Genomic DNA, 136,756 nt, shown 5'->3' with positions numbered 1-136,756 from the left:
TGGTATGGGGCTGGGACCCCTTGCTCCTAAGATAGCCCTCCTGATTTTTATCTTCCTTACATCAGTGTGGGACCATCTCTGTCTCTGACTATCCAGTCAGTCTGGATGTGGTTTCTTCTTTAATTTCATATTTTTAGGACTTCCATTCAGCTCCATGTTTGATGGTTCTGAATGATGGTAGTTCTATAGCTAAGCTGTAATTTTGATGTGGTTTTGCAAGTAGGTTATCTATGCCTCCATCTTTTGATGCTTATCTTTCAGAGTTCATCACATTTATGTTTATATTCACATCATCTACAGGTATATATAGTACACAAAGTATGCCTATAGATGCATGTACAGGTGGAAATATAGTGTATTTGTTTGTTTTGCATGGATGTTATTATGCCACACATGTTCTGTGACTAATTTTTTCATGTAACTATGTTCTCAATGATTCTTCCATACCAGATATTGAAACATAACTCATTTTAAATTGCTTCATAATCATGGTAGATGAATATATTGAACTTTTTTCAACCTCTGTTGTTAGGCATTTAAGCTGCCTCTAGTTTTTCCTGTTTCATACAATGCTGCAATTGACAACCTTAAATATGCTTTCTTGTACACCTATTCAAGTGTTTCTCTAGAGTAAATGCCAAGGATTTAAATTTCTGGGCCATAAGCTATGAGAACTAAATTTTAAATCTGCAATGTATAATGTTATAGAATTTTTACTTTTACCAATAGTGTGTGAGAAAATCCCTTTACCATACACTTGCTAGTAATTATCAAATTTTAATATTTTTGCAATATGATGGGTAAGCAAAGGTACTGTATTTCATTGAAGTTTGTGTTTTGGCATTACCTTGATATGTGGTACAATTGAGCACCTTTCTATATGTTTACTGATGATTTGAGTTACTTATTCTGTGAATTACCTATTCTTATTGCTGCTTGTCTCTTACTTAAGGATTATGAGTTCTTTGTAAATTTTTGGTATTGAGCCAATGATTACTATATATGTTGCAAACATTTCTTCTCAGTTTACTGGTTATCTTTTAACTTTTTTTGCAATGATGTTTGTTATATAGAAGTTTAAATTTTTGATAGGGTTTAATGTATCATCATTTTTATTTATGGATTTTGCATCTTATATGATGTTGAAAAAGTTCTTTCCATGACTAAATTATATTCTGCTCTTTTTTCTTTTAATATTTTTATAGTTCTTTTAAGTTTTTTATTTATGTGAAAATTATTTTGTGAATGATGTGTAATAGAGATCTAACTTATTTTTTAAATAGATTGACAAATGTTAACTTTAAACCATTTATTTAATTTTATTTTGCTTCATATTCCTCAGGAGATGGAAGGGCTTTTGTCTCTCACTATGGGATCAGTAAATGCTAGGGAAGTGCCTGGCCTGGACTAGCTGGGACCTCATGCCAACCAGGGTGTCTGGAAGAGCAGAGTTCCATGACCACAGTGCCCCCGATCACATGGAATAGGGATTGGGGGAAAGTCTTCCAAAGAAGGGGTGATGTTGTCCCTGGAGTAGGAGAGGCAGAAAAGTCGGGCAGATGAAAACAACAGATGCCCACAACTATAAACAACCCTTTCTAACCTGTCAGTGCATTCTTTCTGACCTTGTGGTTTGCTTCTACACAGGAGATAACAGCACTTGTAATATTAGTACTTACGGAACACTTCTCTATGCAGGCTGTGTTAAGTGCTTCATAAGAGGTCTCTTTGATTGATGAAAACTTCTCCAAAGATTTTGAGTAGTTTGGAGATGAGAGAAAAGCTTGAGTCTTAAAGCTTAAAAGTTTAATCATTCTTTTTTCTAGTTAAAAAGAAATTTTAATCTAATAGGCATAGAAGATGCTTGCCAGAAAACTGGAAGGGCAGGAGCTCACTCGGCAGCAAAATGTATGTTCTTTGTGGTAAGTAAACATATTGGCCCTCAGGTTAAAAATTTAGTAAAATTATGTTTACAAAAAGACATAATGACATAGAGCAAAGCTTAGTGACATCAGGCTAAAATTGCCCGAATGCCTGCATTTGAATTCTCCTACTGTCACTTTGCAGCTGTGAGACATTTGACAAAGTTATTTAACCTCCCCCCATTTTTCTCATTATAACATGGAGGTAGCAGCAGTTCCTACATCATAGAAGTGTCATGAGTCTGAGCTGAAGTGATACAGGTGAAATGCTCAGCTCTGCACCTGGCACCTGGTAAGAACTCTGCAAATGTCAGCCATTGTTATTACTGTTATCATCATCTGTGGGTATGGCAAACAAAAAAAAACTACTCATGAAAAAAATAATAAAGCGCAGCACTTGGAACAAGCCAAAGAACTACTGAAAGCTCTGAAAAAGAAATTATCAAAACTCACAAGAATACAGGATAAACCTTTACAATTTTAGAATATAAGTATCAGTTTATAGTTAAGCTAAGCCTTAAACACCTTAAATTTAGAGGCATCTGTTGGAAGAAAGGTAAGTTCTTCAACTCATACACTAAACAACTATCAGTGCATTCGATTGAATAATTTATTGAGCACAAATTTGGTATCAAGTGCTTTACTAGATTCTGTGGACAAGGTGATAATCCCCATGCCTAATAAGGTCAGAGACTAGCAGTTCAGCGGTAAGCCACCTGTGCCCGAGACAGAAAAAATAATGGACATCATCACATGGACCTTTCAACTCTGTTCAGAAAATGTGATCTACCACCAAGAAAAACTTAAGTGGCAGTACAAAGTTGGTATATAAATCAAATACGAAAATGAAAACTATCAATAGTAGAGCCATACGAGTGTTGGGAAAGATGGGGTGAGACCAATTGACGGAGCACTTGGACAGTCATTCGAAGGAATGAGTAGAATTTCTTTCAGTGGCAAGGGATGGGGGAACTCTGGATGTTTTAGAGCAGAAGAGTGATCATAAAACCAGTATGCTTGGAAAGTTAACCTTCTGGTACTGTATAGGATGGATTGGTTTAAGGATAGACTGAAGAAGAAAGAATGATTAAGGTACTAGAATTAACAGCTGGGATGATAAGGATCTGGGCTGACTTGATTCCAAAGTAAGTGGAATCAACGGTCAATATGGCAAAAGTGATTCTATTAGACTTCAATTTTGTGAGACACACATGAAGAAAACATGTGTTTCTGTAAAGAGAGACAAAGGAATGTATGTGCTCATAACCAACATTTGCTCCTACTATCAGACAATGTGTCACTCCTTTATGTATAACAGGCTGCTATAAAATCACACTTTTAAGTGTTTTTGCCTTTACCTATTGCAAAATTGTTAAATAAATAAATACATACATATATATATACACATGTGGCATATATATGCTGCAAATGTACATAGAAAAATAACAGATTTTAATAGAAGATATTTAAAAATTATTCATTTTAGGCTACAATGAAATGATGGAATATATGTTAAAATGCTTTTAATAAATATATTTTTGAAAATTTTATGTAAAACACAAATGGAAAGTCAACACAAAAACTCAAATAGTAGCCATATGAAATAATTTTTTAGAAACTATTGATGCATTAATAGGTTTTAAAATATAAGCAAAAATATACTTTTAAAAATAATTGTTACTTAATTTATTTAATCTCTACTAATTTGACACAATATTTTAAGTTAATGTTATAAGCAAAAGAAAGTAGTAAACAAAATTCAATGTACATAAACCGATTGGAATCATCAAAAGTACTAAGACAGTTTTAAACAAAAAAAATTGTTTATGAGAAATATATAACAGAGTGATGTTAATGCCAACTTATCTACATTAAAAAAACCCTAGAAATATTAAGAAGATTTATCTTAACTATAAATCACACTCCGTTTCATCTGTGAGCCAAAATTAAATTTCAAAATCAATTCTTTTCCCATATAAGACATAATGGCACTATTTTTTAAATTTATTTTTTTTACTGTATTTTTCCCTTACATTTATCCTCTTTGTACCCTCTTGCACCTCCCTCCACCCCCTCCCCACCACAGTCACCACACTATTGTCTGTGGCCATGAGTCCTTTTACTCTTTTGCTCCAACTCTCCCCGCAACCCCTCCAGAGCTACCAGCCTGCTCTTTATCCATGAGTCTGTCTCTGTTTTGCTTGTTTCTGAGTAAATTCATATGGTATTTGTCTTTCTCTGACTGGCTTATTTCACTTAGCATAATGTTCTCCATCCATCCATACTGTTGCAAAGAGTAGTACTTTCTCTTTTTTATGGCCAAGTAGTGTTCCATTGTGTAAATGCCCCATAGTTGCCTTATCCACTCATCTGCTGATGGACACTTGGACTGCTTTCAAATCTGAGCAACTGTAAATAACACAGCACTATTTTAAAAAGGTCACTATATCAAAAGCACATTATGGTCTGTCTAATGCCAAGTGACCAAAGTAATTTGCAGAACTATTTTAACTATGAAACATTTCCAATTACAATGAAATGCTGACTGCAGTAGGAAATGTGACATTGATGAGCAGTAACATATAAGCTTTTTTCTTAAAATCTATTTTAAGTCCCATTGTAATACAGCAAATTTTCATGTTAATTTCCTGGGTACATTTCTGAAAACTTTTTTTTAATATTACAGAGTGTATGTGACTTTGCCAAAATTGGTCAGCAGTGGAGAATGTGGTCCTTCAAAATTAAAATTTATCAAAAATGACATAATGTCTACAATGCCACATGAGTGTCTAATCTAGTAACTATTTTTGTAGAAATAAAAGATATTAGAGCAAGCAAATGTTGAAACCATCAAAATGAATTTTTTTCTATGAAAGGAATATGTGTGATACATTTTCAACAAATTATTATTTTCTAGAGCCTGTGAGTCCCTCATTATTTCAAATAAAATTTAGATTTTATGTTAATTGACCTGATTTACATAAAACATACCAAATGACTTCATTTATTTTGCAATTATTATTGTCTTCTCTCCCACCTCCACCCCACGCCCGTACCCATGGCATCTCCAACTAGATTCTGCGATGTGTCTAATCATCCAAACAAACTGGGTAGGGTTTTCTTCAGCAAAACCCTAGAACCAAAAAAAAAAAAGCTCAAGAATAGCTCTGTGTTTGTTGAGAGTGAAGAAATACCCCCTGAAATCAGAGCTTTGAACTTTTTGCAAAAAGTAATTGGCATTAGGGATGGGAAAGTACTGTTTCTTCTTTCTATTCTGGTATAAAATGTACTACAGCTTAGCCTGCAACAAAAATATTTAGCTCCTCTCCCTACCAGAAGAATACCATCAAAATGGCAGAAAAGATACAAGAATATGATACATGAAGAAGGATTTGTCGTTTCAACTTTTGTCACCATAATCAATGGAACAGAAATTTCTAGGAATTCCTAAAAGACGGAAATTAAATGCACTTTTACTGGCAAAGCACTTAGTACAGAGAAGGCACACACCAAAATAGGTGTAGCTGTGAGAGAAGACATTTCCAGAGACTGGAGCTCTTTTTCCTCGTAGGGCCCTGAGCAAACCTGCAGATCCCAGCCTCTCTGGGCAGGATGAGGTGCAGCCACAAGGTCGTGAAAGAACCTGGCTCCGGGCAGTCACCTCGTCTCACTTGCCCACTACCCCAAGAGACTGAACATGCAATGGACAATGGCCCAACTATATTTTTAAAAAGAATTCTGACCCCAACCTGCAGCAACCTGCCCAAGATAGCAACCCCCTCACTGGCAGAAACTAGCCCAGGAAGCCAACCAGCTAGAAGTCAGAGGTGGAGGAGGTGTACTGCTCTCTAGAAATAGTCCAGGAAACTAAACAGTAAGTGCTGTAACAAGTTGGCCTCAAAGGTCAAGGGCTTAAATATAACTGCCAGCTTCCCTAGTTTTTGTCCCTACTTTTAACTTAGGACCAACCAGAGAAAATCAAATATGCACCCCCAACTAATCACATAAGACACCCCACTTGTAGTTAGCCCACCTACAGCACCTCCACTCCAACAGCCCCCAACCAGGGCACACATGAAGGCTTTTCTTTTTACCGTTATTAAGCTTTCCTCCTCCTCTCCCTGCCTGAAGTCCTGCCAAACCATGCGTGACAGCGCCTATCTTACAGCTCTGAATAAATAGCCTTTGCTTTTCTCATTGGGTTGGTCTTTGTTTATTTCCACAACCCAAAAATAGATCTCCAAGATAAGTGGGTGCTTGCTTCACAGAGCTCCCACCAGGGGGTTAAGAGTTGCAGATGGAAAGCAAGTTAACTTTCAACTCTACCACCCGCCCAGTAGGAATAAAAACATAGATTGCTTCATCCAGTCATGGATTGCAGAGAAGTCTTTCTTTGGCAACTGTGAGGGCTTCATCCCACCTACTTACTATTCACAAAAGAGTCATGAAGGTGCCTCTGGCTGTCTGCCCAGCCTGCCCATCACCCACACAGTCCCAGAATTGGCCTTCCCATTAAGACTGTTGCATGGTTTGTAGTTTCTCTTTAAATATACTTCAGCTTGGGCAGTGTGGTGTGTGTGTGAAGAATGAACACTTGAGGATAGCTCACTTGACATTTGAAGTGTATTTTATTTTCTCTAATCAAGACTACACACTCCTTAAGTAGTTAGCTCCCATTTGAAGCCCTTGAATCAGAAGACTTCATTCCAGATGCTACTCAAACAGGCTTCAACTATTTCCATCTACATTATAAGGATTGCTCGTCAGCATAAGAGCTGCTAGAATTAATTTTATATTGTTAAAATGAATAATCAAGCTGTGGGATTTGCTTAGAAATACTGTACAGAAACGCTTGCCCTTGTGTGGACTGGGATATGAGAATCTGAGGAGGACAGCTGCCTCTCCCCTTCACAACTCTGACCCCAGGGCTCCAGATGAGACCTGGTCACACCAGTTCACCAAAGTCACCTGCTCAGACTATATTAGCTGACTTCTACGGCCACGATGTGGTCACGGCTAGTGACCCTTTTGTGCTAGGTAGTCACTGAGCTTTTAAAAACAGAGTGCATGGCTGTACTGTGCTGGCTTTCTAAAAGCTGTCTGTGTGGCACAATTCAACCTAAGCCTTGCTTTCAAAGTAGTGTGTACTAATGGGGAGGTTGTGTGGTGGTCCTCTAACTCTTTCCTAGAGGGGTCTCCACTCCCTGGGGACCCTGGCATGTCCCCAAAAGACCTATCTCAATAGGGGCAGATTGGCTTAGGCCAGTTTAAATCAAGAGGAAAGGCTTATTTTGGAAACATATCTACAAAATGTCTGAGAAAATCTATGCCACTTATCAATATTAATCAACAACTTTCCAAATTTCTGAAAATTAATAGATAACCAAGGTCACTGGGCAGTTGAAGAAAACACACAGGATTCTTTTAGCATTTACTGTGAGTGAGCATTAAATCAGACAACATGGATGTAATGTTTAGTATCTGTCATTTGATGAGTTCTCTAAGTGGTATTTATTACTTTTAAAAAATTAGATGTAATGCCTATAAATAGTGAATAGAGACCTTGAATTTTTATTTACTCAATAATTCTCACATAAATGCAACAAATTTTTAAAAATTCCTCTTATGTGCTAGGCACTGGGCAGGGCACATATAGCAGTGAACAACAGCAAGACCCTGCCTTGCAGAAGTTTACGTCTTAGGGTGGAGCACACTACCAACAAACAGATACACCCTACTGCAAATTAGCATACAGCTGCCTCAGGGATGGAAGTAAAGGGACAAGGTAATCGGCATGTTCAGGAGGCCTTGCTGCACAGTGTGAAGGATGTGAGGGAGCACACCATTGCCCCACCTGGGGGAAGAGCACTTCAGGTGGATAAATCAGCAAGTGCAAAGGCTCTGAAGTGAGATAGACTCAGAATGTTCAGAAAGAGCTAGAAGGCCAGTGAGGCCCAGGCACAGTGTGGGACAAGGGGTTTGGAAGGAAATGAGTGAGGGCATCTGCTACCAGTTTCCACAGGGCCTGGAGGCCATGGCAAGGAGTTTGAATCATGGCCTAAATATGATGAGAGGACACTGAAGACTTAGAACAGAGAAAGGCCATGACTGGTTTATGTGTTTGAAGGATCCATTCAAAGGCATTTCAGAGGTCCATGGAGAGAAGACAGCAGTTTGACCTGGAGTCTTGGTCCTGGAGGAGGTTTGAAAAAGTCAGATTAGGGGTGTGTTTCGAAGGTAGAGCTGATGAGTTGTTTATGGACTGGATTTGAGATGCGAGACAAATAGAGAAATTAAAGACGTCTCTAAGACGTTGGACCTGAGCAACGGGATGAGAGATGGGTGTCATTTAGGAAGATGGGACAAGAACAAAGGAGAACTCGGGATAGGACAGGAGGCTGTATGGGAATCCCAACACCAGGCTTGGGTGTGTCTCAGGGTTCTCTGCAATTAGTATAAAAGCCTTGGCAAAAGAAAAGTGACCATTCAGATTTAACAAGAGTAGGATTCAGAAAAAAGAAATGATGAGGAAGTCAAATAACCCGACAACTGGACCCTCCGAGGCAGGGACCTAGGACTGAGACAGAACCCTCTGGTAGCAGCTCCACCATTATGTTTTTGATGAGGAGGAGCATGGGTTATTATTTAACTGCACCGTGTGTTAATTGTAACTTGTAAAGTATGTATCCGACTGGGTCACAGATACTATGATGGCAGCATCCCAGCCCTCCTCCCCTTGACCTTCTGAGGAGGCCCCTGAGGGCCTGCTGTACTCCTGAGCCTTTTTGATACTGATCAAGAAAATTGATGAAGGGAGGATTTGGCAGGAGCTGCGAAAAGAGAGGCAAACTGACACCTGCAAGGGCAGGAACCTGCAGAATGAATCTGAAAGTGAAGGAAGGAGACAAGACAGCTGACAGGAGGGAAGAAGCAGCGTGGGAACGTCGCGGGACCCTCCCTGAGTTTCCGACCTGAGCTGGCGCGGGGGGCCAAGCTGTCAGTCTTCCGAGTTCTAGGGGCTGTTCCCCGTGAGTCCCTGCTGCATTCCAAACGCAGTACTCAGTTTTTATTTGTTCATAGTCATCTTTTTCAACTTTTGTCCCCCATCATACATTGGGTTTATAGGAAAAATGTAAAAATTCAAAATAAAATTAGTGCTTATATAAAAGAGACAACCTGAAATGGCTCTCGATGGAATATATTTAAGACACTAATTAATTTCCAGTGATGAAAATAAAACTTCGGTAAACTTTTAGACTTTACAGTCTGTTCTGCTCTTACAGGGCTATTGGAACAAACACATGGGAAATATCTCAGTAATTAGAGATGTTCTTATAAAATAATCAAGAAGCTTCCTTCAGGTTTGCCTTACGAGGAAAGTAATAACACCTAATATTCACTGAGCACAGGTTATATGCGAAGACTCAGAAAGCTGTAAGCAACTTGCCAAGTCACCCAAGCAGGAAACAGCGCAGCGGGAAAGCCAGTGTTCTGAGTCAGTACCCCAAACTGTGGGATTGTTCCGGAAGTAGAAGAAACCCTCTCCTTCCATCCTTGCCAATTTGAATAAAATCTGTAAAACAGACCAATGCAAAAGGAAAAACAAATCCTTCACCATCATCTATCGACTCAAACTTCACTTGTGAGACACCGTAGCACCACGACCAGTAGAGGGCAATGTTGGCTCGGAGAAGCCTGACACGCTGCTCCCGACACACAAAGTTCTGTCCAAGGGCAGCTCTTCACAGCTTCTTCAGAGATGACTTTTGCTTTTGTCTACAACGTGACACTATTCCTTTGCTCTTTTATACTTTCTAACCTTTAAACAGCAAATTTAGATTTGGAACAAAGGAAATGATAGAAAACTTAAGGTTTCCCAAGATTTCTGAAGTAACAGTTTGGTTGGATACACTTGAGGACAGAAACAGCACATACATGAGAGGAGAAATTAAGTATGTTTATATGCCATTTCAAAAACTTTCAACATTCATTTGTATCTTCATTTACTTGAAAATAGAGGTAAAATACATTTTGCCCATTACCAAAGAACTGTCGAGTCATAGAATTTAAATACGAGAAGGTAATTAAAATTTAAATTCCTCATTATATTACAGACTCACTCAGGTGAAACACCGTGAAATAAAATAAATAAGATCATTTAATAGAAAATTCCTTAACTCATTTGTCTTATGTAATAGAAATGTTTTTGTAAATATTTACTTGCTTCATTTACATTTCAAGGTGCTTAACTGCATTATTGATTGCATTATTCAACCTGTGTTTTCCACTAACAGTAGCAAAAACCACTTCGTAATGAATTCCTGCCAACATTGCCGTAAATGCTGAGCATTCCAGGGGGCTGCTGGGCCAGAACTGAAGGAAACTTCTCTCAGCAGCGTTGTTTCAGGGCTCAAGTACTAACTTACATGGCATTACCTGCTGTTAGTGCATACCCTGATATTAATCATGAACAAGTTGACACAAGAAATATCTTATTTCACTTAGCACTGACTTCTTTTTAGTTGACTGTACCTACTTTGAGGTTAATCATTCTAGGGTTCTCATTACCTGTGTTGGTACCACCAAATGATAAACTTGTATAGCTGCTTGTCAGTTTCTAATATACATAATAATAACCAGGGATTCATCTTCTAAAGTAGATGGTAGAGAACTTAGGAGTGGGTGCGAACTTAATGTGTTCATTCACTACTTCATTCATTCAATAAATGTTTCCAGGCACCCGGATACCAAGTCTAGAAGGTTGAAAAAAAGCTATTATTAAATCCCTGCCATTGAAGGGCTTGCATTCTAAGTAGCTTATAATGAAAGATAATATTTAAATTAACTTTAAGACACACTTGTTGTTATAGTAACATTATAATGACTGCCTAAAGCAAACTCTTTAAATCTTCACAATAAACTTAAGAAGTTAGTACTTATTTACATTAAGTGAACAGTGAGTTGGCTTAGTATCTGGGCAGCAGGATTGTGACCTCAGAAATGAGTATAGCCCTGGCTGGTGTGGCTCAGTGGATTGAGTGTCAGCCTGCAAACCAAAGGGTCAGCAGTTTGATTCCCAGTCAGGACACATTCCTAGGTTGCAGGCCAGGTCCCCCGTAGAAGGCTCTCGAGTGGCAACCACACATTGATGTTTCTCTCCCTCTCTTTCTCCCTCCCTTCCCTTCTCTCTAAAAACAAATAATAAAATAAAACCTAAAAAATTGGAAAAAAAAAGAAATGAGTATAAAATTTCCTTTTCAGGTGTCAAGAAATACCAACTGGGTAATTAGGAATTATCTGTGGCTTAGCTCAAACTGATTTATACAACAAAGAAAATTTATTGAACGTCTAGCATGTCCAGATACTATGCTATAAATCAGTAAAGAAAGGTAAAATTAGTCCCAGCCCATAAGGAACATATACTCTGGTGGTACCATTGCATTTATTTTTATTCCCCAGTTTAATATCCCATCTACTGAGGAGACTCTGACACATCTTCTCTCGGCTTCTTATTAAAATTCTTAGAAAAAGATATACACACACACACACACACACACACACACAAGCACGCAACTCTCTTCTCCATATCCATTTTCCTTTTAGTAGCTTTTTTCTTACATCCATTTAGGGCCGGCAATTGGAGGGAGACAATTAGACAAGAAGGAGGGATGGCATTGAATCTGGGGATGTGGGATTTCCATCACTAAAGTGTTACAGACAGAGAGTGCCAGCTCTGGAGGGCGTCATTTTTCAGAATGAAACTGAAGTCATCGTTGGAAAAGGTGCAGCAGCCATGACTACCACCCAGGCAAGGGGGATGCTTGGTCATTGTTGTAATTTGGAGAATATGTATGTTTTCGTCTGTGCTCAAGCGTGAATGCAAAATAGATTTGTTTTCGTCCACTCTGTTACAGTTACCGTCACAGGTGGCCTTGCCTGGTAACAATGTCCCGTGAAACTAGTCTTATTCAACAGAAAAGGGCAAAACTTAGCTGTGATTGCCTGATTGCCAACCGTGAGTGCCAGCACACCCAAGACCTAAGTGATAGTGCCAGGCCAGCTCCCTGCCACCAGGGGGCTACTGTTCTCACCTTCGGCCTACCATTTTGATCAAAGGTGGATGAAATTAGGTCACTGGACATAATAAACATGTGATTTCCAGATCTTCTCCTTGGCCAAAATTCTGCTAATTAGGAGGTTTTGCAGGGGACACAGTCCTTATTTCTATATTTGGACTATTTTAAGTCTTCAAATTTAGTTCTTACATAACTCTCTTTCGAGCAGTGTGAAGTTCTTTTTCACTAAAAAAAAAAAAAGACTACTTTACCCTAGTTTAAGAATTGCCATTAGAAAGTCAAAGTAAAACGTGTACTTTCAAAAATCTATGAAGTAGTCAATTCTTGTTTTATGGAGAGAGAAAGGCTGATTCCCCTCCACAGAGAGGGAAGGGCAGAGGGTGGTGCTTATATGTCCCTTGGGTACATGGAGCTTCCCAAAGCTCCATTATTTTTGTCTTATTGACAAGTTCTGACTTACTGTGACAGTGAGAATTATTTCTCTTGAGTGTTCAGGAAGCATAAAGGAGTAGATGCTGGGTTTGGTCATTGCTGAGAAACTTAAATCAAAGCTGTGCAAAGATTTATCAGTAACCAAAGGATATATAAATCTATTTTAAATTGGGATGAGGGAAAGAGGGTTTTTTTTTACAAAGTTCTGAATATACTACTTCATCATGTTTCAACAATAAATTGGACAAAAATATCTGACAAAAATTCTTTGCATCGATCATGAGATATATCAACATCAAATAATGGCAAAGTTTAATGATTAAAGAATGTTCATAATCAAGATATTGTTTCTCAAATAAAGTTGTTGTTTTGTTGAATTGTACTTAGTATTCTCTTAAAATATGTTCAACCTCAGTCGAACTTTGTTAAACTCTAAACGTCACCTTTATTGTATTCCTTCCATACTACTGCTGATCAGAGCCTGAGTGCCACTCCAGTGAGACGCAGAAGGGTGGCTTGTCTGTTCGATCGGACCCCCCTCCTCCACCTCCTCTTCCCCACTCCTGTCAGGAAACTTTGTAAAAGAGTTTTGAGAAGTCAAGCTGATTTTTAGTCTTCAACTATGTGCTTCTGTGGCTAATAAATTTAAATTCAAAAGAACAAAGAAACAGTCTGTAAATCCTAACCTTAACTGCCCCCTTCCCTTCTGAGCAAATCTTAAATATTTTATTAGCATTTGGTATACGGTTCCATTATTAATAGAGTCATTTCACCATTTAGAGAAATAATACATAAATACAATAAATGCAGTAACCATACAATAGGTGGTTAATATTCTACAGGCAAAGTTTTAAAGTCATAATATAATCTAAAGCAATCTTGTGCTTTATGTTGTGGATATTGAGGGTAATGCTGAGTAGTATGATGTAGCTGAAAGAATAAACCCTTGGTTCAAATTAGGCTTTTATTCTTCACGGGCTCTATGGATTTAAAGAATTTTTCACATACCCAGGTTCCCCATCTATGGCATAAAAAGATAGTTTGTGAGAATCCAGTGAGAAAGTAGATGCCAGACATTAAATATTAAATATTATTTCAATTCTTTTCTTCTTAATTTACATAAGTGTGGATTAGGTATGCTAATCCTATAACAGAAAACATTTATACAGTACTCATTGCACTAGGCACTGGGAAACCTAAGATAGTTCATTAAAGTGGTCAAAGATTATATAAAGGAAGGGACTAGAAAGGCCCCTAATTCTCCTTTTCCGTCAGCCCCTTTCAGCTCTTCCATCTGCCTCACCATCTTTCTGCCTTAGCTTCCCTGGGTTCTCCTTCTCTGCCCGTTGGGACTGCGCTTCCCCGACACTGTCCCAGCGTGGGTCCTGTGGAGCTCATGCGCTCCTGACCTTCACCTCAGCCTCTGATGAAGTGGCTCTTAAATTTTGGACCAGTAAACTTTTTAAAAATTAGGTTGACTGTAATAAAGCTGCCCAGTTTTAGTTCAAATTGAAAAAATTTTTAAAGCTGCTACTATTATCACCACCATTCATGTTTTATGAAGGATATTTTAACACCAAAAAATAAGTGGAAGAACATATCAAAATAAAGAACAGTCCTTTAAAGTTAGTGACTTGACCTTCATGAAAAACTCTCTGGATGGTTTTTATTTTATTTTAGTCTGATTAAAAGTGGGGTCCAGAGGCTGGCTTTAAAAATAACTTTCTGCTTTTCTTTCTCTCCTTTTCTACCTCCTTGTTTTTTCTCCTCCCCTTATTCTTTTCCTTCACTGTTATCAAAACATAACCATCTTTTGTTATATTTCTTGAAAGATGACCTACTGACAGGAATTAATTTAAAAAGTCAAATTCATGGTGAAAAATAGCTGATGTTATGCCTTCTTTAAAAATGTTTCTGTCTATTTATTGACTTAAATAATAAAGATGTAGCATATGCTCCAGAAACTCAATTTCAGAGGTAGACTTACAAGTTCAACGATGTACTTAAGAACCCAGCATCTCTCCCCTTATTACCCCACCTGAGTACACCTGGCTCCCCTTCGCATTCACAACATGCGGCCCGCACTCCCTGCGTAACCTGTGTTTCCTCATCCATGTCCAGGAAGAAAGCCTGCCCTCCATTTATTTATAATTATATTTTGATTCTGGCTTTTTGATTCTTCCTTTCATAGCACACTGTTTTGAAAGTCATATGGAGTCAGACCTATCTTCCAGCAGGCAGCTTCCTGTACGAACAGAAGGTCCACTTAGAAGGGGACCATTAAGAATTGACTATTTTACAAATGGCCAGAGTTCTGTCTTTCCAGAAAAAACTTTTTTCTCTTAACATAAAATTACTGCAGCTCCTGAACTAAATCTTTAATGACTCATGAGCAGAAGAATTAGACTTCGTTATCTTTCATCTCCTTTATCAATGCTGAATTTTAAACCAACCCACTAAAAATGCCTGTTATTTAAATTGCAAATGCTATTTTAACAAGGTGAGCAGGATAATGTTGGGAATATTTATTTGCATTTTATTGCTTATTCTTTAGGAAACCTGATAAATGAGGGTTGTGTTCCCCACTTTCACACCCTAAGAAACTAGATTCTTCCTGTGTGCCCCATCGCTTCCCGGATCCTGCTGTTGCATAACAGAAAATGGAAAGCACTCAGAGTAAGTCCTCCCTAACCCAACTGATGTGACAACTTTGAACCTCAGCATCAGACCCAGTGGCTACCTCTTTAGGCTGCTCTCCTCTGTAGGGCTCCTTCCCGATCCATCATTTACAATCCTCACTGTGTACTTGGTCTGCGGTATGCTCAAGTATTCTGATGTATACCACCTGCCCCCATCACCGCCCCTTTCTCTTCCTGTGTTCACGTGTGGCTTCAGGTTAGCCTTTTAGCTTTGGCTTTCTAGGTATGGCTCACACACATCCCCAAACACTGGGAAACACTCATCAAGCTTTCCAAGGGTGTCTCGGAAGCCCTTCTCACTAGGCTTGAGTAAAGAGGAAGCAGCCCTCTCCTTGTCCCATTGAAAAGAGTCTCAGCTTGCCAGCATTTTTTCAAAGGAACTCCCTCTCAACCTCAACCTCTTCTGCCCTTTGGTGGATGTTAGGATAAGATGTTAGGATAGGTCAGGAAAACAGCTCCTTTGCAGCACCTCCCTTGGGGATGTGAGAACATTTCCACCTATTATTTTCTGAATTCTTTTTTAAAGATTTTATTTGTTTTTGTTTTTTTTAGAGAGAGGGGAAGGGAGGGAGAGAGGGAAAGAAACATCAATGTGCACGAGAAACATCAATTGGTTGCCTCTTGCACACCCCCAACTGGGGACCTGGCCAGCAACCAGGCATGTACCCTGACCTAGAATTGAACCGGTAACCTTTCGGTTTGCAGGTCAGCACTCAATCCACTGAAACACACCAGCCAGGGCTCCACCCAGTACTTTCAACTCAACCTTTTGAAGCTATCATCAAAATTGAGAGTAAAAGTGTTCCTTATTAGAAACACCTTATACAAACACAAAAAGTAAGGTTCATAGTACTCTATTATTTCAAATCCAGAGTCCTTTTAAAATAAAGGGGCTAGTTGTCTGGTTCTACATGTTGGACAAGCGTATGTATTACAAATAAAGAAATGCAGAGGGGATAGCGACCCCACCAGGCCATGAATAGATTAGAGATTTTGATTGGTATCTGAAATCCAGACAGAAGACTGGGGTGTACTGTACTGAATGACAAGGCGGGCCATCCAGCACCTTCAGGACAAGGCAGCTGTCCCCTTTGTAAGCTCCAGGGAGGCACTAAGCTTAGCATCGGCATATTCAGAGCAGAAGTGGGAGGCGGTATGTGTTTCTGCGGAACTGGTGCTGTGGCTGCTTTCCTGTCTATCTTCCTTCACCTCACACTTAATAAACAACCAGCTCCTATTGTCTTTAGTCCTAAGAAGAAAACACAGACATGTGGTCGCCAAAGAAAAAGAGTGACCTATTGCACTGTGGTCTGGGCTCCAAGCATGAACACTGTCACATCAGAGTAAAGCCTTAGGCTTTTTTGTCAGCAAAATTAGTGTATGTGTTCCCTGCAGGGCTTCCACCCAAAAGTAAACCCTGTCATTCACACACACATGCGCGCACACACACTTCTCCCCCAGACAGTACGCCAGTTTCAAGAAGACTCTCTTTGGAAGAAAAGCGCTATGCAGGGGCTTTGGAAGCCATGCCAGCCAGCCCCATCGATCATTCTAGCCTTTCATGTAGAAACAAGAAAGGACAACCAAGAACCACTAGACCATTGCTCAAGAGATGCAGCGCACACCAGAGGCTCCATGTGGTAGAGGTGGGGAGGACCCTGGCCTCTCACATCCTGTGGAGAGATATGCTTGATCTGGGAGCAGCTGAACACGTGCTGGGCTGGCCTGGGCTCCTACAGAGAGATCCTGATTTCTGTTGCTCTTTACCAAAGTGGGTATGACAGTGGTCTCAGATGAGAAAAATAAATGTTTGGCCCGGAGTACTCAGAAGTCTGAGCTTGGGTGCCAGTTATTAAGGAACCCTTTGGAAAATGCCAGCTGTCCACATCTGAAAAACTGGAGGGGTCCTGCTACCGTGAGAAGTTAAATCTGGGTACCAGCCTTCCCGGTGGAGGCAGGCGGAGCACTTGATTACACAGAAAATTTCAGGCTCTGCCGCTGAGAGGCGTGAACCATCAGTCTCAGCTAGCTTGTTGCCAGGTAACCAAGAGCAATTTTCCAAAAGTAATCTCCAAAGAGAAGGACCAAGAGGAATAAACAGAATGACTAATTATGGAGAAATCAAAGTTTGCCCAGGGAACCCAAGAGAATTAAAAAATAGAAGATATTGTGCCCACCACACTCCCACAATAACATCTGCCTACCTACCTGCCTTGAGTGTAGCAGAGTTGTCAAAGCAGACTCACTTAAATAATAGATCTCATCCAGCACCAAACTTTACTGACAAATCAAAGACTATCAGCCCTGGCTAGTGTGGCTCAGTGGCTTGAGCGCCAGCCTTTGAACTAAAGAGTCACTGGTTCAATTTCAGGCCAGGTCCCCAGTAGAGGGTGCGAGAGAGGCAACCACACATTAATGTTTCTCTCTCTCTTTCTCTCTCCCTTCCCCTCTTTCTAAAAATAAATAAACAAAATCTTAAGAAGGAAAAGACTACAGGAAGAACCAGGTGCAGATGTGGCATCTTTTTGGAAGTAGCCCAAGTCTGTCAAACTCAGCTTTTTAAAAATGTCTCTTTCACCTTCATTAGAGTGTGTTTTGTTCTGAGATTAACGATTGGTTTTTGAGCAATGTATATGTTCGTTCCCAGCCAGTCATGCTGTGTAACCCCACCAATCCCAGGCTTAGTTGCAACAAGCAATCTTGACCTGATCCTTTTTTTTTCCCTTGGGCTTAAGTTTTGCTGAAGTAGATCCTCAGTATTTTTCTTTCCAAAAGGGTAAATAGTAGAAAATATTCTGAGGTATGCATGTCTGAAAATGCTTTTATTTTGCTTTCAGGTTGGAGTACTGGTGTGGGTTGTTATGTAACTGTACGTTGTCTTCTCTGTCTCTCTCTCTCCTCAAGGTCACCTGTCCCCCTCTTGTGTCCCCTTCATGAGGCCATATTCCTGTTAGTAACCTTTTGCTTCCCAACTATCAACCTTCATCTTTTTATAAGCTGTTTATGCTCCTAGGGCCAACCTCTCTGCTGTGCATCAGATCCTTTTGTCCTGTAGCTATTAAATAGTTGTTCCAGCTTTGTCCATTTTCTCTCCTGAATCACTTCACCTTTTGACCTTCTTTTCTAGATCACTGCCACAGCACATAAACATGTGAAGGTGTTACAGAACCCCAGGCCCATGCAGTTCTGACACAGTTGTGAGTGGTCCAAATACCCACCACCAAGAAGCATGAATGCCAGTGCCAGCATTTAGTGAAAAGGAAAGGGATTGTTTACTTAAAAATTATGCATATTTAGAATGATGGCAGAATTCTGCCATTAAATCTCACTCCCTTTAAAACACCCACAAACACACAGTCCTGCCTCCTTTTGTCAAATCAGGCCAGCTTCAGAATGTGCCAGTCAGAGACACTGCCTTTTAGAAAAACAGAAGTCCATGGCTCAGCATTCCCAGTCACAGTTCAGCATTAAGGCATCCCTCATTAATCCGTGTTTGGCTGGATAGGTCCCAAGATTCTCAGCACCATCAGCCATATCCCAGTGTTCTCCAGCTCTTAATCCAAAACCACGTGGCACCTCCTTACACACCAGACCTCATGGCGGGCTGATGGGGCCCTTCTGCACCCTTTCAAACTGCATGGCAGAGAGAGAGAGCCTCATGGGCTGCTGTGCCTAATTTAAATCTTGGCCTGGAGCTCCTGGCGTGACCCCATTTCTGACTGCTCCCACTGTGGGTTACATCTGCGTGTTCTTTGTACAGCTCACATTCTTTCGTCTGCCTCGTTCAGTCCAAGCAGGCGTGGCCCGGTAACATGAACCGCCTTCCTGCCTCTCTGCAGGCACCACAAACCCTCCCCACACACCATGAGTCAAAGTCATGCCCAACTCCCTGGCCTGAGCGGCAGCACAGCTTCCTAACATACTAAGCCAGCCAAGTTGCCATAGATATGCAAAGCACCTCTCAATCATCATCCTGGCTTCCCTCATCCCCAAGCCAGGTTTGTGGGGAATATCCTCTGAGCTCCCAACCGGGTGATAAAGGGACCAAAATCCTGCCACCCTGAAGCTGGCCTTTTGGTATATTGATTTTAAGCTACTTATCAATAAATAAAAGACTCAAAAGGAAACTTTGAGCCTCCCCTCTCTCCTGCCCAAGAGGTTCAGACAGAGAAACCTGTTTCAGGAAGGAGAGGTTAAAATGTTGCTTCAGCCTAATTGAGTGAAATAGAGTAAATAAGGCAGCTTCAGGCAGGCCTCCCCCAGCTAGATACTCCCTGTGTCCCACTGCTTGTAACTTGCTTAGCAAGGATTTTCTCACCTTATGTGTCCTGCTAGGCCTCAACTATCTGTAAATCATCCATTCTCACTTCCGAAACCCAATACCCCATCCCCCTTTTCTTCCTTGCCCAAAATGTTGCCTCACTGTCTGGAATTTTTATGGAATTATCACTCCTATGTTTATTTCCCATATGCATGCATTAAACTTTTATTTTCTCCTGTTAATTTGGTTATTAGCCCAGCCAGAAAAACTTAGAAGGTGGGAGGAAAAGCATTAATATTTTTTTTAAGATTTTATTTATTTATTTTTAGAGAGGGAAGGGAGGGAGAGAGAGAGAGAGAGAGAGAGAGAGAGAGAGAGAGAGAGAGAGAGAGAGAGAGACATCAATGTGCGGTTGCTGGGGGTCATGGCCTGCAACCCAGGAATGTACCCTGGCTGGGAATCGAACCTGGGACACTTTAGTTCCCAGCCTGTGCTCAATCCACTGAGCTACGCCAGCCAGGGTTTGCATTAATATTTTTTAGCCCCCACACATGTAGTAACTTTCCACACGTTCGATAATCTCTCTCCTGACCCTGCATTCTTGCCCAAAGCCTATCCCATTCAGTGTTTCTCCTAATTTAAAAATTCCTACAGTATGTCAACTATTTTTCAATAAAACTGGACAAATTAATTAATTTAAAAAAAAACCCATGCCTCCAGAGCATTGTCTATAGTTTCTGACTCTGGTTTGTCTCTTCCCATTCTCTTTTCAGCCCGCTCCAAAAGCCTCCTACCCCCATCCTTCTGTTGTCCGTGGGAATCAGGCTCTTTCTGAGATCATGAGGAATGCATTTCAAGGACCCGTGCAAGGGGGACTGTGGTGTGGCGAGATGGTTTATTCTTGTGGAGGTGGCCTCGGGGTTTCCAGTGTCCCATCTCCCTCCTCCTGCTATGGAAAAAGTTCAATTGTGCCTTCAGCAAGACCAAAACAAGAGCCAGTGTACACAGTTTCTGCTTCATATTAAAGCTTAGTGCTTTTGGAGGCCCCAGGCCATCTGCTGCAGGCCCCAGTATCTGATAGACCCTCCTGGGTGAGAGGAAATGAATAAAAAATGGGGTAAGTAGGGGTCAGAAGAAAGAGAGAGGGAGAGAGAGAGAGAGAGAGAGAGAGCGCGCTTCTTTTTCCTCTGGGATTATATTATCTTGGGTTTGGGATGGACCAGGTGATTTTTCAAAATGATCAATTGACTTCCCAAGCTTTTGCGGATTATTGATGGGTCTATCCCCTAGTAAAACGGACAGGCCTCTATAGCCAAGCACTGCCCCCTGCATCCCCCCACAACACTCCAGTACTGGAGGGAGGAAAAGATAAGTGTTCACTCCCTTGGTGGAACAATGCTGTGATCCCCTGGATCCCCTGTGATACTCTGTAGCTTCCTGGTGAAGCAAACAGGCTTCTGCTCTCCAATTTATTGAATTCAATGTCTAATTTTTGCTCTCTTTATTAATAACTAGCTAACTACCTACAAAGACAATTCCACTGAAATTGTTCTTGCCGAGGTCACAACGTTCCCATGTTGTTAAATGCAAGGGGCAGGGGGGAAGACTATCAGTTCTCATCTTTCTTGACTCGTTAACAAATAAAATACAGTTTTAACATTGTTGACCATTCCCTCTTCCTTGAAACACATCCTTCATTAAACATTCAGGACATCACAATATTGTGATTTTGTTCCTCCTTCATTGGCCTCTTATTCTCAGGAAGAACAGGTAAATAAAGAAGAAGAAATCTATGCTTCCAGAGCATAGATTAAAGAAAAAATATTTTAAAATGAAAATGTGTATAAAGAGTGGGGGGTGCATTGGGGTGCAGCAGACAAGTGCTAGGGTGGCCCCTCCATGATCCTCACCTCCTGAGGGGGGGTTCCCCACCTCCTAAGGTTCATTCTCTGATATAACCTCCACCCCTTTAGGGTGGGCTGAACTTGGGATTCTTCTAGTGAACTGACAGTGGCAAAGGTGATAATACATCACTTTTGTGATTATGTTACATTACACAAAATCCTATCTTGCTCAAAGCAAGTGCTAGGGATTCCCTTTCCCCTAGCTGGTTTAGATAAAGAGAACAGCCGTGTTGGGAAGTCCATGTGGCAAGCAGCTGAGGGTGGCTTCTAGCCAACTACCAATAAACCAGGGGTTCTCAGTCCTCTAGTTGAAAGGAAACAAATTCTGCCCCAGAATTGAATATATTGAATATATTGAAAACATATTCTCGCCCAGGCAATCTCCAGATGAGAGCGCAGACCCACTGACACCTCAACTGTAACCTTTTGAGACCCTGAGCAGAAGGCTCAACGAAACTGTGCCCAGATGCACGGCCCACAGAAACCATAAGATAGTAAATGTGTTTCGGCTGTAAACTACTTTTTGTGATAATTTGTTATCAGCAATAGATAACTGATACGTGAAAGGTCGACCTCAAACCTGCTCAATGGGAGTTCCAGAAATAGAGACTAGAGAAAATAAAGAGGAGGAAATAATAAGTAAACTAATATCAGGATATCTCCAAAATATCGAGAAATTTAACAACTCAAACTGAAAACTGCTGAGAGTGATTAATAGATGGGGAGGAAAATATTCATACAAAGATAAAAATTTTAGAATATCAGATTTTGAGAGAGGGGAAAGAATACCACAATTTCTTTAAAAGGAATGAAAAGAATTGGTGGCCATCCTGTTGCTGGATGGCTTCAAAGTCCTAAGAAAAGGTTGTTTTAACCTAGAGTTATATACCAACCCACACCACTACTCCAACATGAAGGAAAAATAAAAGTGTTCTCAGATATGCATGACTCAGAAGGTTTTTTTACTATTTATACTTCTGGAAAAAATATTGAGAGTGCATTTTAGGAAAACTTAAAAATGAACTCAAGGAAGAAGAAAGTATGAGGTCAAGAGAGAGGAAACTAACCCATGGTCAAGATTATTCAGTGAACCTAGAAAGCAACTTGTTCAGATTAAAACAGGAAGTCAAAGAAAGTCAGTGGATTTGCCTTCACAAATATCATCAAGAAGCTAGATGACCTTAGTGAGAAGGTAAAGATAAACGCTTCTTTTATGAAAATATAAAGGCAATTAGAAACTAAAAGAAAAAACAGACATCTATGAGCAAGTCAAGTTTCAAGTGTGAAGCAATCTAAAATGTGGCATAACTTTGAGCAATTGATAGAGTATAAAACAATAAATTATTTGATTTTAACATTTGGACATGTTTTTTCTTCTAGTGTTACAGCTCTTAGAGACACATGAGTACATTTCTTTATGCATCTCATCACATTACTTCATTTAATTCTTTGGTGAACAATTATATTCATAATCATCTTATTGGAAATGAGGTATAGTAAGTACTGGTTGTTAAAAACAATCTATAGACAAAGAATGGATAAGTTAATAGAGATAGAGACACTAAAAACATAAATGCTATAAATATTGAGAATTAAAATTAAATTTAGTTTTAAAAGTTGGAAGGTGGTATAGTGAGAATTGGAGGCACGTGGAAAAATCCAATAGAAAACTTAGAAATAACTATAATGAATTGGGAAGAGAAAAGAGGACTGGCAGGCTTGTGTAAGTGAAGGAGCCAGTAGAAGTGAAATCCATCTGCTCTTTGCTCATTACCTCTTTGTGTGAGAGGGACAGCTTGGGGCATCTCTTTCTAATTTCCACAAGGACTGGGTCGGGGAGAGGAGTGGCCTCTCTGGGTTAACCTAGAATCAATCCGTTCCTCTGAGATTCTGCCAGCCTTGCACTGAAGTGTTCAGATAGTGTGAGTGTGTGTGAGTGTGTGTGTGAGTGTGTGTGTGTGTGTGTGTGTGTGTGTGTGTGTGTGTGTAGGGTGAGGAGCAGGTGTTGCTCCTCCAGATCTGGAAATCACAAAAGCCCCCATTCCCTTCCCAGTTCTGGAGGGGGGCCTCCGGAAAACCTTCCTCCTTTGCAGTTGCTGAGATTGTTTGAATTCACTCCACTTGTTCTTCCTCTCAGGCAGCTTAATTCCGCTCAATCAGCCCCAGCATAGGCAAGACAAAAGCCAGGAGGAGGGGTGTCTCTGGGTGCCTGGCAACCGCCCCTTCCTGCAGTGCCACACAAAAGCCCACCGGCTGCTGGAAACACAAAGGCTTGGCTCTGTGCTGGGATAGGGGAGGTAAACACACCCTAGCAGCAAGACTGAAACACAAACAGATATTTTCAAAGAATAATATTACATCATTCTACTCTCCCTCCTGTCACCCCAAATGATGTTGAAGTCTCTGAACACTATTTCCTACCCTGTGGCCGCTCCAAGAGAACCAGGTCTAAGCTTCCCAGGATGTCAATTCCCCCACCGAAGCAGCTTACCAGTTAGAGAAGGACCTTCCCCAGATGTTCCCAGTGGTACAGGCAGGGCAGCCTCCCCAACTCACGTGTATTCAGGCTTAGAATTTTCTTAGTCTGATGAAGCTTGGAATATTGCCCTCAAGTCTGGGGAATCAGTGTTTGGCTTAAAGGAGGCCAGGGAGGAAAAGAGTCAATTTTTGACAAAAAATAGATCTGATTTTGAGTTAGGGAATGGTGCCCTCACCTTCTTCACTATTCCCCAGTTTGTTGAGTTCAATGTCTAATTCCCTTTGCTCTCTTTCTTATTAATAACTAGTTAACTACCTGCAGTGACAATGTAGAGTAAAAGAGAAAACTAAAGGAGGACACTCAGCCTAATTTCTAATTGTTCGGAGTGTTTCCACTCCCTGAACCCTCCCCAGTTCTCCATGGTCACCTATCACTGTGACCAACATGAGTTTTCTCTGCACCATAAGGAAAGCAAATATAAGGCCCCTGGCTTCCCTAAAATCCTCAGTGACTTGTTCTGAATCTTCCCATCATGAGGTTAAGCAGGGCTCTCTGTCTTCACTGGAACCACTAAGAGCCTCCTCCACCTTGCAATAGCTTCACTTGTGTTCCAGGACACCCTTTCAAGGATCAATCAAGTAAGAACTATGTCTCTTTGATGGGGTACCAGACCAGAGGGTACTCTCTGTGCCTCAGTATCCAGCTCCCAGGAGGCCTGGGGAAGGGTGCTCACACCAAACTCCCCAAAGCCTGCAAGGGGTCATCAAGGCTTTTGGCTGTGGCAATAAATTCCCATTTATCACAGCAGGCTGGATATGGGCCACTGAAGTCAACCCACCCTTGCCTTGCTCCTATGCTCATTGAAGTAAGCAATAGCTCCCAGACCCCACCCCTCTCCATTTTCTTCATTTGCTTCAATGGATAAGAGAGCAATTGGGGTGGGGGAAAGGATACACAGAGTCCAGTGAAGGTGAGTATGCAGCAGGGTAAGGCACACACAGTTTTATATGTGCTCTCACCTGTTTTAAACGAGCAAGTTTTGTGCTACAAAAGTCTAAATCTCCAGGGCCAGCTCTTCTGTACCAAAGACCCTAATCTGAGTATAAATGCAGACCCAGCCTTTCTGACATCCTTCACGTGCATGTTCAGAGAATAGACAGGCCTACAGTGTCCTCTGGTTGTCAGTGGATACCAAATCCTCCTCTAAAGTTCTTAGACATTCTGCCTCAATGTCTGAAGATTCTGAGCAAAGTCCCTCTTGTGCCCCCTCTCCCAAATCAATATATTAAAGTCCCAACCCTAGGACCTAAGAATGTGACCTTATTGGAAATAGAATCTTCACAGGTGTAATTTGTTAAGAAGAGGTCATACTGCAGGAAGGTGGACCCCTAATACAATAAAACTGGTGTCTTTATAAAAAGAGGACATTTGGACACAGATCCACACCAGGAAAACATCACATGAAGATTGGAATTATGCTGTCACAGCCAAGGACAACGAGAAGCTGGGAGAGAGGCCCGAGCAAAGGAAGCAGGGTCATGTCGGACTTCCACCATCCAGAACTGACACAATAAATTGTGTTGTGTAAGCCACTCGGTTCTGGTACCTTGTTACAGCAGCCCTAAAAATTAATACACTTGGGATATGTCATCAGTTGAAATTATTCCTGGCCTTACTGTCAATGGTTCACATTATTTCTGACATTATTTCTGCTATCTGTGACTGGGGCACCATCTACTGCATATTCCCACTTTGCTCAGCCAATACCTACAGCCGCTTCTTCTCTGATTGATTTCTACCACAGGCTTCTTCCGCCACCACTTCCAACGGTGTAGCCTGAGGCTCAGGCAGCGTGGCAGGTTGGGGGACACTGGGGCTGCTCTTGTGTTCCTGGAAAAGACTAATTTTTAGAAGAAATCCAAAATCTGAGATACTGGCCTTAAAGAACTCCATCTGTGTCCTTCCTTTTCATAATGCTCTCCTGGAGTACGTGGCAAAATAAACCTCTTCAGTAAACTCAGACAAGGCTCTCTTTGTGTTCTCTTTGTGATATTTTTGTGGAACATCTAGCCTAGTGTCTGCTCAGAAGTTTTGAAGCATTTTATAGTTTGTGTTTTATTTTTTAACCAGATTATTTCAAAATTCACTGGTTTTCCCCAAATCAACAGTGACTTATGAAAGTCTTCATATAGTCCTGTTGATCAATTTTCCAAAAGGGTCAAAGCCTGGTCAAAAAAATCAATGGTGTCCAATTGTATAGGTTGTAATCAGCCACAGATTTTACAAGAATTCAAATAAATTCTGGAACTATTTCTCCCATGTAGTTGTTATGAATTTCATTCTATATCATGGTGTATAAGAAATTCACATTTCTTGAATTTCTATAAATCTACTATGTAAGCACCAGTTGGCAAAAAAGTTATTCTCTGCCATTTGGAGGCTCTTTCTTTCCCAGAGTGGGTAAATGGTGTGGAGATCACAATGTTGAAAAGGACCCCCGGTCCCTGTTCTACGATGGTTACTGTGAGGCCCTGCTTTACGATCCCCATGGCTCTTGATCGGGGTGATTTTGCTGCTTTGTGGTCACACTCGGACCCAGGGATCTTTGCTGAGATGGTAGGCACAGGGCTTTGTACCCAAGGCCCTGTAAGTGCACCATACAGCCATTGTGACCAAGGCCCTGGCACCTCTCTGGGGTCCTCTGGAGGGCATTTGGGATCCTCACCAATTGGGCATCACAAACCCTCTGCCTCCTCCCTGAGTTCTCAAAGCCCCACTAGGGGAGGGTTGCTTTTGACTCTTCAGCCCTGTACCGGATTGAATATTGTCCCATCCTCCTCAAAATGTATGCCTTTCCTCTATCCTCAGGATGTGATCTTACTTGGAAATAGGTTTTCTGCAGATGTAATTAGTAAAGACGACACCATATTGCAGCTGGGTGGGTCCTAATTCTATATTACTGGCATCCTTATGAGAAGAATGGAAAGGATACAGGCATAAAAGGAGAAACCAAGTGACAATGAAAGAAAAGGTCGATGTGATATGTGTACAAGTCGAGGATGCCAAGATTGGTCAGGAGCCACCAGACACTAGAAAAGGCAAGGAAGAGTTCTGCCCTGGAGTCTTTAGAGACGGCATGCCAACATAGTCTCAGATTTTTACCCTCCAGAACAATGAGAGAATAAATTTCTATAGTTTAAAGACACTGAGTTTGTGGTATTTTATTAGCAGCAGCTTTCAGAAACTAATGTAAGCCCTAAGCACTGTCCCAACTTCCTGCTGACTGTTGAATAATCCAGCACACCCCGCTCCATCAGCCTGGACTTTGGCAAAACCAAAGGCAGGAGGCAGTCCGTTTTCTCGGGGTCAGGTCACTGCTGCCTTCAGTCCATTACTCAGCAGACCTGAGGCAGGGCCACTGCAAGCCCCGCTTCCCCTAGCGAGGCCAGGTGCGGATGGGCCAGGGGTGAGGGACACACTCAATAGCTCCATGCATTCGCTATATAAAATTCATACAATATTTATAAAGCTGATGGGGGAAAATATTCTTGGGTGAGTCTTTAGATTTGAATTTTTCATCACCAGGTCTACTTGGACCCCACATATCTTGCCATCACACATCTTGCAATGAAGGACTTGGACTCAAAAATAAGCACAAAATATGACTTCAGCCACTCAAAAGAGCTGCCACAGGTCTGTGCGTGTTGTTCACAGGAGAAGGACAGAGTTGCTTCTTTCCTCAGGCTCAAGGCCTGTTTCGTTACAGATGCTTTTGTGAGGAGTCTGTTTTCCTTTAGTCTGAGCTTCCTTGTCAGGTTCCAGTCAGGAGTGGAGATGCAGAGGACGTGAGGTGCAGGAAAAGAGAGGGGTGCTGAGCTACAGCCTGTCAGTCTTCCCTGGCCCTCAGCGGGCTGCTCAGCCATCAGAGTTTATAGAGGAGAGAAAAGACGGCCTTGAGGCCCTCAGAGAGCTGCTGCTTCCCTCTTAGCCTCCATCCTGAACTACAGCACAGACCACTGCCTCAGGATGTAGCTGTGAGAAGCTGCAACCTTTTGCCTAATCTGTAGACAATGCAGATGACACTAATAACAGCCCAGACACAGGACTGGCCTTAGCTTCACTGCCATGCACCTGCCTGCCTCTGGGTCCGAAAGCCAACTCCTCTCCATCCCTGGGCCTCCAGCAGTAGTTCTCGGAGTGCTGCCTTGCCTCTGTAACCATACAGGAGTTTGTGTCTCTACTATGACTTTGTCGTGAATTAAAGCCAGCCTTGGCCAGTCTCGTAGTCCCCTGACCCACTTGGCTCCTTTCAGCTAGGCCCTTCTCCCTTTGCACACACTGTAGGCCCACTCCCTTCCTTGACCATTAGGCCCTCAGGACAGATTCTGGTCAGCACAAACAGTCTTAGGAACAAAGCCTACAGTCTGTTAAGGACAGAAATAGAATTTTGGTAAAACTAAAGATAACATCTTAACTTCAGTGGTGTTTTAGCCCTGGGCTCATGGAAGTGGAAAGACCCTACCCACGACAACCTCATGAAACCAGACAGAATGACACCATGGCTGATATCAGGACCTGATACCATGGTCAACTAAATACTTGCCACCCTGACCAAAACAAGTCAGTACAGTCTACCTACCAAGTCCCTCAGTTACCATGCGCCAGATTGTACTGCACCAGCTCACCTGTGTCTCTGGGCTTGGCACCATTTCCTTAAATAAACCTTTACTTGTTATGCTGCAAACTCCTTTCATGTTTTCTCAGGCTTTGATGCACATGGGCAGACGAACGCCCGTTAGTTTAGTAACACCTCTCTTCGCTGAACCTTTCTCCCCCAAAATCCAAGAGAAAGAGCATTCCTTTCTTTCCCTCCTCACCCAACCTCATCCCTGACCTCACAGTTTTTGGTTTTGGTTTCTAGTTCTGTTCTTTCTCAGGATGGTTGTGGTAATTTCCACTTGCTTCCTGGAGTTGTATCCCCATTTTAAAGGGGTTAACCTTCTTTTTTCGCCCCAGAAAGACAATGGCACCTACACAGCAGACAAGCATGGACCCCCAGGCCAGAAGGATTTAGTCTGGCACTATAGCACCCACAAGACATTCAGAGACCAGTTCAGACTGAACTTGGTCAACTGTAGTCCGGTTGCTTTTATTTTTTTAGACCCTTTTTTTAAATATTAAGTTTAGATTCACAGTGAAATTGAGCAGAAAATGCAGAGACTTTCTACATTCTCCCTGCCTTCACTGTCACATTCCCCACCAAAGCAGTACACTTATTACAATAGATGAAACCACACTGGCTCATCATAATCAGAGTTCATAGTTCACATTAAGGATCGCTCCTGGTGTCGTACATTCTGTAGTCTTTGATAACTGTCTAAAGACAGGGAGTCACCATTACAGTATCACACAGAGCAGTTTCACTGTCCTAAAATTCCTCTATGCTCTACACGTTCACTCCTCTCTTCCCTCAACCCTTGACAACAACTGATCTTTGTATTGTCTCCATGGTTTTGCCTTTTCCAAAATGCCATTAAAGTTGGAGTCATCCAGAACACAGACAGCCTTTTTATACTGGATTATTTCACTGAATATAGGCATTTAGGATTCCTCTGTCTTTTCGGGGCTTGATAGCTCCAGGTGCTTTTGTATCAGTTCTTCTGGTGTGAGACAGGTGTCGGGCCTGCCTGCTCCTTGTGCAAACTTCAAGTCTCAAGTTCCAGCTCACGCCAATCCCCATCCTTCTTTCTATCTACCAGCGATCTATTTTCAGCAATGAGAAGAATGTTGCAGGAGATGCACATTAATGAGCTTAAATATTTCCTGGTGGAATATGTTATTTAACTGTTTGGTGCAACACTGAAGCCTATCACGATATGTGACAGATATTACCCACAGGCTGAATCTATAGTTCCTTATTTTTAATGAATATATTTAAAGAATATAGACATTGTTGAGTACTCTGGAAAATACTGACTTTGTAATGATTGAAATTTATGGCAAAACATTTAGATGTCAGCTTTAAAATGTATGAAGAGGTACAGAAGTTTTCAAGAGTTTTTCAAAATTTTTGAGGGGTACTTGAGCAAAAATGTCTGAGGGCCACCAGCCAGAAGCAGCAGAATGAAGGACCAAAGTCAGTTTCATATTTCACACAACAGTTACCCTTCAGGACACCACTGTCCACAACTCAACACACTCATTCCCCACAGCAACACAGAAAGCATTTCATCTGTTCCTACCCTATGTTAGCGAAGGCCAGAAAGTGTGCAATACATATTAGAATAATTACTAAAAGAAAATTTCTTTTAGAATGTTCATCAAAAAATGTACTTATCATGCAATTTCTTGACCATAGCAAATTTGGCCATTCTACACATTTTTAATTGTTTGCTATAGTGTTTAAATATTTAAGTATGTAGAGGAGGAAAGAGAAAGTACCTGAAAAAATAAGGCAAAAGAAAATTATATTTACCAAGGCATGACATTGATCTTTGTCCTTTTCCTTACCTGCCCCTTGACCTTGGACTTGGCCTTCATCAGGGATGAGGCAGGGTGAAAGTCGCCTCAGCAGGGCCCAGAGCACAGCAGCCCCACATCAGACTCAGCAGCACAAGGAATTTGGAGTTAACAAATGTTTTTTAAAATAATTTTAATAATAAAAGATAATGTGAACTGAATAATTCCACTATGTAATAGTTAATGGTTTCCTATGTAGATCAGTTTTCTTACTTAATAATAATTATGCATCAGAAAAAACACTCCTTGTAGGCCTGAAACTAATATAAAATCATACTGAATCTCAACTGTAATTGAAAAATTCAATAAATAAATAAAATTATTTTTAGAAAAAGACCAAAAGAACCTATGCACCGCAATGTTCATAGCAGCACAATTTACAATAGCTAAGTGCTGGAAGCAACATAGATGCCCACCAGCAAATGAGTGTATCAAAAAATTATGATACATTTACACAATGGAATTCTACATGGTAGAGAGAAAGAAGGAGCTTCTACCCTTTGCAACAGCATGGATGGAACTGGAGAGTATTATACTGAGTGAAATAAGCTAGGCGGTGAGGGACAAATGCCATATGATCTCACCTTTAGCTGGAGCATAATCAACAAAAGAAAAAAGCAAACCAAATATAAGCAGAGACATTGAAATTAAGAGCAATCTTACAATAGCCAGAGGGGAGGGGGGAGGGGACAATGAGGAGAAGGGTTTGCAGGAACTACTATAAAGGACACATGGACAAAACCAAGGGGGGGCGGACAAGGGAGGTGGGTTTGGCTGGGCTTGGGGAGAGTGGTGAGGAGAAATGCAGACAACTATAATTGAATAACAATAAAGTAATTCATGAAAGAAAGAAAGAAAGAAAGAAAGAAAGAAAGAAAGAAAGAAAGAAAGAAAGAAGAAAGAAAGAAAATAAAGAAAGAAAACTTTCCTGAACCCCAGAAAGGTTCATGCTCAGGATGACAACACTTTCTCACCTGAAGAATTCCATTAAATTTTTTCCCAGAGCAAATACCCTTCCATGCCCAGACTAGCTTCAAGTGGCAAATTCTGCCTCAAATCACAGTCTAAGACAATGAAATAAGAATTTTGGAGACAGTGAAAATTATACTAACCGAAGAAGGGCATTTATGACTGAAAAGCAAATGTCCTCACTAAATAGCATTTGGGACCTGGAAAACTGTGAAAAGATGGTCATCGGATGCAATAGAAGAAAGAAGTTTCCACCAAAGGCTTCAGTCTTTGAGATCCGTGTTTAGAAAGGAAGGATATGAAAGTCAAAGGGAGGTCAGGCACAGGTGCAATGCATGTAGACAGTCTGGAAAGAGTCTCCGGTTCTTCCACGGGAGTGCCTCGTTCACTGTTCTATCCCTGTCACTTTGCACACAGTAAACATGCCACAAATGTTTGTTTGGATGGATGAATGAGTTTTTGAATCAACATCCATATTCCCTTTACTCCAAGGCCCAAGGATACCTGGTCAGGTATAGATGCAGCACAAACAAAAACTGAACAGAACAGTTGACTAAAGCAATGCCCAGGACTGGTGTGGCGCTTTGCTCTCTCTTTTCCCCGTAGACACTGGCAGCCGCCTAACTGCCCTCTCAGCCCCTTTCAGCTGGAAACTTGCTCTTCCTTCCTTCTATCAAAAGGGGGCAGCAGAGAAGAGCAAATTTAGGTTTGAGGCCCGCTATGAGCAAAGCCACCCCATTCCACCAATACTTTAATGCAGATTTTCTAAACTGTACCTCCCTAAAGTTGAATGAAAATAATTTTTGGTGGAGAAATTAAGGATCTAAAATTAATGCAGTTATAAGAAACCTACATTAAAGCTATTTAATGTCTATACTGAAAATTTTCTTAGAAACTAAAATGTTTTGGGTGACTCAAGAACAGCACACAATACGGAGAATATCTCAAACTTTTTAAATAACGAAGAAGCCCTCAAATGTTTTCATTTCTCAGAATACCTGCTAACATTTCAAGGGACATCAAAGTTCTGTAGAAGACAAAGTAAGAAGTACAGTTCTAGCAAATTCTTTCCCTTCTTAATACCTTAAGGTATCAGCTCTATTTGCCAATGAGAAGGAAAAGACTGCAACACTGACCCTTACCACTCCGTGAGTAATCTCTTGTGATGAGCAAGGGCAGAGAGAACTCTTTGGCCAACTCGAGGAGCCAATACGGAGTCATTGTTAGCCATGACAGTTATGTCAAATGCTACGTCAAGACTGAGGTAATGGGATACAGTGGGATTGCCTTTAGGAAGGGCCCAGGGAACAGCCAAATCCACAAGTCTGAACACTGGGACAAAGACTCAGTCTGTACACTAATGTGAGTGGGATGCCTTGGGGGCTCTAAGAACTTGGAGGTCTGCTCACCCAACCCTTGAGCTTGGCCGTACCATGGGTCACGCTTGGAGCCCTGCCAGATTGTCACTCCCACAGACACATGCCACCACGATAGACCCTTGGCTGGAGACCAAGGCCCACCTCTCTACCTGTGGATGCAGTCCATGACCAGGATTTTGTGCCCAACACTTACTAGGCTTGCTTCTATCAGGTAAGCTCCCCCTCTCTGTGTGTGACCTGTGTGGGACTTTATTGGCTTATTGGGGAGGTGTCCCCTAATGAACCTGGCATTGTGGAAAGACACAAATGTGTGTGAATGACCCCTTTCAGGGATGCTCCCTTGCTCACGACACTTCTCTAAAGATGGAGGCTGAAAAATAGAGATGTAATCCCCATCCTTTATATGTGGCACTTTCTTTTTTCACCTGCTCTCCTGGTAGGGAAGGCCAGCCTCCTGACATTTAAAGATCTGCCCAGAGGCCTCCAGTCCTGTACGCGGTCTGTGAAATGTTGAGTCAGGTCATGCTTTTGTGAAGGCTGCAGATTCATGGACCTTTCTGGTTTATCACCACTGTATCAGTTGCCAGTCTACCAGTATACACTGCTTCCATTCTCTTTTAGAAAGAGAAAGCGTGATTGACTAGATAAACAAATAGACTGATTGTTAACGTGATTCTCTTCTAGGGTTACTCTTGGTGTCCCATTGATAAATAAATTATATTTACACAGCACCTCAAAAATTTTTTAAGTGCTTTCAAATACTTTTCTGATTTTTTTCTTAACTAAAATCCTTTGAGAGAGTTTATGTTAGGGAATGTTTGGACTCTGGCCAACACTAGCCAAAAATGAACTTGTTGCATGCCTTTGAAGTGTTTTGCAGAACTGAAGGAAAAAATAAGAACAAAGTCTTGGGAAGAACCAGTGAAGTTCTGGAGAAATGAGTAATAGAAACTAGTGGGTGGTCTTCTCTGGTTTTGCCATGGGCAAGGACTGACTTTGCCGGCCAGGCTCAGCCTTCTGTCGCCCCTCAAGACTCACGTTCCAGAGACAGAGCATCTGCATGTCATGGCAGACAGTTACGAGCCCACCCCTTGGGTAAGGGATGGTCCACTGTAAAACACCATGTAATTTCCTGAAAGGAGATTATCAGAACATTGCCAAATGAAGGGAGCTTGGCTGCTTGGCAAAAAAAAAAAAATTAGTAGCTTTAGGCAAAACAAGTGTCTGTCTTCCTACCTTAGAGTTGAGGAAATGGAGGGATGATTTGAATTGTCCAAAGTCATGTGGACAATAAACAGGAAGTCCAATATTAGAATGTATATTGTCTTACTCTTGAACCAGTATTTTTTCTATTAGTACCTTATATTCTATAGAGTCCCTTGGGCACAGCAGCAACAAAAGCTATCATTTATTGAAGATCGCTGTGGTCAGATAATATTCTAAGTACTTACTATATTTATTCACTTACTCCTCATAAGAACCCTATGAAATAGGTGCAATTATGATCCCATTTTAGAAATGAGGAACAGGAGGCATAAAGAGTTTCTAGAGCTAGTAAGTGGTACACTCAGAATTAAAACCAAATCTAGTCCTAGAATCTGTTTTCAAAATCATGCTGTAAATGACACAAGTTCAAATTAAAAGTTTATTGTTTACACCCTCTTCTCTATGCTTTTCTCCACTTTTTATTTCAGCAAATATTTTGTGTGTACCTCAGGCTTTCAGACCCCATCCTAGACTCTAGAGGAGGTACAGTGAACACAAGGGTCACAATGCGCCCTCCCTGGCCTTACAGTGTCATGGGGAGAGCAGGTCAGTGAATCATTACAGTGCTCTGCGCTAACCCCATGTCAGTGCCACACTCTGGGCCATGGGCACTTGGCCCAAACTGGGGAAACAGAGGTCAGAGAAGCCTGAAGCACCAGGCAAAGGGGGATGGGTAGGGAGGGCAAAGGGATGGAAAAGATCCTACCACCCAGTCCCTCAGGGTAAGTGTAAAACACAGTCAGGCCTCATAAACAAACAAACAAACAAAGACCATTCTCGAGGGGACATAGAATTCCATCTCTCTGCCTCACTGTGATTTTCTATTCTCCTGCCCTCTTTACGCCCGGTTTTCTCTTATTTTGCACATCTCCTTTGCCCCTTCTACCGTAACTCCGGCCCTGACTGCAGGCCTCAGCCCATATGTTCTGTTGACCCAGCCATTCACCATTATGATGGATACAGAGGAGTGGCCCTCTCTACCTCCATTCCACCCTCCTTCTCATAAGGGAGATAAGAGAGCTACATTTCCCAGACTTCCTTGCAGTTGGGCGCTAAACCTCAGTTCGATGCATCTGCATGAAGGTACATGTGATGGAGAAGCTATTTCCCAGGCCTCTTTGGAGGGTTTCTGCTAGCCTATGAGGTCAGGCACTGAACTCTGAAAGAACCAGTCCGTAACTGAACTCGGAAAAAAGATCCAAAGGAGAGGATGCTAGCCTGTCCCAGTGGCTCCCTGACCGTGAGGGGTCTGGTGTAGTTGGTTAGTTATGCTGGGGGTGACATCGGGGTAACAGGCGATGGGGTTGTTCAAGCCAGGAAGCAGCAGGAGGTGGGTCTGGAAGAGGGCAGCTTGACCCAGATTGTGCAGGGAACCATAGGCCACATTAAGGAATTTAGACCAAGTTTAAGAATAATTAGAAGCCGGTGAAAGGTTTAAAACAGCTAGAAACCATTTAAAGGACTAGAGTTTTTAAAAAATCTTCTTGGCTGCAGTATGGAAAAGGGGCTTCAGGAAGCCAGAATGCAGGCAAGACCTGTCAGAGGCTTTCGTGTGTGTCCACATGGGAGAAGGGGCGTGGCCTGAAGTCAGCACGTGGCAGTGGGGATAGTAGAGCAGGGAGATTTTTAGCAGGCACAGCCATCTGGAAAGAACTTCATTTCCTTAACATATTCAGAGCCAGATCCAAGTTCTATAGGGCCTGAATTTATAGAAATTAGGGGGACTGTGTCCTATTTTAACAAAGAAGAACACAAAATTAAGAATGAAAGTATTTACTTAGATAAACCGCAAATGTTAAAAGCTGCCAAGTATTACTATAAACATCGCACAATCCAAGATGGCCTGATACATCTCTGTAGTATTTCCCCCCTCTTGTCTTCATACACAATGTTGTTTTCTGTGTGTGTGTGTGTGTGTGTGTGTGTGTGTGTGTGTGACATTATTTTCTATAGAGAGACTAGAAAGAACCCAGTCTGTCTTCTAGCATGGCCCACCTCCATGGCCCACATACTCTGGGCTCTGGCAGCCTTGGGAGAGATTCACATTGAGAGACAACCTCTAGACCTGTGCCTCTTTATCCTCATGAGTGATAATGTGGAATACGTGCATCACATTTTGGCACATGGATAGCAGGGAATTCCTTGAAGACTTTCCTTTACCAGGTGAATTAGCAACAGTTAATGACGCACTGAAGGCCCTATGAGCCATCTAAATGAAACCCAAACCAAATATTTTTCCAACTTAACTGCTGCTAAAGTGGATCCCAAATATTCCATGGCCACTCCCATGTCACCTGACGTAAGGAAAATGTGACAGCAAAGATGTCAGTGTCAGGATGCAAAGAGTTCGTCTTCTTAACTGAGTGCAAACTTAACTATTTACTTTTGCAAACTTTACCAAAGTGCATGACCATGTGACTGCATTGCCAGGCTCCTTCCAGGGCCTGGAAAGGGCCAGTGTGAGCATGGGGCCCTGGAGCTAAAACCTTGTTAGCTTTGTGATTCATCTGTCTCTGTGCACGTGAAACAGGACAGAGCTAGATACGTTCATAAGCCAGGTTCAACTTGGGAGACTTGACAGTCAAAAATAATATCCAAAGCCCTGCTCTGAGCTGGCCCAGCCACCACTAGGCACAACCTTGAACACTTGGGCATGACGGGACAGCCAGAACCACTGCCACCATCGTTGCTGGAATGAGTCTTGCCAGTCCTGTCAGTTTGTGCGGCCAGCTTCGGGTGCAAACTCCAGGGTGTGTGATCTGCTTGGCAGAGCTTGGTCCTATGTGTAAAGGAAGCCAAAAAAGAGACCTTTCCAGCTTCCGTGTGGAGACAGTCTCCTATGCAGTGCCTTCATCACTGATCAACAAATAAGGAGACATGTAATGAAGGTCAGCCAGAGCTCCCAAGCCAATAGAGGCTGCTGTGCTCACACAGCACTGAGCAACTTTTTTTGACATTGTGGTATAAAAGGAAAGATAGGCTTAGTCATTGAATAACTTTTTTTCTCTGATTGCCCCATTCAAAGAGCATGGTAATAGTACTAAAGATTTAAAAATTAGACATAATTCATTTGGAAAAAATAGCTGATCGAACAGGGAATGGTGCTCACTTGATGTGGCTAAGCAATGCAAAGGCAGGCTTAGACTAACCAATAGATCAGACAGCGCCGTTTAAGGGACGATTATAACGTGAACAGCCCTATGAGTTGATCAAATGTATCTCTGTGCAAATTAGAGAAACCTGCTCCTTCTTCATGATTCTTACCATTATTTCCTGGAAAATTTTTTTTATAAACAAACAAACTTCTGCTGTCTGTGAATTGGGAATGGCCCACCTATAGTTGTGCAGTGTATAACTAGACATATATGGCAGCCCTAAATTTGAAGAACTTTTTTCCCCAATTGTATTTAGATATACAATATTGCAACAACATTAAAAAACAGTTTTTTAGAAAATGCTTTTCACACATAATTAGGACTGGCCTAAATTCCTTAATGTAACCTAAGATTACTATTCTAACATATTAGCTATTTTCAGATTTTCCAGGTTCCCTTCTAAGTCTTACAAATCTGCACATAGAATTGTAAAAGATTTTATTTATTTACTTTTAGAGAGAGGAGAAGGGAAAGAGAAAGAGAGGGAAAGAAACATCAATGTATGAGAGATACATTGATCAGTTGCTTCTTGCAAGGCCCTGAATGGGGAGCTGGTCCACAACCCAGGTATGTGCCCTGGCTGGGAATTGAACTAGTGACCCCTCAGTTTGCAGGCCGTTGCCCAATCCACTGAGCCACACTAGCCAGGGCTGCACATAGATTTTAAAAACGTATTTTAATGGTAGTCAGCATGCAATTTTCCACTCTGATTTACCCATTTAAAATAATAGAAATGACATGTTTTTATATTGCTATCTTTTAATGATTTAGCATATAATTTTACATCAAGTGGTCATGTCAATGAATGTAAGAATACTTCTGCAATCTGAGGAGCTTTAATCAATGTTATGATTCATATTATTCTACACATGAGAAATAAAATTATTTTTAGAGAAAAAGAAAACTTTTAGAAAAAGGAGTAACTTGGATAGTATAAGCAGGTAAAATAATTCCAAAAATCATCAAATGATGAGTATTTTATTGGAATGTAGTCAATAAGTAGCTGAATTTATATCTGGGTATTTTTTGGACTGAAGATCATAGTTCCCCATTTGTGTTTACATTGTAATGAACCATTTTGGGAAAACGCTCCCGAGGTACATTTTATGTAACACCGTGCAATGGGATGCACTGCAGAGAAGCAACAGGGAGTGTTGGAAAACATGTGGATTTTGGAATCAAAGGGACTTACACCGCTGTGCTTTGAAATGTTGTGTTCTGCAAAAAGACTTGTACAAGAATGCTTATAACAGCTCTACTTATAATAGCCCAAACAAAACAGTCCAGGTGTCCATCAGTAGGAAAATGGATAAATAACTGTGGTATAGTCGCCCATGGAATACCATTTAGATATAAGCAGAATGAATTACTAATACAGACAAAACCATGGATGAGTAAAATTATGCTCAGAAGCCTTATACAAGAGTACAAGCTCTGATTCCCATACATGAAGAGCTAGAACAGGCAGAGGTGACCCATGTGGAAATACATCAGAACACCAGTGTTTCCAGAGGCTGAGGTGGAAATTTACTCAGAAGAGACATAAAGGAACTTTCTGAAATGATGGTTGTGTTCTGTAACTCAACAGGGACTTGGATTATACACGCGTATGCACTTTTCTGAACTCATATAATGGTACCCTTTGGATCTGCACACTTCATTGTATGGAACATTTCTCGAAAGATAAAAAAGAACCTAAACAGATATAGAGCCCCCATTGATGACACACATCCCAAAGCATTTCAGCTTACTTTGCCATGCGCGGACAGTATGACGGGTCAGTGAATGGCTAGTAGGGTTGGTACACAAAGAGCTGGGTAAAGAGCACACATAGTAAAATGCTGATTACAGAATTTAGGTGTTCTTTATGATTGAAATTTTCATGCTGAAGTATCAGAAAGAGGATTTTGATCTGAGAACCCTGCCATAAATGTCTACATCTCAGTTTCTACAAAAAATGGAGGTCATAGTGTTTACTTCCCAAGGTTGAAAACCTTGGAAAGAAAAAAATGCCACCAACATAGGCCTGGTATATAAATGTCCACATGCTGTGCACTGTTGCTTGCCTGCTCTTGCATGCCTTCTTACCTGTCTGGTCAATTTGTAAGTGCCAATATGTCATTTTTTACTTTAAAACAGAAGTTTACTATGTTTCTGATCCCGTGGGATGGTTGGGTGGTCCCTCCACTCTGTGGTGGTGACTGCTGGGATATCATGCTGCTTCATTCAGGGGGGGAGCTCACCTGGGACTGCAGTTTCCAAGACAGCTTCCCCCGTGTGTCAAGGGCCTCAGCTGGGTTCTGGAGACTAGAAGTCCAAGATCAGGGTCTCAGGGCAGTTAGGTCCTGGCAAGACCTTTCTTTTTGGCTTACAGATGGTCACTTGCTTGTTCTGTCCTTGCGTGGCCCTTCCTCGGTATGTGTACACAGGGTCAAAGAGATTGCTCTCACTCTCTTCTCATAAAGCCATCACATCCCTGCACATCAGTGTTTGTTGAATGCATAAGAAAACAATGGTTGTGCCTTCTGTGGTACAAGTCATGTTGCCAGGCAAAATCTTCTCAGAGCAAATGCTAGTTATGCCATCCACTTACTGATGTGCATGCTTCTATTGCCACCAAGAAGGAAAGTCACCACCAGGATTCACCATCAGGAATGGAAAGCTCAAAGACTAACTTGGTAAGGTTTGGCCTCAATCCTAAGAAGGCCTCCCCATAGGCACTCAGGGAGGCTTGTTCCTTCCTATGATATGTATTTTTGGATTGGATAGCATTGCCTATGAACAAGTGGTCTAAAATGGTATGTAGCAAAATTAGGGGAGCTACATGGGGTGCACTGCCTGTCTGCTGATTATACATTGCTTGGATGGAACAATAGTTTTTAATAATGGTAGTGACTCAAACTCCATGGAGGAGGGACAGCCTGTGGTTACACTTACTTTAAAGAGATTGACAGAAAAGAGGGAGAAAGGACAAAGCATTACATGCAATCTGCATGTGGGTTTTGCTATTAAAGAACTGAAGAGTTATTCAGCTCATTAAAAGCTCCATTGTGAGTGTTCATTTACTTAAATATTTATTGAGGGTCTACTACATGCGTGGTATTGTGCTCGGAGATGGGGACACAGAGATGGACTAGTGCACAAGACCAGCATGTGCCTGTTTTCTTGGAGCCTACATCCTGGTAATGCTAACGTTAGCTGGATTTATAGGGATTGTTACCTGACAGGGAACCTGGCCCTAAGAGGGTCTGCATAGGGTCGGCCTGTAGCGTGTGGGTTCCGGACTTCATGCAGGAAAGATTTCACAACACGAGTTCCGGTGATTTTGAGAGTATATTTATTGAAGCTGGAAATAGTGAAACAAAGAAAGTAGAAGAAGCAACAAGAGAGCCTAGGTGGGGCTGTTTTAGCACTCTAGAAACCCTACTGAACAGACATGAACCTAGGCAGGGCTGCTTTAGCCTACTGGGAAGTCAGAGAAAAGGGGGTCTTGGAGACAGGCTCAGGAGGTTAGGCTGGGACAAGCTGCTGCTACCCATTGCTCCTCTGGTTGCAAGTCTCATGGGGACCCTGAGAGTTTAAGGGAGAATTCACTCAAAAGGAAGATTCAGGTGAGTGTGCCCCCTTGGAAGGTGTGTCAGCTTCCTTGTCCCTAGAGGTTTCATCTTTTTTTCCAAAGGTAGGGATTTTAGGGGAGGTCTGGGGAGATCTCAATAGAATATTCATCAGCTTTTCCAGGGTCATGGTGTGTACTGATTGGTCAGCACCAGGGTAGGGGGGTCTTATCCTTATGACAAGTGATACACCAGCGGAGGAAAAGCCACAGGGGGGTGGGTGAGGCCTAGCTGACCTTCTGTATCTGGCTGTGAACTGCTCAGCCAGTTTGTTTAGCTCTGTGTCTCAGTTTCCCCATTCCACTTGCCAAGAAATTTTCCTAGCTTCTTACTAACCTGCCTCAGGATCAGTTTTTTAGCAAATAAATATTCACTTTGTATTTACTCTGTGCCAGGCACTTGGAATATATATCATAATAAACCAAACACAGATAGTGCACATGCTCATGAATCTTACTACCTAGAAGAATAGGTAGATGTAATAAAATCACTGGTGTAACTATAATAAGTAAATTATAAGCATGCAAAATACTGCAAAGGGGAATGACGGGGTTCTTAAGCAAATTTAGGCAGGAGAATAGTCCCTTCTAGGCTGGGTAAAAGTAATTTTCTTCCTCAACTTTTTTTCTGAGTTAAGAAAGTCAGCACAGACCAGAGATCAGGATCTCTGTGGGCCAACAATGGAATGTCAGCAGAATTTGATGCAGCAGGGAGGAGCACTGTGGCCAGTCACATTGTTTGCTTAACCCTTTTGATTTCTTGTGGGTTTATGCCTTAGGAGTCCCAGTATGGCTGGGCTAGAGGCAGCTAAGTGAGAATCGTTGAATTGCTTCTAGCCATTGTAAGGAATTCTGGAATCAGGTTTATCTTTTGCCTATGGTCAAAGACTACAAAACACCCCAACACTTCCATGGTGCCAAAAAGCTGCTGTAGAAACAGAGCCTGGGACTAAAAACAAAGCAGTCATACAATTGATTCATTGCAAGAACATGCCCCCCAGCTGGGGTCATTGGCTCAGAACAGAAAGAAGATAGGAGCCAAGAAAATATGGAGACCTGATGAGAAATATGTGACTGACAAATAAAAACTGCTGCTCCTACAACCATAGCACATCCTGGGCGTAAATAAAAACTAAAGCATCACCACACTGCACATTCCTGAGTGCAGACAAGCTGATCTGTGCAGTTCTGAACCACTCACCTCTTCATCAGGAGGGGGCTGGGCTGTGTTTGGGGACTTCCATTTTTTCCACGCTATCAGCAGACGCACAACAGGTACATAATACATGCTAGTTGAATTATTACAGGTTTGTTGTCATTTGCTACCTGATTCCCTGAAGGATGAGAAACATAGAAAAATATCTAGTGATCACCAAACAATGCGCAAATGATAAATTAATTTAAAGCTGTGTCATGATCCAGCCAAAATACTGAAGGCGAGTCCCATGTGGGTTAGCTTCTGCCTCTATAAGCATAAACTTGTCCACAGGAATGACTAGTCTAAAAGCCATAATGCATGGCAACTTCCTAAGGTCAAGATTGGCTGAAAGTGAAGGAAGCCAAGAAAATCAGAGGAGGTTAAGGTTGGGAGTGTAGGATCTAAGAGAGCTATGGCATTGGACACCTGCTTCACAGTCTGGGCACCACCACCGAGTCACTGTGAGACTCTGGGCAGCATCTTCAGCCTCCACTTCCTTTTCTGTGGTAAGAATTTCTGTCTCCCAGGCTTTCCTCAAAAGAATCAACTGAGTTCATGCCCTTATCACTATTTCTGGCACATAATAGGTGCTCCATAAATTTTAGTTTTCACTCCTAATGGTTTTCTAAAATACTTCTAACTTCTGCTCAAGATTTTTCAATAAATACCATTTGCTGAATACATAGCTGAAGGCAACTGTCAGAACTCTGTACAGCCTTTTGTATAAATATACTCGAATATCAGAAAACAAAATCCTTTCTCATGGCCTGATCTTGTTTCCAGTATTGGGACCCTCTCGCCCACACCAAGGGGTACGTAGTCTAGCCTCTCAGAACTGGAAATCCCGCTTCCTAGAACCAGGCCATCGCACAACCTGGAGGGAAGACGTGGGGTGGGCTTCTCCCTTAAAGACAACTGAGCATCAAGAAACTGGATTCGTTTGCTGTAATCCCAGAGTAGGAGAAGTCCACACAGTGTACCCGTTCTGGGTGTGTGTGTGCTTGCTCTCAGGCCTCGGTTTATCCGGCAGGCCTTGGAGAGGGAGTGAGCACATGCAGCACCCACCTGGAGTAAAATCAGGTTGAAACAATCAAGATGTTTTATGCTTTGTGTAAACTGGTAGGTGTCACGAGTCTTGGCATAACAGTCTTGCTGAAAATTTGACACACTTTCCCTTCTGGTATGTGTTGGCATAAATTGTTCCTCCCTCTGGAAGATTAACTGATACCATCTGTGAGCTTTCTGGGCCCTCACTCTCAGCCTACGTTTGAATCTGCCTGTTTCTTTTCCGTGCCTCTTTTCAAAGGTGCAGGACTCAAGCGTTAACGGCCAAACGCAGAGTGAGTCGTGGAGCTCCGTTTCTTCCCAAGCCTTTTAACCCCCGGCACCCAGCCCCGCGTCTGAAGGCACAAACAGTCCTCGGAGACATGGCCCTCCCACTGCCTGTGATAGGCTGCTTGGAATAGCAACAGCCTGTGTCACCGAAAAGGGCAAAGCCTTCGGAAATAGAAACAAAGTTGGTCACAAACCACATTGGCTTTGCCTGAAGTTTTTTTTTTTTCCACCTTCTTAAGCATGCGACCATGGGGAAAGTGACCACTGTTGCCACGGGCGGGGAGTGGTTTGGTGCCGAAGCAAAGGCTGTAACTTCTACCATGGTACCTGTTGAAAATACAGAGGGCCTCGGTTGCCAGAATCCGCAGGGGAGACCAGCCGAGATTGATGGCAGCGGTAGAGCCAGCGGCGGCCGGCATCCTCCCTGGGCCAGAGGTAAAGTGAGGCAAAAGGGGTCCGGCGACCGGCTAGAGAAGCAAGCGGAACTCGCGTCGCACTGTGTGTGTGTGTGTGTGTGTGTGTGTGTGTGTGTGTGTGTGTGTGTGTGTGTGTGTGTGTGTGTAAGTAAAAGAGAGAGAGAGTGCACACGTGAGCGTGCTAGGTGCACGGGGAGAAGGAGACAGGATCTGGTGGGAGGAGTGGTAAGAAACTGTACTGCGAAGACTGAAGTCCCGCAGTTGCTAAGCGAGTCCCATCCGTGGTGCTGACAATGTGATGAGTAAATCCTTTTTTCACTTTGGCATGATGAACCGGTAAGATAGTCACAAGTGTAAACAGACACGTGCCTGCAGATGCACCCACACACGTTTTCACTTGTTGTCACACATAGGCAACCTGTAACAGCTGGACATTGTAACAGCCACTTTTAAAATCACATGAAGGAGGCTTCATAAAATGATTAGTTACATAATCAATGAACACAACTTTGTAAGTTCCCAGCATCTGTTTGTAATGAATTGGAGCTTTATTCTCTTTGGAGACTAAAACCGTGGCTTCCTTGCTCCTACTTCTTTAAAACCAGCCTTTTGAACTGAGGTTTAATACTTTTTCTTGGAGAGGTGGCATTCGGAAGTTTTTAATTCATTTCAGTTATGTTGCTACACCAAACACTTTTCTTCACTTCCACGTATACAGTTCCCACAAATGCATTGCATGGTTTTAGTTGCTTCTTCCTATTCACTCAGTTTGTTCTCAAAAGAATAGAGATGAATGATGACAGAAATGAAGTCAAACACAAATAATTCTCTCCTTCCTGTGGCTTTTCTCAACTCTGCTCCCCGCAGCTGTGCAATGCATTCCCAGGCCATATATTGGAATTTCATGAAAAATCCCAAACACCAAATGATACAAAAGGCATTCACCTTGGAATGGATGTATCTGCTTTTGCACTGGGGGTTTGTCTGATCTCGGAATTCAGCCCGTGACCTCTCTGATGGAGGCACTGAGTGGTACGTCCTGGGGAACTGAGACGTGTCATTCTTCCCTGCCCTGCTCTGTGCTCAGCCTTCTCTTGACTTTCCAATTCCACTCAAGAATGAGTAATACCTGGGGTCATCTTTCAATACAGCCTGGGCCTGTCTTAAGCAGACCTTTTCTTAAGCATGTTCTGTGGCTCCTGAGTCTGAGAGCAGGCAAGGGAAGCTTGTACTTGGGGGTAAAGGGAAAGAGTCATGAGGTTTGCATGAAACTCCTCAGGACTGAGCTGAAGGACAAGCTGAGGCAGCGGCATCAACAAGAAAGGGTGAGCTAAAATAGTGTCAGTGCTCATGGCACAAAGAAGATGAAGAGAAACTTTTTCCTGGAGGGAGCTCCACTGTAACAGCTAAACATTGACTATTTAATTGTGATACGGCTTTGAAAGCACAGTGGACTCTGATTAGGTTAAACCACCCAAGTTCACAGTTATCCTGAGGGAAGGTAAGATGTGTGTATATTTGCAAAAGTTGAATACATGCACAGAATTTAAAGTGCAACTGTTTGTGTGGAAAAGAAATTATAAATGAATAAATACTTTAAATTATCTTTTAAATGAAACTTTATTATGTAGAAGAGGGAGCCTAAATATTTCCCTAAAGGTTTAAGTGAATACGGCTTTGATTTGCACTGTGTATAGTTTACATTTAAATGAATGTAAACCTTTTATTATTACTACTTTTGTAATTCTTCTAAGTTGTAAACATCTCTTGGTACCCAAAGGCAATTATACATACATATGTATATAATGAATACATAGCACAGACTCACTCTATGGTTTTCACAATTTACTTACCTTCAGCTATGGGAATTATATTTTAATCTGTTTTATGAAGATGTTGAAACTTAATGAAATAATATTGACAAATACTCCTTTGACTTCTTTGTATTTTAAAATTCCCACAGTTTTGTTCAGAGTATTGAAAATATGCTTAATAATTATCACACTATCCTCCATTTGAAGGTTGCAAGTCTTTCTCTAATTCCAGATGAAACAATTAAAGCACAAAGAGGAATGAGTGTTATAGCCCAAGACAAAGTAATTAAATCATCTGAGATACGGGAAAAGGAAACAAAAGTTCTAAGCTCTGTGACTGCATCCCGGATGCTGTCACATGCAGTGAAAGGGCTGGCAGTTCCTCCTCCACCAACACCTCTGGACCTGGAAGGAATGCTTTGTTACAGTGACTAGACGCTAATGAACTGAACTTCACTTTCAAAAATCAATGACTCCAAGTGGGTACATATTTAGTTTATTTTTCAGTATTCATAGACATTTTTAAATATTTTATTTATTTATTTTTAGAGAGAGGAGAAAGGAGGGAGAAAGAGAAGGCGAGAAACATCAATGTGTGGTTGCCCCTCGTACACACCCCCTACTGGGGAGTTGGCCCACAACTCAGGCATGTGTCCTGACCGGAAATTGAACCGGCAACACTTTGATTCACTCAATCCACTGAGCCACACCAGCCAGGGCTACAGACATGTTCTAATTGACTCGAAAGGGCAGTGTTGAGCTCAATTGAAATCCTGGTGCCTAGAGCCAACAACAGGTATAGGTGAAGTGAGAAATGTGGAGTCCTGGGACATCTTACCCCAAAATGACAGGAGGCCAGAAAATGTGTGATTGGCCCAAGTTCATGCAGTGGCTGGAGCAAAGCTGACCCTAACCACCTCTGGCCTAGGCCTAATGCCTGCTCCTCTAGTCAGACACTGGGTCTCCCAGGCTCTTCAAATTTTATGATTCAAACAACTGGCTGGGGGAGCGGTTCCCTAAGCATCTGTATACCCCATGAGCACTGCTTTTCCCTCTTGGATCTGCCCTAAAGGTCAGACACCAAAAACAATATTCATTGCCTGAGTACAGGCTCTGAACACTGCAGGTCCAGCTGCCAGGCACAGTGGGACCCAATCACCAGGCCCCAGCTTGCTGACCCAGCAGAAAGAGCTGTGCTGCATGCTCTCTAACACTCTTCTAAATCATAGGTGCCACAGTCCGAGATTTAGTAAATGCACACCTCTGCTAGTCACATAAATACTCTGAGGCATTCTCAAATATGTTTAAAGCTGTGATCTTTTCACAAATGGGAGCAGAGTAGGTAGGTGGTCAGTACATAAGCCAGGTGGCCATGGCCCGCTCTACTGGGAAGAGGGGAGGTGGAGAAAGGAAGGCCCTGTGTCCTGGCTGCCTCTGCTCCCTGCCAGTCCTTGTAGCCCCGAGCAGGCAGGCTCCCGGTTGGGGATCCCAGTGAGCAAACCACAGGCCCACCAGTACTCTGGCTCAGCAGGCAGGGGTTTTTTTGGTTGGGGCATATTTACTGTGTCCCTGCTGGGCTCTCAGATTTAGCCTAACCTGGCCTCCTTTCTTAGGCTTCCTTGGGCAGCCTGAGGGAAAGTCTACTTGTTAGAGAGATGGAGGAGGAGTCGAGGAACAAACTTATCCCCAGGGAAGAGAAAGTCAGCCCAACCAGCTTGACCTAATAGCAGAGCATTAGCTGTGAGGGGAGCAATTCCAACAGCAGACCAGTCACTTTGGAAGCACGAAGAGGAATGACCTTTGGCCATCCCCAATTCTGCAGCCTTTCCATATGTTAAAAGTGAGGTGACAAAATCCATGACAAAAATGACTGTGTTTTAAAGACACATATTGAACACATCAATGTCTGATCACAACAGAAACCAATTGTGTATAGCTGGACATTCCCAAGGATGTGACCAGATTTACAGACATGTGAAGTTATGAGGGTCTTCTGTATGGAAATAAGGCCAGATTTAAAGTGAACCATCTCCCCCTTTTACTTCAGTCACTTATCTCTTGTTGATGGAACATTTAACCTCGCTTGGAAATCACCTCAAAAGTCTAAACTTGAGGCATTTCATGACTAAAGCCTGGGGAAATGGCTTCTGCAAGATCTAGGAAGGGAGAAGGCTCTAGGCAAACATGGCGGGAGCTGTTTCAGGAAATCTCCGGGTGTTGTTGCGCTCACTCAGATCTTAAAGAGCTCTTGTTTCCCTTTAAGATCATGTCACCAAAAAGGACAGAGAGGTTGCTACTTGCCACTGACCACCTCTTGGCTGCCACAGCAGCAGCAGACACACGTTGGTGGGAACCTGTGGTGGCAGATCCTGACACACATGGACAAAGGCAAACTTGGCTGGCTAGCTCCGTTGGTTAGAGCATCCTCTGGTTATGCCAAGGTTGGAGGTTCAATCCCTGGTCAGGGCACATATAAGAAATAACCAATGAATGCATAAATAGGTAGAACAACAAAGTGACGCTTCTCTCTTTCTTTCTCTTTCCCTCCCCCCTTCCTTTCTCTTTCTCGAATCAATAAATAAAATTTTAAAAATTACTTAAAAATACCGTGGTACCTCAGTACTCATTGTTAATTCATTGTGGAACTCGTGATGAATGTCAACACCAATGAATACCAAACATGAAGTATGAAGCATTTTCTCTTGCGGGGCGGCACTGTGACTAGCACAAGTTCTAGCAAGTGCAATGAGTCCTGAGCAAGCGCCAAGTATTGAAACATATTTTCCTCATCAAAATTCAACAAATACAGGGTTTGATGAGTTCTAAAGCTGAGTATCGAGGTATGACTGTATTTGAATTAAAAACAAAAACAAACAACAACAATGAAAACCATGGATGGAGGCAGGCCAAGGAGCCGCAAGAAGTGCTGCTGGCCTAGATTGACTGAACCAGCTAGCAGATTAGTGCATGTGGACTGGTTTTACAGTCACTGTCTATTCTGATAGATCAGTGCCCCCATTCCAGCTGTTAATTGTTTTAAACATTACTCTTCTCTCAGTAAGCTTTTCAGCAGTAGCTGAGGCCTGGAGATTCCAAGAACATGCCTTATGGTAGCTGATAAGACTCTACTGTGAGCTCTTGAGACAAACTCTTTGCGAATTCTCGAGGGGTAACTTTCTAGTGCTCCAGACCTTAGAGTAGCTGGTAAAAATAGAATTAAAAATGCAATGAATTTACCCTGGAGTTGCCTGAAGAAATGTGAATTTACAGGTATATATCAGAAGTAAATCAGCCAATTAAAAGTGCATTTTTTAATTGCTGTAGATGTGTGGCTTAATATTTTTCACTCCAGAATAGTTAGCACTTTAATCTGGTTTTGTAGGTAGCTTTTTCTCAATAGGGAGAATCCAAGTACTATTTAGCCTCTGGGTTTAAAAAGTTTTGAGAGTTCCAAACCTCCCTCTGTTGGAGTGCGAGTGACTTGGGCTTCTAAGAGCTAAAGTGGTTATTTACTCAGATTTTATGAGCACAAACTGGTTCTATAAGATTCCTAAGTTGAACGGTGAGGTTCAGGCTCCTAGTTCAGTTTTGTTTCTCCAAGAGGATGAGTTATTGATTAAAATAAGGAAATGACCAGTCCCTGGAGTGGGGCGTGTGAGAGGCAACCACATGTTGATGTTTCTCCCCCTCTCTTTGTCCTTCCCTTCCCCTCTCTCTAAAAATAAACATAAAAATAAAATCTTTAAAATAAGGAAATGAAAACCTTGTAAAAGGACACTGAGTTACAGTGGTGAGAAAGAGGAAAAGTGGGAATGGGCTTATTTCCAAGGAGTTACTCCCTCTTACCTTTCCAAGTTCTGGCTGGACCGAAAATCAAATGAACACGAAAAGATTAGCAGGAGAAAATGACCAGATGTATTACATACGGACACACAGGGGCCCCGTAAGAACATGAGCCTGGAGGACAGAAGAGGCCGTTGAAGCTTACCTGCCATCTTCGGCTGAGGGGGACAGGGATGTTGGGGTTTGGGACATGGTAGGGCAGGAAGGCGATTCATATGGAGATGAAGGCAAATGTGTGGTCGATACCTGCTTGCTCGAGGCCACCTGTAACAATGGGACACAGAGGAGACTTTGATCAGAGGGGCCTTGCCAGGCTCCTGTCTGTCTGTCGCACTAGCTCCTATGACACTGTAGTTGTTTACAATGGTAGCTCACTTCCTGGATCAGGTCCTTTCTCTACACTCCTTTAGGTAGTTAGGGGGAAGGTCAAAGATCTTTCTTCTGGATCTTTATTTTGTTAAAACTAACCAGCTGAAAATAATCATGATTCCAAAAGGCATAGTTTGGGGTATCAAGCCCTTCTCCCCTCAGACCAAAGACCAGCTAATAATGATTTTCCATCCTATCTTCCCTCAAAAAGTACCCAATCTCAGTTAAAGGCATAAAACCTGAATTTCCCCCCAAATACTTCCCAGCCGAAACTTTGGGTCAAATATGTCACCTTTATAGTAAATCATAAATTAATATGGATTTTTTTCTATTTTATTGTGGCCAAATGGTATCATTTTCCTTCCTGTGTCACAGCACACTCATTTATGCATTTGCTAACTGGCTATGCCTCAGTGATAGACAACTTTTCCTACACAATTTTAGTAGAAGTAATAATAAGACTAGAACAATTTATTACATTATTCTAATTTTAGAAGGTTTCATTCCTCTCGAACAATGACTCACTTTATACTGTTTTGCCAAAATACCAGGGAGAAAAATGCTGTCTTTCATTTAACTTATAGGAGTGTTTTTTCTTAAGTAAATTAAGCATAACTTGCCTTTAAGCTGTTGAATTGTGTTTCCCTTGGAAGTAATTATTTCTCAGAAACACTTGTGACTCGGGTCTGCCTGGCATTGTTAGGCTCTGGGACTACTGACTACGCATTATTTTATCTAAAGTGTTTTGCTCCGCACACAGCTGCTGCCGCAACTTAGGGGAGCTGGAGCCAGGAACTACGTGCATGTGGATTTCGTAGCGTGCCTGAAACAGCATCTCGGATGTGCAAGGCTCTTGGTATCCCAGCCCGTGGTGTGCGTGGCTTTTTAAGAATGGGGGGAAAGTTGCCATGAAAGTCAATTTAATTCGTACAGTGAGAGAGCATTCCCAAACTGATGAAACGTTTCATTTCCACTGGAAACAAACTGTAGAAACCCCAAGACAAAATTACAGGGAAAATGGTTCATGACATGTGCCCAATTACATAGGTACTACCAAAAACAAAGGAATTCAAGAATTTATAAAAATATATCATTTTAATGGTGGAAACAAGGTACATTTTACTTTCTTTGCTATCAGTAAGAGAGACTATTTCAAAGTTTTAATTCCGTGTTACAGAGATTTTACCCATCATTCAGAGTAAACAGACTTTTGTTGAATAATTGTGGGCCAATAACTTCTATTACTACTTTCACTTCTTATCTTTACAACACTCCAATGAGGACATATTATCCCCAGTTCACAGATGAGACTGAGGCAGAGAGAGCAACAGCTAATGTTCATTAAGCATTTCCTACTACGCACCAGGTACTCCTCTATCTCATTTATTCTTGTAACAACTTTATAAAGTAGTTAATATTATTACCTTTAGTTTAGGAATGAGGACACAGAGGAACAGAAAGGTTAACAGACACATCGAAGTCTTGCTAGAAGCTAATCAGGCACCCTGCTTCCAGACTGTACTTTCACCGGTAAGCCCAGGTGCTTCCCAGAGAGGAGCGAAGTGACTTCCTTCAGGTAGCACAGGTATTAGGTAGCAGCACAGAAATCCAAACCTCAGTATCGTGCATCCAACTAGGGTTTTGCCCACCTAACCAGGCATCCAGCACCAATGTCTACTTCCTGCTCTGTTCTGTAATCTGATCTGTGAATCTGGGTCCCCAGTCACACTCCTTTCAGAAATGCATTGCATTTTAGCTGGTTTCCTAATTTAAATGTAACATGTCTTTTTCTATAAGATTGTAAGTTCTCAGGTATAATCTATATTCTTGGATCTATCAAAGCTCTGAGCCAACTGCAAATGTTTGGGAAGTCCTGTGCAATTGATAAGAGGGAGCTTTGTGCCTTTTCTCTGCATCCCCATGCAGGATCTTATGCATGTGGCGCAAGTGCCACCATCTCGTGCCACCAAATCCAGACGTAACCTAGAAAATGCCTCAACACATTGCTCACAATAACCACCCCACTGATTGCACTGCCCGCCCCGAAGAACCTCTCTGCCATCTGTGCCCAACACAGTGCCGGCACATCATACATGCTGAATTGTTAAATGAGTAAATGAGTGAAGAAGCGTTGGTTGAGCTGAACTAAGGAGCATTGTAATTCAGTAATACTTACTGAGAGGCACGGTGCTGGATATTTCAGGGTAAATAAACAATGTAAGGCGTTATTCATGTCTATAGATTTTGCCAACTGATCAGAAAGGTAAGAATCTAAATAATTACAAGACAATTATTTAACAAATTTTGAGTGTCTACTGGGATTCAAACATGACTGTAGACTCTGGGTCTAATGATGAACAAGAGACTTCCATGTGGTGCAGATGCATGTTAGCGACTGGTGGAGAGAAGTGAGAGATCAGGACACCTGCAACAGAGGAGGCAGCCAGACACGTAGTACTATAGTGGCTCACAGAGGGTGGCTCAGCCGGTTTCAAAGTACCCTGCAAGACAGTGTTGCTAAGCTACGTCAGGAAGGTGGAACTGAGACCCATAGGTTTACAGAGAGCATTCTAAGCAGGGAAATCGGCTTGTATACAAGTTTGGGGAAGAGAGAATGGCACGTTTAGGGAGCTGCCAATATTTTTTGTATGATGAAAACACGGAGTTCGAAGGAGGGAAAGAAGCGGACAGCAGGATCTGAAGATGTAAGCAGGGACAATCGCATGGACCTTTGTGTGCCAAGTGCCACGAGAGGAGGACTTCTTAGAAAGAGACCATATCAGTTTAAGAAAATCAAGAAAGTTTCTGAAAGTGATGGTAGTGTTGACAGAATTAGGGAGTCTTGGAAAATCTCACATGCATGTATGTCTCCAAATCTTCCAGCTGTATGGGCTCATCATTCTTTCACTGTTTAAATAAAAATAGCTCCAGTCCCCCGGAAGGTTAGACGCACATGCCTCCTTGCTCCCCACTCGTCCTCCTATCCTCAGACACACTCAGCGTACCTCAGGAGACTTGTGGTTCTTCTGACGGCTTCTTGCACCAACTTCCTGTTCCCACTGGATTCCTGCCGTTCCTACGACTAGTCTTCACTCTGTCCCAGTCCATATGTGGATTACAGCCCCTTTTCTCTCACGTACTCAAATCCCATTCTTACACGCTCTTTGCAGATTTTTCCTGATGATCTGAAGAGAGCTCAGTGCAATTAAATATCAGCTGGGCCCATTCCTAAAATCCTCTTATCAAATCCACCATAGGGAATTTCTTGTAAACCAACTTTAAAATATCCACAGACCTCTTGCCCTATTTTGCCTTGGGGTTCTCTCCCCAACCCCCTCCCTGTTGCCTAACTTGACAACCTGTTCTGACCTTTTCTCTTATTTCTGGGCCTTTTGAGATTCTCTCTCTCTCTCTCTCTCACACTCTCTCTCTCTCTCTCTCTCTCTCTCTCTCTCTCTCTCTTCCCCCACCCTCTCTCTCCTCCACCCCCATATGCACACATTTGTCAAAATTCTGCCTTTATATTGTATGACACATCTTGGCTCTTTCTCTCTCCCCCTTCCCATAGTCTGCCTGTAAATTAACAACGTGACCCGCGGGCTTCTCCCCTAATACCCCAGTGGCCATCCAAGCATTTATTTTTAGTAAAAACAGTGCTTTTCCTAAGAGTTTTGGAGATAAGCTTTACAAAATTATTTTCTTCCCATTTTATTTCCCTACATGAAATATTTTAAAAAGGACTAGGGGTGACTCTTAACCATTTTTTGAGTACACAGTCTCCCTTTTAAAATACAAAAACAAATTCAAATTCTCACATAATAGTCTTCATAGTTCTATATCTATGGATTAGAAAATATAAAATGACAGAAAGCTTCTGTGCATTCACTAACCCTTCGAATTTTTAAAAACTATCAAATTTACATGTTTAGAATCTTGAAGTACAGATATGTATGTTACTTGCAACTTTCCCGTCAGTCAGTAATTATTGATGGGATGAAGATCCTTTTAAAAACCTTGTTGATTTCACAGTGTCCACAGCTCACCACATCTCGCTCACATTCAGAACCTTCGTCCTAGAGGTTATGTCTCCATGTAAGATAGCTGCCAGTTCGCTCTCCAGATTCACCATGTTTAATTGTCCATTGAAACTCCCCACAAAAAAACATGGAAAGAAATGAAAAAAGAATTTCCACAGCATTTAAGTCAGACATATTCTCTGAGTTTGGACTTAACACCTAAATACAATGCAAGCATGGCAGCAGTGTATGAAAGAGGGCAGTGAAATGTTAGGTTTCTACAAACTCTCTCTGTGTATCCCTCATTGAAAGAATTTTCACCAAACAGCCCTGGCTGGTGTGGATCCGTGGACTGAGTGCTGGCCTGCAAACCAAAGGATTGCCAGTTTGATTCCCAGTCAGGGCACATGCCTGGGTTGTGGGCCAGGTCCCCAGTAGGGGGCATGTGAGAAGCAACCACACACTGATGTTTATCTCCCTCTCTTTCTCCCTCCCTTCTTCTCTCTAAAAAAATAAATAATAAAATCTTTAAAAGAAGAAAAAGTATTTTCACCAACCAGAAAAAGAGAAGATGCTTCCACTGCTCTAGAATCTTTTAAGAGTGTCAGAATTTTTTGCTCCACAATGCAATTCTTTCCATCCTATCTTGTCATTATTACTTCTCTTTCTTTATCTCTTCAGGGGTCACGATTTCTAAGATTTCAGCAACTTTGGGCTAGGGAAACAATGCTCATTGCATTTGGGGACATGAAGTCAGTGTACAAAGAGACAGAGACTGGAGGAGCCACTGAAGTGGTACATTCTAGAAGTTGTAGTTTTGCATATACTGATTTTGACGAGCAAAGACTCACATGCTGTTTTAAATAATGCAGAAAAAATATTCCTTATTCATAGTCAGGGGACCAAAAAAATTCCTTTCTTGGTCCAATGGAGCCACACTAGAAAAATAACTTCTGGCCGTCAGAAATCTGGCTAGCAACTGTGCGCATCGATTGCTCCTCTGGGTCTCACTCAGAGGTGTTTGCCACTGCAGCCGGGTGACTCAAATGAGGTCAGACACTGCCAGACTAATAGCTGTGGGAACCCCCTTCTGATTTTCTGCCTTTCCTACCTGGGGAGCTAAAAGATTCAGATAATCATTTCTCAGTCTCTTGCAGCCAAGTGTGACCACAGATCCCACGGATTCTGGTCCATGAGACATTAGGGTAACTTTGTAGTGGAAGAAAAAAGTTTTCCTCGATGGTCTTAGGGTCCCGTGCTGGATCTGAAAATGAAACTGATGAAGACAGATGAACAGGCGAAAAGCCTCCAAGTTGATTTAATGCAAGTTTTATGAGACATGGGAATCTTCATAAGGAAATGAAGACGCAAAACAATCGTTAAACCTGAGTACCTATATGCCAGATTTGATGCAGAAACACGACAGGTGAGGGAGTATGACATAAGTACAGTAAGCTAGGGGAAACTTAGCAAGGCTTGTTTGCTTGGATTCCTCTTGTTATCTTTCTGAAGATCAGAAAGTTCCTTTTCTCCTGGTGTAGTCAGGGCACTTGTCACAGGGTGTTATGACCTGCTTTAAGGGGAAGAGTGAAGAGAAGGCCAGGGGGACCTTCCTGCTTCTGCCATTTTCTTAAACTGCTCCACCTTAAAATACTCGGTAGGCCAAGGTGTCCTATTTTGGAGCAGTGTATCCTGAACCTCATCGTCTTCCAAGGGGCTTCTGGAAATTTTCTTTCCTGATAAAGGCAAAGAGTTCTTGCCCTAAGCTTTCTTCCATTGCCTCTTGCCTTTGAATGGGGTTGTGAGTGCATCTTATGCTGGATGCTATGGCAGCCACCTTGCACACAGGACACGTCTGGACAAAAGCCCACCTTCTGGGGGTGCAGGAGAATGGGTAGCATTGTTGGAGACACCAAACTCAACTTGGTCTTCTTACTAATTAATCAGTAAGAGCCACAATGTTTTAAACCCTCGTTTGTCAAGCTGGGGTTGCTTGCAGTCAAATGTCATCCCGGATTTGTGGGGACTGGGTAAAGGGAATGCAGCAGATCTGATCCTTGGGAGGCATGTTTTAAATACAAAGGCAATGCATGCAGTTTAAGATTGCTTTTTACAGGAAACATAAATTTTGTAAAACAACTGATTTCTGTTTTCTATAATTTTGTTAAATTGACTTTGAAAAAAGAGATGTAGGACAATATCAAGTAATAAGAGTAAAGTGAGATGAAGCTGGAGCTAGCTGAGAACAAAGATGCAGAGAGACCCATATAAGACAGTAAAGAATGTGAGGAAGCCAAAAACGCAAGAGAAGAATTATTACCTGAAATCGGTGATGTGGAAGCTAAATATGGGAATTATTCTAGATGCATATTAAAATGACAAGGAACTAGAGATAAGAGAAGAAGTGAATATATGTAACTAACACATCAGTAATTTTTCTTAAATAAATTGAGAGAAAAAATACCCCAAAATACTAGAAAAAAATCTTTTTAGAGTAGAACTTAACTAACTGGAGAAAAACGTAGAAGAAGCAAGCACTTTTACCCTTGTTGAAGTTTCACATTGAGGGAAGGAAAGAAGAAAGAGCGGAAGGAAACAAAAGAATAAAAGTTATAATCAGGCAGAGAAGGGTAGCTAAGAACAAAGCAGGATGCAGGGAAGTGCTAATATGCAAATTCAAACAACATCCTCAGTTTAAGCCCCACTAGCCAATAAAATTGGACAAATTAGTTCCAGGAAAGTGTGTCTGTGAAAGTAATACTAAATTAAAGCTAGGACTGGAAAAATAAAAAAGAAAGAAAACAAAGTTTCTTTCTTTCTTTCTTTTTTTTTCCGGTCGGAGAAAGGTACAGAGGGAGGTCAAACTTGCTGTTGGTCTGAGTTTCATTGTCTGCTCCAGGAAGAACTGGCCTGCAGGGGAGGGCGGACGGTGGTTAAGTAAAGGCTCGTGCCCAGTATTTACTGCCACACAGGACAGCACACGCAGTCCAGGGACCAGAGGCAGCATCTGGGACCTCCGCCAGCTGTGGGAAACACCACTCCTCCTCTCTCCCTGAGTCAGTGCCCTCTGGGAGGTGGTGTGAGGGGGCTTTCAGGTTGAGCCAGTACGCTCCTCCTTCCTGCAACATTCAACAGCTGCTGCTGAGCTCGGGTGTCAAATACAGTGTAGCTGCCTCACTTCTGCCCCTGGGCTCCCACCCCGCTTCACACAGACACTTCTGCTGTCAAGGAACTCCCAACTTAAGGCAGGAAACAGATATAACTAAGTATGATCCGAGGTGTGATAAGGTCGTGCGTGCAAAGGCAAGAGAGAGAAGAGAGATTAATGCTAACCAAGAAGAGGGAGTCTGAGACTGTTTTGCAGAGGAAGGAATATTTTGTCTGGGTCTTCAAAGATAAATCAGGTTTCCCTAGACTCTGAAGTAAGGGGAAGGGCATGCCATGAGGGGCAACAGTAGGAAGAGAAGCACAAGTCTGGAAAAGTGCACAGCATTTCCCAGAAAGAGCATGTGGTCTGGGTGGGCTAGAGAAAGGGGGCCTGTTCACTGCAGGGGGGCTGAATCCTGGCCCACTGAAAGGGGTCTGCTAAGCACTGAGTCTGGGCTGAGGCCCTGGGCTGACATTTAATAAAATATAAATATATGAGTGACAATGAAATGTTTTATGGCATATGCAATGCTTTTCCTGTTAACAGGCTAATAATAATACTGTTGAAAGCTTTATAGAAATGCTAACAGTGTGCTGTTTAAATGCTAAGCATTTGTGTAAACATAAAGTTCTATATAGTAACCATTACGCAATACTAGGGATCAACCTTTGTCTGCTGGCAAAACTGTAGAAGGAGACCAAGGGTCAGTATTCTGGAGCACCATCATCATTCATTTCTTTATTCATTCACTCAACAAAGTTATGGAGTATTTACCTTGTGTCAAAAACTAGAGATGAGAATAAGGTGTAAGTAAGGCAGAGTTCTTGCCTTTGGAAAACTTTTGGTCTGGTGGGAGGACAAGCAGGTAAATGAAAGAATATCTTAAAAAGTGACAGATGCCCTAAAAACACACAGTTCATGCCCAGTGGAAGCACAGCAAGGCTGGGGATGGAGCAGCAGAGTAACGCTGAGCAAAGTGATTGTCACAGAGGAGGTGACACTTGAGATGACTCTTGAAAGGTGGGTCACTATTCAGGGAGAAGGAGCTGAGAAAGGGGAGACCACAGCTGCAAGGACATTTGGGGACATCTGCAAGTATTTCTCAAGCAAAACAAGCAATGGGGGGGAGGGGCACGGTTTAGAATTTGTGAAGCATTCACAGTTGGTCAAGCTGTGTAAATTACCTGGCTGCCTGCCAGAAAAAGAAAACAAAAAACCAAACCTGGTGTGCATGCTTTTCATTCTGTTGTAGGATTTAGTCAGAGGGCAAGTATTTATTGTGTGTGCATTATGTACACATGCTATCATAGGCAGATGGCAGAAAGGAAAGAAAAGAAAGCAGGCAGAAACGCAAATACTGTGGAAAAACTGAGCGTTTCAGTGCCTGCCAGTTAGTCGTGGTTTCACCGAGCACCGAGCGCGAGAGCCGTGAGCAGGCAGACAATGCTGCTATTGTTGCAGCAGGGGCTGCCTATCCTCTGTGCCCTCACTGAGGGTCTCAGGGCTCTCAGGGCTTGCATAAAGCCTGCTGGCTGTGATCCTGTCTTTGCTAGGGACAGTTTTACTTTATTACCTTATGAAGAATCCTCATTGCATCATCAGACTGGGGGTCTTCTAGCAAAGCAACAGCACAGGCAGTAGGCACGAGCCAACAACAGCCTGTGGGGACCAGTTGATGGCCTGCAGACATCTGCCACTCCTACCATGTCCACTAAAGGCTGAGCATTTCTCGTGGCACATTTGGAGAATGTGGGATGTCAAGGAAAGGCCTCTGTAAAGCAAGACCATGAGAAAAATGACTAAAAAATCTGAACTTCATCAGGAACATTAAGTGTGGACTGGTTGACTTCACGGCTGGGTGTTTTGTTTTTTTTCTGAAAAGGCACTAATTATGATTCCTCACCCTGTTCTCTCCTTTAGCACTGGCTACTTTTCCTCAGTCCACCCAGCCGCCCCAAACTCTGCCACCGTATTTAGGCCAATATAATCCCCACTCTCCTGCCACACTCGTCTTTCCTCCTGTTCCCTGACAGATTTCTTGGACAAGTTCTCTTCACTTCTGGCATCCATAGGGTAACATCTCACTTATAGCATCGTCAACCAACAAGTAGGCACAGGAAGAAGCCCACTCTTTATGTCTCTCTTTGTTGTTTTTATGTGGTAAAACAGCACCAGGAAAATTACTTGTGACAGAAGTCGAGAGCAGAGGAAAAAACTTCCCTCTACTCTCAAGGTTGATTTGGCTGGTCTAATAATCAAACAGACACGAGACAGAGAAAATAATCTAATTTAATTAGATCTGCGTGTATGGGAACCTCGGCAGCCAGGAGAGTCAGAGATCCCACAGGCATGAAAGATTCAGAGCCGGAGAGGGAAACCGTGGCACACATGACATTCTGAAATAGGGATGAGGGGACCACTTTGGGGCATCGGAAGGCAACTGCAGGGAGAAGTCACTTTCAGTAATTAACAGTTTGCCCTACCATACAGGTGGGTGAAAAGTTATCCCTGTCGATACCTCTTATCCTGGGCCAAACTCCTAGTTTAAATTCTCTGAGGTAGTTAAGAGGAGGCGCAGCTTCTCTTGAGCCTGCAGGATCTTGGTAGCCTTTGGCTCAAAGTACACCTGAGTGAGACACACCTCGGGGCGGCTCCTGCGGGATCACGGCCAGGTCCTAGGGTGGTGTCGCGGGGCTGCCGTCTGGGGAACGGTAGGCACTGGGTTTCCACACTGAGTCAGAGTTCAGCATCGCAGGTGGGCAGCTTGGGGGCTGGAATGGAAATTCAGCAGGAACAAGGAGCAGTCAGTCATGAGGTGAGTGGGGCAGCTAGTTGGGGACAGCAGTCCTTAAAACATACAACTCCTCAAATAAAATTCAGACAACCATGGCCTTCGCTTAATTCTGAAGCATAAAATTCATGTTGGTATGCCTCCCCATCATGGGACAATAGGGTCATAGAAGATCCTAGGATAACTTTTTAAGCCCTTGAAGATAAATTCCCTAGATAGATTAGATAGACAGGTAATGTGATGTATAATTTTTTAAATTTTAATTTTATAAAAAAATTCTGTTAACCAATTCTTATAGAAATTACTTATTATATTTCGGAAGAATTATACTCAGCACTAGCTGCTGGGTCGCAGGAGGGACACTGCCACACGGGGATGGTGCCCAGACCTTTGCACACGTCGCAGTGTGTCAGGGTCCTGTGAGGCCTGCCTGAAAGAACTGGGCATATGGAGTAAGTCCAGAAAGCAGGAGCAAGAGCTGGATCCTTCTTCTCTTGGGAGGTGTTTCTTCTATTCTATAGGAAGCTGCCTCTCCCCACCCCTGACCCCAACTCTTCCTAACCGGCCACGTCGGATGCTCTCTAAAGTGGGTGAATACAGCATCAAAGGGAGGGACACTGGTATTTTATGAGTTTTTTGTCTTGCAGGGAAACATTCATTCCCTTTTAACAAAAGGGGAAAACTAGGAAGGGAAGGGTACAGTCAAAGTGGCAAGGACAGTCTCCTGCTACTCAAGCAGTTCTGGCACCTGTTGCACTGCGTCTGTGACTCAGTATGTCCATGCTGCCCTCTGTCACTCTAAACCCCTCCTGCGGGGCCTCGTTCCATCTGTCTACAGAGTGGTTCATTCTCCAAGCCACTTATTTCTCCAATCTGAATGTCAAAGAGCAATAACTAAACTACACATGCTAATCGACACATTGCACATCAATAAAATGAAGAATGACAAATAAAGATATAAAACAATAAAATAATATTCTTATCCAAATGTAAGAATTTGACCCAATTCTCCTTGTGCTTAAGGGATTTGTTGAGGATTTTAAGATCACCTAGAAAAAAGAATATGTGGAAACCAAGGACATGAGTGAATTTATAGGAGAGAACTCTAAAGTCACTTTTTGTGTAAAAATTAAAACAGTACATAATAGATCATAGAGACTCACTAGAATGTTAAGCTTCTCAGGGGGTGAGGGTCACATCTGCTTTGCTACATGTACCCCCAAGTACCGAAGAAAATGCCTGCCGTGTAATGTTGCAAGTGTTTATTTGTTTTCACAGACTAATTGATGATTTAATCTCAGTTCAGTGGTTTGTGTTTGAAGTGCTCACAAATTACTTGTATCATGGATTAGTGCATTCTTATTTGTCCTTCCATCTAAATATTTAATTCTTTTTAATTTACTTTTTGGAGTCTCCCACTTTCCTATACCCCACTGGGATCCCGGAGATACAAAGTACCTTGCATATTTGAGGTGGGAAGAGATTTAGATCACCTTTATCTGACCTGCTTCTTTCACTAGAGCTGAACAGCATTTTTAACGGCACCCTCTACCCCCCGCTTCAGCAGGGTTAGGTGGTCCTAGCTCAGTCCGTGATCATTATGTCCACGCACATATTTCTACTGCTTTTACATGCATCTCACTTCTGCTTCTCCATCTCCTTTATGGTTACCTCCTCTTCTAAATGTTGGTGTATCCTAGGTCGAAGTTCTAGTCCTGCTTCTCTTTTTCCGCTGTTCTGTCTCTCTAAGTGATCTCATGCATTCCCAGGGCTTTGAATACCAAATACATGCTCCTGAACCCCAGCTACACAAACCCAGCTTTGACCCATGCTTTAAAGCTCTATGCTCCATGCCCTACTTGGGTAAAACAAGTGAAACATTTTTGTAAGTCTAAAATGGGACTTCTGATTTCCACTGCTCCTTTCACCACCATTCATAGCCGGTCCTCTTCCCAATCTCCCTGTATATCACCCGACCAACTACTCACACTGTGGAGAAATCTTGGGTTCTGACCACTTCCTTATCCTCCAGCTTCAGTTCATGAGCAAGTGTGGTCATTGTTTTTCACTCCAAATCAGCTCTTGAATCTACACGCCTTCAGTTCCACTCCACACCCAAGTCTAAGCTAGCATCATCGCTTGTCAAGACTAAGGCAACATGTTACTCCCTGCTACCCATCTTTGCCCTTGAAGAACTCTCCTGCACACAGCAGCAAGACACTCAGAGTGGCATGCTCTGTTACCAGTTGGTGGGCATCGACCTTATTATGCTTGGAATAAAATAAACAGTTGTCACTGTGACCTGCCAGGCCTGCATGAGGGGCACCTCTGCACTTATGCACCTTCACTGATGCCCCTCCCACCCACCTCTCTCAGCTTGTGCTATGCCCCACGCGTGAGGTGCTGGCTGCCTGACAGGTTGGAAACATAACCTCAGGCACCTTTGGAACCTGCTGTTTCCTGTACCTGCAATGTTCTTCCCTCGGCTACCTTTTGTTTTGTTTTCCTTCTGTCTTGACAAGTTTCAGACATAATAAATGCCTGTGTACCTAACATCAAAAATTAGTGACTGTTAACATTTTGCCATATTCTTCAGGTTTTAACAGCATACTATTAAAACAGAAGTCTCCTTTGAGCTTCTTTCCCCATGTTCCATCCCCCCCTCCTTACTCAGAGCCAGTAATGGATATTGTTGGTTCCCTCCCCTGCATCCATTTCTCCCTTTCTTTCTGATGCAGCCTTGACATTGTTAAGGCACCTCCTCTACCCTCCTCCCCACCCCACGTTCTCATGTGCTTCAGCAAAAGCCAACAGTGGCCCAATTATGGCCAAGGAGACAAGAAGGAAGGTTTCCTGGGAGCTGTGCTTCCTTTTCCCTGGAGGTACACAGTGGGAAGCTCGTAGTACTTGCCCTCGATCCTGCCCTATTTGCCTTTAGAAAGCCAGTTGGGACCAGAGAAGCCAGGCTATCTGAATTTCTGATCCGATGCCAAGGCTGGAGCTAAACAGTATTCTTGTTTGTTCAGTCTTCATCATCTTTCATCTGCTTATCTTACATAACTGCTGGCTGCAAACATGAAACAACACCAACACCACAAACAGAAGGAAACGACTTCCTAATGTCTCCACCCTGCTCCCAAGAATGAAAGAAAAAGGGCATTTTTCTCTCATAGGTAACCACTGTTTTTGTTAGCATGTTATTTTACTGTACTTACGTGTGTGTTTATACTCAGTGCCATGAAAAACGTACACAGGGGGAAGTCTCCATTCGCACGTAAAATGTTTAAAGTAACAATTCAGAACTGACCACTCTGTTTCTCCTCTCTGCTTGCAGGTTGCGGCATGTTTACTCTCCTGTCATCTGTCACGGCTGCTGTCAGTGGCCTCCTGGTGGGCTATGAACTTGGCATCATCTCCGGGGCTCTTCTTCAGATAAGAACCTTATTAGCCCTGACCTGCCATGAGCAGGAAATGGTGGTGAGCTCCCTCCTCATCGGGGCCTTACTTGCCTCTCTGCTGGGTGGGGTTTTGATTGACAGGTATGGAAGAAGGGCTGCCATCATCTTGTCGTCCTGCCTGCTTGGACTTGGAAGCCTAGTCTTGATACTCAGTTCATCTTACACAGTTCTTATAGTGGGACGCATCACTATAGGGGTTTCCATTTCACTCTCATCAATTGCCACTTGTGTTTACATCGCCGAGATTGCCCCAAAACACAGAAGGGGTCTTCTGGTGTCACTGAATGAGTTGATGATTGTCACTGGCATTCTTTTAGCCTACATTTCAAATTATGCATTTGCCAGTGTTTCCCATGGCTGGAAGTACATGTTCGGACTCGTCATTCCCTTGGGGGTTTTGCAAGCAATTGGAATGTACTTTCTTCCTCCGAGTCCCCGGTTTCTGGTGATGAAAGGACAAGAGGAAGCTGCTGGCAAGGTCCTGAGGAGGTTGAGAGCCATCTCAGATACCACAGAGGAACTCACTCTGATAAAATCTTCCCTGAAAGATGAATATCAGTATAGCTTTTGGGATCTGTTTCGTTCGAAGGACAATATGAGGACCCGAATAATGATAGGCCTAACCCTGTCATTTTTTGTACAAATCACTGGCCAACCAAACATATTATTCTACGCATCAACTGTCTTGAAGTCTGTTGGCTTCCAAAGCGATGAGGCAGCTAGCCTCGCCTCCACGGGCATTGGGGTTGTCAAGGTCATCAGCACCATCCCAGCCACACTGCTGGTAGACCACATCGGTGGTAAAACCTTTCTCTGTGCTGGCACTTCCGTGATGGCAGCCTCATTGGTGACCATGGGCATCGTGAATCTCAACACCCACATGAACTTCACCAATATCTGCAGAAGCCATGGTCTTATCAACCAATCTTTGGATGAGTCTGTGCTTTACGGCCCAAGCAATTTGTCGGCCAGCAATGAAACTCTTAGAGAGCCCTTTAAGAAGATAACTTCCCACAGCAGAAGCTCAGTAATGCCCACAAGAAATGATATGGGTAAGAGAGGGGAGATGACCTCACCATTCTTACTAGATGCTGGACTAAGGCAGACCGAATACCAGATCATCACAGACCCTGCAGAAGTCCCACCGTTTCTGAAATGGCTCTTCTTAGCCAGCTTGCTTGTTTATGTTGCTGCTTTTTCAATTGGCCTAGGAATAAGTAAGTATTTTACTTTTTTTAGTCCTTCCCTCTCACCCCTTATAAGTGTTAGTGAATTGCTTCTGACCAGTGAGAGCATCCTGCTGCTCTAGTATTTTGTATGCAGAACTGCTAGAGGCAGAACAGGGATAATATTGGCCACCGGATGTCTCTACTAATGCAGAAAGCATGCTTGGCTCACGCCGCTTTGTGAAGTGTGCAGGGCCAGCATTTGCCCAAAGAGTAAGTTGGCCGGTATCTATCACATGAGGATTCTTTAACACTAACTGATGGGAGGTGAAGCAGACCTTGAAAGATATTTATTGCCCAAGAGGATATATTGTTTTATGAAAGCAAGCTTACTAGGATAACATTATTTTTACATATCATTCCTGAGTTTCTCCATAGGTGAAAGGAAAAAAAACCAAGATTTTCTTAAAGACACAATAGTGGATACATTCTAGTAATAATGACGAAGAAGGGAATTATGAGTTGGGAAGGAGGATCCATTATTTCTTTAAGTCTATTTTATCACTGCGGCAACCACCTAGGGCACTTCCTTCTTTTAAGCAGGAGAATGGGAGTCATATTACTCCATTAAACGGAGCCCAAACAATTTACAGAGAGATAGCCACAAGGGTGTTTTATTTTACGTGGCCAGTCTACTCCAATGACAATGTTTAAACCCTTCTCTGAAGTGAACTCTCTGGGGTTTGCTAGAATAGCTTGTCTGTTGAAGTTCCCTAATGTTTTTGCCTCAGCCTGAAAGTCTAAACCTCTTTGTAGAGAAGTTGTAAAAGGTCTTTTGTACGTATCACTAGAAAATGAAGTGCTTAATCTGTATCATCCTCAACACCCTTCTCTCTCTCTCTCTCTCTCCCCCACCGACTCACACACACAGAGTTGGTATTAAAACCTTTGTTAACAAAGATCAATGACCAAGCAAACTTGCTCAAATACAGGGACAGGTTAGAAGTTAGGAATAATAGCAAGACATGGGCTGTGTTGAAGGAAAAGGAATCACATGGACAAATGTGGGTTTTTGGTGCCAGGAACCGGATGGTGTTCCTGGGAAGAAAGTCATTTTAGGGCTGTGTTAGTTATCCACTGTGAACTCATTAACTATTTATTCAAGTAATAACCAAGGACTATGCTAAAAGCTGGAGAAACAGTAATAAACAAGACAGATAACATCCTTGTCTTGAAGGAGATTATACACTCCTATGCCTGCCTCTTTCTGGCCAGCAACAAGCACATCTGGCCTGCTTCATCTCAGTCAGTCAATAACGGGACTTGCACAAGGCTGATATGGCCTCTCTTCCACCTCTAATTCTTCATCTTCAGTCTACTCCCACTTGTGACATCAGTCTCTAGATACTGATTCATTCAAATGCCAGAGCGAGGGAGGGAACCTGAGCAACTCTGCCACTTGCTGTGCCAAGTTGTAGGTCTGGTCAGCAATGGCAAGACTGGGCCACGTGGTCCAAAACATCAGTGATCAGAAGCTTGTCCTTCCTCTGGCACTTTAAGTAGAATGATTTCCCCATAAGGCACTGTGCAGGGGCAGATAGAGGAAATGCCTCAGATCTCTGATTTGTTCCTGAACCCTGGCCTTACTGTTTAAAGATTTAACGGTGATAAATGCCATTAATTAACAGTTTCCTGGAAATAGGTTTCTACCTATTTAATCAGGATTTAATGATCTTGGTTTTATACCGGTGAGACATTTGTCTTAAGTTATTACTGGCTATAACAAATCACCAAATACTGTGTGGTTTAGACAATAAACGCTTCTTTCAGTCTGGAAGCTGGGAAGTGCAAGACCCAGGGCTGACAGATTCTGCTTCCTGGTTTGTAGATGCCACCTTCTTGCTGTGTCCTCACGTGGTAAAGAAACAGAGAGAGAGAAGGGGGGGGGGAGGAAAGAGCTGTGAGGACACCAACCCCGTCATGAGGGTTTCACTCTGGTGACACACCGATTACCTCCTCAAATCCCCATCTCCACATGCCATCACCTTGGGGACTGAGGTTTCAACATCCACGGGGTGCAAACATGAAGTCCACACTATACTCGTATGGTTACTCTGATATATAAAGCTAACGAAATCTGAGCAAGGGAGTTAAGTTTTTATTTTCAGAGACTGTTTAAACTCTATGAAAAGGGCAATATACGGGTGCTACCTTGTACCCAGGAATAACCTGACCTTGTTTGTGAATTTTGCTATATTAATAAGTATAAGAAATGTTACTCGTTTGATAAAATTCAGGTTGTGGTTATTGTTTCACTGATTTTCAATTTCAGCATCTTTTTTCTTATATATTCATTATAAAATGAAACATATTTCCTTCTCATATCCATTTTCTTGATCTAATCATGTGACATATCAAGCATCAACTAAGAATCTAAGAAAAGCTTAACAAAAAGAAAAGAATTTCCTGTTTGTCTGAATACAGAGAAACTTCCAGGTTGGCAGAGAGTGTGGCATAGCATATATTACAATATGAGAAACATTGACCTGTAACTTCCAGAACCACCTTATTCATGGCAAGAGTTTTCCTAAGCTCATGCTACGTTTCTCTCATTAGTTTTGGGGTAACTTTGGAAAACATAGCAAACCACTAATGACAAAGTCACTGAAGTCATTTGATACATTATTGTATTAGAGCAAGAGTTCCCTTTTTCAGAAACTGCAATCTGATTTTGAAGAAAAAATTATTGAAGGCTGTTTATTTACCCTTTCGAATTACTTGAATAGTATTCTGTGTGAATGTTGAAAATAAAATGTCAGCTTTAGACTCAGTTAAAATGTATGGATACCTATTATGTCAAATACTGGGTTAGAAAGTTTTCCCACACTTGGGAGGACTTCATTTTGCATTTACAACAAGCCTGGGAGGGAGAGGTATTCACCACGATTTACAAACAATGGAACTCTCAGAGAAGTTAAGTGAGTGACTTGCTCAAAAGAATGATGACATCTCTTGTCGTCTGATACTCAGTGTTAATCAGCAGACTAAGAGAAGATTGGGCAGTCTTGTGTTGGTCTTGCTAGTAAAAGTTCATTATTTTTAGTTCGGTCTTCTCCTCAAGGATGCATTAGATGTAAGAAAGAATGAAAACAGTGTATCGTTGTCCATCACATGGGTCTATTAAATGGCCCACCTTGCATTTTATTCAAGATAGAGACCATCTCTCTTTTTGAAGCTCTGCTAGGTAAGTTAGCGTGTACTTTTTATAAGGCTAAGCTACAAGATAAAAGAGAAGGATAATGATAAGACTACAGAAGTATTTGATGTGCATTTACTTGAATAAGCAAACTTGGTTAGAATAATGTTCAAATGTGTACATTGGTTAGAATTCAGACTCAGCTATAACAAAGCCCAAAACACAGTGGCTTAAGCAAAATAAGAGTTTCTTTCTGTCTCGCACTTTAACAACTAAAACTGGGTAGTTTTGGGTGCTTTGGAAGCCCCCAGAGTCGGGAACCTAAATTCTGCAGATAATGTCCCCAGATCTCATTGTAGCTACTATTTCAATATTGGTTCTCAGTCTGTTGTGATGGCTACTTAAAAATATGAATATGTGTTTTAAAACTTCATCACCCTTTTCTGACAGCTAATAGTACCTTGAGAATAAGTGAAATGCACGAAGTGCAGTCAGTTAAAGCGAGGCTGGCCGTAGAAAGGCCTGGATAATAAGACATTGTGAGCGATTCTGTCAGGAAAGCAGAAGCTCTGTGAGTGACACAGGGTAAGGAATTTCTTACAGGAATTAGACCTAAGGCAATTGTGGGAGACGCTGAGAAGGCAAAGGTTTAGAAGGGACGATTAGAGGGAGAGGAGAACTACACCAGTCAGGGCCACGAAAGGAAGCTGGTGAAGACCTGGGTGGAAGCCCGCAGCAGCCTCCGCACCCGGCTGCAGCCTGAAGGGCGCGCAGGAGAAAAAGCTTGACTCCCAGCAGGGAAGCAGAGACAGCAGACCTTGCTGGGATAAATTGGATCCGTAAGAAGAAAGTGGAGCCCACATCTGTCCCTCGGCACATCAAGTTCAATGACGCAAGCCTCCTGTAGAAAAACTGGTGTCCTTCTGCAACACAGCCCGGACAGTGTGGCTGGCATAGTAGGTGAAGCTGGAGACCAGGCTGCACTGGCTGTTGCCCCACACCAGCATGGAGAACCAGCAGATCACCACCGTGTGCACAAGCTGCAGTGCCATCTAGGGCCCCGTACCAGTCCTACAGAGCAGAAGGCCGAGGTGTCACTTGGGCCATCCAAGTCTCATGCAAATTTCTCGTCACTCCATCCCTAACCCTGGACTGTACAGAGAAGAGAATTCTGGGAAATGTAGTTCCAGCCTCACTAAATGGACAGAATACAAAACTGCCAGAGTAAACAAGGAAAGGAATATCTCAGAGGTCAAGGGCCCTGCATTCTCTCTTCAATTGCTGTGGGAGACATTTATTTCTTTTCATGAAAACATTAGTTATTAAAATATATAGCTAGATTACATTCCATCTATTTCTCAAAAGAGAGGTCATTCAATTAATGTCTCTTGGCTTTTGTTTCTTTAGCTATAAAACCAAAATCACTCTTCTGCCAATGCATCATAGAAGAATTCATATTTGTTTTCTTTTTTAATTTTTTAAAATTTTAATTTATTTTTAGAGAGAGGGGAAGGGAGGGGGAAAGAAATGGAGAGAAACATTGATTAGCTGCCTCTTGCACTCCCCCAACCGAGGATCCCCCATCCATAACCCAGGCAAGTGCCTGTCCAGATATCTAAATGGCAGCATTTTGGTTCACAGGCTGGCACCCAGTCCAATGAGCCACACCAGCCAGGGCTCATATTTATTTTCTCAGGAATGTTAATTATCTCCCTTGAGCTGATGACTCACTTATCTCCAGTTCTATCATCTCACATGACTTCTAGTTCCTTTTTCCCAACGTGTACTGGACTTTTCCACTTTGATGCTTCATTCTCAGCCAAACACAAGAAGCCTGATCCTGAATTCTTATCTTCCCCGACCAGGGGGACTTTCCTTTCTTTTCCTTGTGGCAATCACTACGCCAGCCACTCGGGTTTGACGCCCTAGGACCTTTTCCCAATCTAGTCAATGACCAAAGGCTCTTGGATTTTCTCTCACAAATGGCTGCTGTTTATCTTTTTCTTCCCATTTCTGCCACCATCACTTACCCCTTATGGCCACTGTTAGATTGCTAGGAGATTGTCCCTGTAGTTCTCTGCCATTCCGGGCCTTTCTCATGCCCATTCACCCTCCACACCAGTGTCCCTTAAATACCATGTTCCTTCTGTCACCAATGTTCACATACCTTCTTCCATGGTGTCCTACTTTCTACTACAGCAGAGAAGTCAAATGCTTTGCAAAATGAAAAGGAGATTAAGAGTTATCTAGTCCAACATTTCCTTTTTATCAAAAAGAGACAAGAAACACCAGGACATTGAGATCACACAGATCTAAAGCCCCAGGCAGCAGAAGCCTATTTCCATGCTCTCTCTGCTACTACGTCATCCATCTGTGAGGGGAAAATTTCATGGTTTTCAAGATCCTTCATTATCTTACTCAACTATATCAGGGCATTTGCACAACTCCAGGGGGCACCATTTACACTGTAGTTCTGGAGTTGTGCTCCAGGGCCACCATTCCTACAGACGTACATACAGGTCCCACATAGACTGCAAAAGGAATGATGCTCCCTGGAGTTGTGCAATGAGCCAACACTTTGCTGCCTGGGCTTCTGCATTTCCCACTACTTCACACTTCCTCTCCTCTACCCAAATCCTTCCTGTCTTTAGAGCTCAGTGAAATTCTTCTTTCCTCTAGGAATTTATTTCTTAGAAATCTGTATTTGTATGAACTATTAGTTATGTATAGGTCAGTCCTGGCTATAAGAAGCCTGAATTTTAGATCAGAAAACTTGGGTTCTAATCCCAGGTCTTCTATCTACTGATTGTGTGATCTTTAAGTCATTTATCTTCATGAAGGTGTTTCTGATCCATGAATCGGACATAGTAATACCTGTCTTATCTCACAGAGAGAGCATTACGTGAGCTAATGCATGTGTGTTCTGGATGCTATAGAGTATAATATAAATGGAAGTTACAGTGTAATACATACATGAAGCAATGCAGTGTAATATAATGTAGTCCTTACTGATACAGCGTATTGCTTCTGTGTGTTTGTTTTGGTTTACTAGCCAGAATATGGTCATTAGATTGTAAACTTGTTGAAGAAAGAAAATACATATTTTTTTTCTTCTCTCCCTCTAAGTTAACACTGCATAAACCTGATTGAAAACCTCGCAGGAACACATTTGTGTTTCTAAGGAGGGGGAGGAAGGACTTTAAAAATAAGAGGCAGATAAAGGAAAAATCTAAAGTGCGCTTCTTCACATGTGTCAAGCTCTCTATGGGGCAAACTAAGTAGTGCATAAGATAAAAATGCTAGGCTGCCAAGGAAACTCATGTTTCTGCCAAACACCATCACGAGTTTTCCTGCAGAATAATTTGTCACATGGGCATGATTCTAAAAATCTTTCTGCTTTTGCTCATAAGAAAAGATGCAGGGCAATCAGTAGTGCTTGGAGACAAGTAGTGAGAGGCATTTAGAGCTTTTCCTTGTTAAGTCATAATCACTTGGGAATTTCATACACAGGGAACCTAAAAGTAGTCCCAGATTTTTTTTTTTTTGGTACACCTCTGGGTTTTTTTGCAACAACATGGTGAAGAGATCCCCTTTGAAAATTTCTTAGACCAACACCAATACTAGTGAGATAAAGAATCTCAGAGCTGAAGGAAGTTTGGGTATGGGAAAGGGGAATAACCCTTCATCTTGTGGTTTCTCCAGTTTGTAATTGCCGTTTCCCAGGACCGAGCTGGGTGAGTGTTCATGCCGGAGGCTGGGAAGCATGCCGCGCTCCAAGCAGAACAAGCGGTTATTTCCCATCTGTAGTTTGGGATTATTGGTTCTCCTCAAGCTTTTAGAACAGATCTGAATAACTGTCTTTTTTTATTGCTAAGAGTCAGTCATTTTTGTCCATTTTCATGTTGTAGTTTATTTTTCTTTTCTAAAGAAAGCATATCACAAGAATTCCAATTCAATCACCAAAATTATATTCTACAGCATGGGTACAAACTACAAAAACCAGTTGAGTTTAAAGAAGATTTTTATTAGGAGCAAGATTTTCATACCAGATCTTGAATGCGTTCTAAAGCTTATTAACTGCTCAGGTATGTGATTATTGCTCAGGTATTTTATTTAGAGAGTTGATTGTTTATAATAAAGCAAATCCTTTCTGTAAATAGAGGTACAAAAGAAAAAGTACTTGCTGTTCTAAAGTAAAACTGAAAGCAAGATCACACCATTTTTATTAAACCTTCTTAAATATGGGTTGGCTTAGAACAACATTCCTTACTTGTATTAAGTCATACCATAATTCCTTCTGCCAAAGAAATGTTTGTATTTTTAGATTAAAGTCTATGTCCTGCATCATTTTACTTTGTGGTGCCCTGTTTCCTTAACCGTAAAAGAATAGGGTTGCCCAGAATCTGGAACTCAGGAGGAGAAATAAATTGGATACCAAGCAATCTCATGCATTGTATCCTATGCATTTATAATGTTATTCTAAGAAGGGATCCATATGCTTCCCCAGCCTGCTGAGGAGGTCATGGCCCAAAGAGGGGAAGAACCTCTGCCCTGCATTTTTCTGTGACTAATACTAAAATTTGTCAATCAGATCAAATCAGGACATATGCTCCATTGCTTTTATTGGAGACTATTATTAAACAGTTTGTTTTCCACATTTGATCTTTCACTTCAAAGTATGTTCAGAGTATTAACCTTAGTCTTTGCCGTGTTTTGGGGGTGGTCTTGATGACCACTTTAGCTTCTTTCAAAAAATCTTTTTCTGTGGCGCTTCAAGCTTCTGAGCAGAGCCGAAGAGTCCTGACATTGTGAGGGTTTCAGGCCACACACGGATTTCTCTTCTAGCCACACTTTAAAGGTGGAGCAGAGAAGGGCCCGGAACACAAGGCATGGAGTTATTATCTCGTGAGTTCATTTGAGGTGAGGCTCATGTGCAAACCCAGCCTTTCTCAAAATAGTCACTGTAGCTTAGAAAAATGTGTCTGCCTGTTCAGTTCACAATAATTACCAGGACTTTTTAAAAATCCACAAATTCCTATGTCTGTAAATTAATTAACCTCCTCTTCCATGTCATGATTAAAGTATTTTCATTATGAGCAAACAAAAGGAACTTGTCCAAGGCCACATATTAAGTTCAGTTACGAGTCTGTGGCTGCCACCCTTTAACTACCTTCGTATTCACACATTCAGATGGAACCTTACACTGGAAACCGAAAGACAGGTGACACCCAATCACCTCTTCCAATCTTTTCTACCAAAGAAGCAGGAGTTCCAAAGAAGCAGGAGTTCCAGCAAGAACTCATCTTGGAGGAACAACCAAGAGAAGAGAGAGAGAGAGAGCCTTGGGGACTCAATGATTCCGTCACTCAACCCGCACGTGTGTCTGGTTGCTCACCCATGAGGTGGTGGGCGTGATGCCAGGGGCTGGAGAGTCAGGGATGGCGAGCAAGGTCCACACCCGACCCTCACAGAGCTAGTGTGCGGACAGGCGATAAGCAAGAACATGAAGACATGCACGATACCACTTCAGGAGAGAGAAGCATTAACATGTAGGGGGAGGTAAGAGTGATGAAGAGAAATGAAGAAGGATAAATGAGAGAGCTTGTTTGGAGGAGGGGTATCTCAGATAGGGTGGCCACAGAGGCCTTCCTGGGATGGTGACTTTTGGGTCACAGCTTGATGTGAAACCCTGGGAGGAAGGAGTCTTCAGCAGGGAGAGCAGCAGGTCAAATGGCCTTGAGGAAGACGTGAATTGAAGGTTTAGGAGAACAGCCAGAGAGCCTGTTGGCACTGCATAACATGGCATTTGTATTTGGATGAGGCTTTGTCATCATTTTGGGTCCCAGCTCCACAAGGTAGGGCTTTGGGCAAGTCACTTCATCTCTGTAGGCATCAGTGTTCCTGTCTAGAAAATGGAGCAACGCTGCCGGTCTCACTGTAATTGTGGGGTTGAACGAAGCAATCTGCAGAAAGTGTACCTAGTTTAGTGTTCAGTTTTCAGCACGGACTCAATACATTTAGCTCTGAGTACTGCCAAGTACCTGGCTACGGTCAGACTGAGATGGATAAGTCTGATAATGCCAGCACTGACCTCAGCAGGCGTTTTGCTTAAGTCATGTAGGGACACACAGGACTGCTTCATTAGCCTCTTGCTGAATTACGATGCCATGGCCCTCCTCACCTTCCATTCTAGTTGGGTGGAGACTAAAAAATACATTTGGGGCTTGAAGTGTGGTGCAGTTCTGGATGACCTACAGTACAGAGAGCTTCCTAGAAAATCAGACAGGTTGTACAGAAAATCCCAAGTCTTTGGTGACAGGTGAAAGATGCAATGTTGGCTGAGGAACACCAAAGGTCCCCTCTTCTAAGTTGGTACGACTAATTTAGACTCTAGGTCCCATTCTGCACAAAAACTGTCTCGTTCACTGTTGTTTCCCAGGGCCTGCCCCACGAGAGGGACTCAATAACTCTTTTCTGATGAGCCAAAAACATCTCAAAAAAAAAAGAGAGAGATGTTTCTGGAACTCTCTCAGCTTCTGTGATTAAAGCTTTTTCTCTCTCTTGTCTGGGGTTGGGACATCCTGATCTCTTCTGGCGTGAGTCTAGGAGACGTGAGTTACATGTGATTTATGCAGCCCTATGGACATTTGGCCAAAAATTACATCTGAGTAAAGTTACTCAGTTCAGAACTCAGGGCCATCTCTAATTGAACTGATGACCAAAGAAAGTTCACATTTTAAATGTACTAGAATTAAGGTCATTTACAGAGTTAACAATGTTAGGAAACATATTCATTTCCAAACATCTATTTGCTTTCTCCAAATAGGAGACTCAGCCCTTCCCTGGGGAGAGAAATTGAGATTAGCTCTATCATGGGGTGGTTATTACTACCTTGGTTTAATAATCGAGTGTTTTTAATGTTGGCTTTTTGCCAAAAATAATTTAAAGTAATTCTTTCATGGTTTTACTAAGAAAAATATGTGAAAATACGAACCTGAAATTTGGGGGTTGTTTTTGCTTACTTACTTAGCATTACAGCTTATAGAAATATTTTAATGGATTATTTCAGGCTTAAGAGTCATATTAAATTCCTCAGATATGAATGGGCAGTCCAAAGTTCATAATAGGAATAAAAGATCTTTGCAGAAAAATTACACCGTAGCCATAAGTAATCAAACTCTCAAGAACTGCAAATTGGATGATATGTTAGCCCACTTGCAAGCTAGCAAGCTGGCCTGTCACAGTTTTATGGATATTGGCAACAGACTGCTTGATCAGAGACAAAGAACCATTTACTATTCCTTGCAGTAACAATAGCCAGGATATCAGATTTGTACCAGTCTCTCCACAAGGTCACATGAAGAGGGTCTGATTACACCTACACCCATGATGGGTTATTTTAGAGGAGAGGAGCCCCAAGCTTAGGGTACCCAAATATTTTATAATAGACAGTAAACTAGCTTGATTTATTTTCTGCAGGGAGACTTTATCTTTAATTGAAACTAGAATTTTTTTAAGGTTCAAAGATTATAGAGCTTAGCTTTATTTGGTTTGGTTTTATGGAGTTTAATCAGCCTTTTGGAAGATGGGCATCCAAAGGAAGAAAAAGGCTCATTTGCCATAACACTTAAATTTTGAGTGCATACCTAAATAACTCTGGCTCTTCAAAAAGAAATCTTTCACATGATGTTTGCATAGTTAATGATGATGACAGTCCCAGGGATGTGGAACTGTAGATTATAATTTAGAAGTTTATTTAGTGGCATATTGGGTTTAAGAGAAAGAAGCTTACAGATAAGAAAGACACCAAATGTTTCACAGGAGATTTTAATATCCTTCACGTTTCTCTCTAGACCCCAGGCCCCTGATGGTGGAACTGCCGCAGTGAAAGGCTTTGTTAGTGTTCACCGTCCTTTCCCACTATTCTTGTGACAATTGCATATCTTTAGCGAAAAAGTATTGCAAAAACTATTCCTTAAACAGGAGAGTTTTGTTATCAAATGTAGCCATTACACAATCATGTTCACACACTGGCTTTGTGTTAAGTGTACATATTTACCTTTAAGATCTTGCCAGTCTTTTGTTGTTGTTGTTGTTGTTGTTTTTCATTTAAAGCTTAGGTTTCAGTTATTACCAATATTCACACTGCTACTATTCCTTTTTTTTAGTTAATTAAGTTAAAGATTGTTTTGATTAAAGTGGTAAATTATTTGGTTCTCTAGTGTTACTCATTAAAATAATACAAAATTTAGAAAAAATAGTATCTGGATAGACACTATTATACTCAATATACACCCAAACAAAAGAGGAAAAACTGAAAGGCATCACGTGCCTGCAGCAAATGACCCCCGTTTTCCTCTTTGGAGTCAGATGACGAGGCAGTGGCACCCAACAGAACCAGAGTCCAACACTGCGTTTTGCAGCGTGAGCTACACACACAGTGGAATGACACCATCAGTTCTGGCACCATCTGTTCACATCACACAACAGTGTTGAACTTTTGCTTCAGCCCAGCACAACCCTAGTCCTATGCTCTTGAAAGTTAAGAATGCTGGACACTAAGGATATTAAAGAAACAGACTAAAGTTTCAACACTACCTTAATAAGCACAGGCACTTGCCCTGGCTGGTGTGGCTAAGTGGATTGAGTGCTGGTCTGCAAACCAAAGGGTTGCTGGTTTGATTCCCAGTAGGGGGTACATGAGAGGCAACCCCACATTGATATTTCTCTTCCTCTCTTTCTCTCCCTTCCCCTCTGTCTAAAAATAAAGAAATAAACTGAAAAAAAAAAGAACCAGAAAGCATAATACAATCATTTAAAAATAAATACTTAAACACAAGCATTCATTTTTTTCCTTTACTATTTTCCAGAACACAAGGTTAAGAATTTTTCCAGGGAATGTTAAAAACTACAATACTTTCCTGAATGAAGTCCAAAACATCAGTTATGAAAAAAGCAGAAAATAAAATGTTACATCTAAAGCATGACACTTATGTTATATTTTAGACCAGAAAAGCCTAATTACTTGTAGTGCTTGCTTTTCTTTTTCTTTTTTTCATTTTGAACTCTAGTTCAGTGGTCTGCAAATTAGGATATGCATACCCCTGGGGGTTCACTGTACAACATACTCCTTTAACCATGCTTCGAAGAAAATCAATTTCAATTTCAAAAAATCTGTTCTTCAACATTTCTCCTTCTCCTCTCCCCAGTTACGTGTGCTCCCTCTTAACAGAAAGCACACCTATTGCCCATCAGAAGCCTTATGATACACGACACACAGTATCAGAACCTCAGAAAACTAATTAAAAAGACAGTTGGAAAATCGGTGTAAGTGTGGGATGGGAAAATGCCTCAAATAACTGGATAATAATCCTTTCATAAGCCTAGATATTTTCAATAGTTTGCTTTCAGTAAAACTGAAGGATGACTTATTCAAGTTATCAGCTGATGTTACAAATAACTTTTGTTTTTAACTGAAAAACTGATGACTTTGTTATTATAAAATTTCTTCAACTCTCCACCTATTTTCATTATTCTTTAGAACAATAAATTTCAACTATTTAGAGCAGAAATGTATCACGCTATTCTAGAAGTAAGCAACATTCACCTCAGAGTGTCTTGGTTTGTTATTTAAGAAGTACAATATTTTATTTGTGAATGAAATATTTATTTTACAAGGCCAGGAGTGAACAAAACTCAAAGATACTGAGCCAAGAGAGAATGCTAAAAAATTAATTAATAAATTAAAGCTCCCACCTCATTGTTGTTGAAGGCGGTGGCCTATGGTGGAGCACACCTTCCAAAGAACGTAACGGTCCCACTTAGGGAACTTATGAGGCCAGAATCTAGACACCTGGTTGGAAGGGAGTGGACATATGCCCTTGCACGTGTGCAGGTAAGTGGCCCCTAGCAATGAGAGAGAGGGGGGTGTGCTGCGTGCTACTCGCCCAGGCGACAGAAGCCCGAGAGCTGGCCTCACTCAGACCAAGTGTAGGCCCCTTGCAAATTGAGTTGTTGAATGCAAATTCTGCAGCCTAAGCATAGAACTTCCTCCAAAGCTGGCAGGAATTTTCTGGTAAGAGTTTCAAGACCTCCATGACATTTTCAAACCACCTGGGGCCACCAGGCCAGGTGCAGCAGGAAGAGCTGAAGCCAAAGGGAAAGTTGTGCCTGGAGAGCCACAGGTTTAAACCTGAAAGCCTCAGTGGGAACACTGCGGCAGGGGCCCGGGAGGGGCAGACGAGCATGGCAGCACACAGGTGGTAGGGCTCAGTCGTCTCCACGGACTGCTCCTACAAACCCACGTCCATGTCCTCCCCTGCACACAGAGACCAGCGACATATTTGTCCTTATGGTCTTTTTATGACACTCTGTGCAGCCATAAACACTGCCTGCAGATTGCATCAGGGCCAGGCAAGTGCGGACAGGCAGCCTGATTTAATAGCAAGTGAAATGTGGGTTCCAGGATCTGTAGTTATCTCCCCGCAGATCTAAAACATCCTCAATCTTTGCAGCATAGAGAAGGCCTTCAAGGCATGTGCAGACGCTGACATTTATAGAGACATATGTTTCTGAGGTAGGCAGTCCTGGGATGATAGGGTTGAAGGTGGAATACTAGGCGTCAGGGAGAACTGTTTCAGGACCTGCTGAACTGCAGGGGCTGCGCTCGCTGTCGGTCTTCACTGCATCTCGAGCACTCTGGATTCCTCACGAGCAAACAGCACGCAGCATCTCCTGTGGGCCCATCATTGGGGTTGGAGGGGGAGATGAACAGGACAGCCAGAGACAGCCACCCTGTCTTTACTATGGCGTGTGGCAATAACTTGATTTTTCTTTGGGAAGAAATGAGGCCATTTCATCAGAGAAAACATCGGTGGTTTTTGAAGACCTTTACACTTGTCGTGATAGACAGCCACACAGTCCTCAGGTGACAGTTTATCCCTTTGTGCTGCATGCTCTGTGTTACCAATGGAAACAAAGCTTCCGTGTTTCTTCTGTTTCGGGCATTCGCAGCGCAGCCCAGGGAGCAGGGGGGCCGTGAGATTCTGGCCCAGTCTCACTCCTCAGTCTGCCTTGGAAAAGCTCTCACCCTTTCAGTAAGCTCTCTCTCGCTGCAGGCAGCACTTTGACTTTTACTTCATTCTCTCTGGATCTGAAAACCCGTGACTTTTATGGCTCTGAAATCATGGTTAAAATAACATCCTCCATATTTCTGACTTGGCAGGCCCCATACCAGGAGGTGAGCCATCCTTGTCGGAACACGCTTGTCAGTGGCTGCAGCATCCAGTGCATCAGACAAACCAAGGCATCAATTCTCGAATTCTTTCTCCTAGAAGTAGAATGTAGAAAGAATTTAGGATTCCCTCTAAAAACAAATAGAAGCTTTCGGCAATGATACATTGTCTTTTGAATGGTCAGGTGCAAGGTTAGCTTGACAAGTTTCCACGAGAGACCGAGGGAAGCCTCTCGCTGGATCGTCAGTTAGTGCTCACCGCCTGGTCTGAGCGCCCGAAGACCCGGCCCCGCGCTGCACTGAGTACGGGCCTGAGAGAGGCCGTCATTGTGGATGGACCTCGGGCTCTTGGGCAAGCCCGTGGCCGTTCAGAGTGAGCACTCATTGCTAGTGCTTTGTGCGTCCGTCCCATCTTCCTGTTGGTGAGACCCACTGCTTTCCGTGACAGTAGGGCCAGCGCGTTCTCATCCTCGGCCAGCATGGCAGTGACTGCCACAACCATGACTTTCCCCAAACCCACCACATAAGTCCGTGAGGCAATCCTGGTGAAAGGTGGGGAGGGGAAGAAGGGGTTTCAGAGGAGATGAGGCGGGGATAGAGGTAGGCCACACAAACCTGTGCTAATTCCTCCACTAAAAACGAAAACAAAAACGAGTGTCCCTTCCTTCACCTCCTTCTTCCAGCTGCCAGAGCAAAAGGTGACGGGGACCCCTGCTCCTCCCTGAGCCATGGGAACTGCCTATGGCTAGGAGAGACACAGCATGGGGATTGTTCTGTGGTAGAGATTGTTTAGCTTCAAAAAGTTGGGTTCACATAATTTTATCTTGTGTTCGCCCAAGGACGGGTCATTACAAGGGCTTTACCAGAGTTTTGCAGCTATTGTTCTACTCAGAGGCAGAGCCCCAGGCTTGCAAACCCCAAAGCAAGGTTATCTCTAAGGACAGAGTCTGAAAGAACCTAACGAGGGACTTCGGGGCAGGAAGTGGAGGGGAGGGGTGTGCAACTTTGTTTCTGAACTCCCTATTGATTAGAACAATGATAACCATGTTCCTTTTCTTCCAGGCCCTAAAAGTAACCTTACGTAGATTTACTTGGAGAAGCTAATCAAGAAAAACATGTTTTTCCTGCCCTTCTCTATCACTTAATTGATGTTTCTTACTTTAAGGTAGCAAACTTACTCTGAGCAGATGTTTTCTCTGCAGAGAGTGATAGTGTGATGGGAGACATTGTTAAATCAGGGCACAGCTGACTGCTCGGTGCTGGCATGGGTGGCCACGCAGTTGCTGGCCCGTGGGGTCTCTCCTGGGCTCTAGCTTCTTCCTCCCACCGCCTCCTCTGGGCTGGGACGATGCAGCTGGTTGGCATATAAATGCTGGCTCTGCCATACAAGGTGACTTAGCCGTGAGCCAGGGCTGGGGCAGCTCCTAAATCCTCCTTTCCTCAGAATTAAACATGTCTGTACTCCGCATTTAATTATTCATTAACAAATCTTCATTGAGCCACCATCGTGATTAAAAAGCATGAGTTCCAGAGACTGACTGCCAGGGCTTAATGCCACTTAGAAACCCCGTGACCACCTAGGAGCCCCGTGACCTTGGCTGACTATGAATTCCTTCACGCCTCTTCTATAAAATAGGGATAATAATATTCTTGTCTTGGATTTTCTGAGGATCCAATAAGTTCTGTAAGGTGCTCAGCCCATTGTGGGAACTGGCAGCCAATTTATAAGACGAACTTGGTTTGATTGGCTGTGAGCAGGAGACAAGTTAATTTTTTTCTCTACTTTCTAATTCCATCGGCCAGGTCCTATAAGGTTCCCTGTCACACTCAGACAATACAAAGTTCTCTGATCAGTTTTCAAGCCCAGAAGTGTTTCCTTTCAGAAATCCAGTACACTAATCAAACCTTGGAGCGCTGTTTAAGTTAGAACTCGGCTCTAACTAGCTTGCCCAGGCCAGGAAGCACAAGTAGAAGTGAGACTAGCCAGCTTCTTCCTCACACCCTCCTAGTTTTATTTCCTACCCACTCAGTAGCTGTGATGTTGGATTTCTCCAAGGTCAGGGCAAAAGAGATTCAAAAAAAGGCCCCAGAAGCATAGCAGGTAGAACTGAGGGCTGCCCCTGAGGTTCCGTGCTAGGCAGGTGGCCCCACCCACTGCCCCTCTCATTTGCATTTGTCAGACCTTTGACACCTACAACACTTTAAATCCCTGCCCCTGCTCTGGGGCCACTGTCAGCCTCCCTCAAAGTTTCTCACTTCGCTGGAGGTAAGCAGAAAGCACACGGCCCTGTTCTCCAACCACAAATCACGCAGGACTCGGCTGGTGAGCCGTGGACTGCCTCTCAGTTTCGATGGCTTTTTGATCATTCTGCTGTTCCCTACCCCCTCTGTCTTTTCCTCTAGTACCCTGGCTGGTGCTCAGCGAGATTTATCCTGGTGGAATCAGGGGACAAGCCATGTCTTTAACTTCGAGTATGAACTGGGGCATCAACCTCCTCATCTCTCTGACGTTTTTGACTGTGACTGGTAAGGATGTGTCCTTCTCCTTGAATGTCTTTGTGTTCTTAGTTAGGACTGATGTAAAGCACACTCCCCTGGAAGACATTTCACTGTGGACATTTTCAAGCACGTTCCGAAGTAGAGGGAGTGGCAAGGAACCTGATGAACCTCTGCCCAACTTAAAGAGCTGTCAACCTTAATTCATTTATAACCTCACCTGCTCTTCCTCCCACATTATTTTAAAACACATCTCAGACAGAATGACATTTGTCCTACAATTTCATCATGAATCTCTAAAAGATAAGACCTTCAAAAACGATGACCACAATATCACTATCAACTTAAAAATATTAATAAAAATCCCTTGGGATCAATATACAGTCCATGCTTACATTCTTCAGAGTCTTAAAAAATTATTTTTTATATTTTGTTTGTTTGAATCACAATCCAAATATATAACTTACAATTGATGGATATGTCTCATAAAATTTGTGGGTTTTACCTTCATTTCTCGTCCCTCCTCCCTACTTTATATCTTTAATGAAGAAACTGGGTCATTTGTTTTGTGGTTTCCCCAGGTGGGGTTTTGCCAACTGTCGTCATATAGCACGACCTGTGTCCTTGGTGTTCCCTGTAACCTGCTGTCTAGATCAAGAGTTTTCAGATTTACACTTTCTCGGTTGTTCGTTTGCAAACAACCTTCAGAGGCAGTGGCCGGCGTCCTGCCACCAGAGGCTCATCGTGTTTGCGTGCTTCCTGCTTTGCCCTGCTTTGCCCTGCTTTGCCCTGCTTTGCGCCTCCTTTGAGGAGGATCACTGCCCAGCTCCGTTGTTTACACCCCGTCCTTCCTCCTGAATTCCTATCTGACCTGCTTCTCGAAGGAGACATTTCTTCTATAGCTGTTATGAGGAGTCTCTGATAACTGATAGTTTTTTGCCTACCCTGACATATGGGGTCATAGGAGAAAGGAAAGCTTTCTCTTCATTTTTCAGTTTTTGAAATAATCGGGTGGCTCCCCAGCATCCTCCGAACTTGACCAAGGAGTTGAGGCCTCTTTCCTTTTTTTCCTTTATACACATGTGGATATCCACATGTGTAAAGGTTGCAACCAAAGAAACAGAAATCTCAATCTCCTCAGGCCTCTAGATCTAGATGGCAGTTGGCAGGAAACATGAAGGACAGAAAGTCGAGTGAGATGACAGCAGTCAGCCATGTCCCGCCCGGGGACGGCTTCCCCACGACTGACCCAGTTTCTTCACTAAAACGACAAAGTGGGGGGGGGGGGGGCGGGGAGGAGACACTGAGATAAAACCTTCAGATTGTAAGACACATATGAATGCATTATAAGTTTTGTATTTGGGTCATGATTCAAAGTCTAAAAAAATAATTATCATACCCTTGGAAAATGTGAATAATAGGCATACATCATGTATACATTTTCAAAAGCGGATGAGTACTAAAAATGTAGGTATCTATATATCTATATATACGATTTCTGAGTCTCATCAACCACTTTTTTTTAAGTACATCTACTTTGGAACTTTTGGAGTTGTTAAATAAGCATGGTTTGAGGTTTTTATATAAAACTTTTAAAATTTTTGTGCAATTCATACTTTTTTAGAAATAGTCCAAGATTCCCACCCAAACTATTTTTCCAAATGAATGGCTGGTCATGGGTCATACTGTACAATTTCTTAAATCCTCTCAAACAAGCAACAGCTGGCCTCAGTGGGCCCCAGGCCTGGCACTAGCAGCAGCCAGCCTAGATTCACAGTTTGGCTTTGCCTGGGAACCTCCAAGCCCAGCACAAGGAGCAGCTACCTCAGATTGCTTTGTAGCTCATGCAGGTGGCCGCAGGCTGAACACAAGTCGGGGCTGACCTTGGTCTGCACTACCTGGGGAACCCCAGGGCCAGTACATCCAGTGGACAGCTAAACACGACATTGCAGCACCACCATGCCCTGCACAGCATGTCCTCCATGGGGGGGTGGAGGTTGGTAGTCAGTGGTCACAGCTAATCCTTACCCCTGATGGGCCTAGGTAACCCTCCCCCCATTTTCTGCCAATAGCAACCCAGCTTCAACTGCAAGAGGAGGGTGTACTCAGCCTAGATGAAGGGTGCACCTTGAGTACCCATCTTGGGTAATAGAGGAGGCTGTGTCACTGGACCCTACAGGACACGTACTACATTAGACCATGCTACCAAGACAGGGTGTCATAGCTGCTCCACCTAATATATATATAGAAACAAACACAGGGAGGCTGCCAACATGAGGAGACAAAGAAGCATGGTCCAAATGAAAGGACAGATCAAAGCTCCAGAAAAAAGAGTTAATCAAAATGGAGATAAGCAATCTATCAGATGCAGAGTTCAAAACACTGATTATAAGGATGCTCAAGGAACTTAGTGAGGACCTTAACAGCATAAAAAAGATCCAGTAAGGAACAAAGGATACACCAATTGAAATAAAGAACAATTTACAGGGAAACAACAATAGAGTAGATGAAGCCAAGAATCAAATAAATGATTTGGAACATAAGGAAGCAAAAAACAGCCACTCGGAATAAAGAGAAGAGACTCCAAAAAAATAAGGATAGTTGTAAGCAGCCTCTGGGACAACTTTAAGCAAGCCAATATTTGCTTCCCATGGCTGCTAGAAGGAGAAGAGAGAGAACAAGACACTGGAAATCTATTTTAAAAAATAATGAAAAAAAACCTTCCCTAATTTGGTGAAGGAAATAGACATGCAAGCCCAGGAAGCACAGAGAGTCCCAAACAAGATGGATTCAAAGAGGCTCAATCCAAGACACATCATAATTAAAATGCCAAAGGTTAAAGAGATGGGAGGTGGGGTGTATGGGAGAATGGGTGAGAGGTGAGGGGATTAAGAAATACAAACAGGCAGTTACAGAATAGCCGTGGGGATGTACAGTACAGTATAGGAAATGACGTAGCCAAAGAACTTGTACGAAGGACTGTGAACACAAACAAGGGCGGAGGGATTGTCTGAGGGAGTAGGCAGTGCTGAAAGGGGGAAAAATCAGGACAACTGTACTAGCATAGTCAATAAAATAAAATAAAATAAATAAGTAGATAAATAAAAATTAGTTTTCCAAGTAAAAGATAGAAGGCAGCAAGCCTTTGGACACCAACGTTTTTAGTGCGAGCTCGGCTCTATCAGTAAACACAGAGTGTTCCAAAGAGACACACTTACTCTGCAGTGCTCATGACACGGCTGCAGTATTGTGCTTGGCTTTGAGTAAAGTGTTTGAAGAAGACTGTTTAAATATTTTAAGAGGGTTGCAGTATGTCCATCAGCCAAGTACAAACTGGATGACATGGGCGTGTGACCTATTGCTACCGAGCTCATGGGTTCACTTCTTGGGTGTTCTATTCAAGGATGAGGCCTGTGAGACTTGTATGTTGCAAGATAGTTTTATTTACTTGCAGCAAGTAAAGGAGACTGGGGATAGAAACCCAAAGCCCCTGCCTCCCGGAAGGGAGGCTTAGCCCTTGCTTGTAGACACTGTTTGGTCAGTTGACGCAGACACCAGCCTGCAGTGTCCGTGGAGTTATGGATGAAACATGAGATACATTCACACGTACTACCGAGTCCTGTGGAGGGAAAGGGACGGCCCGGCTACCCTCTCAAGGGGAGGGTGCCTCGGAGCGGCCTGGCCACTCTCTCAAGAGGAGAGCGCCCTGATCCTTCCCCTGACAGGTTTTTATTGGGATCAATTTGCACAGGAATACAGGTAAAGCTCATTAATCATTGTCAGGCAGTAAGGATCAAACAATAGATAACATACAAAGAACTATTAGGGCTCATTCTGAGTCAGGGTCTATCACCTAAAAGGCTACAAAACTTAAGAGACTAAACTCATTTCCTGCCCAGACCTTTTAAGAGCATTCTCAGCAAAGCAGGTTTCATAGGATTTTACATATCCTTCCTTTTTTTAAAAAAATATATTTTATTGATTATACTATTACAGTTGTCCCATTTTCCCCCTTCACGCCCCTCCATCCTGCCCACCCCCTCCCACCCACATTCCCCCCTTTAGTTCATGTCCTTGTGTCATAAGTTCCTTAGCTTCTACATTTCCCATGCTATTCTTGCCCTCCCCCTGTCTATTTTCTACCTACCATCTATGCTACTTATTCTCTGTACCTTTTCCCCCTCTCTCCTCCTCCCACTCCCCTGTTGCTAACCCTCCATGTGATCTCCATTTCTGTGATTCTGTTCCTGTTCTAGTTATTTGCTTAGTTTGCTTTTGTTTTAGGTGTGGTTGTTAATAAGTGTGAGTTTGCTGTTTTTTTACTATTCATATTTTTTATCTTCTTTTTCTTAGAGAAGTCCCTTTAACATTTCATATAATAAGGGCTTGGTGATGATGAACTCCTTTAACTTGGCCTTATCTGAGAAGCGCTTCATCTGCCCTTCCATTCTAAATGGATTTCTCAGGCCTGATCACCCAGAGGGGCCCCCCACCGTTTCTAGGTCAGGGCTGCAGCACCCTTTGTCATTGTTTCAGGCTTAAGTCAGGCAGAGGATGCAAGGCAGCTGAGAGATTAGGAGACTTCTCTTAGGCAGAATGAGGACTCAGGCTCTGTCAAAGCTGAGGGGCAAGGGTCGATCACCCCCTTTTGCTATAGCCCCCCAGGTCCTTCCCTGGGGTCTCCACATGATCATGCCTATCTTAGGTTGTCCCCCCCTTGGTGAATCTTACCCGTCATTGGCTAACTGATCAAGCATTGGGGACTAGTTATGGATGAAGTAAAAGGAGCAGAAGTGGTGTTCCTGAAAGGGAAATAAGCTTTGTCTTCTTAGTGGCTTATGGTCCGAAGGTCGCTCACTCAGCCTTAGCCATGGGGGCGTTACAGCTCCTAAAACCAGGCAGGGCAGTTCCCAACAGTCAGTTACATGTTGCTACGCTCACTAGGTTGGGTTCCTGTCAAGCTTATCCTCCTCACAGCTAGTGTGCAAAATACCATGCTACATTTTAACACTTAGCAAGGATATCACTTAGTAACAATGACCCACACCTTGAATGAGCTTGATGTTAGGACAAGCAAGAATGAGACACTTGTCCTAACATTACAGCTTGTGAAGAACAGTGGCAAGACTAGGATGTGTGACTCAGACAGAGGATGCCGGAGGAAGGGGTGGAAGCGCATGGAAATATTGGAGCACTGTCTTGCAGAAGGGGTAGACGCCGCTGATCCAGAAGACAAAGCAGAACCCTGAACCTGAGTTCTTGAAAGGTGGACTTGCACGTAGGTGTTGCTAAGGAATACCTTTTTAACAGGCAGGGCTGGCTCACTACGCAGAGAGAATCTTTGTCAAGTGGTGAACCCCCTGTTACTGAAAATGCTCAAACAGATCAGGGGACAAGTTTGATGAGGCCACTTTTTGTTTTTGTTTTTTTTTTTTTACTTTCTATATTCTGGTTTTATGCCCCAGAGGGAAAGAAGGGCGAAGTCTACAAGCACTTTATTAAGCATTCTCTTGGGCAAAGCAGCAGGAAACACACAGAGGGATCCGTTTAAATAAAAATGCAGGAGAAGAGCAGTGCTATTCCTCCTTCCTGCTTCCCCGCTCCTTGGCACAGCTGGCTGACCAGTGAGCGGTTAATGTGCTCAGCTCCCTCCACACTGCGTTTATACAACTGCCTCGTATATGACTATTTGGTCAAGTTTCCCTGATTGAGTGATTGTGATTTGTGGCTGCAGCTGTTAAGGGCTCCAGCCTGTGTGTGACTCATCTGAGCCTGTGTTAAAAAAGAGCCAGCTTCCTGCTCACTAGGTACACCTGCCACACTGGACCTTCTCCTGCTGAGCCAGGTCTGGCCCAATGCAAATGTAGGCTCCAGTGCACAGCGGGTATCTCTCACCAATTAACACACCTTGACCTTGGTCAGTAACTACAAAGGGACTGTGCCTTCTTTCACAAGAAGTGGCCAGAGGGAAGACTAGGCTGGCAAGCGAGATCCATCAGGCTACTTGCTGCTGCAGCTGAGCGAGTGAATGCCTTTTCTTAGAACCATTATCACTTTTTTCTTTGAATCTAGGAAGAAGAATTGCAAATACACTAGGAACTAAATGATAAAATATTGCCAACATGAAATAATTTACTCAGTTCAAAATAAAGAAGGCTCTGGCTGGTGTGGCTCAGTTGGTTGGAGTGTTGTGCCGCACACCAAAAGGTTGGGGGTTTGATTCCTGCTCAGGACACGTACCCAGGTTGCAGGTTCGATCCCCAGTCGGGGCGCATATGGGTGACAACCAATCGATGTCTCTCTCTCTTTCTCCCCCGTTCCCTCACTCCCTTCCTCTATTTCAAAAATCAGTAAACATATTTAAAAATAAATATATAAATAATAAAACAGAGCTTGGTTACTTTAAAAAATCAATTTAAAATCAGAGTAAAGAAGGGTGAATTTGTTCCAAGAGAGTCCGTCTGTATCAATATGTGTTTAAAATGTCCACTAATAGAAACCAGACTGCTACAGCAGTGATTCCCAGAGAGGAATCATGCAGCACAAGGAGAAAGAGGAGATATTTATCTTTTGCTCTATGTTCCTGTGTTGTTTCAGGTTCTCTTTTTGCAAGGAACAAAAAGAAAAGCATGCTCACCAAAAAGATAGCATTGGATTTAAACTGCAACAGTTACAAGACTGCTATTTATTCTACCAGCGAAAGCTGGGGTAGTTTGAAAACACGAAACTTTCAGAGGCCGGCTGTAGTTTAATTTGTACCACTGTTTCCCAGGATACTGAGTGTTTGAACGTCCATGTGTTTGTACCTGCTCTAAGAAGCGGCCATCCACAGTGAGATCGAAGCAACACAAAACGCATTTCTAACCAGTTTCTCTCGTCCTTTGTAGATCTCATTGGACTGTCGTGGGTGTGCTTTACCTACGCGATCATGAGTGTGGCGGCCCTGGTGTTCATCATCGTGTTCATACCCGAGACAAAGGGGTGCTCTTTGGAACAAATATCAACGGAGCTGGCAAAAGCGTAAGTACGATGCGCATTGCTGTCCGAACCAATGGCACTCTGTGGTCAGAGGTGCAGCTTTTATATGCAGCTAGATCATAAGGATACTTGAGCTTATTTCAGGATATTCCCTTTGGTGTGGAACCAACAATAATTCCAGTTTCCCTGTCATGTATTCAGTTTGGGTGACACAGCCAAGGAATAAGAATGATCGGTGCTTTTCACAAGTGAACCTTTCAACGCTCTTTTCAGCAATGATCAAAGAACCCCTCCCCTCTGACTCACTTCTCACACCCCCCCCCCCCCCCCGCAACCCCGACACCACGGGATTTTTGTATAGGATTCGGTGTAGGTCCTGGAACGTTAGGCTCACCTTGTTCTGGAACTGCAGCTTCAGGCCTTCATCTCTATCACACTTGCCGGTCTCTTGACGGCCTCACACTTGCTAGTGCTAGGGTTACCAGGACAACTCGGGCTTACACGTCTATGATTATTCCGAATACGGCACAAAGTAAGCTTAAGAAAGATTAAGAATTTCTTAGGCGAATAGGCATTTAGAAAGCCGGTTAAATAAATTTCACATGGAAACGTTGCTTTGACATTTTAACCTAGAAGAAGTGGGCTGTAAAAGACTCCCGTTCTTTTGGTGGCAGAACTCCCAGCTCTAAGCGCTGAGACTGGCCCGAAAGTGGGGGTTGCCTGGGGGCAGCGGAGGGAGGGGGGCCTGTCACTCTTCCTGGGACTCAGTCCTCATTCTTGCAAGTGCCAGCATACTTGTTCTTGGGTTTTAATACAATGGGGGGAAACTACATATTTACAGTGTGCGTCTTCTGAAGATACTTTCAATGCACTAGAGGGAAAAGGCATGATTGCCCCAGAAATTGTGGGCACAGTGGTTCTTCAGCTTCTATCTAAAGGAAAAATAACCCTGGAATGGTGCTAGGCATGTGTATTTATGTACGCCAAACTGTTAATCCTGGCTTATTAGGGTGCACAGTAAGCAAGATTGTGGAATTTTTCTTTTTTCTTTTTTACTTTTAAATGGTTCACAGTTTAGAAACACGTCATTTTAGTAAGCAGAAAACCTTCTCTCTTCATTCAAGCCGTAAGTTAAATGTCAAGTTGCAGGGCTAATTTCTGATGAAGATAAGGCCTCGTTTTCAAAAAGTAACATGAAACATTCATGTACGAAGAGAAGTACACTGGCCAGGAAGGCGGCGGCTGGGCGGGTCACAGGGCGCGACTCGGCCTCCAGTCTGCGCCGCGGGAGGAGGCAGAGGCCCGTGTTCCCGCGAGTGAGCCCCGCCGGCTGCGCCGCGGCACTGCCTGCCCCACCGCGCCAGCTGTTGCTGATTCCGCCCTTTGTGCACCCTCTCCTGGGGGCCCGGCGCGGTCCTGGGGTCCTAGGAAAGAACGGAAGATACAGGAGAGAAAGAGTCCGTTGTTTCTTCACTTTATTTAAGAGGCAGACGAGCACACAGACCACTGGGTTGTAATACACTGGGTTGGAAGGCACAAAGAGATGTGTGTTGGAGGATTTCGCCGGTAAAAGCCTCCTGAAAAAGATAATGCCAGCGCAGTCTTGTCTTGAGAGCGTCCTCTGGGCGAAGAGGAAGGTGTGGGAGGCAGAGGAGGGGTCCCACGGAGAGGCCCCCGCACTCCGGGCTGTGCGATGGAGAGGGCGGTGCTGAGCTGGGGGCGGAGACTCGGGCCCAGAGTGCAGGGCAGAGAGCGGCCCCTCGTTGGTCTTGGTAAAGAATTTGGATTTTATCCGGAAAGTAGAGCGACAGGATTAAAACAGCTGGGCAGGGGAGAAAAGGAAGCAGATTTCTGAAGAAGCACTTGGGCAAAGTCTGGCAAATGGAAAGGGGAGATGCCGAAGCAGGAAGACTAAGAGGGTTTGGAGGAGTCAGGCAGGAGGCTATGGGGCTGCCTGGGCGCAGGGGCAGAACCCGCACAGCTCCGAGCTGACCTGGGGAAGGCGGCTGAGGAAGCAGAGGTGGGCGGCGGGGCGGGGGGTGTGGCTGGGGACTCTGGCTTAGCGAACTAGGCCAGTATTCAAGGCAACATTCACTGAAATGAGACCCGGCGCAGGAGAAAGAACAGGTTTGGGAGGCAAGAGTCTGTAGCTGCTTGGGGACAGCACTGAGTTCAGTTTGTAAGACCGTCTGTGAGACGTCTACAGAACACACAGGTTGGGGAGGGGGGGAGGCAAGTGTTCTCTGGGAATAGGAATTGGCAAACGCCTACGGTGGAGAAATCGATTTGGTCCTCACACACCGGCACACCGGCAGGATTAGATCTGCATTTCGTGGAGTCTAAGCTTTTGTGGGTCCAGTGAAACAAAATATTACAAATTTTGAATGCAAAATCACATGACTCCATGGGGCTTGGAAGGGGCTGTGCAGGCAACGGGTCCTGGGCTTTTTTCATTGGCTTTATGGGTCCTCCGCCTTGTGCACACGCACTTTTGAGCTACCCATTAACTTGCTGGGAGAGCCAAAGTCCTTTAAAAATTAAGATTTGTTAAAACCCTTGTGAGCAATGCTAGCTAAAACACCAAGGCAGGGAGAAAGTAGTAATGAGTTAACGGAAGGAAGCAACCCTGATATCACTCCCCATTGCACTCTTTCTTATGAGGTTTAACTTGAAAGCAGAATGTCCTGCATGAATTAAGAAACCTCTAGATCAATTTTTCACAGGAGGGCTGTCAGAATATATCAAACAGCAAACCAAGCGAAAATTTGAAAGGCAACTCTTAATTAAGGAAGGCCCATCTTTCCATCCAGTGGATCTGCAGAATAAGACATTTTCTAAGAACACGTGACCTAAAATGGAACAGAACTGTTCCGTCAGAATATGGGGCGGGAAGGAATCTGTCTGCATGAGTAAGACTCTGAAATAGGAAATGCTTCTGACAGCGTCATATGCCTGTTATTTTTGAGACACACAACCACTCAATCTCAAATCCAGACCCTCTCCAAGAAAGTTATAAATTGCAAAGTAGGAGAGATCTAAACACCAAGGTGCTGTCGACCCCTGGACAGACTACACAAGTCCCCGGAGGTCGGTATTGAAGAACAAAACCAGATAAGGGCATTGGTGCAGAGAATTATAAAAGATGAGGTGGCAAAATAATCCCACCCTTGAAACTTGCTCATCGCAGGAGGAGCAGTATCTGCTGGGTGTATCCATGTGGCGAAGCCCAGGCCTGATGGCAGGCCGGAAACAAAGTTGCTTTCAAAAAAAATCTCGGTGAACTATATTTATGCAACACGAACTAGAGAGGCTGGGGCTTGTCTTGGCTTGAAGCAGCCAGTTGGCAGTGGCTTTAAAAATGAAAATGTGAGCAGGCTGAATTGTATAGATTGGTCAAAGTATGTATGAAATATGCATGTTAAACAAGCTTCCCTGGAGGGAAATGTCAGAGACAAAAATAAAAATAAAATGCATAATGGCACTGAAGCTACTGAACTGCGGGAGTACATGTGGGTGGCAGAGAGCCCAGGGAACTTGCCAGGACACGGAAGCTGAAGTGAACTTGAAGACTGCGTGGGGACGGACACCGCTGAGTTAAGGGAGTCTGTGAATGTAGGAGTTAAGGAAACAATGAATCAATTTTCCTCCCCAGGGAAATGGATAATCGTGATGTGTATATCCCAATGAGTTGCTAAGGAGAAAGGAAATTATATCAACTTGACTTCAAATTTGATACTACCCATTGCTTAACATTTTCCTTTCTGGCATTGGAGTTGGGTCCTTTCCCTGCTATTCCTACCAGCCTGAGAAAATAAATATTCTTCCAAGATTGTTAAGTTTCTTATAAAATAAACAGTGACTCAGCTGAGAGGTTAGGAGGGATTTCAGCAATAATATAGTTTGAAAGGGTTTTATTTTAACTTCTGCCGTGCAAAACCGGATGTTGGCCATGTGCTGTTTTCTCCACTTTAGGTGGAAACAGAGAGAAACCAACAAGTTTTGTTTTGTAAATATTTTAGTTCTAAGGCCTATTTCTCACTTTTGATAGTTAATTTTATGTGGCCATTCCTCCCTTCCTCCATCCAAATTCATTTTTTCAGTAAATATTTACTGAGTATTGATTATGTGCTAGGCATCTTCTACGTGCTACAATTAACAGGCAAAAATGCACAGGTAAAAATAGTAATCGGGGGCTACTTTTGACTGAGTGAACTGAGAAATTGCTCTGGGAGGTAATATTTAAGGTAAAATCTGGGTGATTATCAAGAGCCAACTCTGCAAAGATAGGGGAAAGGAGAATTCAGGGAGAGAAGACAGTTAATGCAAAGGATGAACCGGAAACACTTGACCTGTTCTAGGAGCCGAAAGAAATCCAGAGGCTGCCACCTTTGAGATCCAGTTAGAAAGTCAGTAGACTGCTGTGTAGGGATTTATAAGCTGAGTGAGTTTGGATTCATTCTAAGTGTAATGGGAAGCTACTAAAATATTTTAAGCATGGGAATGACGTGATCCAATTTACATTTTAAGGATTACCATATGCGCCTCTGCAGTCAAGCAGAGGAACCTGGCTGCGAGAACACACAAGGATAGGGCTGAGTCTCACTTCACATTAAGAACACTGACTTCAAGTGGCCCTCAGTGCTGCCTGGCCATCATCACAGGTCCACTCTCCTGCCTTTCTACTGCTCAATAGCACCGCTCTCTGGAAACCTCCCCACCTCCACAGCCCTCCTCACCCCCTCTGAGCCTTGCTCCGGGCAATGGACAGTGACAAGGGGACTCCCATAACCTCAGACATCAACCCCCACATTGGTATCTGTATCCAAATACACCATCATTTCTCCGTGAAGTCAAACACTTCACTCCCTTTCTCTTCTCGAGGACATTCTCCCACCATTCTCCTTGCTCATCCCCGCATCATCCCTAGTTTACCTCTCCACTAGATTTCTACTTCTCATTAGCATAGAAACCTGGCATGGTTTTTGTCCCATCTGAAAAAAAAAAGTCTTCTGATCCCATTTTCATGTACTTGCCATGCTCCAGCTATATTGGTCTTTCTGGAAGTACAATAATTTCCTGGCAGTTCTTCACTTGGTTCCCTCCCCAACTTCATTCCAGTTTCAGATCAAATGTTACCACTTTAGAAATGCCAGCAGAATGATAGACAACCCCCAAGTGTCCTTCTTTCCCCCTCCTCCCCTTACCTTTCTCATTAGCATTTGCACCACTTGAAATCCTATGCTTATGTGCAACTATAACAGGGTGCAGCCAAGAGGGGGGACCCCAAATAGGGATTTGGAATGGGGTCCAGAACTCAGGGTGTCCAGAAAATATTAGGATGTCTTCATCCCTCCCCTGCACAGGTGTGGTTGGGGGAAGGGACACAGGGAGCAGGGCCTTTGAGAGCTGTTTTACATAGGAAGAGCTTTGCAGCTAACCTCTGGTGTGGTCATTTAACATATCCATAACCTTTAACTGGTTACATAGATATGTTAAATAGCTGTGGCCCTGCCCTGAACCAGGGGAATGGAAGTAACTTCCCCACCAAGATGTAACTGGGGTGGGGGTGGGGCAGGTCCCCTGAGTTACAGTGCCTGCAAGAGAGCTTGGAGATGATTAGCTCCATGCCATGGGGCCATGCCTGCCCAGACTCACGATGGCAGCCCAATAAAGCTGGAAGGATATGAGAGTGTGGGCAAGTGTAGCCAATTGTGGGTGGAGTCAGAAATGGAGCTGCAGGGGAAGATTGGTGCAGGGATTTAAACTGAGCCGCGGCAGCCTTTGAGGGGGAGAACCACACGGTTTTGGCAGAGTAAGGACTCCCATAGCCCTGGGAGGGAGAACCACGCGGCTTTGCCAGAGTGGGGACCTCCACAGCTTTAGAAGGGGGAACCACCACCCGGCTTTAGCAGAGATCCCAGCAGCTGATGGTGCCGGGAACTGAGGGAGGCCTACCAGCTGAGACGGATTACTGGGAAGAACTGGGGGCTGCCTGAGCCACGGACTTCTATTTCTTTTCCTGAGATATGGTACCCCAGGCTGGGCAAAGGGGGAAGGAAGGACTGTGTGTGTTTGTGGGTGTTTTAAGGGACTTTGGGATTGTGATGAAGACATTAGGTCACTACTTTAAGTCTGTATAGCACTAAATAAACATTTCCTTTCCTTTTCATGAATCTCTGGCATTGAGAGATGTCTTTCCTGTAAGGCAGTAGCCATAATGAACCTGGGGGGGTCCTTTCAGTAATAGTATATTGCCCTTGGCCCCCTGCCCCGTTGTTCTGTAACACTACCCCCTCTATTAAAATGTACGTTCCTTGAAATTCTAAAGCAGGAATCTTTTTCTTCTCTACCCAAAGCACCTACCCTAGCACCAGGCATGCCGTCCATTAGCTGGTTAAATTCCTGACCAAGATATTTGAAAGGGGAGCAAGGTTCAAAGGTGAACTTCTCTTTTTTAATAAATGTAAAATACTAGAGCCTATTTTCCTGCTGAGGGGAATAATCCTATAGGTGAGAGTTTGTTGATGCAGGAGTGAGGGAACAATGCAAAAAGCAGATTATGTAGATAGAAAGTTTAGAGGCATACTGGTCAAGTTTGAGAAATGGAAGAAAATGACAGGACCCGGGATGCTGCCTCCGGAAGTGCTAGGCAACACTATGCCTGGAATCCTGACCAGTGTTCTGTGGTATACTGAATTTTATGACACATCAAGATGCTGCAATTTAAAAAAAAAAAGTCTTTTTTTTGCATAGCTAAAACATTAAAGCCCAGGGGGATTTTAAAAAGATAATAGCCTGCACATTTTTTTTAAAGTACTGTAAACCAAGAATGACATTTTCATTAGTGCCTCTTTCTCTTTCAGGAACTATGTGAAAAACAACATTTGCTTTATGAGTCATCACCAAGAGGACCTAGCATTGGAACAACTCCAAAAAAGAAAAACCTCAAGAGCAACCAGAACCATATAAATGCTGATGCAGTGTAAGAACATTCAGTATGATGTCTTCATACCAATACACACTGGCCACTCGCAGGTTTTGCCTTTAGTGTCTTGGAGCTAGTTTTAAAGGGACACTCTGAAATTATGAAGACAACCTTTAACCTTCACTCACAATAAGTAAATGAGGGGTAAGGTCCCAAGCATCTATTACTTTGGACAGGATAGGAGGCTAAACGAAACAAAACACTGTTTCAGCACTTTCGCCATTACACAGAGCAACTTTGAAAGACTGCACCAGTGTGCATACAGGCTGGTTGCGGCTTTATCATTCAGATGCTAAGTAGTCTAAACACAAGCTTACAGTTTGGTCCCCCACCCACACCCCCATTCCCAAGACACTACTTGCACTGAGTGTTGTGTAAAAAAGAACCAGGACATATGTGGACAATTGCATATATATTCTAGATATATATTCAGATAGGTTCTTGGCTCAGATTTTAGTGATAATTCCTAATTAACAGGTACAAGGATTATGTATCTTTTTTATGAATTATGAACTATCATGTAATACAAGATCTTTTATGTCATTAGTATTATAAAACCATGTGACAAGCAATTCTGCAATAGCTGAGAAAAATAAGCATCTTCCCATCCATTTAAAAACATGAATAGAAAGGACAACTTGAAATTCTTGGGACCATATTTATTTACAAGCAGCTGTTTGTACAACACTAGGAGTCAGGCCATCAGGTTATTTATGCAAATCTCTAAGCAATTAGATTTGACTTTTTAGCCAAGCTTATACAGTTCTCTTCGTAAGGCATTCATAACTTACAGTGATCCACAGTTTCCTGCAACCCTTCGCACTCCTCAGGACTATCGCTAACTCGGGCTGCGGCACACAGGCAGGCTGTGACCGATGCAGGCTTGCAGGTGACTGCAGACACTACATACGACATTCAGACAGCAGGACAATCCCCTCACTACTGAAGGGGATTGTGCTTCTCTTTGCTGAAGCCGAGATCACCAGCGACACCAGGAACTTCGGTTTTATCCGCACAACCATTTGGTGGCTCTCTTGTGCATCTCGGCGGTTAAATTTCAGAAGCTGGTGAGGCATTTTACTAACTGAATTTTGATATGATAGAAAATCTACAAATAAAGAATCTCAAACCACTTAGGTAGCAATTCAGTCAATTAGTTAATATATACTATAAACTATGGAAGACACTCAGAAAACTTAAAAGAATGAACCTAACTTGAAAATGAATACACAAATATGATTAACGTGAAGAAAAGAGAATCCTGAGTCAAAAAGAAAAACCCTTTCTATTTAGCTTGGAATTTTCCTACTGGCATGTAACAAATTGTCCCAAGTTGGATATTAGGGTATGTGAGCTACTGTATTTCCTTGTAACAAAGAGGAAGACTGATATAAGTAGTAGTAAAATTGTGTTCTCAGAGATTCAGAATGACCAAAAGTCCTGGTTCTGAAATGTATTATGCTGATTAAAACTGGCAGAGGGAGTTATGAGAAAAGGAGATTTGAGATCTCAGTTCTGTCATGGTGCACTTCACATGTGAGTCAGAGCCTGCATTTCTCCCCTTTTGTTTGTTTTGGTAGAAGGGAAAGTGTATTCTGTAGAAATTCACTATGAATCTTCAGTGAAATTATATTGAGATTTAAAAAAATCAAGATAGGTAATCAATGTACTGTGTTTTTTTGGACCGTAAGACGCACCTAGGTTTTAGAGGAAAATAGGAAAAAAATTTTTGAAGCAAAAATGTGGTAAAATACTTAGTAACAATTTCACCAATGTAAATGTAAACTACATTTACTAGCCAGGTAAGCTACATTCAGACTATAAGACACACCCCCATTTCTCTCCCAAATTCAGGGAGAAAGTGCATCTTATAGTCCGAAAAATACGGTAATTTTTTCCTCTTTGCCAACCATCACAGAATGTAAGATATTAAACAAAATTACTGTATCTTTTCTTTGAAGTTCAAATGCTATATATACTTTAGGTATCTCTTAGCCATTCACTGTTAATGGGCAGGGAAGTGTTTCAAACCCATTAGGTTTATTACTAGTGATTTTCACTTTGGAATCTTAAAAGACTTTTCTTTCAGTATTCTGAGTCTGTATGATTCTACCTTCAAACTAATGTTTACCCAATACACTCCCAATCAGAGCTTCTTGGTTTTCAAAAATAAAAAGGGGAAGTACTTATAATTTGTAGGTCTATATGCACAGTTTTTATTTATAAAAGAATTTACAGCACTTGTGAAAAGCCAGCGGAAGACATCGGTCACGCTCATTTCTCACCAGCGTTGCAAGGCTTTGTGGGTTCCGCAGGATGCCCTCCGCCCAGTGATGCCCGGACAGCAGCCCTGAAACCAGACCCTGTCAGAAGAATGCCGTCGCCTTTCCCAAGACAGTGTTCCGATGAGCCGCTCACTTACCTACCTACTTTTCAAGTCACTCGAATACCAAAAATGCTATGACCTCTGGTTATGTCACTGGGTCATATAATCATGTTTTCCCCCCTTGTTCATATTTCTTGTTTGGGAACACAAAAAAAGAGGAGGTCCCTTATGAATTACTGTTAATTAAAACTAAGTGGAAAATCTCAAATTTTTAAAAGTCTTTCCAGAACTTGTAACTTTTTCACTGAATTTTATTCTCTCTCTTATGAGGTTACCCATCATCCTACTGGAACTTTAAATGAAGCAAATAAATACAAATGTAAAAAAAGATAACAGAAGTCTGAAAATCACAATTAAGTTGTTCACAAGAAATATAAAAATTAGCCTTTGCCCTGCCTCCCCGCCCCACCCCAACCAAGCTTATGAGAGTGAGAAGCAGGGTAGGGGAAGGCGTGGAGAAGATAAAGCTAAAACGGTATGTATTGTTCAGTACAGTGCTTAAGCCAAGTTTTCAAGATTTTACAACTGGTAAGGGAAATGTCCTAGACTATGGAGGTTAAGATACTGCAATTTGTCACAAAGGTTTCAAACATTTTAGAAATTCAGGTTTTAGTGGAAGACTGTGTTGGAATATTGTCTCTACTAAGAAGCTCAGTTAATTCTGGACTCGGTTTCAGTTCCCAGGTGAAAGTGCTGCTGGTTGTATGTTTAGTATAGACGCATAAACACACGCAGCAGAGCACACCGGCAGCTCAATTCGGAATGGCTGCTCCGGGGCTCCTGGGTGAGGCAGGCAGCCACTGTTTCACAAACGCTGTTCACTGTAACTTTAAGAGAACCTGTATAATGCACAGTCGTTCTTTAGATCCATTAAATAAAACACAGCAAGGGGACAGATATCTTGCAAAATGGCTTTCAAGGTCAAGTCGAACTAGATTATAATGACACTGTGGCACAGAGGGGTCTTGTGAACATTCCTTGTTGCAACAGCACAACAATTATCAACTTTTGACAAGACTTTGTAGAGCCTTAAGTACCAACCTAAGATTATCTCCTACAACTAGGGCTGAGTCTTCCCAGAATGCCAAGGTACATATGAGGTCCACCCCATCACAGATTCTTTCTCATATTCACCTTGTAGGTAAGAGGTTTCTTTTTTTAAAACTAAAGTTTTGTAACTTTTAAAAGATATTTAACATTTTCTATCATATTAAATTAGCAACATAAAATGATATGCTTAATCTGTAAAGTTCTACTCTGGCTCCCTAAAATTTATATACATGTTTTTATTTCTAACCTGCAAGAAAAAAATCCTATTTGATATTTGGTAACAGAGCATTAAAAGGTCCTATGTACACGTGGCATACATATTTACAAAATACACTTCAAAAAGAAGCCAACACACTTTAGCAAAAGTCTGAACTTGCATAAATAAAAAAAAAGAATTAGGAATACAATTTTTATTAAAATAGAAAATGGGGAATAAAAGTTATAGAATGGATATGAAGAGAGACCTTTTCCAAACTTTTATTTGTGCACATTCAATTGAAAAAGATAACTTTTACAGGTTCTTTGGTGCCCATATTCAGCATACAAAAATGTAAAAGACTAGTCACAAATAAAACACATTAGCTCAAACTGGAAAAAAATAACAACAAAACAATTCAAGGCAGTGCGCACAGTGACAGCTCTGCCTGTGGGGACATGAGAATTACTGCGAAAATAAATAGAATGTCCTTCTGTAAAAGCAGCAATGTCATGTCTTGTAAACTTCCTTTTCCTATTACAGCAAAGTTTGAAATAAAATCCAAAGGGACTGGAGCTTACACTGTAGCCGTGAAGGAATAAAAGAGTCTGTTTCCTCAGTTACTGTTGGTCCAGTTTTCCTTTTGAGTCCAATGTGCAGCAGGTTTTAAAAGGTGCTCAGTTAGGGATTCTAACCAGTTAAGTGAAGAATTATAAAATTTCTTTCCTGCTTTCAAACACAAACGGGTAAATCTGTTCCACAGCAGTAGCAACAGCCTTGACGTTGGGCCCTGTAGCAAACACAGAGGAAGAGGCGGTGGGTGAGAGGAGGCAAAGAGAATGCTAGGAAAAAGTTCACTTCTCAGAATTGAAAGTATCCAAGCAGTTTTGGGGCTATTGTTTTAAAAAAAAAATCTATACACATAATTAATTATACAGAGTCATAATAAAAATCAAGAGAATAATTTTTTCCCAGACAATTAAAGGGAATCTGAAATAAAAATGTTATTCATCTTGTTTTAGGGTACCAGTGTGAAAAGTGTGTACATAAAAAACTGCAGACAAGGAGTGGGCATCTGAAGGAGAATAAAAAGCACTATTAAAGCGCTTATTAAAGGAAGCAATGCCAAATGGGGCTGGAGAAAACTAGTATCCTTTTGGTCACTGTAGTGTGGTTTATGGTTAGGCTACGACTGAAGCTCTCAGGGGTACTGGGAAACTCAGCAGAGTCCAGCAAAGCTGCTTCCAAAGTCACCCGAAGCTGCCGTAAACTACACAATGTGAAAACGCCCAGAGTCACTGCTAACCTGGCCCTCACCCGCACAGCTCACTCAGTCAACGGAAAACAAAGCAAGCTCAAGGAGATGAGGTGATACTGCATGTTAATCAATCTATATAATGCTAGGAATAACTTTTCAAAAATGTAATCTTTCACTTAAATAGCTTAAAAGAAACATAAAAGTAGACAATAAAAAGTATTTTCATAGAATTTATTTTGAATAAAAATGCTTTCATTAACTACACATACCTCCTTACTAGAAGGATCCTAAAAACATATATACACACACCCACTGTGTAATCTGTACTGACCATGTCTTAGGCTGGTCCACTCCTTCCTGACTCAGTTTACCCTCTCCAAATAGTACAGTGCTTTGCCCATGGGAACCACTGAGTATGGCTGAATTGTTACAACATTTCATAAAATATTCCAGATGTAAATATATAATACACACGAATTAATAGCCAGGTCAATTGTCTTTAGTTCATTATTGTGTTGTTTAGTTATCTATTAACTCAGTAAAGATAGATCTGACATACGCATCATTTTCTTCTACACTTAGCAGAGAGATTTATCGGTGTACCTCAGAGCACCTCACAGTCTGGGTTCCCTCCCAAGCGCAGAAAGAGGTGAAAGAGGGAAGAGACAGACCTGTTCCTCACCACTCCATCTTTAAGGTTCAGGCACAGCCCTGGCTTCGAGCCTTTGAGGTAATTGTGAAAACCCATGGGATGAGTCAAAACTAAAACGTACTTGTTGAGCATTTAATAGTGTGAATAATTTTTATTCTCCTTTAAGGGCTGAGGGAATAAAAAGAAAAACTCCAGGACACAAAAGAAATGTCCCGTAACTGTGCCAAGAGTTGGGCCTGATTCCCAACTGATGTCTCTGTACAACTTATAACCACAGCAGCTTTCAAAATCATCCCCCATGGCTAATGCTACCCTTTGACATCAAATACTTGACTTCAAAGATATAACGAAGTACACATTAATGTGTACAAACAGGTAACAATTGTATTTAAATATTTTGCTTATCCAAAACCTCTATCAAGTTCATAAAAATGGCTTTCTCCTGAGTATAAAATAAAAATATCTCCTTAAATAAAAATATCGTAAATTAAAAAAAATTATGAAAGTATGTACTAGAATATTCTTAACAGCTGCCAACTGGCCAGTATCCGAGTGTCTGTGCACGGCGCACCCACACACTGGACACGGGACAGCCCCGTGAAGGAACGACCCACAGACACTCTGAACCAGGAGGGCGGCCCTGCCTGGGACGATGACGAGGGAAAGACTGCAGACACAAAATAGCATGTTATTAGATTTTAAAATAGTATGTAAAAGTGAGTGAAACTAATCTACAGTGCTAAAAAATCAGAGGACTGGTTCCCTGTGAAGGGCACAAGTTACTGAAGGGGATGAATCAGACATCATCGCTACTTCGGCCTGGGTACCTGTTATTCAATATGTAAATGACACACGTAGTTCCAATATCATTAAATACCTGTTACTGTAATACTTCCTGTTGAAAAAATCTGTAATGTAGCTCGTAGAGATTTTATCCGGTAGCACACAGCAGGATGAAGTTCAGGTTCATAACTATACAAAAAAAGCCACAATATAAATAAATGTTCATAGCGCGACAAGTAATTTCAAATTTGGCCAAGTCACCTTGATTTTTTAAAGGCCTACCTGGCATGAGGTCTGTTGTTCTTTGTGAATTCTGGCAAACGGATTTCAAATGGCATGTTACATACTGCTAAAACGTTAACAACCTTAAAATCTGTAAATATTACCTTTAGGAGAGAAGTAAAGCTCAATAAATTACTTTGAAACAAACAAAAAATCTGCTCATTAGAGAATTTCTTAATGATTAAGTTTCAATCCTTAAAAATATAAGCAAATTAGATAAAACAAGTATCTTAAGCTTGGCCCCAGGATTCCATCAGTAACGCATGAAATGCTGTAATTACGAGACGCAAAAGTGTCACCAGGAAGACAGACGAAGCCCGACTACAGCAGCTCATCTGCCATCTCCTGAGTCTTCCGTTTAGTTTAATTTTTTGATACTTTAAATGGGATATTTAGTCTACTGAAATAAGAGAGCAAACAGAAAAAAAGAATCAAAGCACAGTCCTCTCAAGAGTCAAAATGAAAAAGCTGTCACTTTAAAAGTCAATAAATAAATAGTTGAGTGCACACTGAACTTCAAAGATCAGACTGCCATCTTACATGCAGTACAGTAAAATGGCCTTTCTGCAAGTTTAGCTAGAGGTTTGTTTTCTTTAAGGGAACAGAATGAAAGATAAAGTGATAAAATTGTGCTTTTAATTCATTACAATTTCTCTCAACATTTCTAATTTTATGCTAAGACAAGAGGATCCAAGGCTAAAAATAATGTCCTCTCAAGGTAATAACTTCAGTAACTCCTAACTGCATCTTGAATGGATTATTTTATCGCCTTTTCAAACACTCCTAGTAAGACCACAGTTCTGGATAAACTAACCATTCTCCAACTCAGCACCTGCACAAGATAGTTGCAGAAAGCCATACGATGGTGCAAAGAGGCCCCACCCTTAATCAGGCCTCTACCCTGCCGTCCTGGGGCACTCGGACCCCGCTGCTCACCCTTCAGTGGGTCCTCCCGCCTCAGGAGACAGGTCATCACAGGGAACCTCACCTTCCCACCCAAACTGCAAACAATCCAGGCTCACCTCTTTAGGGGCTATGGCTCATCTTTATATGGCTCATCTTCACCTTTCTTTCATTTACTCATTACCTGCAAGTGACCTAGCAGGTCCATAATATGTATTAATTTTACTCAAACTTATGCCTCTTCAAAATGTATCTGATGAGGTTAACCTGCCAGCAATGGTCACTGTACAAGTGGGAGAGCCAGCTAACTAGTGTGTACATACCAACAGGTCCTGCTCATTCTCATACTTATACCATTCTAGACACGATTAGAAACATTTTTTTTTTTGTTTTTTCCCCCCCGCCCTGGCTGGTATAGCTCAGTGGATTGAACACGGGCCCTGCAAACCAAAGGGTCGTTGGTTCGATTCCCAGTCAGGGCGCGTGCCTCGGTTGGCCAGGTCCCCAGTGAGGGCCATGTGAAAGGAAGCCACACACTGATGTTTCTCTCCCTTTCTCTCTCTTCCCTTCCCCTCTAAAAATTAATAAATAAAAATCTAAAAAAAAGATAAACCTATATAAACATATTTAAAAAAAAACACGTTTATTTGAAAGGAGGGGTGGGGTCATGGTTGTTTAAAAGTGAGAAAGAGTTGAAAAGGTAGTTAAGTCATAAGGAAACAAGTCTGTGTCTCTCTGTAAGAAACAATCTGAAAAAAGCCAGGATCCATTAACAATACCCATATGGACAAGTTTTGCTACTAAATTTTTACACTGAAAAACAGTATAAAAAAAACCCCTAGAAAATGGTCAATCATGAGAGTAGTCTCTGTACAGATTTCTATAGTCTACTAAACTCAAAATTTTAACTTTATAAAAATAAATTCTTGAATATCTGCAGTTTGGATATTTTTTGAAAATGTTACCTGAAAACCTAGTTTCTGCAGACAGCGGGCTAAACGTCTGGCACCAAATTTAGCTTCTTCTTCACTATGGTTTTAAGGAAAAAAACAAAACAAAACACTATTATACAGGAAGTCAATTTATACTGAGGAGCATGACAAACTATACATATAATTTTGTGTCTATAAATGTCCCTTCCATGGAGGGAAAATTAAAACGAAAAACCCAAGTAAAATTTACCTTGTTGCTCCAGTGCAAATAATTTTTCCTGAGGACCAAATTGTAGCTGTTATTCTAGGTTTTCTAAGTTTCATTAATACTTTCTGAAAACAAAACAAAACAAAACAAAACAAAACACAGTAAGGATTAATTTTTATATATGGTTCTGCTCTATGTGGCTATTTTAATGTTTAAATACTACTCGAATCTTACCCACGAGCAAAGTAACTATTCTCTAAATCACTTACCCATTCTGAAATCAAATACTATATTGAACATAAGAATGCATTAATCCAAAAAGACATTTAATTAGTTAAAAATATATGGTTTGTATAAATCTCTCAAGGATACCTGAAAGCAATGGACTACAAAGTATGTACACATTCCATCTCTCACTCCACTTCAGTCTCATAGCTGGAATTTATAAGTTCGCACGGACCCTCAAACACGGCAAATCTGTTCACACCTCAGGAGCTCTGCAGCATCTGAAATGTTGTTCCTTCTTATTTTCATTTCACTCGAGTCTCTCACCGGATGTCACTTGGGCAGCAGCACCTCCCTGCACTGTGCCACCAGACTCCCATCCGCTCATCCCTCTGTAAGTTCTGACCTTCTTCCTCTGCTTCATGGTACCCATCACCACTTTATAGCATCTCCCAGTTGAACTGCCTATTGCATATTCGAGTTCTATATGTACATTTTGGATGCAGGAGAAAAGCTGGAGCTAGATGTAATGTTAGATTTCTTAGATTTGACAGGCATTTAAAGCAATGGCTTTAAATAAAATTACCTACAGAGTACAAGTAGGTCAAGAACTGAGGTCCAAGATAATATGTGAATTTAAATTTTCATTGTGACTTTTCATTTATGGAAATATTTATCATATGTCCATTATGTGTAAGAAATATTTATTATGTAACACATAAATGAATGAGACAGTCTCCTTAAAACACCGGTTACATTCTGAGGTCTTCTCTTTCTCTGCCAGGTGCCACATCATCCAACTAGAAAGCTACAAAATTTAACAAAGACCCAAAATAAAATGTGAGCTAAAATAAATTATAAAACTCCAAACACAAGTAACTGCAAAACACTACACTGCATTTATTCTACACTTAATCGTCTTTCACCACCAACTTGCCCATCAGCTCAGCCGTTCAGTTAACCTTCCTACAACAGAGGACTTCTCTGCCATACGGTGTGTTAAAAGTTCCTAAGTAGCGTTAGGCAGTTTCATCTCTAAACTTTTTAGCAAGTATATTTATTCCTTTTAAAATGAAGATGGAATTGTTAATAAACTTGAAAACCTTTCTGTGTCATTTAAAGTTTTAATCGAATTTAATTAATCTTTACTTAGTTTCTAGCAATAATTTACCTAGGTATACTGGCATCTATTTTTCAGAACTTAAATAAAGCCTTCAAATATATTCTTAATTTTCATAAAAATATATGAGATATATATCTCATCATTCTTTGGTTTATAAAAGCCAAATGAACCCCCACTGTCATTTGTAATATTAATCTCAAAACACTAAGATTGAAAGCAAGTTATCAGCTTTCATTTCAAATATTATAGGTTTAACATTTAGAATGCACAGATTAGGATATAAGCCGTACTTTTAGCAACTTGTTACTAAAGAATACCAACTATCTTGGTTAATTAAAGAGGGCTATGACAATATAAAATTTACTACCATCCATCCATCCATCCATCCATTGGCACCATTCAAACGTAATTATATTCGAGTAAGTAAGTAAGCATACACGTAGGTAAAGTCCTCTTCAGTCAAAAGAAGCTGAGAGAACTGTATAAGATTCTTTGGAAAGACTTGGAGATAAGCATCTTGAAAACCTGCTCTTTCATTAGAGCAGGGGCCACTTCTTCAGGGCTCACTGTTGCAGCCAGTGCAACTAGAACATGGTAAGATGCTCATAAACTATCTGGAGAATGAGTACACTGTAGTACATCATTCATAGCACCATACAATTAGGCTCTGTACATACTAAATACATACCAAAATTCAGATACTTACTCCAACATCACGCTTATAAATCACATTTGCTCCCTCCAAAGCAATCTTCCTTAAGTTCAAATGGCATCTTGTTCTAAAAACACAGACTACATTTGTAATTAGAATGTCCAATGCAACATCACTGTCTGCATCCATTGGGGTAGTTTAAAAACTTAGCTTCCCACCACGAAGATCACATCCTGAGAAATAAAACAAAATAAAGTAATTAAATGTAAATGTTTTCCGAAATTCTTACAAATAGTCTTGAACACTAAAATGAAAAAAATTAATCTGTATTATTTTTCAATGTTAAATCAAATCATGTCCCTTCCTTTGCCCACTAAAAATGCCATTTTAAAAAAGATAGCATGTCATTTAACATCCAACTTTCACTCCTTAAATTTAATAATTAACTTTTTATGTGCCAGGAGGCTGCCAGTTTTCCTCTTGCTACTTGCCTTTACAACCACTATGTTTTAGTTGTATCACAGGTAACTCTCCAAACACACCAAGTTCAAGGGGTGACCTTTGTGGTTCCAGTGTCTAATCATTAATGGTACTACAACCTATCTCACGCTTGCTAGAGCTATGAAAAGGATGACCTATTTTTCCTCTATTTAAGTAGAGTAACTGACTTAAGTTTAAAGAAAGCAGGAATATTATTTGTAACATTTATAAACAAACTTTTCTTATTTACTAGTCATTCATTCATTATTTACTTACTGAACACCTACCATCCAGTAAGGAAACTGGAGAAAAAAATAAGTAAGGCCCAGACTTTTGTCCCCAAGGAGCTCACAGATCTGTGTGTGTGTGTGTGGGGGGGGGGGGGGGGTGGTTGGGGGGGCAGCTCTAACAAACAGCACAACACCATTTTCATTAAGATCACAATCTTCCAAAATATCTTTCTCTTCAAAAATACTGACAGAAGAATTTTCATAAACAAACACAATGAGCCCTAGTCTGTACTAAGCATAAGACCCATATTCCAGCCAAAAAACTCTTTGACTGGGTTTCCACATCTTAAAAGAAATAATGATAATTTAGCTTCCCTAACCCACAAAGAGAAAATCAGAAAATACAATATTATTATAATGATCTTTAAGATTCCTTGCAGCCACAAATTAAAGAACTAGTGTCTTTTGTAAGGATTCAAATTATTTATGTGACTAATACAATGAAGATGCCAAGAGTCCAAGTACAGAAAATTCAATTTTGCTTTGCTGCCTTTCGGTGTCCTCGAACACAATGACAAGCCAGACCCCAGACTTCTAGAACCCACACAGGATTACACTGCACCTACTTCTGTGTATCAACTGTACCTCAAGTTCATTGTATTTTCTCACTTTAATGCTCCTTTCAACCTGCTTATTTTCTTGTGTTTCTGTTCTCTGTGTGTTTAGCAACCTCAAATAATTTTTATCTATAAGGTGTGAGGCAGGGGTGGCAGTGGCCCTGATTAATAGATATATAGGTAGATTAATAAGCAGAGGACAGAGGCAATTATCAGCACTGATCTTATGCAGCAGGATCAATGGCTGACTAACCACTTACTAGTTAGGAGAACTTGGGCAAGTTGTGTAACTTGTCTGTGCCTTGGTTTTCTCATTTACAATATGTAATAAGAGATGGTGCCTTACGAGATGGTGTTGTGGGGATTATATGAATTGTGTGAAAAGTACTTAGCACATATATCTGGGAAATAGTAACACAAACATGACAGCAATTATGGATACAATAGGTTCAAATCAACAGGCAGAACAGAGACCCCTGAGCATCACTTCCCACGATGCTATTGTAACTGTAAAGTAGAGGCTCCTGGCTGCTCACCCCAACATCCGTTCTGCCCTTCCTTCACAAGCAACAGAACCCTGACGCCTAGCTGTGTACACCGTAGCAGAAATAAAGTGCTCTACTTTTCAGTTCTTGGGCAACAGGTACAGCCAAAAATCCACATGACTCTGTCTGGTCAATGAAATGTAAAATGAAATGGTTTTCTGTCTTTTGGAAAGTAGGTTCAAAGGGGCTGAACTAAGCCAGCAAAACCCCCTTTTGCCTTTCTGCCCCTCTTCCTTCTTGCTGCTTAGGGCCAGGATGAGAGAGCTGGAGCTCAGGGAGCCATCTGGAATCGGGCGACTATGAGGAAAGGGCGGCAGAAGAAAAACCGTTCAGGAGAAGCAGCTTGAGTCCCTGATACCATGACACTCCGTACTGTCCCTGGTACTTCCTAATTCCAGGTTTCAGGAGTGTGAGATGAAAACCAGTTTCCACAGTAAGGCCCTCAGGTTGAATTTCTGTTGTGTGCAGCCACACCTAATCCTAACTGACACACATCCCATGAGAATAAACTACAAAAAACACTCCTTAAAGATAAATTACATTAAAAAAAAAACTACATCAAATCTACTGCTTCACAAAGATTTTTTACATCAAACAAACTGAAACAAACAGACTCAGATCTGCCTCTCTGAGTATTATTAAGCTAGGGAGAACTGAGGGGAGAATTCAAGGGCAATATGTAGGTAAAAGTATGTCAAGAAAGGGGTAAAGCAAATCTTTGTGAATGCAAAAAAGTCTTGAAATTAATTCAAAATCGATGATTATTTTTGTAGTTCAGCAGTTTAAGAGGTCATGGACATAGTTCATCATGAGTAGTGTTCATATTCTAGAATAGCAATGTGGCAAAAGCAGCCTCAGGAAATACTATGGCTTTAATAGGGTTTACGAAGTCAATACTTCTTTTTAAAGATTTTAGTTATTTATTTTTAGAAAGAGGGGAAGAGAGGGAGAGAGGGAGGGAGAGAAACATCGATGTGAGAGAAACGTTGATGGTGTTGTCTCTCACAGGTCCCCACCTGGGCACCGGGCACACAACCCAGTCTTTCATGTAGGCAAATCCAGGCATAATCTTTCACATAGGACGCCTTTCTAAAAGTACTGCCCTGGCTGGTGTGGCTCAGTGGATTGAGTGCCAGGCTGTGAACCAAAAGGTCACCTGTTCGATTCCCAGTCAGGGCACATGCCTGGATTGTAGGCCAGGTCCCCAATAGGGGGCGTGTGAGAGGCAACCACACATTGATATTTCTCTCTTTCTCCCTCCCCTCCCCTCTCTCTAAAAATAAAATCTCAAAAAAAAAAATGCATCTTGAGAAATAATTAAACTAAGCAAAGTATAAATAAGATTATACACTGCAATTTTGTTAATAACAGACTAACCTATGCGTCTTATTTGAAGGGACTGGTTAAATAAAGGAACAGCAGTTTTATATAACAGACTACTAAATAGATTTTACAAGTTATAAAACTACACGAATGTAGACAGAGTTCCAAAATCTGGAAAAAAATTATGTTTGATTAGAATTCATTTTGGTTTATAGACCTATGGATGAACTTACATACTTTATACAGCCAAGATGTTAACAATTATTCTATTCAAAGTTGGCATGTCAGTGACTGAAAAAAAATTTTTTCTTCTCTTGTTTTGTAGTCTAGATTTTTCTTTTAAAAAATCCCCCAACAAATTTTAGGTTTGCTGAAAAAAAAATAAAGTTAGTTCTGTTTTGATTTAAATTTAAATCATCAGTTATTCTCCCACTGCCCAAGGCCTAATATTAAGACATGGTTTAATCAGGTGTTTTTCCTGTTTCTGAAGTAAATACCTAGTATGAGTTTAAATATATCCTTCTGATAATAAAAAGCAAAGTTTAAAATTGCACCTTCCTAAATTCAGGAAATGTCACATTTCTAATCCCTGTTAAAATACATTGTGGAAGTTGAAGCAACTTCTTCCTCGATCCATGATTTTACAGACAAGAACATATTGTGTTCTTTAGTGATATTTAAAAACATTACTTCAGCAACCTGCAACCTTAAAGCATCACCTGGAAAACACTGCCACCTCCTGGCTGTTAAGACAAATTGCACCCAAGGCTACTACATTTTAAAATTTCCACACCAGGGATATTAAACTGAAAGGCCATAATAAACAATGTCATAAAAACAAAGCAAAGATTACTCTAAAGTCTAACAACAAGCCAAAAAACACCAAAATAAACCTTCGAATACAGAAAAGATGACTCTAGCTAAAGTGTATTCATTTGCATAATAAGATACTGAGGGAGGGGCCTAAAAGCTTAACAAAATTACCATCTATGATTTAAGAAGTATAACATGGTCCTTCATGAGAACCCCAGTTTGAAGTGAACAGCTCTAAGAGACACAGATCCTGAATGATAAAAGATATTAGGGAATTACTATTAATTCTGTTAGTGAAAGAGTAGTTACATAGACAAATATGCTTATTTTTTCAGAGATCATTCAAAGGGAAATGTCATGTTTGTAATTTACTTTAAAATACAGTTATTTTTCACTATCTGACCTTAGTAACAAATAGATTTGGATACAGTTTAAAATGGCAGAAGGGACAGACTGGGAATAGACTAATTTGCAAACACAACATGAACCCGCATGGCCTCCCAGGGATCATTCTTTTCCAAAAGTAAGACATGCCATTTAAACCAACTCTTCCCTAGGAAGCTCCCGAAATAGCAGACTAGGAAACAGACATTTGCACAGTGATTCTGACCCACTGCTGTACTTGACAGTCTCTCAGTACATGCCTGTGGCCAAGACAGAGACAATCAAACATTTGCCTTTGGAGAGAGGGTGTTCTTTTACACCCATTTAATGGTATAGAATATACCTTACTTTTTTTTTCTGGAAATTGGTAATAGTATCACTGTCCCTACCAGGGTGCTTCTAAGGATTCAATTTAATCATCTACGTAAAGTACATAGCATACGATATGTTTGTTAAAAGGCAGCCATTACTATTTGGTAGATTCACATAATTGAATATTGTAACTGAACAGTCTTCAACGAATTGATACAAAGCTTGAGAAAAGTCACGCTAACAGAGAAAACCAAGATCTTAACAGGTTAGGCAGGAGTCAGCAAACTATGGCCAAAGGGCTAACGCCTGTTCTGTAAAAACGGTTTTACTGAAACCACCACGCTTATGTGTCTATGTAAGAACGACGGCACAGCTGAGCATCCTGACAGAGACCAAATGACCCACAGCTTAAATTAGTTACTACCTGGGCTTTTAAGAAAAAGTTTGCTGTTTCCTGGGCCCAATAAGTCAGTATCAATAAAATAAAATTTAACACTGATTAATGTGAAGTTCACACATTTTTATTAAAATAACCAAAACTTCTGTATATCATGGTCCTTCATCAGAACCCCAGTTTGAAGTGAACAGCTCTAAGAGACACAGATCCTGAATGATAAAAGATATTAGGGAATTACTATTAATTCTGTTAGTGAAAGAGTGGTTATGTAGACAAATATGCTTATTTTTTCAGAGATCATTCAAAGGGAAATGTCATGTCTGTAATTTACTTTAAAATATAGTTATTTTTCACTATCTGACCTTAGTAACAAATAGATTTGGATACAGTTTCAGGTGACTCCCTTAGAATCCAGAATCTTACCACAGCAAACAGACAAATTGAGATAACCTATTCAGAATAGATTTGACTAGGAAGGTGTAATTGTATTTTATGACAAAAAAATGCCATGTTACTGCTTCAATGCTTAACAATTGTTAAATCGAGGAGACAGATAACACGAGTGTTCGTTACACTACTCTCCCTATGTATCTGTCTGAAAATTTCCACAATTTTATTTGAATGAAGAGCTGTTTAAGACAAAGATTTTTCTTTACAATAGGTCACACCAAAACATGAAGTTTTAATTATATTACTTTAAAGAAAACAAAACAAACAAACAAAAAACAAACCCAAGGTTAGACAGGAGTGTCCAGGCAAAAGGAAGAAATAGTTTCTTGAAACACCTAGAATATCCTGCCCGTATTTTTTAAAGAGGGTACCAATGTTTACAGGAAAGTAGGATGATATGGGATATAAAAACAGTTGTTTGAGAAAAGTCTCAGGACACTTAGCACAAGAATGGAAAAAATAGCAGTTGTTCTCAAATATCTGGAAAAAAAGGAAAATGTGTTTAAGAGATCACACAAAAGTAGATTTCATGAAGTCACATCAAAAAACAAATACTTGCAAAGTAGTGGGCTCCCCAGAAGCAATAAAAAAAAAGAAGAAGAAGAAAGAAAGAAAAACAAAGGGACAGGGAAGGCTAGATAATTAATCAACAGCTAAAAAAGTTACAGAACAAGTCTTCTGTTGGGTAGAAGATGAGACCAAATGGTTTCTAATATCCCACCTAATTCCCAAATTCCCGATTCTAACTCTAAGATGAAGACAAACCATAGACAAATTTAGGGATTATATACTAAATTTCTATTTTAATTCTAGAGCTAGCATGCTAGTTTAGTTAAATTAACATCCCCATTCTGAACATCCCACTTCGCAATGCTCCGGGGACAGAGGAGGAGGCAAGCCAGATGCACTGAGGGGCAAGGGCACCGACAGTGAGTGAGCAGAACTGCACCATCTCTGGCCCGTCCTGTCTGGCAGGGTGGAATTTGGTCCTGGGACCTATTCTTGGGCATGGCCCGCGGGCTTCTACTTTAGGAACCATTGGTCTGGGCTGGCATTTTTGTATTCTAACCACATGAAAAAAATGTTGTTAATAGCCTGGTCACAAAAATCCTTGTATTTCCCAAGGAAAGGATCATATATCATACCAACATATAAAATTTAACAAATGCTTAAGTAAAAGCAAAAGTTTTTGATGTACAAAAAAAATCATTATATTATGTTAAACAGAAAGTTAAATTATGTTTACCACATGTCTCCAACTACCATGACTCTGACTCAACCTAAATACCAATTCTGAAGACTGGTAAGTAGATAGCATTCATGTGAACAACTTGCATCAAAATAAATTGTTATAATTTAAAAAAATCCATATTAAGAAAACTACAAAAAGTTTTATTGGAAATTGATTAAAAACAGTAACTGAGGGTTGCCAGCAACTGTCACTTCAAAAAAATAGTAAAGAGGAGTGCATTTTATGCTTCAGTCTACAAAAATATTTGTAATGGTACCTAAAAGGTAGTGAAGAAAAATTTAAATGATGCAGATTTTCTGAACGATTGTTTAAGAAAAAATAAGTCAGTGGCTTAGACTCGCACGAAGAAGTTTCAGCTACAAAATAAAAAATATTTGGCAATTTAAGAATATATAATCTAATACCCATCCCATATTAAAAATGTTCAAGCAGTAGCCTACTTAAAAATTTTATGGCCCTGGCCAGGTAGCTCAGTTGGTTAGAGTGTCATCCTAACAGGCCAAGGTTGCAAGTTTAATCCAGGGTCAGAGCACATACAAGAATCAACCAATGAACACATAAATAAGTGGAACAGCAAATTGATGTTTCTCATTCTCTAAAAATCAATCAATAAAAAAAAGAATCTTACTATTTCAGAATGCACTATCATGGATCTGTAAGGGAAGAAAATTTGGGTGCCTAAGACGTGGAATCTCATGAAAGACATGTGACAGCTCCGAACCACTCACCCCCTTACTTGTCCAGTGCAAACACCCCTGTTTATTCACACACCACACGACTGTTTGGAGGGGTTAATGAAGTACCTCACAAATTAAATATGCTCCATTAAAATAATATATTAGTCAGTGCTAACATAGTATTAATTTAAATTAACATCTAATTACAGATAACAAGACAAAAAGTACACCTTAATTAATGAATACAGCCTCAAATTTGGGGACTCAAACTCAAAGACATGAATTTTAGCTTGTCAATTCCTTATGTGAAAGCAAAATTTTGGATAGATTTAGTATCTCAAATTGATGTCTTACTGTATGGCTTTAAAAAAAGATAACATGTCATTTTGTGAGTGCATAAGAAATATTCAAAGGAAAAAAGTCACCCATAACCCTGCCACAGTGACAACTACTAAATTTTTTTCTGTGCTTACACAGACACATGTTTTGAGGCTGCTGAATCCATATTTATCTGTGCATATTAAACAAGACTGCGGTCATGTGAATATACTGTCACATCTGGTCAACAAAGAATTATGTGCAAATCTTTGACAACCTGATATAAATGAAAAGCAGCAATGCCAAGTTGATTTTTCTTGCATGCTAAAGAGGGTGAACTTTTCCAATATTACTAACTAGTATTTATTGTATTAACTGTATCATGTCCTTTGTTCATCTTCCTTCTGAGATTTCTTACTAATTTATAGAGACTCTTACATGTAAAGGATATTAATGTTTTGCCTGCTTACGCTATTCCTTCCACTAAAAATGATCTATCCCCACTGCACACCTGGCTCCTATTCGTTCTATAGTTCAGCACCACCTTCACCCAATCAATTCTCTAACAATGGACTGGAAATCTAAGCATTCAGTCTCCTGAGAGGGCATGGGGATTCAGCAGTGAACAAGACCTGGTAGAGGGAACAGCAAGTGTTCTCAGCTTGGAGGTGAGTGAGAAGCATGAGCTGCTCAGGCCTGCAGGAGGGCCAGCACGGCTGGGGTGGGAAGGGTGAGCGGGAAGTGGGCACAACACCAGGCTGGAGATGCGGGCAAGGATCAAATTGTACCTCACAGGCCATGCTAAAACTTTCTATATTTATCCTGAGAGCACAGTGAGCTAAAACACAAGCAAAAGATGACATGATGTATTTGCTTTTTAAAAACCTATCACTTCTGAATGGACACATGGGCAGTAACAATGGGGGGAGTGGAAACAGGAGGGAGGTGAGGACAGTGGCGGGTGGGCTGGGCTGGGGGTAAAAGACAAAAAGCTACTTGAACAATTAAAATTAAACAAAACAAAACAAAAACTGATCACTTCTGGAACAGGAGAATGGGCCGGAAGGCAGGAATGGGCAGAAAACGCAGTCAGGGTCCTCAGCGCAGCCGTGCAGGGGGAGATGGCAGCAGTGGGGCGATGACAGGGCGAAGGATGGTGGGAAGAAATAGAGATGAGAGAGACATTTTCAGGAGATGGAGTGAACAGAGCTTTGTGACTGATAGGGGAGGAGGGAGAGGGGGATGAAGGAAGACTCCAGGTTTGTGGCCTAAGATACTATTTACCAAAACAGAAACACAGGGGGAGGGGAGAGCAGGTTTGCAGGGGGGACAGTAAAAAGAGAGGGGTTAGGGGTCTGTTTCAGACAGGCTGGCTTGAAGAAACTTGTGAAGCATCCAAGAGGGAGACACACAAAAACCAGATAAGAGTCCTCTACTCAGGACAGGTCGAGGTCTAGACCGGAGGTGAACATTTGGAAAACCCAGTACAGAAGGTAACTAAAACCACGGTGGGTAAAATAAGAAATCAAAGGGACTAAGACATCTGATCCCCAAGACTGAGACAGAGTAGCCCTATGCTGAGTCCTATTACCACGTTGCTATGCATATACCACTATCACTGCATTCTTCCTGCAACCTAGTGAAATTTCTTATTTATATATGCATTCTTGGGAGACAATAAGCTTCTCAGATGCATGAACAAAAATTACTGATTTCTGCCCTGGCTGGCACAGCTCAGTGGACCGAACGCAGGCCTGTGAACCAAAGGGTCGCTGGTTTGATTCCCAGTCTAGGGCATGTGCCTGGGCTACAGGACTGGTTTCCGGCAGGGGGCATGTAAGAGGCAACCGCACATTGACGTTTCTCTCCCTCTCTTTCTCCTTCCCTTCCCCCCTCTCTCTAAAAATAAATAAATAAAACCTTTTTAAAAAGTACTGATTTCTGTGCCCTAGCCTTGGCATAGTTCCCAAGGTACTAAACACATTCAGTACAGTGGCTGTAAAAGCTTAACTGTTAGCTGGAGCTGAAAAAGCAATGTCCACATACACACACACACATTTAAGAACTCAGACTCTGGGAGAGCTTACTTGGGTTAAATCTAAACTCCACCATTTATCAGTCATGTGACCTTGGGCAAGTTACTTAACACCTCTGTGCCTCAATGTCCTCACCTGTAAAATAAGGCAAATAACACTACCTATCACAGAGTGTTGTGAAAATCAAAATTTTGTGCAAAGCACATAGCACAGTACTTGCACATGGTACAAAGCATTCAAATTTAACTATACCCATTGTTACTATTATTATTCTTCTTTCTTCCTTCATCATTTAGTTAGAGAACTGTTCAAAAATAAAAAGGATTTCCAGTTATTCACTGCGGTCTTCAAGCTTTGAAACTTAAAAACAGATCATATTCCTTCAAGTCTAAAAGCAAGGGATAAAAGTAAAGAATACAATTTCAATGTACCTGGTAAATAAAATTAGTATTAAAAAAAAAAAACTAAATTTAGGTGACTTCCGGCAAGACGGAGGCATAGGTGGACGCATCGTACCTCCACGCACAACCAAGATTAGAACAACAACAATTCAGAGGCAGAATAACACCCAGAACTGACAGAGAATTTATCTGAATGGAAGTCGGACAGCCAAGAAGTTGAAGTAGACCCGTTCATCCAGACTGGTAGGAAGGGTGGAGAGGAAGAGCCAGGCGGGCGCAGGTCGGCAGCCGCGTGAAGTGATCGGGGAGAACTTGGCGCGAACTCGGCGCATAAGCCATCCGGGGTGCGCGCAAGATTGCAGCGGTGGACCCTGAATACGAAAGCAGTGGCTGGTGGACTCAGTGAAGCAGCGACTGTAGACCAGGGCAGAGCGCGCAACTCAGGATCCCAGAGAAGGGACTGTGATCCCAGGAGAATGGAACTACCGCCATTGTTCCTTCCTGCCCCCGCACCCGTCCCCACAACAACGTCATAATCTAGCGACTGGGGTGCCCAGCCCAGGTACACACCTAAGGCTCCGCCCCTCACTGTAACAAGAGCGACCAGACAGGGGAAAAAGAAAAAAAAGGAGAGACAGAGAGAGACATGTCTCCAACAAAAGAACAGATCAGTTCCCCAAGACATCCTTTTGAGCGACCAAGAAATAGCCAATCTATCAGATGCACAGTTCAAAACACTGGTTATCAGGAAGCTCACTGAATTGGTTGATTTTGGGCACAAATTAGATGAAAAAATGCAGGTTACCATTAAAGAGATGAAGGAAGATGCACAGAGAGCCAATAGTGATGGAAAGGAAACTGGGTCTCAAAACAATAGAGTGGACCAGAAGGAAGCAAAAAACAACCAAGCAGGAAAACATGAAGAAATAGGAATTCAAAAAAAACGAGGAGAAGCTTAGGAGCCTCCAGGACATCTTTAAACGTTCCAACATCCGAATTATAGGGGTACCAGAAGGAGAAGAGGAAGAGCAACAAGTGGAAAAGTTATTTGAACAAATAATAAAGGAGAACTTCCCCAATCTGGCAAAGGAAATAGACATCCAGGAAGTCCAGGAAGCTCAGAGTCCCAAAGAAGTTGGACCCAAGAAGAAACACACCAAGGCACATCATAATTACATTAGCCAAGGTAAAAATGAAGGAGACAATCCTAGAAGCAGCAAGAGATGAGGGGACAGTAACCTACGAAGGAGTTCCCATCAGACTGTCAGCTGATTTCTCAAAAGAGACCTTATAGGCAAGAAGGGGCTGGAAAGAAATATTCCAAGTCATGAAAGACAAGGACTTACATCCCAGATTGCTCTATCCAGCAAAGCTCTCATTTAGAATGGAAGGGCAGATAAAGTGCTTCTCAGATAAGGTCAAGTTAAAGGAGTTCATCACCACCAAGCCCTTATTTTATGAAATGTTAAAGGGACTTACTTAAGAAAAGAAGATAAAGAAAAATTATGAACAACCACACCTAAAGCAAAACCAAAAGAAACTAAGCAAACAACTAGAACAGGGGCAGAACCACAGAAATGGAGATTACATGGAGGGTTAGCAACAGGGGAGTGGGAGGAGGAGAAAGGGGGAAAAGGTACAGAGAATAAGTAGCATAGAATGTAGGTTGAAAATAGATAGGGGGAGGGTAAGAATAGTATGGGAAATGTAGAAGCTAAAGAACTCTTAAGTATGACACATGGACATGAACTAAAGGGGGGGATATGGGTGGGAGAGGGTGTACAGGGTGGAGGGGAGTGAAGGGGGAAAATGGGGACAACTGTAATAGCATAATCAATAAAATATATTAAAAAATAAATCAATCTGTAGTATTAAAAAAAAAAAACAACTAAATTTAACAGTGAATTTTAAACAGTGCCCAGTAACAACAAAATCATTTCAAACAAAAATAAATAGTTGTTGGTCTGTATTTTAAAATGTGTCAAACCTGTTTATCATGTTCTTTTTATTTAAAATATAAATTTATCATGTTCATTTCATTTCAAATATAAGGCATCAGTTTTCTCCACAGGTCTTACATGTGTCCCTATTTCCTCATACTATGGGTGATCCTTTAAAAAACGAGGGAGTTCTCTTCTTCTAGAGAATCTTGACATCTGCCCCAAGGTATCCACATGTAACTACAATCCATGAAACTAACTTAACCATTATGCTGATGCTAACAAAACAGCATAATTTTGTAAAGGTTATTATTTTCTTTGCAGGTATAAATGTTAATTCAGCAGGTAGCTAGCAAACCAAATAAACCCTCTCTCAGCTTCTGTTTGGTGTCACGGCTGGTATGTACAAAGTTCAAACTTCCTTTTATTCTGACTTATTTCACGAGTGTGAATGCAGGGTTCAAAAACTTGAACTGCTGACAGCTCATCAAGAATTTAATCAAAAGAAAGCACTGCAAGGTAAAAACACAACAGGCCAAATTTCCTATTTTGATAGTCTCCTTTCCATTGCTTTCATAAGATTACCCTTCATAGAAAGTGCCTGCTAATGCAGAAACCTGGTACAGGTCTGTGTCATGCATGACTGCCATGGGAAGAAAGGGGAGGCAAGATTATGAAAATAGCATCTTAGAATAATAGTGTACAGAGTTCACACTGTTCTAGTTAAAAAGTTTTTACTATTTAGTAAAAAATATAACATAAATAAAAGCAAACAGGATTACTCAATAAATACCTTTCCACATATAAGCGCAAATTAGGAATTTCTGGTTCTACTCAGAACTGGTCAGATTTTAATTGATTGAGGGCCGTGTCACTCAGAAAGTGATAAATGATATGGAGAACTTGACTGAAGATCAGAGAAAAGCCATACATTTTTCAAAACTAGAAACTAAGGTCTATGAGAAAAATTAAAGGGCAATGATTTAAAAGTAGCACAACAGTAAACTGAGTAACTAAACAACGCACAAGCAAAAGGAAGGATATAGAACACACAACAAGAGTGATCAGGAAGTGTTATGACTGGAACATTGCTTCTTAACTAGGTGACGACAAAATGGACAGAAACCTATGAGGCTCAGCCCCCAAAGACATTGTTTAACTAGCTGTTGTAGGGTCCTGATTTTTAAAAATTTCCAAGTTGTTTCTAATGGGCACCTGGTTAAGAACCACTGGGCTGAAACAGCATACCACAATAGGTCATCCAAATAATGGAATCTTCCTTTCAGTAAGTAGGTCCTTTAAAGGGGCTACACTCTCATATCAGGACTGTGTATCACAGAGTACGTCAAGATTTCTGTACTCTGTTTACCACGCATTGTTTCCATAACTCAGATTCAGGCGCCAAATCATCACAATCTGCCTTCTGCCTCTGCCTCCGCATGGTGTGCAAGGTTGTGAATGAATGGCTCCTTGCTGAATCCAACATGGCAGGTGAAACTCCCTCATCTGGGACTCTCTAGGGCACACAGCACTGGGAACCCAATTCTCAAAATCTTCGCTCTGGCTTCTGAGGCACCTTTTCTAGGTTCTCCTCCCATCTCAAATACTTTTCCATCTGCTCCTTAAGCCAGAAGTTCTTAACTGAATTCCACCACAGGCCGGTTTCAGCTCAAGAGCAGGTTCCACAGCTAAGGAACCCCCTGCAATTATATATGTACACACAAATTTGGGTGTATACCTGAGGAGGCCATTGCTTTCTTCATATTCTCAAACGAGTTTAAGACCCCTGAACTTGAAGATCACGGCCTTAAATCCCTTTCTTCGTTAACCTTTCAGGCTCCAAATGCTATACATGAGTGTGCGGCTCCTACCATCAATCCTGACCTACCAGAGATCTGAAACCATATTCCTGTTTGGCATATTCATTAAATTAAACCAACACATTCAAAACTAATTAATCCCCTCAGAAACACTTGCTGTCTTAATCTGAGTTAGTGGAGCCCCCATCCAACACACACACACACGAATCAGAAATTTCAGAGTCACCCTTCCTCTCTTCTCCCCTACACCCACTTAACTTCCGATCTAACTTCTTTTCTGCATCCAAAGCACCAATGTTTTATTTTAGGCTTTTACATGTCACTACGGCTGCAGCCTTCTAATGGAACACTCTCCCTGCAATCTCCACAATCTGGTCCATCTACCAAATAGGCAACCAGAATTATCTTCCTAACAGTGCCACACACCACTTAAGGGAAACATGTCTTGGCTCTCTTATATGGACAAAATAGAATCTAACTTGTTTTGCTTGGAATGCAGCAAGCTTCACATTTCAAATGTACCGTATTTTTCGGACTAAAAGACGCCCCCCCCCCCCATTTGGGAGGAAAATGCAGCAGCGACCTTGCTCCTGCCTCCTGAGACCCTGCTCCACTGTCCCCACCCCACACTGAGCCAGGCAAGCTACATTCCCACTCTAAGATGCACCCCCCATTTCCTCCCAAACTGGGGGGGGGTGCGCATTTTATAGTCTGAAAATACATTACTTTTTGTAACCTTTTCTACTTCCAATACATTTTAGCAGTCTCAACTTTTTACCAATCTTCTTGTATTCAATAGCACACCCTTTCCTGATTTTATACCTGCCTAGGATGCCCTTCCCCATTCCTTTAACTAACTAATTATTACTCATAACTGAATTCATTCAGCATGTAACTAATGTGAAGCCAGCACTATGGCTAGACACCGGGAATCAAGCTCAGAACAAAGTAGTAAGGTGAGGAACCCTCATGGCAGTCGTATTCCAGTGGAAGAAAAGTCAACAAACGGAGACACAAATTTAAACAGAGAACATGCTCTATGTTATAAAGGAAATAAGATGACTCAAGAGAAACTGTAGGGGGAATGATCCAGGAAGGCCTCTTAATTTCCTCAAACATGAGAAATTCTTAACAGGAGATCTTAAAGGACAAGGAGCCAGCCACATGAAAGACTGGGAGGAAAGACCCGAGCAGAAGGTAGAGCAGATACAAAGGTACTGTTGTATCACGACTGCCTATCAGACTGAGGGTGCCATGGTCCTCGAAGAGAACTGTTCCATGTAAATGTGTGTCTTTAAAATTTGGGTTAGTAACTGGCACTTGGTCATCAATTCAATAGTTGTGAATTAAATGAATACTTTAAGGACAATTAAAAGAAAGAACTATGAAGGTGGAAAAAGTGTGGACAGTAGATGTCTTTCCCTGTAACAGTAAGAATCTCGGGAGCCTGAACCACTCCCGTTCTCCAGCGGTACCCTCATACATCCTCATTTCACTTTGTTATGTTGCACTGAGTGCTCCTGCACCTAACACATTATTGTTGTTTTAGTTCAGACCCCGAGATCCCGAAGGGCAGCTGTGTTCCAGGAGCTTTTATAAACACAGAAATATAATACATCTCTGATGTAAGGAAAGAATTGCTTTAATTAAGACACATCTACGGGTCCTCAGCACTTCTGACATATATACTTCCTTTCCCTTCCCCTAAGAGTTATGATCTCCATTTCACCCCCATGGCCCTAATTCATCCACTTGCTAAGTCTGTTCCGTGACAGCTGCTTACAGACGAGCTACCCTGTCAGTCGCTTTAGGCCCAGCAAACATCCAATGAAACAGGGTTTGATGATAAAGGCACTATTCCTCTCTTTACAGAGTGAGGGTGAGGATACACCACAAGACAAATTAAGTCACGAATATAGTTTAAGACTCCAAAAATCTTCCAATTTAACAGGCCCAAAACAAAAAGCCTAGAAAGAGTAAGTTAAAAGGCACATGTTCTTAATGTACATACAAATTAACAATTATCCAAGTAAATTTACATTATGCATTGAAGCAGAGATTTTAGGATTACTGGCCAGCCAAGAGTCTTCTCTGCTATACTGACCTAAAGATTTACAATAGCAATAGGCTGCTAAGAAAATAAAAGTATTACTAATACAGCTTTTTATCAGCTGTGAACTATTAAGACATGTCACATCCCCTACCCTCAGGTCCCCTCCCCAAACAGCAAAAAAGAACAGAGAATTGAGTTAAGAAATCTAATGTGTCTTTGAGGTTCGCACACGAAGTTTGTGTTGAGGATGGTCTAATGATAATGAGTTGGTGACTGTATCTTCAAGGTGGCTGTGCCTCCTACAGCTACCTAACCTGTCGCCAGCAGAGACACTGGAGGTGTAGTCAACCCATGAGCAAAAACACAGGATGCTCACCAGGTTGCACATGCATATGAATAACAATACCCAAGAAGGTCGCTGTGGCCATAAGCAGGTAAAAAAGAAAAGGCTTTGTGGCTCAACAAAAGTCTCTGGTAAACTAAAAAAATAAGTTAATTCTTGTTTCACAAAAGTTTCAGGCTCGCCACAAATCTTAGCTGAGTTGGTGCAAACAATAGGTTCTATAAATGTTGACCATACTCAAACACCAAATATCCATCTTCATTCATATTTGCACTTTTAGGTTACACATTTGCTTTATTAGCTTCGTATCTCAAGGACAGTAACATCTGTTCCCTTTGTTGGAAGGAACAAAGGGAAACATTAACAATGTGTTAGATCTCTATCTCAAAACAACCAGGCTTCATTATGGACAGCGCTATTGAAACCTTGGGAGGCCTGTTTTCCTAAAAACCCCCTAACACGCCGTGTGTGTGTGTGTGTGTGTGTGTGTGAGAGAGAGAGAGAGAGAGAGAGAGAGAGAGAGAGAGAGCAAGCAGGAGAGAGAAACAGCCACAATCATTTCCTTGCTTATCTCAATATTTTTTAGATCCAGAATCCATGATAACTATGAGAATAATATTAACAATATTGTATCAATACTAAATCTACTCTGGTCATCGTAGTCATTCAAGTCAGCAGTATCAACTAGACTTTACTCTCTTTAAACAGAAAAATAAAACCCATGCCTCTATATACAGGCATATTTGCCAATCTTTTGCAAGGGGTATAAAAACCAACTAAAACAAACAAAAACAGCATTAACACAAAAGAGGAATTATAAAACTTTACCCCTGTACATTTAAAGCAAAATATAGTTTTAATAATATATTTTATATAAACTTCTATTAGATTGGCCAAAACGTCCATTTAAGTTTTTTTCCATAAAATAAAAAGACACATTTTTTAATATTCACCAACAACTTTATTGAGTTGGATATTTTGAATATGTTGGCTATTTCCCACATGGTATAATGTTGACGGTTCTCAGTTATTGTCTTAATTTGATTGCTATCAACTTGAACTGGTCTACCCGACTGTGGAGCATCGTCCAGCAAGAAATCTCCAGCACGGAAGTTTACACACCATGTCTGACATGTTTCAGCAGTCACAGCACCTTCTCATGCGCTGCACAAATCTTTTCTCTGTGTGTGTTTCAGATGCATTTTTACCTTTCTTGAAATAATAAAGCATAGTATGCTGAAAATGTCACTTATTTTCTTCCATCTTCAATATTAAAGTGGCTACACAGAAATTTACCAGTTTTGGTAAGTTTTTTTAATGCACGCTGAGATGGCAACTGTCATAATACAAAATAACAAAACTGTTTCAATAACCTAAAGACAACTAAGTACTACCAGAGCCATCTTAAGGAAAAAACCAAACTTTTTGGACAACCCAATACATATTTAATAAAAATATTATTTCAACAAAAGACTAAGGCTTGGATAGGAGCCAAAATAGGAAAAACAGTTTGCAATTCACTGTATTTAAGCATAAATATTTATTTTCTAGTCAGCAGTTTCAAATGTACATGTTAAAACTAAACTATAACATTTTGGCTTGACTCTAAAGTTAGCCACTTTGGTAGCACCTAAAAAAGCTACAATCAGCAAGCTACTCCCTGACTAGGCAGCCTCAGTGTTTGGTGTTAGTTAGCCTTTTCCCATAAACAAGTAATTTTGCAATTTTATGCATTCTAGAGCCACTTGAATTGCTGGAGCAGAGCAGCAGTTTCAGCTACTGGTAAAATTACAAGGTAGCTACTATCTAGAACATTTACAGCGACACAGAAAACTCAAGTTAAATGGCTTCACAATGATACCAATAAGTTTCAAGTTCACCATCATTTAAGGTTATACAAGTAAAAAAAGTACTGTCTTCTAAAGAAAGACTAATTCTGCTAAATGAAACCACTGGAGTCTATTGCATTTATTCAGAAGTACCATACAGCTAAACAAGCAGTCAAGTCCACAGGGAAATAGCATTTCAATGGCTTCAGCACAGTGCCAGACAAGGCTTTGTTGGCCTTCCTTTTCCAAGAAACAGAGATGTCTCTTTTTACTTAGTGCATCTGCCATAAGTGATAACCAGATGCCTTTGTGACAATTCAAAATTAAAACAAAAGTGCTCCTCCCCCTTCCAAACCTAACAGCGAGAGAGGAGTCCAACAGTCAGTGACCACAAAGAATTTCAATGCTTTAATAGAAAGCCTCCAAATGAAAGAAACAAAGCATTCAAGTGGTCTAATGGTTCACCTATACTGCACTACCAAGTACCACTGCTACTAGCACCACCATCCAACTATGCTGAGCGCTGTTCTCAGTGCTTCACTCTCAGAGACTGGCTCACGGCCGCGGCACGCAGCACGGCCACCATGCTGAATGAGCACGGGCAGGCTACATTCAGAGTCCATTCTCTTCAACTCTCTACTCACCTGAGTCCTAAGAAGGTATAACTAATCTTGATCAAAACCGTTCTGTCTCAGTGAAAATACTTGTAATTTATCAGGAGGAAGTTTAACAGCATTTAAAAAATTATTTAAAAAATTATTTCTTTTAAAGTTGTGAGTTAAAAAACGAAAGCAGGTCATGGACCAGTGTCTACAGTCAGATGTAAATGATGCTCAACACAAGGTCCTAATTTCATCCACGCATGTCCTGAGAAAACTCTGTCCTTTTAACACACAGTGTGACTTTCATGTTCTTGATGGACAAGTACTGCATGGCCCAAGTGGCCACGCAAACCTTTGTGCATTTTATTTTTTTGGTGAAATTTTAAAGTTTCATTGTTAACTCCCACATGAAGGCTGATCTGGACTGTACCAGCATTCACCTTAGTGTGTTTTTTTAAAACATTTTACACGATCCCCAGGAGCATGCTTCCAGTATAAAAGTAGGTATTTGAAGCAAATTCTGTATTTTATCATCCTTTAGTCACAAGATAAAACCAGGTTTGTACAATTTCTGACATGATCCGATTCCTTTCGACTAATGACACCCTTCTGGAATCTCGCTTTTTCACAATCACGCACACGTACACACACACACACACACACACCATCTCTCTACATTAAAGGTTGGTTGCGCTCGTGTGGCCCAAAAGATGTCAGATACATACACACATTCGCCCTTCTGAAACTTCTCAAACGGGGAGTCATGTGACAAGAGCAAACACTGCATCTACACAGTAAGCCATGATTTTTATTGTTTGAATTGGTTAAAAAAATAAAAATAAAAATGCCCTAACCATGTTTAGGAAACTTTTGCTGTTTATAACTAGCAGCCAGTATAAAAAGCTGAAATTGTAGGGATAAAATAGTAGACTACTAATAGATTAGATGCCTAAAGTTTCCCCTCATCCACCAGATTAACTCCCTGAAGTAAAATAAAATACATATCCTTCTATTAACATTAATCTTCAAAGTACACACACACACACACACACACACACACACACAAGACATGAACACACAACTCAGGGGTGACGCCCAGTCAGGAACCTCAAGAACCTTCTAGCTCAGCAGGTGCGAGGAAATCCACACACCAGGAACCACAGCATCAAACAATATGTAAGAAAGGACTTACAATTCAAATTTGTGCCTGTCATATTTTGGTATCCATGCATACTGTTTCACTGCTATCTATAAGTACACAAAAAGCACCAGAAGGAAAATATTTCTCATCCAGCTTTGCACACCTGAAGTGGCATTAGGCATATAAAAGGTACAACAAATATTGGCGTCGATTGCAGGCAATCTTTATTTGTAATTCAAATGTCACAATACAGTTAAATTTTTAAAACACTACAGGTTTTGACTAAGAGACATTGTGGTAATATTCTACTATACACTCTTTTAAAATCAATGTAAACTTTATTTTTCATAGCAATAATAATTTCATCACATGGTCTATGATGCAACAGAAGGAAATCACCAGGTTATTACAGGTCTCCTTCACCTAAAAACAGCACTGATGCCCACTCAACTGTATTATACTGTATTTGCTGATTTATAAATAATGTGCCAGACCCATAAGAAATGACACTCTACAAAAATACTCAGCTGTGTATTTCATATGTACTCATTCTACTTTATAGCAAATTCTGTAATTGTATACATCCACAAAAATTTTCCAGATGAAAAAAAATGTGTGAGAATCACTTCACTTGTCCCCCTAAATCTGGCAAAATGATCAGAAAAGGCTAAAAGTTTTTTAGACTAAGAATTATGAAAGCCTAAGGTTCCATTAAAAACCCACAGCAGGCTCTGTAAGTCTTTTATCTTGAAAAAAGTGACTGGGTCTGCAATGGCAGTGTTACTTCTGAATTTCTAAAATACTTTTTATTCCACAAGTTCTAATATTGTTCCATGCCTTATTTTAATCCAATCTTTCGATGCTCAGCACAGGGCTCGTACCTGTTGTAATGCACACCCAACAGTCACTCAGAACAAACACACACCACCTGACATGACCACTCCACTTCTCCAAATAAAGGGGCGGGGGTATGGAGAGAAAACTCAACAGACGAAGTAACGTGAATGAAAGAGATATACAGGCCCAGCACACATAATGAAAACTCCCTAAGAAACAGAAATAATACAAATAGCATAAAAAGTCATTTTGGATTAGGACACGATTAAGTAAGGAGAGGAAATAAGACAACACCAAATGTTGGGAATGTTGTGGCGAACAGGAGGGAAAGCAGAAACTGGATGGACTGTTAATGAAGATGGAAGGTACGGCTTGACCCCCCACTCCGCCCCCCGGCAAACATGGAAGGAACAGAGGAACAGCAAATACAGTCTAAGTGAACTGAGCATGATGGCAGCCTTGACACTGAGGATTACATTCACTGTGTCTCATATACACCATGAAAATCCTGGGGCTCAACATCCAGCAGCCTCAAGTGTGGCCATCTGCTAGCATGTCCTTCACAGAACAGCTATATCCTTCCTTCATTAACCTAAATATAGCAACACTGGGTTTTTCTTCTTAGAGAATTAAAATGCAATTTTAAATTTCCCAGTGTGTTATACTTCCCGTCTTTTTAAAAAGAAACTGCCCACCTCTTTGCACATGAAATTCCTTTAACGAGAGACATTGAATCTCCCATGAAAAAGCCTGAGTTAAAAACTGTACTCTAGCATCAGTAAAATTCAAGAACACACAGTAGCTCTTTACAGTTTTTCTCAGCCTGATTTTTGAGGACAGAGTACAAAAGGAGACGGCTGGGAATAAGGATGACACCTTTCTGTTTAAGAGAAGCCAGGCTTAGCAGAAAAGGTAGGGGACACACAGAAGCCACGCCTGACATAACTGCCTCTGTGATTTACCAGTCTTATTTTCATCTGCAATCATCAAGTTTATATAAAAAGCTTTGTCCCCAATGAACACAAAAATGGCATTATTGCAGTATGTGTATGTGGGCTTTTCATCATGCCTGCCACAGGAAAACCTCATTTACTGACCTAGAATAGTTTTGAAAAGTATAAAAGCTTTAAGCAGTTAGTGATGTAAGGCTTAAAGAGATATCATAAGTATTTAACTGGACATATAAAACTGGGTAATTCTTTGAACAAGAGAGTGATAAAAGCTTCTTCTCCATTTGAATGAACTGGCATCTTCTCAAACTTTCAAAGAGACTGCAGTTTATAGCTGAACCTTCTCCTTACATTTCTTTCTTTTTCAGTTTCCCTAAGGAATCTGCCATTGTTTTTCCACACAAAAATCACACCAAGCTCGTTTCCTTTTATTGAACCGATTTTAAGGCACTGTTCTCAATCCTAAATACACAAGCCCATGCTGGTTAACTGCCAGTGTCGCTTTGGAACTGCAGGTGACAGATGCAGCCAGAGAGCTCACAGATGCGGCTGCAGTCTGAGCCTTACTGCAAAGAGCACACTGACACAGCTCGCAGATGCACATCTTGGCAGAAGAGAGTTTTAAAAACCGTCATTCTCAATTAAATTTACTTTTAGGATGTTTACTGGCTAATATCATTAAGCTCTTCTCCGGACTCTTGCCCTGACTCAGTCCTACCCACAATTCATTTTATCTTCCTTAGTTTCTAGATCCTTCCTCATATTTTTGGTTAATAAAAATAATAATAAGGCGGGGGCTCCCGGCGAAGGTGATATTTGGAAGCCCTCCCGCTCCGGCAGAGGCTGCTCAAGTTTTAGGGGAAACAACAGACCCCTAGCATCTTTGCGCGATCCCTCTTCCCCTGGGTAAGGGCTCCACAGAGACAGAAGAGGAAGCTCCCTTCTCTCGTCTTTCCCAGAGGCTGCTAACACGAAAAACAACCCCCTCTTTTTTTATCCTATACCCCCGTTGGATAACGCTCCTAGGCAGTGACGCCCCACCCCCACCTCGTTATCCCTAACTAGATCCCCAAATGCCACCCTATTCTAAGAACTGGACCCTCCCTAGGCTCGCGGACCAGTTTCCCCCACCTGAGCGCCTCTCCTTCACTCATCTGCCCCCGCACACCCCAGCACGGCCGCTGCTCTGCACACGCCCGCCCAGCGCCCAGACGCCCCGCACTCGGCACTCAGGCCGCCTACTCGCCCGCGCTCCCCCACCCCCCCGCCCAGGGTCGCCTAAGGGGTTACCGTGGGAAGAGGGGGCGGCGGCAGAGGACACGGCTGTAGCGTTGATGCCGGTTGCGTCGGACGCGAAAGAGAAGCTGGAGGACAAGGATGATGATGAGGCGGGCGCGCTCCCCAGTCTCCATGGAACTCCCGCCCCGGCCCGTTGCTAGGAGCCCCCGAGGCACGGGCTCCGTCTTTCGCGCTTTGTTGTTCCGGGTACGGGCAACTGCTGCTTCCCCGCGACAATAAATAGACTAGACGCGGGGGAGCATAGAGACAGCGCGCAGAGGATAGAGCATCAGTGCACTGAGTGCCTCGCTAGCCGCTCACTTCCGGCTCTCACTGGTCCCGTAACTTTCCCTACTTCCGCTTCCTCCTTCCTAGTCACAAATTAAGGCCCCTCGAGCCCGAGAGACTGACGGGACGGGTAACGGGGGGCAGGGCGGCGAAAGCGGTACTGGGGCTATAGACTTTTGCTTGAGCCGGTTAAAAAGATTTTGAAAAAAAATCTCTGTATCCTGTGTACGTTTTTAGCCTATACCTAAATATAAGTACGTGATTTCTAGCGTAAAGTATTATATAAATGGACATAGTTTATTTTTTTCGAAACCTTGGAATTTACTGTTACCTCAATTTATAGAGACGCTCCACCGTTTAACATAATTAGCAAAGTTAGACCTTAACAACTAAATTTATTTTCTAAGGCATTTTCTGTCCTACTTTGCTTTTTCAGTTAAACGCGTTAAATTACGACGTCGCGGTAAAGCTCTCGGTAACGAATTCTAATCCTAGTCCTAAATTAGAGCCTAGGCGTTGATGGATGAAGGATGGATGCATAGATTAGGTAAATCCGTGGGATAGATGGATGGATGGATAGATAGATAAGCAGGGAGTTTAGGTCACACTTCTGTAGTCTGTCTCTTCGAGATTTCCTTACTTAATTTGGTTTTGCGGTCATGACTCTGCCTTGGGAGTCGGGAGGCACTTCACAGGCGTTTACTACGCCTGACTAGAAGCGGGAAGGAAGGTGGTGGGGAGCGGCGGCCGCAGGCTGGGACTGGGGTGCTGAGCCGGAGAAGCGGCAGTTTTGGCTTACTGGCGGAAGGGCGCTCACGTGGAAGCTGGGTGCCTGGGGGCTGAGACCTCTCCCACGGCTCTGCGCCCAAGGAGCCCAGAAACGACCCCGGGAACCCGAGGAGCGTACACGCCAGTTCGAACGGCCGCACAGCGGTCCGAGTGCGCCCCGGGGACCCCTCAGAGCTGCTTGCAGGAGCGAGACTCGAGTACCGGCCCAGGAGCACCGGGCAACGCGGAACCCAGAGCTTCCCCGCAGCCCGCGCGGGCCTCTGCTGCGGAGCTTGGCGGTCAAAAGCCTCTGTCCCTGGATGAAGTCAATGGGCAGCTCTGATTTAATAAAAGGCCAGAAGGCGGTCTCACGGGTTCCTGGCCTGGGATTGATGTGAATCATGAATGAAAAATGATAATGCCAACTCTCTTTTTGAAAAAGAGAAGACAGAGGCCGACTTCTGGGACACTTGGGTGCACAAAAACTATTTGGACATTTCATTACTTGGGGAACCTCAGAGAATGCCTCTTGATGTTTTGCTTTCCACTCTGTTCAGAAAAAATATCTGAGCAGTGAAAAGCTCTGTAGAGTTATGAAACTTATATTTTGTTTCCATTTCTGTACTAAATTATTTTTCAAATAAAATAATTACAGTAGGTAGAGTGAAGAAAATTTACAAGAGGCTGGGTCAGAAAGTAATGTCTGTGTGGTAGTGGGGAGACACCTTTTAGGAGGCAACATTTCTCCCAGAAGGGGTGTGAGAGGGAGGCCCCTGCACAGCATTCCAGCCAGAGGGAGCAGGGTACGCTGGGAATTTGCTGTGCTGTAGTATTATCGTAGACCGGACATCGTGATCCGAGCAAGGAGAACAACATGGGGTGAAGTCTGGGAGAAGCTATGGTCTTGAACATTCAGTGCTTTGTAGACCATAACAGGGAGTTGGGATTTTCTTCTAAGTGCTAGAGGACTGAAGGGCTGTGCGCTGTACAGTAACATTGTCTGATTTACCGAGGAATGGCAGGGTAAAGGCTCTGTTCTGGTGATTACTGCTGCTGCTGAAAAATCAGTTCTACATTAGCGGTGACCCAGTTTAAGGTCCTTATGAGGCACTCTCCCTCCAGGAGCCCAGCAAGTTACCTGGCATCAAGCAAGTCAATTCAAACTCATAGATCAGTCAACAGTTTGTTTCACTGAAATTGTTTTAGCATTGGATTTGGTTTTGCTGCAAGCACCATTCTCCATAGACTTATTGAATGCTCATACACTGTCATATTAGCCCATACACCCTTCCTCTGACCAAGGAATTCACAATGAATGAAGTAAGACAGATAATGGCCATGGACTCCACTGGAGGTATAATGTGCTCCATTATTCAGGTGCCAGGTAAGGTTAAAATACACAGCTGTGTTTTGAACCAAGACTCTCAATGCAGAAATTGACATATGGTCTGGGCAAATAGTGAGCTTCATCAGTTAGATCAGTGCTACATAAAATGTGTTGACACCAATGCCAGTCTGCAACGTGTACCAATCAGCAAGAAAATAGGTATAGAAGTTGGGAAGAACATTTTGAAGCTTTTAATAATTGGATATTACTGTGACAACTAAGCATGAAAGTTTCATATTTATGAAAGCATATGTCTGTGGTTGGTTGGGAACTAAAAACAAAAAGTTGATCCTTCACCACAGATAGTTATGCCCACTAAGGCTCTGGCTTTAATGAACTTGGTTTTTCAAAAAATCAGTCTGTTGGAATATGTTAGCTATTGTTTGCCTCTCTTAGTGCTACGAGAGGGACACACTTGTTCACTGTGGCCTTTATGAGAGAGATAGGCAATGGTGTGGTGATATTTACACAGCATTGTCAGGAGTCTTTCCTGCCAGTTATCCAATACTGATAGGGATCAGATGGGTATCCGATCTACCCTGTCATTTGAAACAACCAAAATATCTGCCCCACATAAAGTTAATGCACTAGGAATGTGAAGATCCAGCAGAGAAAGCAGAGGCAGGAATGCCTCATTCCTCAGGACTCCTGAAATAGCTTCTGCGGGGCGCCCCTTACCAGTATGCCAGTTGATTGGTGTACAGCTTAGGGCACAGAGTCTGATGCTGTAACCGGCCTAATGACCCCATTCTGTTCCCTCCCTTTGCTCTCAGATAAAGTCTATGGCAAAGATAGTGCACTAAGATCTAGGGAGATTGACAGAGTTGCCGGGCCAGTTTTAAGAGATAGGAATCAGAAGGGCAGAGTCCAAATTCAAAGCTGATGTCACAGTGAGATTTCTGATAACAAGCTAATTGATTTTCCCCAAATGACATTGACTGGCAGCCAAGTATAAGTTTTAAGGCATTGCCAGAAGTCCTCAGCCTGGCCAAAGGCATCTGCTGATTTGCTGTCTCAAAGACGACATCCCAGTCTGTGTATCTGTAGAAAGTTGAATGCAGTTGTCAGGGCAGTCTCAGGAGAGTCCTTCTCACTACTCCTCTATGGCAGCGTCTTTGAGGGTAAAAAAAAACAAAACCAGAGACCTCATTTTTCTGCTGGAGAAGTGATGTCCTTACCGTATTACTCTTGTCTAAAGGTATGGTGTATGCTCACAACCATTGCACACTGAAACGCCTTTTTGCCCTTCCTTATTAGTTTTTATTATCTCCCCCTCCCTCCATTACATATTTGTGCATTGGGGAAATTCTCATTACTCATCATTTAGCTATATCTGGACCTGGTCAAGAGTGACTGCACTCAAAGTTCTGAATTTGGGCTGGATGTGACATTGAGTTTTTTCTCCCTACTGGGTACGAATTGAGTACATTTTCAATTACATACGTGAGAGTTGCTTTGTGTTAAGAGAAACTGTAGATAATGGTGAACACGCACACCCTGAACAGCGGAAGAGTGATGTATAGGGAACATTTATTGTATTGTTACCCTAGAACTTTTCTTTTGGGAAGAGTATTCTTCCCTCTTTTTTAGGGGAAATACTTGGACTCTTTGCCTACCTCCAATCTCATGTGGGTCCAAATGGGAAGTGATGGATAGAGAAGTGTGTTTCTGCGCTAAGCTGGGACAATGATATAGCACTTGTACTGGAACTGAATTATTGCTGCTAGTCCCCAATTCTCTCTCTATGCCTGCTCTGTGAAGATGAATCTTGATCCTTTCAATATGCCTCTTTTGCTAGTCCCACAATGTTAAACTTTATTAGTTAAAAGTACTGGAGAGACAGTGATGCAGGACAGGGTTTTGCCTCTTGGTTTCAGGCTCCTGAAGCATGGAAGACTTCTTTAGAAGCCATCTCCTGCAGCACAGGTGGCCTCCCCAGCCCCATTCAGGGTGAAGAAAAATCTTCCAAGGGGGCGTGATTCAAATAGTATATTTCTTTGCCTACCATGTCTAGAGTGGCTGGGGCGGGGGGGGGGGGCGGTGACCAGAGCAGACAGTTACTAATGGTTTTTCTAGATGGACAGGGACTTGGAAGGGATAGGATTGGAAGGTTGGTGACAAGTAAGTGTGAGGAAGAGATACATGGATAGATGGATTTCTCTGAATGAGCACCAGCTGTGAAGGTGATTCTGACCTATTTGGATGCACACTAAAGGTATCCAGTGCAGAGGAGGATGTTAATACTCAGGTGGACAAAACGACACACTCTGTGGATGTCAGCCAGCCTCTTTCCCCAGCCACCCCAGTTCTTGTTGAGTGGTCCCATGGAGAAAGTGACCATGGTCGTAGAGATGCCCACTAGGAATTCACTCAGCAACCTGGATTTCTCCTTACCACGGCTCACTTTGCTGACACTACTGCCAAAGGCCTAACTTGTCTAGAGCAAAGAACAACACTGAATCCCTGATATGGCCCTTTCCCCAAGGTGATGCACCTCTTTCATCACTGAAGGGGCAAGGATTCATCCTCACTAAAATAATCCCATATTCTGGAAATGGATCAGCTTTTACCGCTCATGTTTCTGCCAGCACCCACTCACTATCTGTGAACTCACAGAAGGGTTTATCCACCACCGGTGCATTCCACACACACTGCACCTGATCACAGAGCTCATTTCACAGCAGCAGGAGGACAGCGGTGAGTTCGTGTCTATGGAATTAGCTGATCTTACCATATATACCATCACTTGGAAGCAGCTGGCTTAAATGAACAGTGAAATGACTTACTGAAAACTCAACTGTGGCCCAGTTTGGAGGCCACGACCTGGAAAAATAGGATTCTTTCTTATAGGTTATGTTCTGATCAGAGACTATTACGTGGGACTCTCCTTCCATAGCCAGAATACATTTGGATTCAAGGTCTGGCCGTGGGAGCGGCCCTTCTCACAATTTCACCTAATAACCCACTTTCAGAATAATCCACTTTCCGAATAATCCACTTTCAGAGTGATCCACCTCCTTACCTGGGAACCTGGACCGCTGCCGGCACGGCAACTGTAGTCCCCAGGCAGAGAATGCTGCTTTCTCACGAGACGCAACAATGGTTTCAGTAAATGGGAAGGTGAGGCTACCACATGTTTATACCCATGAAACAAAAAGTAAAAACCATGGGTAATCTACTGTCTGGAGCCATTTTTTTCTTCTACAAGTATTTACTGTGTAAGTAACCCAAACAAATTAATAAAGGAACCATTAATATATTTATTTATATAAATGAAAGTATACAGAAAAGTATAGCACTTTTGGACTCTCTCTCATGCTTATTATATTAATAACAGCAAGTAAAACCCCCACCCAAAGGTGTAAACTTTTAGTGCACTGACGTACTCCGATGGTGTAACTGACAGGGAAATCAGCTTGCTTGTACACACAAAGGAAAGGAGAACAGACTGGAACCCAGGAGATTCCCTGCGGATCCTCTTGTTCCTTCCATGTCTAATAGTAAGGTTGATGAAAAATTATAGTAGCCAGAAATAAAATGTAGGGGGCTTGAGGACTCAGACCCTTTGGAAATGAAGGTTTGGGTCACTCCACTAATGAAAGCAGCAAGCTGAGGTTCTGGCTAAGGGTGGGGGAAATGCAGACTGGGTAAAGGAACAGGAAATCCATAGATATTAATTACAGTTTTGATTATTAATATTAATCACAGAAATGGTAACTTTAGCATCTTTGCATATTTTCTCTTGGTTCCTATAATGTTCTTCCTTTCTCTCCTCCCATTTTTATTTTATATTCAAGCTGTTGAAAAACTATTAAATAGCGTGTTAGAGCTGCTGTAACAAAGTATCACAAAATGGGTGGCTTAAATTAAACAACAGAAATGTGTTCTCTCACAGTTCTGGAGGCCAGTACTCAGAAATCAAGGTGTTGCCAGCATTGGCTGCTTTGGGAATCTCTGGGGGAGTATGTGTTCCGTGTCTTTTATGTGGTTTCTGGTAGCTACCTGGTAATCCTTGGCACACCTTGGCTTACAACACATCATTCCAATCTCTTCCTCCATCTTCACGTTGTCTTCTCTGTGTGTTCCTGTGTTGAAAGTTCCTATCTTCTTTCTCGTATAAGGACACCAGATGTTGATTAAGGGCTTACTTTAAATCCAGGGTCATCTTATCTCAAGATCCTTAATTTAATAACATCTACAAAGATCCTATTTCCCAGTAAGGTCACGTTCACAGGTACTGGGGGCTAGGACTTAGACATGTGCTCTGAGGCCACGATGCAATGAACTACAGAAGTTGACTTTGCAATTACTCTTTAGGCAACAGAACATTTAGAACTGTGACTGAATTTAAGGATTAATTAATATAGCCAGCAATGATACAGTGACTCCTGGGACTCTACGTCTCTTTGTTTTGGGGAAAAGGTGAGAGCTTCACTTGTAAGAGGATAAGCACATCTTACAGTGTAGAAATACAGCATTGTTTTGTTGCAGAAAGGGACACAGGGAGACTCAGCAGTCAGGCAGCTTCCTGTAACACATGGAGCTCCTACAATGAGAGCAATGAGCAGTGCAAGCAGCTACTCAAATGTCTGCCTCTGGCAACGCATGCAGTGCCCAAGTGCCCCACTCCCACAGCCCATCCCCCAAACCCTCCCATTGTGTGGTTTTGCAGGAGTGTGCCTCCAGTGAGACACCACCCTTTGAACTGCTTTCCCCATGCCCAGAGGACAGGTTTCCAGTGAATTCTGTCCGTCAAGTGTCACGGCACATTCTTTGTTAACTGGGAGCCAAGGCCATGACCTCTCCAACAAGGTCTGGAGCTCAGCTATGTTAGAGGGGTGGGGTCTCCCTGGCCACTCCTTATATGTGTTATTTCTCGATTTTTAAGAGTTTTCTTTATTTCCTTCCAGACAATCCCTCAACACTCCAATCTCCTGTTATAGTTTTAAAAATTTATGTTGTACTGTCCCTGCTCAAATTACTGTGTGATGTATCTCTTCTGATTGGACTCACTGCCTCCACTTTCTGGGCTCCTGTGGTTGGTTGGGAAGAGCGGGTAAGACCAAGCCGGCTCAAAGAGTGTCCCACCGCAGGATTCAGTGAATTGCATCTGGGAAGAAATGGTTTCCCTCTCTGTTAGTGAAGCTGGGAAGGTGTGACTTGAGGGCAACAGACTGACGTATCCTCATCTGTAAGGGAGAGGACGATGCTCACCAGGAGATAACAGTGCTGACCTGGAGACAGACACAGAAACAGAAGACGGAGAGGAAAGAGAAGCAAGTGTAGAACTGCTTGGATGAAAGGATCAGTGGTATATATGAGTCAGTTCTCCTCAGAAAATGTTAACCAGTCAGTAGCTAATGGAAATTTTAATGAAATTAATCAGATTCTAAATTTCACCTGAAAAAGAAAATGCAAGCACAAATAACAGAGTTAATTTTGCAAAGAAGAATATTAAACTGCCAGATATAAACACATTAAAAATCAGTAATAATTAATACAGTATAGAATTAGGCAGA

The 136,756-nt window shown here is 42.0% G+C and overlaps 2 protein-coding genes across 3 annotated transcripts; one reads left to right on the top strand and one right to left on the bottom strand.

Moving 5' to 3' along the window:
- Positions 1 to 43,378: 43,378 nt before the first annotated feature.
- Positions 43,379 to 98,798, top strand: SLC2A12 (solute carrier family 2 member 12). Of its 2 annotated transcripts, XM_045842997.1 has the most exons (6): positions 43,379 to 43,642; positions 62,939 to 64,279; positions 81,061 to 81,183; positions 88,041 to 88,173; positions 94,995 to 95,113; positions 97,405 to 98,798. In XM_045842997.1, the coding sequence occupies exons 1-5, from the start codon at positions 43,456 to 43,458 to the stop codon at positions 95,098 to 95,100; spliced, it is 1,890 nt and encodes a 629-aa protein (XP_045698953.1). In that variant the 5' UTR covers positions 43,379 to 43,455; the 3' UTR covers positions 95,101 to 95,113; positions 97,405 to 98,798. The 2 variants fall into 2 exon arrangements, with proteins under 2 accessions (XP_045698953.1, XP_045698952.1); XM_045842996.1 differs by lacking the exon at positions 97,405 to 98,798 and having other exon boundaries at positions 94,995 to 97,308.
- Positions 98,799 to 99,014: 216 nt separating this feature from the next.
- Positions 99,015 to 129,073, bottom strand: TBPL1 (TATA-box binding protein like 1). The gene is made up of 7 exons (XM_045842999.1): positions 128,807 to 129,073; positions 105,821 to 105,999; positions 103,809 to 103,891; positions 103,592 to 103,655; positions 101,724 to 101,827; positions 101,536 to 101,630; positions 99,015 to 99,538 (listed from the first exon to the last, which is right to left on the bottom strand). The coding sequence occupies exons 2-7, from the start codon at positions 105,953 to 105,955 to the stop codon at positions 99,459 to 99,461; spliced, it is 561 nt and encodes a 186-aa protein (XP_045698955.1). The 5' UTR covers positions 105,956 to 105,999; positions 128,807 to 129,073; the 3' UTR covers positions 99,015 to 99,458.
- Positions 129,074 to 136,756: the final 7,683 nt, after the last annotated feature.

Source organism: Phyllostomus hastatus, unplaced genomic scaffold, assembly GCF_019186645.2.
Source record: "Phyllostomus hastatus isolate PE091 unplaced genomic scaffold, TTU_PhHast_1.1 phas_contig_40, whole genome shotgun sequence".
NCBI classification, from domain to species: domain Eukaryota; kingdom Metazoa; phylum Chordata; class Mammalia; order Chiroptera; family Phyllostomidae; genus Phyllostomus; species Phyllostomus hastatus.
Note: the sequence above shows the minus strand (reverse complement) of the source record. Positions and strands in the feature narration are given on the sequence as shown.

Bases quoted from the DNA above. Each gene is read 5' to 3' on its own strand.
- SLC2A12 (XM_045842997.1), top strand. From the start codon at position 43,456: ATGGGGAAAGTGACCACTGTTGCCACGGGCGGGGAGTGGTTTGGTGCC. The intron at 43,643-62,938 runs GTAAAGTGAGGC...CTCTGCTTGCAG, and splicing joins GCATCCTCCCTGGGCCAGAG to GTTGCGGCATGTTTACTCTC. The intron at 81,184-88,040 runs GTAAGGATGTGT...CGTCCTTTGTAG, and splicing joins GACGTTTTTGACTGTGACTG to ATCTCATTGGACTGTCGTGG.
- TBPL1 (XM_045842999.1), bottom strand. From the start codon at position 105,955: ATGGATGCAGACAGTGATGTTGCATTGGACATTCTAATTACAAATGTA. The intron at 103,892-105,820 runs GTAAGTATCTGA...TTTTGTTTTCAG, and splicing joins TTTATAAGCGTGATGTTGGA to AAAGTATTAATGAAACTTAG. The intron at 101,828-103,591 runs GTAACATTTTCA...TCTCTCCTAAAG, and splicing joins TGCAGAAACTAGGTTTTCAG to GTAATATTTACAGATTTTAA.